The sequence below is a fragment of the Dendropsophus ebraccatus genome, chromosome 10 (genome assembly GCF_027789765.1).
Source record: "Dendropsophus ebraccatus isolate aDenEbr1 chromosome 10, aDenEbr1.pat, whole genome shotgun sequence".
NCBI classification, from domain to species: Eukaryota; Metazoa; Chordata; class Amphibia; order Anura; family Hylidae; genus Dendropsophus; species Dendropsophus ebraccatus.
This window is the reverse complement of record NC_091463.1, coordinates 39,461,345-39,581,778: the sequence shown is the minus strand read 5'-3', so window position 1 is coordinate 39,581,778 and position 120,434 is coordinate 39,461,345. Positions and strand designations below refer to the sequence as shown.

At 45.4% G+C, this 120,434-nt stretch overlaps 4 protein-coding genes across 5 annotated transcripts; 1 reads left to right on the top strand and 3 right to left on the bottom strand.

Annotated features, from left to right (window-relative positions):
* The first annotated feature begins 16,977 nt into the window (after nt 1–16,977).
* On the top strand, nt 16,978–27,789 carry P2RY4 (pyrimidinergic receptor P2Y4). 2 transcript variants are annotated; one of them, XM_069986237.1, is made up of 2 exons: nt 16,978–17,132; nt 26,029–27,789. In XM_069986237.1, exon 2 carries the CDS (start codon nt 26,084–26,086, stop codon nt 27,653–27,655), a length of 1,572 nt encoding a protein of 523 aa, XP_069842338.1. In that variant the 5' UTR covers nt 16,978–17,132; nt 26,029–26,083; the 3' UTR covers nt 27,656–27,789. The 2 variants fall into 2 exon arrangements, with proteins under 2 accessions (XP_069842338.1, XP_069842339.1); XM_069986238.1 differs by lacking the exon at nt 16,978–17,132 and adding an exon at nt 19,273–19,456.
* A 29,545-nt stretch (nt 27,790–57,334) lies between these two features.
* On the bottom strand, nt 57,335–71,592 carry LOC138802872 (diacylglycerol O-acyltransferase 2-like). Its single transcript, XM_069986586.1, has 8 exons — nt 71,454–71,592; nt 66,454–66,582; nt 65,091–65,198; nt 64,000–64,070; nt 63,228–63,432; nt 62,849–63,023; nt 61,116–61,318; nt 57,335–58,067 (listed from the first exon to the last, which is right to left on the bottom strand). Exons 1-8 carry the CDS (start codon nt 71,491–71,493, stop codon nt 57,913–57,915), a joined length of 1,086 nt encoding a protein of 361 aa, XP_069842687.1. The 5' UTR covers nt 71,494–71,592; the 3' UTR covers nt 57,335–57,912.
* Nucleotides 71,593–89,727: 18,135 nt separating this feature from the next.
* On the bottom strand, nt 89,728–99,140 carry IGBP1 (immunoglobulin binding protein 1). The gene is made up of 6 exons (XM_069985936.1): nt 98,893–99,140; nt 94,388–94,690; nt 93,945–94,137; nt 91,607–91,689; nt 91,409–91,521; nt 89,728–90,192 (listed from the first exon to the last, which is right to left on the bottom strand). Exons 1-6 carry the CDS (start codon nt 99,078–99,080, stop codon nt 90,056–90,058), a joined length of 1,017 nt encoding a protein of 338 aa, XP_069842037.1. The 5' UTR covers nt 99,081–99,140; the 3' UTR covers nt 89,728–90,055.
* Nucleotides 99,141–105,642: 6,502 nt separating this feature from the next.
* On the bottom strand, nt 105,643–110,491 carry LOC138802768 (protein Wnt-11b). The gene is made up of 5 exons (XM_069986401.1): nt 110,417–110,491; nt 107,675–107,910; nt 107,280–107,557; nt 106,417–106,709; nt 105,643–105,985 (listed from the first exon to the last, which is right to left on the bottom strand). The coding sequence occupies exons 1-5, from the start codon at nt 110,485–110,487 to the stop codon at nt 105,811–105,813; spliced, it is 1,053 nt and encodes a 350-aa protein (XP_069842502.1). The 5' UTR covers nt 110,488–110,491; the 3' UTR covers nt 105,643–105,810.
* Nucleotides 110,492–120,434: the final 9,943 nt, after the last annotated feature.

Sequence of the window (120,434 nt, the reverse complement as noted above, 5' to 3'; positions counted from 1 at the left end):
TTCACAGACATAACATACATTACAAAGTTGTATAACTTTGTAATGTGTGTTATTCTGTGAATAATTCTTTACCGCCACACTACACCTTTAATAAAAATGTACTATTACTTTTTATATTGCATAACTATTAATATAAGAGTACAATAAATAGAAGTCCTGATATCTCACCTATGTATGTAACATATCCCTATTTGGGGACAAAGCATAAATGAAATATTATTTTAATTATTATGTGGCTCAATATACTGCACAGTCTAACTTTATCTCAGTCAGGTATTCAGCTCCTTGGAGGCCAGTAGCCTTACTGCATTCTCAGCTACGCCAAGCCTCAGGCTGGGTTCACACACAGTATATTTCAGTCAGTATTTGGTCAGTATTTTGCAACCTCAACCAGTAGTGGATTGAAAACACAGAAAGGATCTGTTCACACAATGGTCAAATTGAGTGGATGGTCGCCATATAACAGTAAATAACTGCCATTATTTCAATACAACAGCCATTGTTTTAAAATAACAGCAAATATTTGCCATTAAATGGCGGCCATCCACTCAATTACAACATTATGTGAACAGATCCTTTTTGTGTTTTTAATCCACTCCTGGTTGAGGTTGCAAAATACTGACCTAATACTGGCTGAAATATACCGTGTGAACCCAGCCACCGGCTATGTTCAGACTGCGTAAGAGACCAGCTGTGTCACGGAACGGACAGTCTCTGAAAAGATCATCCCTGCTGGTACTGCAGTACTGGGCGGATGATCTTTGCAGCTACAGAGTTCTGATGCGGGCGCATCAGTACGTGCCCGCATCAGGACTCCCCACAGCACACTATGGAGTGAGCGAACGTAACTTTTAATAACTACACTAATAAAATCAGTAAAAGTAATCTAAAGTACTACAAAGAAACTAAAAACACAGCTTGCTCAAACCATCTTTTTGTATTCTTATCCCACAATAAGGCTAGTCTCAGATAGAATTAAGTGCTCCATATGGGAGCAATTCTGCTATTTAAAATCACACACATACACACTGTCCCCACGACTAGTTTCCCCCAAACATGGGTGTCATCAGGCACGGGACAAATGGCCTTTTGTATTGAGCCTGATGACGCCCATGCTTGGGCGATACTAGTCGTGGGGACAGTGTGTAAGAATACAGATAGATGGTTTAAGCAAGCTGTGTTTTTAGTTTCAGGTATCACAAGTTTTTTGTAGTACTTTAGATTACGTTATATACGTTTTATATCTTCATTGGTGAATACAAGTTGGGGATGCCCATTGTGGGCTTCTGGCCCTATGTGTCTGTATCTTTTCCAAAGAGGAGCACAACACCCATCATTTGGGTGTTCTGCTCCTATTAGGGGATAAGAGGTGATTCTGTGCATAGCATCACAACTAAACCTCTGCCTGGCTGGCACACTGAGCCAGTTCAGCAGCAGCACAGACAGGGCTCCTTCCAGAGCAGAAGTTTTCTGCTTCTGGCTGGGAAACCCCATTTAGAGGCTTTGGGAATCCATTCATAATGAAGGGATTCCCTGCTCTAAACAGTGATACCCGAACACCTCTGATAATTGTCGGTTGAACAATAATTCAGCCAACAGTTATTTTCCCCAGTTTTGTTGAGATACCGAGCAAAGTTTGTGTAGCTAACAAAACTTTGGAGTAAATTGTGGTTCGAGAACCAAGTTGTTCATACACAGAGGTGTTCAAGAACTGAGGTATCACTGTTTGTCCAAAACCAGAAATCAACAAATAGCATAAGGATCTCCCTCCTGCATAAAATAATACGTTTTCCTAACAAGGTATTATGTACTGTAAACTATGGGGTGAAAACTGATCGCACCTTAGACTGGTCTGGAGCTGGTTCTGATCAAAGCACTTAGGGTGCGTTTACACAGAGAGATTTATCTGACAGATTTTGGAAGCTAAAGCAAGGAATGGATTTGAAAAAAGGATAAATCTCAGTCTTTCCTTTATGACCTGTTCTCTGTTTATAGTTTGTTCCTGGTTTTGGCTTCAAAAATCTGTCAGATAAATCTCTCTGTGTAAGTGCACCATTAGCCCTCGATATGGAGAGTACCCATGAAGCTCCAGAGACACGGCACTCTCTTCTGAGGAGCAACTACCTGGTATTATTGTGTGTATTAAACTGCTACTGTCATTTATGTTTACTTTATGTGACCACCAATTTCATGTGGCTATCTTAAAAAGTTGCAATAAAAGACGAGTAATTGCATGAGCTATGTCCACAGCATGTTTATCCGAAGGATAATAGAGCAATATTCCTGCCTCCACTGTAACAGAAGCTGGATCTGCACCCACAACTATGGACATCACTATATAGAAGTAATAAATGACCACCTCTAATTATAAAAGACAACTACAAATTCTCATTTACTAAATAACAGGCTGGTGTAAAAAGGGCCAGCCAGCAATCAGCTCATGAACGAGGAAACGCTCACTTCTTGGCTGATTTGATCTTTTGTGTGGCCAGTAAAATCATCTTTAGTGGCTGCACATCTTTCTGTCTGAATAACTTATGGGCCTCATAACAATGCATTTTAATGGATGAACTGCAGTTTTTTAGTTTTTAGGTTTTCTTGCTCCAAAAACAGTAATAAAAGTTAATGAATGACATATATATCAGTACTCTTGTTTCTTATATTTTTTTTTATTTTTTTTTAAGCTGTTTACGATCTTTTAAAAAAAAAATTATTCCATGTTGTGGTACAACTGCATTGATGCCATAAATATGGCAATATGTATGCATGTATGTATGTATTTTCTACATTTTAACACATTTATAAAATGTGTTTTATGAAAGCATGTTTTATGAAAAAAGTTATTTTTGTGTTGTTGCATACAGAGAGCCATTTTTTTAATTTTCCCATCCATGAAGCTAGTACAATTATTATATATATATTAAAAAAAAATAATAATTAAAACCTCATTTAACATACTTTTACTTTTTCTCCACTAAAATATTTGGTTTTCCAAAGCATTATTGCCTCTCAGTGTTCTGGTGCAAGTAAAGTGTGAGTAGTCACTTTATTATGAAGCTCTCCTACTAGAAAGCCTGGTGCCCTCTGCTGTTGAAGGAATGTGATGGGGCATGGTGAGGCTTTGAATCAAGATATCTGATATCTGAAATATCTTTTGAGCCAAAGCCTAGAATGGATTATACACAGAGAACAGGTAATAAAGAAAAGACTGAGATATCTCTTCTTTTCAAATCCATTTCTGGATTCCCGTTCCCGTGCTCCCTCGCGGCTAAGCCCCAGCCCGCAACTTCCGGTTTCCGGCGGGGCGCGCGGTAAGTCCCAAAAGGCACCTCAGGCGGCGCACGTCCCTCTCACCCGTCCCGTTCCATTGCCGGCCTCCACTACACCTCCTCCTCCCCCTGCTGCGTGCGCAGATACATGCTCCTTCTCAGCTCAATACAGCTGCTGCTGAGGTAACACCGCAGCCCACAGCACCCCCCCCCCCGGTTGGTGGCCCCTGGCTTCCTGACGCTGTTTTGCCAGCCATTCCCTCTTCTAGCGGTCAGGTGCCTGCACCCATCGGGCAGATCAGCAGACCCGCATCGTCTAGTCATCGCTCACGTTCCCATCGCTCCAGGCGTTCCCAGACAAGCTCCCGTTCCTCGTCTGGTTCCCGGGACTCCCGACACCATAGGCACCGTCGGTCGTCTGGTCGATATCACCGCCGGTCCAGACGTCGGTCCAGAGATTCGGCAGCTCAAGGCGTTCCAGAGCCTCCAGATGGCGCTCCCCGTCTTCTTCTGGCGGGTCCAGTGCCTCCGAAGTTTCTGGCCGGAGTCCTAGGGATCACCGTGGACGCAGGGCTCTTTCCACCTCTTTTAGGTTGTCCACCTTGCCAGCTGTTGCTCCTGCTACTGTCACAGCTTCGGTTCCTGATCCGGTGGTGTTGTCGAACCAGCCGAATGTTCATCAGTCGGTTTCCGCTGCATCTGGAACGGGTGAGTTTACCTTTACGGGTGCTTGGGGCGGGGGTGGGAACAAGGAAACTGACGTTATGGTAGCCTTGCAGTCTATTTTAGGCAGATTGTCTAGTCCGACTTCTTCGGCCTTGCCTGCCTCTGCAACCCCCGGGGTTAACCCCCCCCCCCCCTCTGGACTCATTTTTCTGCGGTATCAGCCCGCTAGGCACTCATTTAGACCCTGACATAAAGGAGAAGATTTGGTCCAATCAGTATGTAGATATATGGTCGCTGGTGTCAGTTGACCAGCATACAGTTGATAAAGAAAGGCGCCCCTTTGCTAAGAATGTTAGAGTAGTTGATAGGAGGCCCCGGGTAGCGAAAACTATGAACAATTGGATGCAGGCTTTTTCGGTTTTGGGTTATGTGATGGGTCAAAAGCATCCTGAACGCTGTTCGGAATTGTTTGTTTATTTCGACAGTATATATAGTCCCTACAAGTCTTACGGGGGGTCCGCCTGGTGGCGGTATGATGAGGACTTCCGGAGGCGCCTTGCTCTCCAGCCAGAGTTAGGCTGGGGCGTGAGGGCCACGGATGTTTGGCTTCGACTGATGCTTACGCCCAGGCCGACCCCCTTTCAAGGGACGGCCGCTGTCCCCGGAGCGACTTCTGCGGCGGGGACAGTGGCCGTGCAAGACCAGGGGCATGCTGGCTCTTCAATGAGGGCCATTGTAGGTTTGCCTGCTTGTGCAAATACAATCATGAATGCTCCTCTTGCGGGGGTTCTCATGCAGCATCAAGATGTCCTAGACCAGCAGGCAAACAGCTCCATAAGCCCCCCGCCCCGAATGAAGCCAAGGACGCCAGTGAGCGTACACGCGATGCGCCCTTGGCTAGACAAGTACCCCAATAGGGAGGATGCTAATCTGTTAGTTGATGGTTTTACTCACGTTTTTTTCATCCCGTTCGTTTATTCCAGTTCTCCCCAGTTTTCTGATAATCTCAAGTCAGTTCGGGACCACCCTTAGATTAGATAAGATTAATAAGGAGGTTGCTCTGGGTCGCTTGGCGGGTCCGTTTGACACCCCTCCTTTCAGTAATCTGAGGGTGTCCCCCCTGGGAGTTGTTCCGAAAAGAGAGGCAGGTAAGTTTAGACTCATTCATCATCTGTTACATCCAAAAGGTTCTTCTGTTAATGATGGTATTTTGGCAGATGATGCATCAGTCTCTTATGTGTCTTTTGACAAGGCTATACTGCTGGTTTGCAGGGCGGGAACGGGTTCTCTGTTAGCCAAGTCTGATATAGAGTCCGCCTTCCGGCTGCTTCCAGTACATCCCGAGTGCCATCATTTGCTTGGTTGTCAGCTGGACGGCGGTTTCTATTATGATATGTGTCTGCCTATGGGCTGTTCTATCTCGCGCCATTACTTTGAGGCTTTCAGCTCCTTCCTGGAGTGGGTGGTACGGGTCGAGACCGGTTCAAATGCTGTTTTACACTATTTGGATGATTTTCTATTTGTGGGTTCCGGTTCTGATCAATCCTGCGCTTATTTGTTATCCACTTTTCAGTTTTTTATGCAGCGTTTTGGTGTTCCTTTGTCCGAGGATAAGACGAAAGGTCCTTCCACCTGCCTGACTTTTTTAGGTATTGAAATCGACACTGTTGAAATGGTTTTTCGCCTTCCCTCGGACAAATTGGATAAGTTGGTGAATTTGATAGATGGTTTCCTTGCGGTGCATAAGGTTACCCTCCGGCAGTTACAGTCGCTATTAGGTCTCCTGGTTTTTGCATGCCGCATTATGCCCATGGGACGGATATTTTCAAGGCGGCTGTCCCTGGCGACAAAAGGGGCCAAGAGGCCCGGACACAGGATACGCATAACAGGAGTTTTAAAAGCTGATTTGCGCATATGGAGGCAGTTTTTGTCTAACTATAATGGTCGCACTTGTTTGATGGGCACGAGGGTCACCAGCGAAGAGATCTCTTTGTTTACAGATGCGGCTGGCTCTGTTGGTTTTGGGGCCATTCTAGACAAGGAATGGTGTGCAGCCGCTTGGCCAGATGTCTGGCGCTCCCACGGCCTCTGCGGCAACCTCACTCTGTTGGAGTTATTTCCTATTATTGTTGCTGTTGAGATCTGGGGCCTGCAGCTTGCCAATCGCCATATATGTTTCTGGAGTGATAACATGAGTGTGGTAGTGTGCATCAATAGTCTTTCCTCGTCCTCCCCTCCCGTAGTTAATTTACTGTGACATTTGGTTCTTCGTTTTCTTGACTTTAATATCTATTTCAGGTCCCGGCACGTACCCGGCGTTGATAACACAATGGCTGATGCTTTGTCTCGATTCCTTTGGCAGGATTTTCGGAGGCTCTGCCCTGGGGCCAATGACGTGGGCAAGGTTTGCCCGGAATACCTCTGGAATCTGGTGGATCTCAACTGATGGCGCTTGTGTCCTCTTCCGTCACACCAGTCACGTGGAGGCAGCATGGTAAGGCGTGGGGGGATTGGTGTTCGCTAGTGGGAGATCGGGATGCGGCCAGGGACGTGAGTGTCAGGTTGGAAATCACCGTTGAATTCTTGCTGCAGTTGCGGGCATCAGGCATTTCGGGGTCGGTTGCGCAGCGTCGACTGTCCGGGGTTTCTTTTTATTTTCAGTTGCTGGGTTGGGAGGATGTTACCAGGGCTTTTGTAGTTAGACAGGCGCTTAAGGGCTGGAAGAAGGAGAGGCCTAGCCGCGATTCACGCCGGCCGGTTTCTTATCAGCCGCTGGTAAAACTGGTGGGTCATTGCCCCCTAGCTTGTAGGTCCCCCTATGAAAGTTCTTTGTTTGCAGTTGCTTTTGGTTTGGCTTTCTTTGGCGCCATGAGGATAGGGGAGCTTCTCCCTCCGTCAAAACATAGGCCGGGTGGGCTTCAGGTTTCGGACGTGGTCATGGGCAACAGGGCGATTAGGGTCCGGATAAGGAAGTCGAAAAACGATCAGTCTGCTCGAGGTGCCTGGCTTCAGCTGTGGTCGGTTGATGGCCCTGTGTGCCTGGTTAGACTGCTTGTCGACTATTTTAAGACGCGGGTTACTAGTGAGCAGTTCCTGGTACATGAGGACGGCTCCCCCCTCACTGCCTTTCAGTTTCAGGCCATGTTTCGTAAGTTGTTGCTGGCGGTGGGGTGTTCGCTGCGCGAGTATGGCACGCATTCTTTTAGAATCGGGGCGGCGACTAAGGCAGCCAGGGCAGGTCTTTCCGAGGATGTGATTAAAAGAATTGGTCTCTGACGCTCTGATTGCTACGCGCGCTATGTGCGTCCTGAGTTATTGATTTGATTGACTAACAGTTATTTCTTTTCAGAGATCGTTCCGCCTTCGGTGTTCGTGGTGGGGCACTCCTACATCTGCCGCGCGGCTCAACGTGCGGAAATTAGTCCTGGTGGGAGGAGCCTCGGCTTCAGAAGCATAACGGTCACATGGAGAGGAATAGGGGGGCTGCGGTGGCCCCAGGTGCTATCCGAAGTCATGTCTTTTGCCGCTTCTGTTTCAGGCCCAGTCATTCTAGTCATCCACGCGGGGGGCAATGATTTGTGTCATAGTAAGATCGGAGACCTCCTGACGCTTATGCGTACTGATGTCGAGCGTTTCGGTCCGCTCTTTTCGGAACTGGTGTTGGTATGGTCCGAAATTGTCCCCCGCGTGGTATGGCAGTATGCCAGAGATCCAGAAGCTATCGAACGTGCCAGGCAGACATTGAATGCCCGTATGTCCCGTTTTGTCAGGTCCCGATCGGGCGTAGTCGTCCGTCATCGGCAGTTGGAGGGGGAGAATAGTGGTTTAATGCTTCGTGATGGGGTTCACTTGACAGATATAGGTACCGATATTTTCCTGTCCGGTATACAGGACGGTATCGAGCAGGCCCTGTTCTTGTTGGGTGGTGGTCGGAGCCCCGTTTAGGTGTAAAGGGCCTCCTCCTTGGCTGAGAACACCTGCTTAGCAGGTAGGGTTAGCGGACGATCGTGTACGGCGGGAGTCCGCCGGTGGCACCCCGTAGCTACCCCTCGTTGAGTTGGCACATCGTGCCGGTTGGTTTATTCAGAGTGCGGTTAATAAAAGCTGTGGCCGACCATCACCCAGCAAAGTAACTTGTGTGTTTTGTAATTTTTCCTGGCGGTGTGGGGAGCTGGGTTGTTCCTGGGTACTAGTATGGAGCTCTAGACATTCTGGCATGCACCCGACTGCTTATGGAGGGTGCTCACGGACTGGCTGTGGCATCCTCCATAAGGTCTGAGCCTCTTTTCCTCCCCCCTCTTTGTCATCCCGCCAGGAAAGGGTTAAAGTTTGTGTTTCTTTCTCCTAACTCCCCCTTCCTTTACTCGAGCAGCTTAGGGGGCCAATGGTAATTCTCCGCGGGCTTTAGAGCCTATCAGGGGATTTGGGGTATATGGCCTGAGCATACCTTATATATACTGGTCTGCAGCTCCCCCTCCTCAGTAACTGTCTCAGAGGAGCGGTTTTCCCTCCCTCCCTCCCTATTAGATAAGTGAAGTTGGAACTCGGGAATGTGTTATCAGCATTTGGACTCATGTACTGTTTTACATTGTAAAAAAAAAAAAAAAAAAAAAAAAGAGTGAAAATTAATACTGATGCTTTGCTTTACGAATTGAGATGTGTTTGATCACAAGTCACAGCTGGCTGAGAACACCTGCCTAGCAGGTAGGGTTAGCGGGCGATCGTGTACGGCGGGAGTCCGCCGGTGGCACCCCGTGGCTTCCCCCCGTTGAGTTGGCACATCGTGCCGGTTGGTTTATTCAGAGTGCGGTTAATAAAAGCTGTGGCCGGCCATCACCCAGCAAAGTAACTTGTGTGTTTTGTCATTTTTCCTGGCGGTGTGGCGAACTGGGTTGTTCCTGGGTACTAGTATGGAGCTCTAGACAGTCCTATTATACGGGACAATTATCGTGCAAAAAATCGTTATAATGTTCCAATTTGAACTATTATCACTTCATGTGAATGCAGGCAATGATTGAAAAATTGTGGGTTGTTGATCGCATCTTTTATGCAGAACTTAAAATCATTGTTAGTCGTTCGCTGTAATTCCACATTTGTTCACTAATCGTTTTGTGTAAATCCACATTGTTCGTTCATGTGCAGGGATCAGATGGGGTGAACAATCATACTAACGACTATCATTCTGTGTAATATGGTGAACGATTTTAGGTAGCTCTTGTTTGTGATTGTTTATTGTTAAAAATCACTTAGTCTAATAGGACGCTCACATAATAAATACACCACTCAGGGATGCCATCAGGGCAGTATTGGCAGTGGCGCCGCAATGATGAGGCGACCTGAGTCGTCTGCCTCAGGCGGCGCCACCAGCTGTCATCATGGGGGCGGCATTCAGTGGCAGATTATAATATGGGCGGTTCGGGCGGCCGCCCACATTATAATCCGCCACTGATTGTACCATGTACCGGAGTCCCCCCGCGCCCGGACAGCATCTGTAATTAGATGCTGGGAGCTGGGGAGACTGTATTCATAAGCGCCGTGCTGTAATGAATCAGCCGCGCGATGCTGTTACTACAGCGCGGCGCTTATGAATACAGTCTCCCCCGCTCCCAGCATCTAATTACAGATGCTGTCCGGGCGCGGGGGGACTCCGGTACATGCATTCCACGTCGACGGAACGTGGGAATGCAGCCTTAGTCCCCCGGCTGATGTGCGGCTGCTGGGGGTGTCCCATCCTGTCTCCGGCAGCGTGCGCATCAGAGAGCTCCCCGTGCGCCGGAAGTCACAGCCACAGGCGCACAGGGAGCTCTATGATGCGCGCACTGCCGGGGACACCCCCAGCAGCCGCACATCAGCCGGGACCAGACCAGAGGGGCTCGACGGGGGAACGGATGGCAGGTGAGTTATGTGCTCTTTTTGTTTTATCTGCTGTGCAGGGGGGGGGACCATATATAAGGGAGAGGGGAGAGGGGGACCATCTATAAGGGGGGGGGGGAGAGGGGGACCATCTATAAGGGGGGGGGGAAGAGGGGGACCATCTATAAGGGGGGGGGAGAGGGGGACCATCTATAAGGGAGAGGGGAAAGAGGGGGACCATCTATAAGGGAGGGGGAGAGGGGGACCATCTATAAGGGGGGGGAAGAGGGGGACCATCTATAAGGGGGGGGAGAGGGGGACCATCTATAAGGGAGGGGGGAAAGAGGGGGACCATCTATAAAGGGGGGGACCATCTATAAGGGAGGGGGGAGAGGGGGACCATCTATAAGGGGGGGGATAGGGGGACCATCTATAAGGGGGGGGGAAGAGGGGGACCATCTATAAGGGGGGGGGAGAGGGGGACCATCTATAAGGGAGGGGGGAAAGAGGGGGACCATCTATAAGGGGGGGACCATCTATAAGGGAGGGGGGAGAGGGGGACCATCTATAAGGGGGGGGGAGAGGGGGACCATCTATAAGGGGGGGGAAAGAGGGGGACCATCTATAAGGGGGGAGGGGGACCATCTATAAGGGAGGGGGGAAAGAGGGGGACCATCTATAAGGGAGGGGGGAGAGGGGGACCATCTATAAGGGAGAGGGGACCATCTATAAGGGGGGGGGAAAGAGGGGGGCCATCTATAAGGGGGGGAGAGGGGGATCATCTGTAAGGAAGGGGGGAAAGAGGGGACCATCTATAAGGGGGGGGGGAAGAGGGGGACCATCTATAAGGAGGGTGAGGGGGACCATCTATAAGGGAGGGGGGAAAGAGGGGGACCATCTATAAGGGAGGGGGGAGAGGGGGACCATCTATAAGGGGGGGGAGAGGGGGACCATCTATAAGGGGGGGGAAAGAGGGGGACCATCTATAAGGGGGGAGGGGGACCATCTATAAGGGAGGGGGGAAAGAGGGGGACCATCTATAAGGGAGGGGGGAGAGGGGGACCATCTATAAGGGAGAGGGGACCATCTATAAGGGGGGGGGGAAAGAGGGGGACCATCTATAAGGGGGGAAGAGGGGGATCATCTGTAAGGAAGGGGGGAAAGAGGGGACCATCTATAAGGGGGGGGGGAAGAGGGGGAACATCTATAAGGAGGGTGAGGGGGACCATCTATAAGGGAGGGGGGAAAGAGGGGGACCATCTATAAGGGAGAGGGGAGAGGGGGACCATCTATAAGGGGGGGGAAGAGGGGGACCATCTATAAGGGGGGGGGGAAGAGGGGGACCATCTATAAGGGGGGGGAAGAGGGGGACCATCTATAAGGGGGGGGGGAGAGGGGGACCATCTATAAGGGGGGGGGGGAGAGGGGGACCATCCATAAGGGAGGGGGAAAGAGGGGGACCATCTATAAGGGGGGGACCATCTATAAGGGAGGGGGGAGAGGGGGACCATCTATAAGGGGGGGAGGGGGACCATCTATAAGGGAGAGGGGACCATCTATAAGGGGGGGAAGAGGGGAACCATCTATAAGGGGGGGAGAGGGGGACCATCTATAAGGGGGGGGTGGAAGAGTGGGACCATCTATAAGGGGGGGGGAAGAGGGGGACCATCTATAAGGGGGGAAGAGGGGGACCATCTATAAGGGAGGGGAAAGAGGGGGACCATCTGTAAGAGAGGGGGGAGAGGGGGACCATCTATAAGGGAGGGGGAGAGGGGGACCATCTATAAGGGAGGGGGGAGAGGGGGACCATCTATAAGGGAGGGGGAGAGGGGGACCATCTATAAGGGAGGGGGGAGAGGGGGACCATCTATAAGGGGGGGGGAGAGGGGGACCATCTATAAGGGAGAGGGGACCATCTATAAGTGGGGGAAGAGGGGGACCATCTATAAGGTGGGAAGAGGGGGACCATCTCCTAAAAGATCAGCACCCTCCTCTCCTGACATCCTCTGTGCTGCTGGGACTTCTCCTATAGATCAGCACCCTCCTCTCCTGACATCCTCTGTGCTGCTGGGACTTCTCCTATAGGATTAGCACCCTCCTCTCCTGACATCCTCTGTGCTGCTGGGACCTCTCCTATAGGATTAGCACCCTCCTCTTCTGACCTCCTCTGTGCTGCTGTGACCTCCCCTATAAGTTCAGCCCCCTCCTCTCCTGACATCCTCTGTGCAGCAAGGGACCAAACATTATGTTTATTGGGGACAGCAGGGGGGGGGGGGGGGGGGGCAGTAGTGGATTATAGTGTGGGCGGATTGATGGGGGGGGGGGCGTCATCCTATAGTTCACCTGGGGCAGCAGAGAGGCTAGAATCACCCCTGAGTATTGGCAATACAACTGATAGAGGCTCAACCCTGCACTAGAGTCAGGGGGGCCTGCCGGACCCGGCTTTATAGAAGCTCCTGACAGCTGTACCACACACACTGCACCTGCAGCTTTCTGTCTGTCAACCTGGTCACTGTCTCTATACAGTAAGATGGGTACCATATTTTCTGGCATATAAGAGATTGTCAAGGGTGCACCTTATACGCCGGAAAATGTTAACCCCTGCGGTCAGGCAGGGGTGTACTCCAGCCAAAGAAAAAATAAAACTGTTAACTCACCTGTGAGCCGTTCCTGCCAGCCGTGTGTCTCCTGTCCCGGAGGGTTAAAAAGTCTTCTTATATGCTGGAAAATACGGTAAGTGGATCTCTGGAATAGATGAAAGTTACGCACTCCATGAAGTGTACACACTCCATTGTTACAGAGCCATTCATCTCTTCGCCTGTAACGAAAAAAAAGGAATAAATTTAAAGCAAATCTACCAATTGTCAAGATAATTTTTTTTACACTATCCTATCGGTGCCGGCTTGGAGATCCTGGTGGCATGGTCCATTTTTCAAAATGCTGCCCGATTCCTGCAAATGGCAGACTTGATTCACCATGGCCAGACTTGATTCTAATATTCTTACAGAACATACAGCGGGCCAAAATTCACATGAAAAAAACGTCACAGATCATGGGAATTGGGCAGTGTTTTGAAGAAAGGACTGCACCACCGGAATCTCTGTGCCTCTTCCCATTTAGTCTCTGGACATATTTCCCATTCCTCAGTGATTATAACCTTCAAACCTTCTTCAAAACACTGCCCAGTTCCCACGATCTGTGACAGTTTTCCATCCGTGTTTTTGCAAAAAACGTATGAAAAAAATGGATTGCAAAACGTAGTGTGAACCCAGCCTAAATCTCATAAACCCCTGCGGCAGCAGCTCACGTATAACAACATAGGGGGGATTTATCAAACATGGTGTAAAGTGAAACTGGCTCAGCTGCCCCTAGCAACCAATCACATTCCACTTTTCATTTCTCACAGACTCTTTAGAAGATTAAAGGTGGAATCTGATTGGTTGCTTCAGGCAACTGAGCCAGTTTTACTTTATTACCATTGATAAATCTCCCCCATACTGTACAATGTGTTGTCATTCACCAGGGGGCAGTGTTGGTATCTGAATGGTTGGACACGTGATTAGCTTGGTTCCAATATTTTGTTGGTGTGTCCTGCTTAGCAGAGGCTCCTCTCAGGAAGGAGGACTGCAGGTCCCCAATGTCCCCTATCTGGCAGCTTATTTACATTACACACTGGAAGGATACCACATGCACCCATTACACTAGACACATAACCGACTGCCTGTTACACGCACAAAGCCTCCGTCACTTACACATTGGACATGTATCACAGACACATTAAACACGCTGCAAACATCACTAACACTACCCACATAGACACTAGCGGCTGTGAGGTTCACTCATTGGCTCACTGCAATCTCCATCCAGTTGCATGGGATGCATCTATGGATTTATAATTTACCGCATCTCCTGGAACTGAGACATAAATGGTGGAAACATAAGTCTGAGGGTCCTTTTACACACACAGATTATCTGATTATCTTATCTTATTTGCAGCCAAAGCCCGATGTTTGTGTGTGTAAAGGCCCTATTCCACCAACAGACCTGACGACAGATTATCTGCCAAAGATTTGAAGCCAAACCCAGGAACAGACTATAAACAGGGAACAGGTCATAAAGGAAAGACTGGATTTCTCCTCTTTTGGAATCCACTCCTGGGTTTGGCTTCAAATCTTTGGCAGATAATCTGTTGTCAGATCTGTTGGTGGAATAGGGCCTTAAAGGGACCCTGACTTGTCAGCGATGGCCTTTACTATAGCATATAATATCCTCTAAGAGGGAATGAGCAGCAAGCTTCCATTTGCCATGGCCTATATTGTGAGGTGGCTGAAAACTAACCCTGGGGAAGACAGATAAATGGATGGGAATGGTTTGCACTGCAATTACATTCCATAGGCTCTGTACCAGCAGGAAATAGCCGTCTAACCATGAGAAAAAAATACATGCTGATCTCCTGTTCTTCTTTGTATACAGCCTTATTTATTGTCCTTCTGTAAGTTATGCTTTAAATCTATTTTTACATATTCTTAAAACATATTAGGTTTCTATGGTTGCTTAAAAACAAATAGGAAATAGTACTTCTTGAGAACAAATTGTGAAACATTCCTTACCAATTTTATTGAATGGCAAATGCCTTTGTATATAATTATAGTGAAGTTATGTGTATATGTGCAATGATGGATGTAAGAAGAAATAATAGGGTTATCCCAAGATATCCACAGAATAGGTGATAACTAGCAGATGTGTGGGGATGTGTGTGGTGTACTGGTCAGATATCCACAAATAATCACTGAGTCTCTGGTTATAGTTAAAGGGGTTATCCAGCGCTACAAAAACATGGCTACTTTTCCCCCTACTGTTGTCTCCAGTTCAGCTGTGGTTTGCAATTAGGCTCCATTTACTTCAATGGAACTGAGTTTCAAAACCCCACCCAAACTGGAGACAACAATAGGGGGAAAGTGGCCATGTTTTTGTAGCGCTGGATAACCCCTTTAAGTCAGTTTACTACTTGTAAATGTGCAGCAGATAATACAGGCTTAACAATATGAGGTTTCTTTAGATGAAATCTCTAAGACACACTTGACCAAGTTCCAATAAACACTTGACAATAGAACAACCAAATCTGTAGTATAAGTGCAGTGTAGAGTCGTACTGAGTAATACAAGAGAGTAATACAAGAAAAAGAGTAGCAGAGAGGAGGATGCCGTGAGAGTCTCAACCCATGTAGTACTGTGCTCTGCCGGGATGTTGGAGGATGAGGTAGAATACTTAGAAGAAGAAGAAGAAGAAGAAGAAGGAGAGGAACACCTTTACCCCTGTATTGACCTTTACTTTAGTCTTCACACCACCTTATGCCCACCAGTGTCGGGTTACCCGTCCTATGAGGGTGACACAGGCCCCAGACCTTGTTACCCGGGATGAGCGGAATCCTGAGGGTTCCCTGCTGATATCTGCGCTGCAAGACAGAGTTCATAGGCTACTGCAACTTTGCTCTATCCGGATCAGTTTCTAGCTCTTTGGCTCTGTTGTGGAGACTGTCCTGCTCTCTGACTTCTACTTGTCCACTGCGTGGGTTGAGGTTGTCTCTGGCTTGTCCTCTCTTAAGAGGAGTTTAACAGTGCATAGTGCTTTGGAGTGTTACTAGTGAAGAGGTTTGTAGCAGTGTGCTATATTGCATCCTTAAATGCGGGGTACTAACTAGGACTGACCTTAGGTATGGGGACCTGGCAGAGGGCCAGGGCCCAGATACCTGGCAGAGGGCCAGGGCCCAGATAGGACCACTGTGGAGAGCTATCTAGCGTGTGTCCTTCCTCCACAATGTCCTGATCGGAAAAAGGCCTAGCTCCTCCTCCACCCATGTTACTTACTTCCTCTCTAGCATGTAAGATACGCTGTGAGTGAGTGAAAGAGTGCAATAGTAGAAGAAAGGAGGGAGACAATAGAACAGAAGAAAACAAAACTCCTACTGTCTAAAGATTCTGGTGACACACAGAAAACAATAACCTTTTGCAATCCTTCAGCTGTGCAGCTTCCATATACACATACATAATGTAGCAACATCTAATGGCGAACTTTTGTACTACTTTTATCACCATAATAACACAATAAGTACAGACTTTTGCGAAGGGTGTATATATATGCAACACCCCTAGTGGGACACCACATGTGACCACTGGGACCTCTAATATCACTGCAGTAATGGTCCCTTGGCCTCTAAGTGAATAGGGAAATGTGCATACTAAACCACCGCTTCAATCACATCTTATAGGACTTCAAAACATAGTGCTGTACTCTGCTGTGGTATAAGGTATAAGTAGCAGGAAAAGGGGCTCAGTGCCTGTGACAGAGACTGAGCCCCTCTTTGCCACTGCCAGCATTACAGTAACTTTTCTACCTTTGGTAGGTAATACCAATAAGGCTTTTTTGGTTGGTCATGCATTCTTTTTTTTTTTTTTAGCAATGATTCTTGTAAAGAAACCTCGTTGTACTCCACAAAGTAAGAGTGATTGTAACTAATCCTAGAATTTGAATGTTGGGTCATCAGTCAATTAATGGCTTATATACACATCAGACCATGCAACAATTAATTTAAAGTGTACCCGTCAGCATGGCAGATGCCAGATCAGCGTTGATTTCCTCTTTTCATCTACAAGTTCAGGTTCCTATTGATATGAACACACAATGAGAGTGTAATGTACGTGATGGCCCCTTCTGATCCAATTGGGGGGTGGAGGCTGCCTAAGCTATCGTTAGAAGATAGCGGTGGTCTGCTGCCGCTGCTTCTATTGCACAGAGCAATGGCAGCAGATCGTCGCTATTGTGGTTGTTTGTCTTTCAACATGTCGAAAGGCATTGAAAGACAATGATCAGCCGACATCATGCTTGACAGCTGATTGTTGCCTTATGTTACACAAAGTGATTATTGGCCATAATAGCCGGTAATTGACCAAATACGGCAAATAACAGGACCTTTAGCCTCATGATCCAAAATTTAAATAATTATAACCAGAATTGCCGTCATTTTAGTGGTCTATGTCGCTGTATTTTTGGGTCATTAAATTCCTGACGGAGAGTTGAGGGTATAATATAGGCTTTACTCATATTATGCTTTCAGAATGCGGATTTAGGATGAGTCTGTACAAATCAGATTTGGTAGGCATAATTTCTTTGGAAAATCCACAAAGAAACCTCGACTTTGGACCTGGAATTTGATTGCAGATCTCTTGCTCCCCCTTGAAGTCAAAGAGGAAACTCCACAACAAATCTGCATTCACAACAGAATGCTGAGGATTCCTCAATGCAGCTCAATATCTACTGGAAAATATTCCCAGCATGTGGCTAAAGGTACGTTTACAGATGCCGATTATCAGACAAATGTGCACGGTCTACACTATGAAGAATTTATTTACTATAGCTAAAGTTAAAGGGGTTATGCAGCATTACAAAAACATGGCCACTTTCTTCCAGAAACAGCACCACTCTTGTCTCCAGTTTGGGTGCAGGTTTTGCAACTCAGTTCCATTGAAGTGAATGGAGCTGAATTGCAAACCACACCTGAAGTGGAGACATGAGCTGTGTTGTCTCTGGAAGAAAGTCGCCATGTTTTTGTAGCACTGGATAACCCCCTTAAAAGGGTTGTCCAGTCTTAGAAAAACGTTTTCTTCAAGAAGCTGCACCACTCTTGTCCTCAGTTTGATGGTTGTTTTGCAGCCCAGCTTCTATTGAAGTTGAATGTAGCTGAACTGTAATACAACACAAAACCTGAGGACAGATGTGGTGCTCTTTTGGCATGAAAGTAGCTGTGCGTTTTTTTCTAGCCCTCGACAACCCCTTTAAACAAATGCTGCTTCAGGGATCTTGGACAACTGCAAGTTTAACAGTTGGCCAGTAGGTGATTTATACTGGTTTCCATGTTCTTGCTACTTACAACCTAGTAAGTTGATGACTGCTATTCAGTGTATGACTATTATGCCACTAGGATCTGATGACACGTCAAAAGTCTTTTTTTTCAAATGACAATAACTCTTTAAAGCTATGCATATATATTTTTAGTGAATCGTTCTGTGTGTATTATATGATAGGGTTATATGAAAGAATTTTTGCAGTTAGTTTTGCAGTTTGACTGTTGTTCTGCTGCATGCATGCATGTATGGCAATTTATAAACTGCTTGAGTCATTTACAAATCTGTATAACTTTCTTACATTAGTTGGTTTAAAAACATTTTTTTTTCTCCAGAGTACCACTTTAAACATTGACCGTGTTTGTCAATGACTGGCAAATGTTGCATTCTGCTGTGCAGAGGAGGGGTTAAATTATTATTGGGAAATAAATAAAAAGTCTAGTAAAGTTTGGGTATTTTGTGAGCTGAATGTGGCGCAGCATTATAAGTATGGAGATGTTAGACATCAGCTGTTCCTTTCTGTGTTCCCTTCTGTTAAGGTTCAATATATATTTATTAAAGATTTACAGAAGAAAATACAAGCAGTGTAAAACAACAAGCAAAAATCAATCTTGATGGGCCCAAAGTGAAGCCCAAGTTATATGTTAGGTACATAACAAACCTCATACCTCTTCTGAGGTGAAAAAGTCAATCAGACATTACTACTGACACAATATATGTGGTGCAAGAATATCATAATATACTCTATATAGGCAAAAACAACATGCACCACTAGGTATGTACCCCCAATATGATTAAGGACACGCAAATATAGTGCCATAATAAACATACAATAAGACAACATGCACATGTCCGAAGTAAAGACAAAAAGAGAAAAAAAGAAAGGACCACATGCTCTGAAATATCAGCCCCTGATCCTTTAGCCTAGCGTGTTCCCTTCTGTTATATATCAGGGAGGATATATTGATGTTCCCTGGTGTCGTGGAGGATTTAAAATAATGTATAGAAATCCTCATTGTAATAACACTCACTAAGCCATATCTTACATGTCCAAATCCCTTTCTATACATTTTTCTGAGATCAGATGTGCAGATTTACGCTGCACATACAATGTATGCTTTTATAAGCAAAGAGAGCTGGATGTGGCCCTGTCTTATAGTAGCTTATAGTAAGCTTGTCTTGTAGTACATGTCACTACATAGAAGTTTGAGGTTTTCCATTTACTTATCTTCTGTGTTCATTTGTTCTGCTTTGCCCAAGCATTAAGGCCCTATTCCACCAACAGATCTGACGACAGATTATCTGCCAAAGATTTGAAGCCAAACCCAGGAACAGACTATAAACAGAGATCAGGTCATAAAGGAAAGACTGGATTTCTCCTCTTTTCAAATCTACTCCTGGGTTTGGCTTCAAATCTTTGGCAGATAATCTTTCGTCAGATCTGTTGGTGGAATAGGGCCTTTAGCCTGTCCTCCCCCTGCCCCCAATAATTCACTTCTTCATCCCACCCCTGGTGACATCACTCTGGCTGCAAGGCAGCCTCCCAAGAATGTCTTCATGTAGAGACACAGGAGCAGAGACTGGACAAGACACAGCCATACAGGGACGTGTAGAGATGTCCCATGTGCAGGACATACAGTTATACCATTGAGCTAGTCCTGTGCATGTATAACAGAGCAGAGAATACCAGATAAAGTGACAGAAGCAGCAATGTAGATTGGACCATAAAGATGCTTGGATGTAATGCGGAGACTCTGAAACAAACAGGTAAGCCCATGTTATAAAACTCCATCCTATACTGCCACCAGAGAGAGGTATAGCTGGGGTGGCCATAGGTGTAGCTGTTATTGGTATGACAAAGCCCTAATGGGAATCATTCCATCAGAAGTGCCAACATGATAGCATAGGACAATGAAAAGCCTTGCAGTTGTTAGAGGATTAATCGGACAATTTATTCTGGATTTTGAAGGGATGCGCCTTCTACATCTGCTGAATTTAAAATTTTTTCCAGTGGGAAAATGTTCCAGGAACCTACTCCAGCTCTGAGCTGGCATAGCTTTCCCTATGTGCCTACACTGGTGTGCATGGGATTGATATAGAGGCAGTGCGCCTCTACATATATCCGGGGAGCATTAGTGCTGCAGGGACAAGCCCGGCGCAAAGAATGCCGAACTTAATAAATGTCCCCCTATGTTTGAACCCAGTCTTACATGTTTTACAGTGTAGACATTTGGTCATCATACAATGACTACTTCATATGCCGCCTAAAGGTGAAGCATGCTTAAATATAGGGAATATAGAATGTTCCTCTGCAGATCAGGACTCTAGTAAATAAAGTCAGTATCCCTGCATGATATGCAAAATATTCTGTATCACTAGCTGAAAAAAAAAAAAAAAAAAAACTGGCTTAGCTAGTGTTCCTGGGATTTGGGTATTTTAATTAGAAAAACATTATCTACAGTGGCAGAAATACCAGGGTAAAACTGTGACAGCCATGGTTGTTTGTGGCAGTGTGTATGGTATATTCAGGGTGCCTGGAAACACACATCCTGCAGAAAGAGAGACAGCTAGAAGACAACTGTGCAGAAATCTAAAAGATGGGCATAATGGGCAGATATAGTGCTGCTCCTTATGTAAAGAAACAGGAACAACGGTCATTTTAAAGAAGAGGTAATCCTGTCCTGTCCTATGTTTTCGGAGCCTCTCACTGTGCCCAATTTGCCATGGGGATGGCTTCTCCAGAGAAAGAGGTATAGCAGACCTGGTCAATATGGGTCAAGCTTCATAAATGGGAAATGTGTCTGTTTTGGCAAAGTGAGAGGCACAGGAGTAACCTTTCCTGTAACACAATGACTGGGCTGGGATCACAATTTGTGGTTTCTTCCCCTGATGAACTGTATGTTATATGGTACAACTACACAGTCAGCCAGTGTATATGCTGGGTCCCTATTGCACAAAGCGATTATTGGCAGCATTTGGCCAATTAATGGCCATTACGGCCGATAATCGCTTCTTTAAATAAAAGGCACCGATCAGCCGACATGCTGAAACATGTTGTGTTGAAACACAAACGATTAGTGTAGCAAGGATCTGCTGCCACCACTCTGTGTAGTAGGAGCAGCAGCTGCAGACCACTGCTATCTCCTATAACCCCCCCCCCCCACCACCACTCAGCTTGCCCCCCCCCCCCTTTTGCTGTCGATGCGTTTAACTGCACTGGCAGTGAGCGGGGAACGAGGAGCAAGCGAGCGCTGACCTGACAGGTTAACAACTGCTTGCTTCCAGAGATCACCCCATGTAATAGGGCCTTTAGTGATTAGGAATTACATTGCACACAGCTCCTATATACTGAGTATACTGAGATCAATGTGATGTGTGTATATTCATTGTAAATTTATTGCCCATAAAAATTTCACTTAACTTCTAAAAGTAACCTATGAGATCACCTATTATAAATTAGAGATGAATATGAACACTGTAGACTCTGTATAGACACATTTCTTGCCTTCAGTCAGATGTAAACAGCTCCAATGGAAAATTAATAAGTATTCCACTGTATGTACATACCATGCCATAAATAGCCTATAAGGTCCCATTGTATAATAAAGCATACCACTTTTGTGTGGGGTCTCTCTGTATAGGATGACACAATCTATTAGCCTAGCTAACTATTTTAGCCTTTGTCAGGTGAGATATTGATTTTACAGAACCTATTGAACGGCTTGATAATCGTGGGACCAGGGCAAATAACTGGAGTAATCATCCATCAGCTGCACATGAGATATGCCGTTGACAGCAGATTATTATATAATTGGCCCTTGTAATAGGACATGTAATGATATATTCACAGTTTATTTCAATTGAACTACAACTACTAGGTGATGTACACGTCCATATCATTTTTGTACATGTAGGTTCAATTCAAAATGGGCTTTAAATGGGTTTTCTTGTTACTTGCAGGTTATGGAGATCAATTAAATAAAACAATAGTCAGTGGAAGTCACCATTTTGGAGTTTCTGATCCTGAAAACTCTACAGTGTTGTCTTAGGGCCTTATCACACCAACTTTATTACCTGTTCTCTGTTTATAGTCCATTCCTGGCTTTGGCTCAGAAAAATCTGTCAGGTAATCTGTGTAATATATCCCTTAGGGTGGTATTACACGGGCCGACAGGGGCCCGATAATACCTGTAAACAAGCAGCAATCTGCTAGATCGACGCTCGTTTACTGGACCTATTACATGGCCGATGTCGTTACCGATGTCCTTGCAGCCCTTGCTTAACTATATAGATTACCTATCCACGTTCCAGGGCTGCTGCTGCAGTCCGCTTCTCCACGGGTCCCGCGCGCGCTCTAACTTCAGAGTGGCCTGTCAGCTGACAGGCCGCTCAGCCAGTCACAGGCCAGGACCGCCGCGGCCTGTCAGCTGACAGGCCACTCTGAAGCTAGAGCGTGCAGGGCCCGGGGAGAGGAAGACAGCTGCAGCAGCTCTGGAACGTAGATAGGTAATGTATATCGTCAGTCGCCGGCCGCACACCGCTATTACATGTAGCGGTGCGCGATCGGCGCCCGGCGAAAATAGGTCCAAACCTATATCAATGATCAGCCGATGATCGTTGTCATCGGCTGATCGTTGTATTTATTACATGGAGCGATAATCGGCCAAATCGGGCCGATTCGGCTGATTATCGTTCCGTGTAATAGTACCTGGCTATACATGCTAAGTCCCTCTCCTTAAAAAATGAAGATACAATGGTAGCTGAGCAGAACAGAAACGAGGGTTGATATATTAGTGTATATATATATATATTTAAACATTGTTTCTTGATCCTCCATTGTACAGACATAGGCTATGTGCACACTGCGTATCAGACTGGCCGTCTCTGCCCGGATCATCTTGGCCGGTACTTAAGTACCGGATGGATGATCTTTCCGGCCGCAGAGCTCTGATGTGGGCGCATCAGCCCGCACCCGCATCAGAGCTTCCCCCTGCCGGAGCCGCTCGCTTCATAGTGTGAACTAACAGGGTTTCCTACGGCCGCAATTCACTGAATTGCGGCCGCAGAAAACTGACATGTCAGTTATTTGCGGCCCCGTGCAGGATCCCGGCCGGAGCGCCTACGATGTGTATACACTCTGGCCGGGATCCCATAGCTGAATAGGCTATTTTCACAGGCACATAAAGTACGGCCGATGGCAACAACGGCCGTACTTTTAGGTAGTGTGAACATAGCCATATACTGTTCTAGAAGCATTAGTTTTAGGGAAGAATACTGTATCTTAGTACAAATAGCCTGTACAGCAGTGCAATGAGGCCGCAAGTTTCCACTATATGGCTGGGTTCAAACACAGTATATTTTAGTCAGTATTGTGGTCCTCATATTGCAACCAAAACCAGGAATGGATTGAAAACACAAAAAGGCTCTGTCCACACAATGTTGAAATTGAGTGGAATATTTGCTGTTATTTTAAAACAACAGCTGTTGTATTAAAATAATGGCAGTTATTTACCGTTATATGACGGCCATCCACTCAATTTCAACATTGTGTGAACAGAGCCTTTTCTGTGTTTTCAATCCACTCCTGGTTGAGGTTGCAAAATACTGACCAAATACTGACTGAAATATACGTAGTGTGAACATAGCCTCTGTGTGCTGCTGTACAGTTATTGGGCCTGTGAGCATTAGCACTTACCAGGGAGATGTTTGTCTCTTGTAACCAGTCTGTTTCTTGCTAGCAATGTGACCAATCTCAACAGCTGTACCCTTCTGGATTGGCATAACATTTCACATTTGAAGCCATAGCGTCATGATATTTCCATTACCCTCTTGACCTGGGTTCTGCTATACATATAGAATAATAGGCAAACATCCTTGTTAGCTTGAGAAGTAACATGCAGAAGCAGTTAGTAATGTAATAACACATCCATAATGTTTTCCAGCTGCGGATGGTCTTCTAGGGTGTCAGGAAGGTATGGGATGTAACTCAGCTGCTCACATTCGGAAATACACTCCTATTCCTAGAACATATTATGTTATTTTGCAATGGCAGATATGAAGTGTTTTATTTTCTTACAGCACATAAATTACAGCATGAATAGGGGTTTAAATGATCACTGTTGTTTTGCTGCATATTGCTGCTATCGGGATCGTTGTTGTTTCAACATGTTAAAGAAAAACAATCAGCTGACATTGTGCGTGTCGGCTGATCGTTGTCTTCTATTACACTAAGCAATTATCGTCCGTAATTGTCAGTTTTTGCTGAATACGGCCGATACTCATTTTGTGTAATAGGGCCTCAAGAGTGTCCATAGGATCTGCAGTGTCCATGCAAAGTAAATCAAGGTTTCCCTCTAATTTCAGCAGCAATAGTGCTTAGTGTAAACCTTTCCTTGTGTTGCTGCTGCTGTTTATTTCCTTACCGCTCGTATCACTTGCAAAGCCAGTGCATTAGTAACCCTTCTCCCCACATGCCATGTATAGTAGTGTACTGTACTGTATAAATCATCCACCAACACAGTGCCAGCCTGATCAGTGCTTAGAGTAACCCTTTCCTTGCTGTTCCCCTGTTTTTTTTTCATGCCTGCACAATACTTTGCAAAAATGCAGTGCATTAGTAACTTTTTCTCCCTCTACATGCCATCTATGGCGGTGTAATGTGTAACTCAATAGCCCAGAACAGTGCAAACCTGTTCAGAGCCTTTTACCAGCATTATGTCATGTTATAGCAATGAATATGTTATGTGTTTTGCTGTGCTGTGATTGGCCAGAGAAGTAAAAGGATGAGGGGAAAGGTAAAGCCCCTTTTCCACCCCTGCCCAACTCCTTTCCTGATTTTTCTGTATGTTTCGGTGCATATAACGTAATTGCTGTGTGCCGTAATTGTGTGCTATAGTATATAGTAAATAATTTATTTACTATATACTATAGCATTGTTTATTGTCTGTAAAGAGCACATTTGTTGTGAAACATCTTTGGTTGCACTAGATGTACTAAAAAAATGACTTGTGAAAACACACTTTTCCTTAGGACTATACACTTATACTTGGTGAGTGGTAGATTCACACATTTCTAAAAAGACAATGCAAATAGAATTGTCAGCTTAGGTTCTATTCCTCCAGTTAGGCAGATGATTCTTCCTGCTGTCTGAGTCTCCAGGCTACCTACAATGGATTACTTACTGATACACGTTTTCCTGGCCTGGGGGGGGGGGGGGGCACTTGTTTTTTTTCCTTTAAATGTACTATACAACACTCATTAGCTAAAGGAGTGTGGATTCTAAACATAGACACATTGAGGGACATTTATCTATTAGTATTTGATAAAACCCTGCGTCCTTTTTCCCAGTCGAATTTACTAAGGGGTGACTGCGCACCTGTGGAGCAGGTGTAGATTTTTCCCTGGTTTACACCTGTTTCCAGGTGTAATCCCTAATAAAGAAGTGAGAGGAGGCCACACCCCCTCCCCATATTGCTGTGCCCCCCTTTACCCACCCATTGGGTGAGTGGGGGTTATGGCTGGCGTACACCATGGAGCAGGTAAGAATCTGTGTCTGCTTCATGGCGTGCACCCTCTCCCCCTACATATACAATATATATATCTTCTGTGAATTGTAAAATACTGACAGTTACAAGCAAAAAAAACTTTAGCTGTCTAGGCATGATGGTAATTGTAGTTTTACAACAGCTGTAGATTTGACACCAGTGATCTAGAAGAAATTGATTATGATATCAGGAACATTAAAGGGGGTGGCCAGCAAAAATTTTTCCCTTCAAATCAACTGGTGTCAGAAAGTTATATAGATTTGTAATTTACTTGTAATTTACTTACTTATCAGCTGCTGTATGTCCTGCAGGAAATGTCTTATTTTCAGTCTGACACAGTGCTCTCTGGTGACATCTCTGGCCGAGACAGGAACTGACCAGAGCATAAGAGGTTTTCTATGGGGATTCATAGAAAACCGAGTCTCGGCCAGAGATGTCAGCGGAGAGCACTGTGTCAGACTGAAAATAAAACACTTCCTGCAGGACATACAGCAGCTGCAAAGTATGGTAAGACTTGAGATTTTTAATAGAAGTAAATTACAATTCTATATAACTTTCTGACAACAGTTGATTTGAAGGAAAAAGATTTTTGCTGGACAACCCCTTAAAGAGCGATACAATTATGTATTAGCGATATAACTTATGTACAGATATCTTGAAGAGGAACCTGCGAGTATCAAGATATCATAAAACCTAGACACAATAAAAGGCAATGATAGTAACATGTTTTATTAGTTTAGTTTTATTACATGTATAATGCTGGGAATTTGTATTAATTTATTTTCTCTTTTCTAGGACTGGAAAACTTCCCAGTTTGTTATGAAAATACTCTTCATCTCCACTCAATATAATGGATAATGTCTACCCAGCTATATCCCCGTCCATCTTCCCACAGAATGAAGCTAATCAGACAGACGTCTGTGTCTTCAACGAGACATTTAAGTTTTTCTTGTTACCGGTATCTTACAGTACAGTCTTTATACTAGGTTTGCCATTAAACCTTACAGCCATGTGGATTTTCTTTGCAAAGATGCGGCCATGGAGCCCTACGACGGTTTATATGTTTCATCTGGCCCTATCTGACACACTGTATCTGCTGTCGCTGCCCACACTAATCCATTACTACGCTGATCAGAACAATTGGCCTTTTGGGGAAACTTTATGTAAGACTGTACGCTTCCTCTTCTACACAAACTTGTACTGCAGTATCCTGTTCCTCACTTGCATCAGTGTTCACCGCTACATGGGTGTCTGTCACCCTCTTTACACTCGGCAAAGAATGAAAGCTAGATATGCTCATATGCTGTGTGCTGGGGTATGGCTGTCAGTCAGTGCCTGTCTAGTGCCTAATCTTATTTTTGTTACTGTCAGCCCCAGGGGTAATGACACCCTATGCCATGACACAACAATACCTGAAGACTTTGAGAAGTATGTTGAGTACAGTACCGCTGTTATGAGCCTTCTATTTGGCGTCCCCTGCCTTGTGATTGGCGTTTGTTATGGACTCATGGCTAGAGAGTTAATGAAACCAGTAGCCAATGGCTCTCGCAGGACACTACCCTCCTACAAGAAGAAATCCATTAAAACCATTGTTGTGGTCCTTACAGTGTTTGTCATTTGTTTCCTACCATTTCATATTACTCGTACAATGTATTATTATTTCCGGCTCATGGATGCAAATTGTCGGCTTCTCAATGTTATAAACTTAGTATACAAGATAACCCGCCCTTTGGCCAGTGCCAACAGCTGCTTTGACCCTGTTTTGTACTTCCTTGCCAGTGATAACTATCAGAGGAGACTGACCACAGCTGTAACAAAACTCTCTTGCGCATGTCTAAGACGTCTCCCTGGGAGCCAATCACGACCCCTGCCACACAGACAACAGACCAATCTAGCTGTTATTTCAGCTGAAAACACTAATGTCAATGGTGGCTTACATAATCTCATGGTTGGTAAAGAGAAAAAAGTAGTGGCAATAGAGAACATTGCACAGACAAACAGGACTGACAGCCGAGCAGTGGAAGACATTGAAACGCCTGTGCCAAGAGACAACTTAGAAAAAGACACTGAGGGTAGATACGTTGTGCTTAATACATCAGGAGATATTCAACGTGAATGTATAGAAGACATAAATGTGATACAGTGCCAGGAGATTAATACTGAAGTTGATAAGAAAAAAAATGAACTTAAATCAGAAAGAAAGAATAAAAGTGGACAAAGAAGGAGCCATAGAAGTCTAAAAAGGACGAGAGACCCAGAGGAGCCAAATCAAAGTGGTCTGGAAGAGAACTCATATGAAGTAGACGGCAGCTCATCCTGGAATTTACTGGCCTCCATTCACCAGGACACACACTGTGTGTGGCCTAATTCCACTGAGGATACTGCCGGGGAGAAGACGCTGCAAAGCCTTCCAAATATGTAAATAAACAAACAACATAGCATTATTCTCTAGTAAGAGAAGCGGACAGTGGTGAAACCATTAGATACTGGACGTAAGTCTTTTTATACTGGATCATTGTCATGATCTAACGAAACATTTAACACAGTAAACTTACATTTTGGTACATAAAAAATAAAACTAATTTTTTATTACATCAGTTTGCTGTTTTTCTTTGTGGTTATAAATATTTATTTACTAGATTTAAAATGTATTGAAGTGTAGCCAAACCATGGATTAAAGTTCTGGGGTGCATATAAATCTTCTTTCTGTAATTCATACTCTGGAATAACAAAGAAAAAAACAACAAAACAAACAAAGGGGAGTTTTCTAGTGTTGTATCAAAAGTGACACTAACCTGATGGTGTGCACAACACTAGAGAGAGCCTTAAAGAGGATGTACCACCAGGTACATCCTCTTTAACCTGAACCCACTGATCGAACGGCGCCATTCTATGCACTGGCACCGGCCGGTGCGCAAGCACTGGAGGCCAGCCCGCCCGCCCCCAGTGGGATGGAATTCCCTCCCCTGTATGACACAGCTCCGTTCATTCTAAGAGAGCCGCGTCATACAGGGGAGGGAATTCCCTCCCACTGGGGGCGGGCAGGCCGGCCTCCAGTGCTTGAGTACCGTCAGGTTTCGGTGCATAGAAGGGCGCCGTGCACGGGAACCCGGCCTTGGTCCGAAAAACGGACTGCGGCACCGGCTTCTCCGTGCCGGCGCTGTTCGATCAGTGGGTTCAGGTTAAAGAGGATGTACCTGGTGGTACATCCTCTTTAAGAAACGTAAGAATCTGCTGCCAGATGGAAGGTAGAAGTTTTCAGCACTCGTCAGACAGTATGTCAGTCAACTCCCAATGTCATTGTATGTTCTGAAAACAGCATTAGCATATGAGGATATTATGAGAAGGAGGTATTTAGAATCTGGGGAAGGCATCAGTCCTTGCCCATGCGCGCCCGCATCAGAACTCCCCACTGCACACTATGGAGCGTGCGGCCGGAGCCACTCGCTCCACAGTGTGCACTGACAGGGTTTTCTGTGGCCGCTATTCAATGAATAGCGGCCGCAGAAAACTGACATGTCAGTTGTTTGCAGCGCCGCTAGGTATCCCATGATATCCCGGATATACCATGTGTATACGCTCCGGCCGGGATCCCATAGACACCAAGGTAACGAATACTTTCGTAATAATCATGGCCGTTGTACAACAGCCATGGTTTTATGAAAATATACGCTGTGTGAACATATCCTTAGGCCGTGTTCACTCTACGCGAGACACTGGCCATTCTGTGAGCCGGCCATGTCACAGAAAGGCTCGTCTGCGTGAAGTTCATCCCCGCCAGTACTGCAGTATAGGCCAGATGGACTTCATTTGTACTGAATTGGGATGCAGATGCATCCGTGTGCGCCCGCATTCCAATTCACTATAGCACACATGTGTGAGCTGTCAGTGTTCAATGAATAGGGGCTGCACAAAAGTGACATGTCATTGTTCCTGTGGCCACTAGGGATCCCAGCCAGAGTGTATATTATGTGTATACACTCTGGCCGGGATTCCCTCAGACTGCTCTGCAACTTAATTTTGCAAATCGGCAACAACAGCTGTGATTAAATAGAAAAGTTACATTGTAACTACACTACATAATTTTTGAGTAAAGAATGGACGCTGATTGCCATGGAATCAGCATCCGTTCTGTACTGCAGGGTTGGCATTGCATTGAAGTCAATGCAATGCCGCCTGCTGTGTTCATACAGCGTTATGTTAACGCCCTTTGGAACGGGTGTGAAAATTATGTACCTGCCTATTATTTCCGAACGCTGTTCGGTTAACAGCGTCTGGAAATAATAGTTGTTCACACAATGTACATTGGAGTAAATGGTTAATTGATTAGCGGGCACACCCGATGGTACCCGCAGATCAATAGTAAAAAAAAGTACGTTCCTGCAGCCGATACAGAGGTATATTCTGCTTTTGGGCAATACTTATCATAGTCATGGCTCATATTTTATCCAGGTAATACAACATGATAGTAACAAGCTGCATAAGATAAAGATGTTGTGCACAGAATTCTGCCGTTATAGCATAAAATCCTATAGAAACTCCAAACTAGCCATAAACATAAAGATTATCACTGATGACCAGTTTTTGAGAAATGTCAATAAAGTTTCACTGGACAGCCTTCAAAAATGTCTTGGGCCAGAAGCTGCAATATTGCTCTCTATGTAGATTATGTGATTTCTGAGAAAAGTATAAAAAAAATTAGTTTTGAAAAATATAACCCCCCCTCATTAAATGGGCACTGCAATAACAGAGACATGTCAAAAGTTTTGATCAGTCTATTACATGCACATGCACTGTATAATAGTGCTGACCGACTGCATTTGGATTTATTGTAGTTTTGAGTGCAGAGCAGTTGCCAGCATGTTGCAATGTGACAACATTCACTGACATTAAAGGGAACCTGTCACCCCCCGTGCCGGGGTGACAGGCTCCCGACCCCCGTTAGAGACCCCTATACTTACCTAATCCCGCCGGGTCCCGCTTCTGAAGATGGTCGGGTCCCGGAGATCTCAGCCGCCGCAGCCCGGTGCGCGCGCTGAGAGATGAGTCCAACACCCATAGAGAATGACAGGAGAGTCCAGCGCTCCGTCATTCTCTATGAGCGTTGGACTCATCTCTCAGCGCGCGCGCCGGGCTGCAGCGGCTGAGATCTCCGGGACCCGACCATCTTCAGAAGCGGGAACCGGCGCGATGAGGTAAGTATAGGGGTCTCTAACGGGGGGTCGGGAGCCTGTCACCCCGGCACGGGGGGTGACAGGTTCCCTTTAAAGAAGAAGTCTGGCAAAATTGTTTATTAAAGTATTGTATTGCCACCCAAAAGTTATACAAATTACCAATATACACTTATTACAGGAAATGCTTATAAAGTGTTGTTTTTCCCCTGCACTTACTACTGCATCAAGGCTTCACTTCCTGGATAAAATGGTGATGTCACAACCCGACTCCCAGAGCTGTGGACAACATGGGGAGAGTGTCCCTCCAGTGCCCTGTGTCCCTCAGTGTCCCCCTGCCATCATCCTCTCCAGCAGCCACAGCCTACCCAGCTCTGGAGTCGGGTCGTGACATCACCATTTTATCCAGGAAGTGAAGTAGTAAGTGCAGGGAAAAAGCACTTTATGTGCATTTCCCGTAATAAGTGTACATTGGTAATTTGTATAACTTTTGGGTTCAATACAATACTTAAATAAAAAAAATTGCTGGACTTCTCCTTTAAGTTGCATTATCTTTGTGTTGTGTGGCTAAAGCTGCCATGTAGTCCTAGCCTTACCTAAACCACAATTCAAAACCTGCACCAGGCCCTCAACTATCATACATGCTTTATAGGACTGGTCTGATCAGATGGAGCATTTTAGATTTTTTTTACACTATTTGTTGTGTAAAACCCTACTTTTATCCCTGAGCTGTAAGGATTGCCATGGTGATGGTAGAGAGATCTGTATCCTGGACTGTAGCTGTAATAAGATGTATTGTTCCTGAAGCCCAGGAATGTCCTTCCGACTAAGGAATTCTGTACCTTAGAAGGATAACTGTGGGGGCAATAGGGAGGGGTGGGCTTTGTCTCCAGGATTCAGCTGACTGTGGTAGATATTCAGGGAACAAATATTCCTTCAAAGGAAACAGTGGGATCTTATTGACAGAAACCAAGTAGTAGAACAGAAGCAATCAGAAAGAAGAAAGAAGCTGCTGGCGAACTCTTTAACCAAGATCACATCCTCTGAGGATGCAAGTAATGGTCTAATATCAGTGCAGAATGGTATCAATATAGTAATATTGCAGGTACAAACTGCTCACTGCAAAAGTTTCGTAGTAATCATGGACGTTCCCACGTAGTATTAGACCGGTATAGTATAGTGTTTTACTATTGATGTGGTATACGCAGCATTTTTTCTATAGCATTGTAAATACAAATTATAATGCCTTATAAAAAACTTTACTTTCAATATAGCACACATTATATTCACCAGTATATCAATAAAATATAACCTTTAATAGATATGCATTAAATAGTACAAAACAAATAAACTGCTCTCCTCCAATAGCCATAGGCTGGATGCCAAAATGTCACTCCAATAATATATACATCTATTTACATAAGGCCACAATAAATATCTCTGCAGACCATACTCTAAAAAACAGACATTTAAATATGTAAACAGCCCAGCGGCTCCTACGTGTTTCATCCTATTGGTATCCTCAGCGGAGAGAAAAACGCAGGGTGTAAACTATCACAAGAAAGTGAAAACAACAAAACAGGCCTGAAAATAAGAACGCTCTACAGCAGTGCAATGGTCCCCGGAGCTAGCAGCGTATGGCTGTTCACATCATGTGCTCAACAAAGGAGATTTAAACGTACCGCTGGACACACACGCCAACCTATTCTGCCCACATCCAGTCAGTGGAACGCATATCATATGCTCCATAATACATGAAGCAGGGGGTGTACTAAATCCAACTGCATGCATTCCATCGCTAGGCAACAAACTAGCTAGAAACAATAGTACCCACAATTATGAATAAACATCTAACAGTGTCACATAATATACTTCTCATCAATTATTTACAATATATACAAAATGGCACGGGCAGAGGGATACACATAAGGTTGGCTCACATAGTGCTTAAAATTACTACAGAAAACATGTAAATTGAGCGGCTCATTTAACCCCCTCGTTGTCGGGGGTCTAATTAGTTCTGGACCCACAAACTTTAGACATGACACCTCTCTATTATGTGCAAAGTTAATAATCTAGCAATGTTCTCCTCTGACAAAGCTGATGGGAGACATAGTGGTGGCGATAACATCTATAACATCTATCGCTACACTACGTCTCCCGTCATCTTTGTCAGAGGGGAACATGTGGTGTCCTACCATGGGTGTTACTATTATATACACCCTTCGTAAAAGTCTGTACTTATTGTATTTAAGTGGTGATGAAAGTAATACTAAAGTTTCGCCGCTAGATGTCACTGTGTTAGATATGTTTATTCAGAAGCTGCACAGCTGAAGTGTATAAAGGGTTATTGTTTCCTTGTGTGTCAAATGTATCTGCAGGCCAATAGGAATTCTGTTTTCTTCTATCAGCTCTCTCTTTACTTCTTCTATTGCACTCTTCACCCACTCACAGCGTACATTAGTTACGCTAAGGAAGGAAGTCACATGGGTAGAGGAAGTGTGTAGGTCTTTTGTGTTGGACATTGTGGAGGAAGGATGCAAGCTAGATAGCTCTCTACAGTGGTCCTATCTAGGCCCTGGCCCTCTGCCATGTCCCCTACTCTGGTCAGTCTTAGTCAGAACCCTGCATGGGAAGGACGCAAGACAACAAACAGTTTTCATCTCAGTAACACTACATGACACTATACAGTGTTAGACCCCTTTTAAGAGAGGACAAGTCAGAGACAACCTCAAGCCAAGTTGTGGACTAGGAGAGTCACAGAGCAGGACAGTATCTACAAAAGCCATAGAAGCTAGGAACTTATCCGGACAGAGCAAAGTTGCTAGGAGCCTATGAACTCTCACAGCGTGGGTGTCAGCAGGAAATTCTCATTCCGCTTATCCCAGGTAACAGAGTCTGGGGCCTCTGTCACCCCCTAGGACGGTTCAGCCAAATCTAGTGGGCATCAGGTGGTGTGAAGACTAACAAAAGATCAATACAGGTGCACAGGTTTTCCTCTTCTTTCTCTTCTTAGTATTCTTCTACCTCACCCTCCAAAATTCCGGCAGTGCACAGTACTACTTGGTTTGAGACTCTCACAACATCCTCCTCTCTGCTACTTGGCTTCTTTGTATTCTTTAGTACACAACTCAGTCGGCATGACTGTATCCTACACTGTATTCCTACTGCAGATTCGGTTGCTGTATTGTCAAGTATTTGTCTGGAAGTATTGTCAAGTGTCTTAACAAGTGCTTTATCAAGAGAAACCTCATCATCGTGTAACCTTGCCTCAAGCACATACTCTCTTAGTAAAACAAGCTTACTTATGATAAAGAGACTCTGTGATCTTTCGCCTTACACCGACAAAGTATACCACACAGGGGCGGACTGGGCCACCGGGGGACCGGGGAAACCCCCGGTGGGCCCCAAGCAGGAGTAGGCCCCGCCCCCCAGTCAGGGAGCACGGTCCCCCCGCATCGGGGGCCCCCGTGCTCCTGGGGGGCCCACTCAGCCGCCGATAGCTGGCCGGCACCTTCCCTTCCTTGTGATCGCAAGCTTGCGATCACAAGGGTGCTGCCGCCGCCGCCGCCCCGTCAGATGAGCAGCTGCTGGTCCCGGCTGCGTCATCACCACTGAGCTCTGTGCGCGGTGCGGCTGCTAGGACTTCCGGTTCACGTAGCGCATACCGGAAGTCCCAGCCGCTGCAGCGCGCACGGAGCTCAGTGTTGATGGCGCTGTCCAGGACCAGGAGCTGCTCGTCTGTCGGGGAACAGAGGAGAAGAGACCAACGACGGGGGAGCGTGTTGACAGGTGAGTTGAGTTTCGGTTTTGTTTTTTTTTATCATAGGGGGGGAGATGGACAACATGAGGGGAGGGGAGAGATGGACAACATGGGGGGGGGAAAGATGGACAACATGAGGGGGGTGGGGGAGAGATGGACAACATGAGGTGGGTGAGGGAGAGATGGACAACATGGGGAGGAGAGATGGACAACATGAGGGGGAAGAGATGGACAACATGAGGGGGAGAGATGGACAACATGAGGGGAGGGGAGAGATGGACAACATGAGGTGGGTGGGGGAGAGATGGACAACATGAGGGGAGGGGAGAGATGGACAACATGAGGGGGGTGGGGGAGAGATGGACAACATGAGGGGAGGGGAGAGATGGACAACATGGGGAGGAGAGATGGACAACATGAGGGGGAAGAGATGGACAACATGGGGGGGGGAGAGATGGACAACATGGGGGGGGAGAGATGGACAACATGAGGGGGAAGAGATGGACAACATGGGGGGGGGAGAGATGGACAACATGAGGGGGGGGGAGATGGACAACATGAGGGGGGGAGATGGACAACATGAGGGGAGGGGAGAGATGGACAACATGAGGGGGGTGGGGGAGAGATGGACAACATGAGGGGAGGGGAGAGATGGACAACATGAGGGGGGTGGGGGAGAGATGGACAACATGAGGGGAGGGGAGAGATGGACAACATGAGGGGGGTGGGGGAGAGATGGACAACATGAGGGGAGGGGAGAGATGGACAACATGAGGGGGGTGGGGGAGAGATGGACAACATGAGGGGAGGGGAGAGATGGACAACATGGGGAGGAGAGATGGACAACATGAGGGGGAAGAGATGGACAACATGGGGGGGGAGAGATGGACAACATGAGGGGGGGGAGAGATGGACAACATGAGGGGGGGAGATGGACAACATGAGGGGGGGAGATGGACAACATGGGGGGGGAGATGGACAACATGGGGAGAGATGGACAACATGGGGGGGAGATGGACAACATGAGGGGGGGAGATGGACAACATGAGGGGGAGATGGACAACATGGGGGGGAGATGGACAACATGGGGGGGAGATGGACAACATGAGGGGGGGGGGAGATGGACAACATGGGGGGGGAGATGGACAACATGGGGGGGAGATGGACAACATGGGGGGGGAGATGGACAACATGGGGGGGAGATGGACAACATGGGGGGGGAGATGGACAACATGGGGGGGGGAGATGGACAACATGGGGAGGGGAGAGATGGACAACATGAGGGGGGAGATGGACAACATGAGGGGAGGGGAGAGATGGACAACATGGGGAGGAGAGATGGACAACATGAGGGGGAAGAGATGGACAACATGGGGGGGGAGAGATGGACAACATGAGGGGGGGGGAGAGATGGACAACATGAGGGGGGGAGATGGACAACATGAGGGGGGGAGATGGACAACATGGGGGGGGAGATGGACAACATGGGGAGAGATGGACAACATGGGGGGGAGATGGACAACATGAGGGGGGGGAGATGGACAACATGAGGGGGGAGATGGACAACATGGGGGGGAGATGGACAACATGGGGGGAGATGGACAACATAAGGGGGGGGGAGATGGACAACATGGGGGGGAGATGGACAACATGGGGGGGAGATGGACAACATGGGGGGGGAGATGGACAACATGGGGGGGAGATGGACAACATGGGGGGGGGAGATGGACAACATGGGGGGGGAGATGGACAACATGGGGAGGGGAGAGATGGACAACATGGTGGGGAGATGGACAACATGGGGAGGGGAGAGATGGACAACATGAGGGGGAAGATGGACAACATGGGGAGGGGAGAGATGGACAACATGGGGGGGAGATGGACAACATGGGGAGGGGAGAGATGGACAACATGAGGGGGCTATAGGGGGGATATGGACAACATGAGGGGGCTATAGGGGGGAGATGGACAACATGAGGGGGCTATAGGGGGGATGGACAACATGAGGGGGCTATAGGGGGGAAATGGACAACATGAGGGGGCTATAGGGGGGGATGGACAACATGAGGGGGCTATGGGGGGGAGATGGACAACATGAGGGGGCTATAGGGGGGAGATGGAAAACATGAGGGGGCTATAGGGGGGGTGGACAACATGAGGGGGCTATAGGGGGGGATGGACAACATGAGGGGGCTAAAGGGGGGAGATGGACAACATGAGGGGGCTATAGGGGGGATGGACAACATGAGGGGGCTATAGGGGGGAGATGGACAACATGAGGGGGCTATAGGGGGGATGGACAACATGAGGGGGCTATAGGGGGGAAATGGACAACATGAGGGGGCTATAGGGGGGGATGGACAACATGAGGGGGCTATGGGGGGAGATGGAAAACATGAGGGGGCTATAGGGGGGAGATGGAAAACATGAGGGGGCTATAGGGGGGTGGACAACATGAGGGGGCTATAGGGGGGGATGGACAACATGAGAGGGCTATAGTGGGAATGGAAAACATGAGGGGGCTATGGGGGGGATGGACAACATGAGGGGGCTATGGGGAGATGGAAAACATGAGGGGGCTATGGGGGGTTGGACAACCTGAGGGGGCTATAGGGGGCAATGGACAACATGAGGGGGCTATTACTGAGGAATCGACAACATGAGGGGGCCATATGGGGTGAATGGACATGAGGATATCTATATTGAAGAAGGACAACTTGAGGGGGCTATATATATGGGGGATGGACAGCATAAGGGGGGTACCTATATGGGGGATGGACAATATGGGGTGCCATTTATAAGGGGGACAACAGAGGGGGGACCATATACTGTAAGGAATATATATATATATATATATATATATATATATATAGAGTGAGGGCGTACAGGGGCCAATACAGATGTGCAGTTTGTAGAGAGATGAGGATGGTGACATAGTGAGGAGCCTAATATGTCTGTCTGGCAGATTCTGTGGATTCGTGGCTCATAGAAATTCTCATTATGGCCCAGGACGGATGGAGAAGATGAAAAGGGAAGAACTCCGATCAGAAAAGACGTCCCCTGTGAGTCACCTGATATATTTGCACTGTAATGTATATGGTGTATAGAACCTGTGTAGAGCTGTGTCTACCTCTATATGACTGGATGAGGTGATGGTGATCTGTGTACAGTGAATCTTATTCAGTAGCAGTGGTGGTGTTAGTCAGTATGTGGTGGTATTAGTCAGTAGCAGTGGTGGCGTTAGTCAGTATGTGGTGGTATTAGTCAGTATGTGGTGGTATTTGTTGCTTGTAATCCGGTACTGTTTTTTATTGTTCTTAGTATACTAGATTTGGTCAGTAACAATATAGTGATGGTATTGGTTGTGGTGTGGCGGTAATATTTTCCCCTTGTATACTGGTATTATTGGTATACAGGATTTGTTCAGTAACAGTATGGCGGTAATATGTATGGTGATAATATTTCCCTCTGATATACTGGTATTATTAGTAATATCACTCTCAGTATACAGGATCTGGTCAGTAACAGTATGGCGGTAATTGTGGCGGTAATATGTATGGTGATAATATTTCCCGCCTATATAATGGTATTATTGGTAAAATCAGTCTCAGTATACAGGATCTGGTCAGTAATAGTATGGCGGTAATATGTGTGGGGATATTTGCTCTTTATATACTGGTGTCATTGGTAGCTGTATGACTTTTGTATCTAAGTATACAGTGTTATCATACAAAGGAAATTGTCTTATAGCCCAATTACACCGGCCAATTATCGGTAACAAGCGCTCCTAGGAAGCCCCATGTAAAAGTGTCAGAGATCAGCTGACAAGCAAATGCCCCATAGTCGGCTGATTTGATCTTTTGTGCGGCTGTAAAAATCATTGCTGTCGGCTGCACATCTCTGTGTATTCCTGCCCTGCTGATTAGCAATCGTTTGCAGCCCCATACTGCCCCAAATCACGCCGTGTAACTGGACCCTTATTAATGTTACCATAGATAAGTATGGTGGCTGAAGGGTGGGCCCTAAGAATGATTTCCCCTGGTGGGCCCAAGGCACTCCAGTCCGACACTGATACCACACAACCTTGGGACACTTCCTCTTTCTGTGGGTGGCAGGTCCGATAGTCCGTGAGGGTCATTACACCGTTCTGGCCATTCATGATCACACTATCCCAAGGGACCCGGTAGTGACCCGGCAGGAAACTAACCACAGGGGAAAAAGGTACAACCGGCCTTGTAAAATAAAAGCAGGCGTGCCATCACACCTGTGTGCCTACCCGGCACTGGCGTCACAAAGTAACACCCCGAGGTCTGGCTGTATCTCAGTGTATCTCAGTGTATCTCCACCACCAGAGTGGAGTCACACTTCACCATCTAGCAAGTGACCATCCGTTCCTCCTCCATAGCACTAAGGGGGCTCACCACAGAACATTGCCAGCTGACCAGCGCCTGGACATTCTATGTTATCTGCACAGTGGGACCTTCCTCCTGCTATCTTTTCTGGATCTCCGTACCGGTTATCCGGCTCTAAGGATGGGCATCAGGCGGTTAATACTTTCAAATGCAGGACGGTGTCGGGCTCACAGGACAACCACCAGAGGTGAGCTTCTAAGTTAGCCAACATTTATTTATTCATTGTTGTGCGGTCTCGGTGCGCCTGTGGTGTCCGTTCCAGATTAAAGCCTGGACATATGTCTTATTAAAATAAATTAATGGTATTATATGTTAATAGGCTGTTCTAATTTCCTTATGTGTACTATTAGACCTCACGCAGATGGCTTATTACGGATGCATATTGTATAGATCTATAATATGGTGCTTGTAGCTTCCTATAGACCCATATTTAACCTCCATTTACCTCCAATTTTGCTGTGGTAATGAAACAAAGATCACTATGATGTTTCCAGTCCAGTCCTCCAGACCCACAGCTGGGCCAGGACTTGTGTCTGTACTACACAGGCAAACATGAAGAATAATAAGTCACTGAGCTGCGTTCACACTACGTATATTTCAGTCAGTATATTTCAGTCAGTATTGCAACCAAAACCAGGAGTGGATTAAAAACACAGAAAGGCTCTGTTCACACCATGTTGAAATTGAGTGGATGGCCGCCATATAACAGTAAATAACTGCCATTATTTCAATATAACAGCCGTTGTTCTAAAATAACAGCAAATATTTGCCATTAAATACATATACTGACTGAAATATACGTAGTGTGAACATAGCCTTATACTGTATTCACTATACTTAATAAAATGTATATGTATTTATATGAAGAGCTGTGTACAGAAAACAGTAAGGCTAGTCTTTTTAAAGGGTAAGGACACTTATAAAAAATCCAAAGGTCTAATATAACAATGCAAGGGTCATGAACAGTTTCTGCTGTAAGCCGTATCTTTCAAGAGTCCGAAACCTGTAAGTGTATAGGAGGTTAGGACCCCTGCTGTAATTAGCAAAGCAGATGAGAGGCAGACAAAAGACTCTAAAATAACGTTGTGTCCTGGAATTCAAAACCATCAATTCATCCCATTCACTGTGCTGTGATTGTTCTCCAATCCCCACTGAATAGCGGCCATCGGAAAGGACTGTAAAAGTAGCTCAGCTGTGTAGCTTGATAAAGCTCATACAGACAAAGCAGAGAAACCACACAGTATAGTCAAGCGGAGAATTAAATAGGTATAAAGCACAGGTGGGCACACAATGGCATTTTGCCAGGAGGCTTCTTGGCACTATTATTACATGTTGGCTTACATCCACCAGAAATCATTCATTGGTATATAGACCATAGAACATTACAGTAAGAGGCCACAGTTGCTAATAGTATAAATTTTAAGTATGACAGCTACGCAAACTCTCTTATTTACTGGACTGTGTACTGTGCTGTGAAGAATGAAGAGTTAATGTTTAAAAACAACTTTTAGTTTCTTTTCTTTTTTTTTTTTTTTAATTTTAATTTAAAAGGGTTTTCTGGTGTCAATAAAATTAATACCAGGCTGGGGCATTAAGATAAAAAAAAAGTACAGGCTTCCGTAAAATAGGAATCATAAAGCAGCATGGAGCATTCAAACATCAGTGGCAAGGACTGGTTAGAAAAAGCTTTTATATGTTTTTAAGCCTGGTATAATTTTTTTTTGTATGGTGCCAGATAACGAAAGACAAATATTTGTTGCTACTGAAATCCCCTACTAACCCAGCACACATCTATCACTCACCATATGGTTTGAAATCTCTTACCTCACCCTCACCTCTCTTAAAATGTAGAAATATAATAAAAAAAAAGTGTTATTTATAACACTGTTATATGTTACTGAATTATTGTATACTGGTAGTGTTCCTTTATGGTGACGTTTGGATTTAAAGGCAAAATATCAGTAGATGTACAAGTGTAGTAGGCTCTCAAGAAGCGGGTGACGTGTTGTAAAGAATATATGAAATAAATATATATATATATATATATATATATATATGTATATACACCTGTGTAGGTTATTCATAGACATTTATTACATCACTAAAATTTACATGAAGTGGTTGGTCCGTGTCTGAGTAGCCAAACATAACCATAAAAATCTACTCATAAATAGAACTTATGACAAATATTGATATAGATACAAAATTCATTACAATAAAAGGACAATAAAAACCAAAAATAAAAAATATATATGAAGAGCCTAGTGGTGTTGGCTACGCCGGGCCCAGCGCAGACACGCCACTTAGATGTATTTTGTAATGTTCCCGAATCCCTGTATCGGATATGAGCTCGTATCACCGTTGTACAGTTGTGGTGATTGTATTTATGTCTCGACAAGATAGTCTTTCCTTTGGGTCTTATACATTTAGTAAGGTTTAGAAGTGGGTAGCTCTTACTGATCTCGCATCATAAAAAATAGTTGAGATGTGAGCAGCAAACCCCGTGGTCATATGAGGTTCATTGGATACAGACAGTAACTATATAGATAAACAAGTATAAGTCAAATTAGTGGTGGTGGAATAATCCACCTCTCACCCTGTTGTTGGTAGCTCGCACGATCAAGTGCGGTACTGCAGCGGTAGTCCGTGTATGAGTCTGTTCGGCCTCTTTGGGATCTGTACAGACGGGGTCTGATCTGGCACAGTGTGCTGTCTTGTATGGGGTAATCTCTGAGCCGTTGTGGCGTCCGCATGTACGTGAGCGCGCGCTCTTTCCAACTGCTATTGAATTGAATGCCCGGGGGGATACGGCTCCGGTTCGGGATCTGAGTTCCCAAGTTGGTTGTTTTTTTAAAAGGCTATGTTATCCTTAATTCTTGAACGCGTTTCAGGAGGTCTACTTGCTCCTTTCCTCAGCAAAGAACTTTGGATAACTGTATACAAGAACTCAATCGTCCACCGTCACATCAAGCATGAGCCAGATTTTTTTGAACTTCCTAGGGCATTTACGGTGCTCATATAGGGCCTCATATAGTGGGACATATTTGTTAACCAGCTGTTTCCAGCGGGTCAAGGGAGGATCGTCGGTGCACTTCCACTCCATCGCTATAATTTTCCTAGCACAAAATAGAAGAAAACGTATGAACACCCTGTAATATTTGTTTTGCGTAATCTCGTTAATAATACCTAGTAAACAGACCTTGGGAGTGCAGACAAACAGAAAATCAAAGTGGTCGGACAGGAACTGCAGAAGTGAGCGCCAAAAGGCCTGTATTTTAGGGCATGACCACACTGCATGCATAAAGGTACCAACATCAGCCTGGCATTTAAAACAAGTATCCGAGGCAGATGCCCCCATCTTCCTGAGTCTCCCGGGGTATAGTATGTTCTCATCAGGAAGCGAAATTGAATCAATCGGTCCCGGGCACTAACTACTGTAGGATAATAGGTACTCACCACCTCCTTCCACTGCTGATCACTCAGGGAAGGGATATCCACCACCCACCTCTCATAGGCCTTCTGGAATGGGGAAGTATCTTCCCGACACAACAGTAGGTAGCTATGTGTCAGGGTTTTGTCAAGATCTGGTGAACCCAGCAGCTCCTCGGCCGGAGTGAACTCCAGGGGGATCGTGAGGCCACCAAACTGAGTCTGGACAGCGTGCTGTAGTTGAAGATAATGAAAAAAAGCTGTACGAGGTACCCCATATAGTTCACACACAGCAGAGAAGGAGCGGAACACATTGTCCGAGGAAAAAAGATGGGACCGGTAGCGGACCCCATGTTTCCCCAGAGGGAAGCACCCGGAAGGCCGATGAGTTCTGGCAGATGAGGATTCAGCCATAAAGGCGTGCGAGGGGAAAAAGAGGTTGAGGATACCTGCTTTTGCACCGTCGACCACACCCTCTGCACCGTGGCCAGAGGAGGATGCCAGGACGCAGAGGGGGTATACCTATACAAGGTATTGGTTAAGCCTTCATAGGATACAACCAATGCCCCAGCCAGTGCCACCGCCGCGTTGCTGAGGTCCAGATCCAACCACCAGTTTGCGTAGACCAATTGGGAGGCCAGAAAATAATGATACATGTTAGGAGCTGCCAGACCCCCCTGATGCCTGGGCGCCAGGAGGTGTGCATAACCTATCCTAGGAGACCTGCCCTGCCAGTAGAAGAATCTCAGAATCCTATCCAGATCCGCAAAGAACTTTTTAGGGAGGAAAACAGGGGAGGCATGAAACAGGTAAAGGAACTTAGGTAAGAAGATCATTTTGAAGATGTTGATTCTACCCAGTAATGACAGCGGAAGTGATCCCCATTTCTGTAGGCGGAGGTTGGCTGCTGTCAGGAGAGGTGTTAAGTTTAGGGGCAGATAACTGTCTAACGAGGCTGTGACCTCCACACCCAGGTAACGGAACTGACGGGCCACCAACTGTCTGTCCGGGAGGCTAGCGGGCAGGGGGAGGGAAAGCACCAGGGGCATCAACACCGATTTGGACCAGTTCACGACTAGACCGGATATACGGCTAAAGTTTTGTATGCAGGACATTAAGGCAAGGAGGGAAGGGCCCACATCCGCCAGGTACACCACGGTATCATCTGCATAAAGCGACACCTTTTCAACTATCGATCCCCTCTGGAGGCCACGGATGGAGGATGAGGCACGGATGGCCGCCGTCAGCGGCTCGATTGCAATGGAAAAGAGCAGGGGCGATAGCGGGCATCCCTGAGGCCTGTTGCCTTTCTACAGGCTGACCTGATTGTTCTCAGAAAGAAGTCACCACCAGAGCTGTTTGCAGCGGCTTATCCCTCCTCTTTCCATTGAGAACACATAGACATTCCGCCCTGCCAAATGTTAATGTGTATAAAGAGATAGATATCTGCTTACAGCTTTTCAAAGTGTATGCCCACACAGTAATACCAAGTTCCTATCTATGAACCACACTGCACACAGAAGAGTTTATAACTAAATATAGCGTATATTTATTCACAATTACATATACGTGTATACATTAAACACAAACAAATCTGTACAAACTTGGTGATTATGATTAATTACAAGTGTTCGGGATGAGGGATGGGTCACCCCTGTTGCACCCTGCCTATTGCTGGGGTGGGACCCCCTGGTTTAGGCGTCCCCAAACGTCAGGAGGGACTAACCCTATACTCGGGTTTTAGTTGTCTGTCCCGTCACTGATGTCAATGGTCTTGGGTATATTTAGATCAATACATGACGTAAACAATGGCAATTATATAGATAGGTTGTCAATAATTATTATGAAATCCCTTCTTCCGTTTTTCCAACGCGTTTCCCTTGTTCTGTAGCAACAAGTTCCTCAGGGAATAGGAAGAGTGTTGGTAAATGTTTAAGATATGCCTTGATTAGGATGATAGTCTGATCCAAAGGAAGCTGATGTTCACATTATGATGTCAGTCACATCGTTGTGTGTATGTGTGGGGGATACCCCATAGAGATATGGGAAGCCCCTAGACACTCCAAAGTCCGTCAGGTAACAAATCTGGGAGATGACCCCTAGGATACTAATTGGTCCAAAGTGATGTCCGGTCTACTCTAGTATAGAGATCAATTGTCCCTTCCTTGTGGCCTGGTATAGGTTCCTTAGATGCTTGATAGCCCCATTCCAGGATATCAATGTATCACAATGTTTCCCTGTGCAGAGTGATGCGCTGCAGGGCGTACACTGAAGCCAGTCTGTAGTCTGACTGGTGCTGAGAGCGATGCCGTCTGATAGAGTGTGGTCCGTGCTAAGGAAGGCTCGTCCACCACACGTCTGCTACTGAGTGTCGGCTGTTAGTGCGAAGGGCGCGTGTATTCAAATCAGATCTCTATATTAGAGTAGACTGGTGTCACCGCGGCGGAGCACGGGCCGCCGCCGCAACCTCTCCATGTGCAGGGACCCGGCGCTGCTACTAGTTCGGCCCCGGGGGGCGCCTTACCTCGCCCCGCTCCTGTCACCCGCTGTGCCGGCCGGTGCGCGCGTCAGATTTAAAGGGCCAGTCCGCCCTTAATTGGTAGTTGCTCTGGTCACTCCCTATATAATCCCAACATGCCCCAACACTGGGGTTGGAGCCTCTACATGCTTCCCATAGCGTTTGGCGCAGCTCCCTGTTGTTCCTAACCTCAGTCCTTGTTCCTAGTCCCTGTCCACTGTCCCGGTCCCTAGTCCCTGTCCGCTGCTTAACCTTTGTTCCTGTGCACTGCCTGCCACCAGCGGTTACGCCCACAGACCTCTGCCTGCATTACCATCTGCCTACTGCTCCTGCCACGCCTCGCCTGCTGTCACTAGCAACCAAGCCAGGGGTAGCGACCTGGGGGTCGCCTGCCGCAGCAAGTCCATCCTGCCTTGCGGCGGGCTCTGGTGAAAACCAGCGGCCCCTTAGATTCCGCTCCCTGGTGCGGTTACTACCATCGCTAGTGACAGTTCAGTGGATCCACGACTCCAGGCGTTACAACCGGACATCACTTTGGACCAATCAATATCCTAGGGGGTCATCTCCCAGATTTGTTACCTGATGGATTTTGGAGTGTCTAGGGGCTTCCCCTCAAATCTCTATTGGGGTACCCCCCCCACACACACACATACACACAACGATGTGACTGACATCATAATGTGAACATCAGCTTCCTTTGGATCAGACTATCATCCTAATCAAGGCATATCCCAAACATTTACCAACACTCTTCCTTGTCACTACAGAACAAGGGAAGCGCGTTGGAAAAACGAAAGAAGGGATTTCATAAAGATTATTGACAACCTATCTCTATACCTGCTATTGTTTACATCATGTATTGATCTAAATATACCCAAGACCATTGGCATCAGTGGCGGGACAGACAACTAAAACCCGAGTATAGGGTTAGTTCCTACTGACCAGCAATAGGCAGGGCACAACAGGCGTGACCCATTCCTCATCCCGAACACTTGTAAATAATCATAATCACCTAGTTTGTACATATTTGTTTGTGTTTAAGGTATACACGTATATGTAATTGTGAATAAATATACACTATAAGATGTATTATAGCGCTTCAACCACAGTCCCACTATTTTTTTGATTGTTATTATAAGAATGCAAATAGTTCAGTGTCCATATTCAGGCTATTTGGCTTTAAAGAATTTAGGTCGAATATCCATTTGGTTCCTGCCCAGGATATTTTCGCTATAAAATTCCCAGCCCACCTATGAATGGGTATTTTCTCCCATGGGGCGGCACATGGGGCGGCACACCTTACATGTCTTTTGACGTATCACTTATCTTTTCATAAATATAACTTGCCTTGAATATGGCAATGTAGGCCTGACCCCTGCTTGTTATATGGGTGCAGTCAGGCTGACGATGATCAATGTGGAATCTGTACAGGTCTTGCTAATCACAGGAGCTGACAGGAACAAGCAATAAATACAGGATGTGATAAATGTAAGAAAGAAACATGTAGTAGAGGAATTCAGGCCTGGCCTTTTATTGGGGTATTAGCACCTGTTACAAGATGAGTGATTTATGTAACTACCTTGCCTCCTCAGGCTATGTTCACACGCTGTATAAACAACAGCCTTTCCGCATGAATGACCGTTGTTTAACACTACCTATGTCCGGAATTAAGGTAGCGTTAAACAACAGCCGTTTACGGGGAATGGTCGTTGTTAATACAGCCTTAGGCCATGCTGACACTACATAAAAAAAAAATAATTTTAGAGAACTAGGTGCTAAGTTGAAGGGAAGGACCTCCAAGGTGGTATTCTCTGGAATACTGCCTGTGCCATGCGCATCGCAGGAAAGACAGAGGGAGCTTAGGGAGTTAAATGCATGGCTCAAGTCATGGTGTAGAGGAGAAGGGTTTGGGTTTTTAGAGCACTGGGCTGACTTTTCATTGGGGTACAATCTGTTTTCCGCAGATAATTTGCACCTTAATGGAAGGGGGTCCGCTGTGCTGGGGGAGAGAATCCTAGAAGGGGTGGAGGGGTTTTTAAACTAGGGATGTGGAGGGAGGACAATGTAGTATGTAATGTAGTGGCAGATAGGTTAGAGAGGGGACAGAACAATGAGGAGGGAGGAGAAGGGTCCTGTGGGGGGAGGATAAGAGCAGTGCATAGGGAGATCCATATGTTGCGGATGAACAGTGAGGATGATTGTAGCCACAGCACAGTAATAAATCCCATTTCTTATAATGAAGCGGTTAAACTCGATGGTAATATAAAGTGTATGGTTACTAATGCCAGAAGTCTAGCCAGCAAGATGGGGGAGCTAGAGGCCTTGGTTCTGGAGGAGTCCATTGATGTGGTTGGTGTGACTGAGACATGGCTGGACTCCTCACATGACTGGGCTGTCAATATTCAGGGACTTACGTTGTTCAGAAGGGACCGGGTGGGCAGAAGGGGAGGAGGAGTATGTCTGTATGTCAGAAATGATATTAAAGTGAGTGTAAAAGATGCAATAGTGGGCGATGACTGCGATGATGTGGAAGCATTGTGGGTAGAACTACAGAAGGAGGTAAAGAGTGAAAAAATTATTCTTGGTGTAATCTATAGACCCCCCAACATTACTGAGGAGGTAGATGGCCAGTTGAATAGACAAATAGAGCGGGCTGCCCGGGAGGGAACAGTAGTGATAATGGGGGACCTCAACTACCCAGATATAGATTGGGGTCACGGTTCAGCTAAAACCACAAAGGGGAGGGAATTTCTTAACCTCCTGCAGGATAATTTTCTGGGCCAGTTTGTGGAGGAGCCAACTAGAAGTGATGCCTTGTTGGATCTGGTTATTTCTAACAACGCTGAGCTGGTTGGGGATGTCACTGTCCATGAACACCTGGGTAATAGTGACCACAATATAGTGACTTTTAGCTTAAAGTGTAGAAAAGAAAAACATGTTGGGAGGGCAAAAACTCTTAATTTTAAAAGGGCCAATTTTCCTGGGTTAAGGGCAGAACTTCAGGGCATAGACTGGGAGCGGCTGCTGTCACATACGGATACAGCTAATAAATGGGAAATCTTCAAATCCACATTAAATAACTGTACTGCCAAATATATTCCTATGGGTAACAAATATAAACGGTTAAAATCCAATCCCACATGGCTTACAACCGAGGTTAGAAGGGCTATAAATGAGAAAAAAGGGGCATTCAAAAAATATAAATCAGAGGGGTCAGCTGTAGCATTTAAACATTACAAAGAAGTCAACAAAACCTGTAAAAATGTAATAAAAGCAGCAAAAATTCACAATGAAAGGCAGGTAGCTATAGAAAGCAAAAGAAACCCCAAAAAATTCTTCAAATATATTAATGCAAAAAAACCAAGGTCAGAGCATGTAGGACCCCTAAATAATGGCGACGGGGAATTAATAACTGGGGATCAGGAGAAAGCTGAGTTACTTAATGGGTTCTTCAGTTCTGTATATACAAAAGAGGATGGAGCTGTGGTGGGTGGGGCCAGTACTGAGGTGGGTGGGGCCAGTGCTGCTAACACATGTAATGTACTGAACTGGTTTACTATAGATATGGTCCAAGATAAATTAAACAAACTCAATGTAACCAAAGCTCCAGGGCCTGATGGATTGCACCCCAGAGTTCTTAGGGAACTCAGTTCTGTAATTTCACTACCCTTGTATGAAATATTCCGTGATTCTTTGCTTACTGGTATTGTGCCGAGGGACTGGCGTAAGGCAAATGTAATGCCGATCTTCAAAAAGGGCTCTCGAACTTCCCCAGGTAACTATAGACCCGTAAGCTTAACGTCCATTGTGGGGAAACTATTTGAGGGGCTTATAAGGGACTACATCCAGGAATATGTAGTGGCTAATAGTATTATAAGTGATAACCAGCATGGTTTTACTAAGGACAGAAGCTGTCAAACCAACCTAATATGTTTCTATGAAGAGGTAAGTAGAAGCCTGGATGGCGGCGCGGCTGTGGATATAGTGTACCTGGATTTTGCAAAAGCGTTTGACACAGTTCTTCATGGACGTCTGATGGGTAAGTTAAAGTCTATCGGTTTGGAAAATTTTATGTGTAACTGGATTGAAAACTGGCTTAATAATCGTACCCAGAGAGTGGTGGTCAATGATTCCTACTCCGAATGGTCCCCGGTAATAAGTGGTGTACCCCAAGGGTCAGTACTGGGCCCTCTTCTGTTTAACTTGTTTATTAATGATATTGAGAATGGAATTAACAGCAATGTTTCTATCTTTGCAGATGACACCAAGCTTTGTAGTACAGTACAGTCTATGGAGGATGTGCAGATGTTACAGGATGACTTAGACACACTGAGTGTTTGGGCGTCCACTTGGCAAATGAGGTTCAATGTGGATAAATGTAAAGTTATGCACCTGGGTACTAATAACCCGCATGCATCATATGTCCTGGGGGAGTTACTCTGGGAGAGTCACTGATAGAGAAGGATCTGGGTGTACTTGTAGATAATAGACTACAGAACAGTACACAATGTCAGTCAGCTGCTTCTAAGGCCAGTAGGATATTGTCATGCATTAAAACAGGCATGGACTCTCGGGACAGGGATATAATATTACCGCTTTAAAAAGCTTTGGTGCGGCCTCATCTGGAGTATGCCGTCCAGTTTTGGAACCCGATTCATAAAAAGGATGTTCTAGAGCTGGAGAGGGTACAAAGACGGGCAACTAAACTAATAAGGGGAATGGAGCATCTTAGTTATGAGGAGAGATTAAAAGAATTACATTTGTTTAGTCTGGAGAAGAGACGTTTAAGGGGAGATATGATTAACTTATTTAAATATATAAATGGCCCCTACAAGAGATATGGGGAAAAGATGTTCCAGGTAAAACCCCCTCAAAGGACAAGAGGGCACTGCCTCCGCCTGGAGAAAAAAAGGTTCAATCTCCGGAGGTGACAAGCCTTCTTTACCATGAGAACTGTGAATCTGTGGAACAGTCTACCACAGGATCTGGTCACAGCAAAAACAGTAGAGGGCTTCAAAACCGGCCTAGACAAGTTCTTAGACCAAAATAATATAAATGCATATGTATAGAACCTATCGCCCCTCTCCCTTCCCTGTATCCATCCCCTCCTTGGTTGAACTTGATGGACATGTGTCTTTTTTCAACCGTATTAACTATGTAACTATGTAACTATGTAAGTACCATAGTAATCACGGTCGTTGTTGATCACGGCCGTGATTACTACGGTACTTACGTAGTGCTGCATCTGAGGGAATCCCGGCCAGAGTGTACACACATGGTATACATTCCGGCCGGGATCCCTAACGGCGTCGCAAGAAACTGACATGTCATTTTTCTGCGAGCGCTATTCAATGAATAGCGCTTGCAGAAAACCTGTCAGTTCACACAATGGAGCGCGTGGCTCCGGCTGCAAGCTCCATTGTGAGCAGCTGGGAATTCAGATGTGGGTGCGCAGCAGTGAAGATCATCCGGCCGGTACTGCAGTACTGGCCGGGATAATCTTTTCTGACACCGTCCGTTCTGTGGCCCTGCCGGGTCACGGAACGGCCAGTCTCTTACGCCATGTGAACATGGCCTTATAGTGATATTATACAGGACAGTAATAATGTTCCGATTGCACATTGAGGGTACAGTGCTTGTGAGCTATAGTTCTTTGGGATATAGGGGATCTCTAGGATATTATATTGTTGGCTTATCCTTAACTGGGCTCTTTACTCTTCCAATCATGGGGGTGCTTAAAAACATATGACGTGCTTGAATCTTAATTCAAATATTTAGCCAACCTGGATCTGGATAGGGTTTCCACATTGAAAAGATATGGTATAAGTAAGGCTTTCACTCTACATCAGTGGTGCCCACAGGGGGGGGGGGGTAGTTGCTAGGGAGAAGCAATGTGTGTATTATGGCATAGGGCAGTGTTATTCAACCCTTTTTCAACTTGAGGCAAAAAAAAAAAAAAAAGAAAAAATGTCATCCACTAACTTACAGGTGACATCTTCTTTGTTCTAAGGCGTCACTTTCCTTTTCCTCTCCTTCTGGCCCGGCCCACCATGATGATTTCTTGCAGCAACAATTCATCTCTTTTGAACCTGCCAGACAAACATCTCAGGCTCTGCACTTTAAGGCTATGTTCACACTACGTAAGAGACCGGCCGTTCCGTGACCCCAGCCGGGTGACGGAACGGCCGGATCATCTCGGCCGGTACTTAAGTACCGGCCGGATGATCTTTCGGCCACGGAGCTCTGATGCGGGCACATCAGCGCGCGCCCGCATCAGAGCTTACCATAGAACACAATAAAGCGACCGGCCAGAGCCGCTCGCTTCACTGTGTGAACTGACAGGTCTTTCTGCGTCCGGAATTCACTGAATTCCGTCCGCAGAAAACTGACATGTCAGTTGTTTGCGGCGGCGTATGGGATCCCGGCCGGAGCGCACACGATGTGTGTACGCTCCGGCCGGGATCCCATAGAACAACAGGCATTGTTCCACCGCGGTAAAAGTACGGCCGTTGTTGCCATCGGCAACAACGGCCGTACTTTTACGTAGTGTGAACATAGCCTAACAACTTCTACTTTTGTGTTGTATGCAGTAAAGTCAGTAGGTATGTGGGTTGCCCACTGTATGTAGGATTCTCTGCTGTGCCCTCATATAGTATTAACCTCTTAATGACGGAGCCAATTTTCGTTTTTTCCTTTTTAGTTTTTACCTCCTTGTGTTTAAAAGGCCATAGCACTTGCATTTTTTCACCTAGAAACCCACATGAGCCCTTATTTTTTGCGTCACTAATTGTACTTTGCAATGGCAGACTTTTAATTAATTGAGGTGTCATTTTTTGCACCATAATGTGTTCTTTCTCTCGGTACCTTGATTGCATATATGCGACTTTTGGATCGCTTTTCATTGCAATGTTTCTGGATTTGATGCGACCAAAAATGCACAATATTTGCACTTTGTCTCGTCTTTGCGCTTACACTGTTTACCGTGCAAGATCAGAAATGTGATAAGTTAATAGTTTGCACAATTACGCACGTGGCGATACCAAACAAGTTTCTTTATTTATTTATTTTTATTTATAAAATGGGAAAAGGGGGATGATTCAGACTTTTATTAGGGGAGGGGTTTTTTAATTAATGAAAACACTTTTTCTTTTACTTATACATTAATTAGAAGCCCCCCCTGGGGGACTTCTAATACAACTACACTGATCTCCCATAGAGATCAGCGTAGCTGTATTATACAGCACCAATCCATGAGATTGGTGCTCTATTGCTTTGGCCTGCTGCAGACCAATGCAATAAATTACAGAGCAGGGATCAGCGTCATTCCGACACTGAGGCCAGACACGGTAAGACCAAGGGATCCCCCCTCCGCGATTGCATCGCGCGCGGGGGGGGGGGGGATCCCGCCACTAGACACCAGGGATGGGTTGCAAATAACACTGTTAGATGCAGCTGTCATGTTTGACAGCTTCATCTAACGCTGTTAATTAGCGGGAGCGGTGATCGGCCCCGGTCCCGGGCTGCATAGGCATATGTCCTTAAGAGGTTAATGCCCCCTTCTGTACCCCATATAGTAATAATGTCCCCTGCTGTACCCCAATATAATAATAATGTCTCCTGCTGTGCCCCCATATAGTCATAATGTTCCCTGACGTGCCTCCATATAGTAATAATGCCTCGTGCTGTGCCCCCATATAGTAATAATTCCTTGTGCTGTGCCCCCATATAGTAATAATGCTCCCTGTGCTGTGCCCCAATAGTAATAATGTGGTGCACCCCCATAGTAATTATCCACCCTGTGCTGTCCCCATAGTAATACCCCCTGTGCTGCACCCCCATAGTAATAACCCCACCACCACGCTGTCCCCATAGTAATAACCTCTTGTGCAGTCTCCATAGTAATAATCTCCCCTATGTTGTCCCCATAGTAATAATCCCTCCATGCTTTGTCCACATATAGTAATAATCACCCTGTGCTCTGCCTTATAGTAATAATTCCTCTGTGCCCTGCCTCATAGTAGTAATCCCCCTGTGCTCCCCAATAGTAATAATCCCCCCTGTGCTCACCCCATAGTACTAATCCCCCCTGTGCTTTCCCATAGTAATAATCCTCCCTGTGCTCCCTCCATAGTAAAAATTCCTCCGTTCTCTGCCTCATAGTAATGATCCCCCTGTGCTTCCTCATAGTAATAATCCCCCTGTGCTCCCCCATAGTACTAATCCCCTGTGCTCCCCTCATAGTACTAATCCCCCTGTGCTCCCCCCATAGTACTAATCCCCTCTGTGCTCCCCCCATAGTAATAATCTCCCCTGTGCTCCCCCCATACTAATAATCCCCCCTGTGCTCCCCCCATAGTAGTAATCCCCCATACTTTGTCCACCTATAGTAATCCCCCCCTGTGCTTTGCTCCCTCCTGCATTGACAAACACACACACACACACACACACACACACACACAAATTAAAAAAAAACATTATACTCACTGCCAGAACATGCAGCAAACACACCTGTAGACCCCAATCACCAGACAAAGGGCAGAAAAGTGTCATTTTGCCCTCTGTTTGAGTGGTTTTCTTTGTATAGCAGGACCCTGTAAAAAAAAACCATACCGAAATATATATATATATATATATATATATATATATATATATATATATATATATATATAGTTTAAGATAAACATCTGGAGCTACATAGCAGACCAAAAGACAATGCACAAGGCATAGACCTTCAGCGCCTCCTGCTGGGTGCATGTTATAATCACAAGTTCTGCAAAGTTGTCCATGATTGCGGATCCACAATCACAAACCAACTTAGTGGCCAATTACTTTATTGTGCTATTCACACCTTCTGCTTGGACATGTTTTAGAGTGCATCGAGATTGCAGCACGGATTCCCCATAGAAGTCTATTGGATCCATATTCTTTACGGACATCACGGATGTGGCATCTATGACATCCATGAAAAAAATGGATAAAAACCAGGCCAGGCTCAAGAACAAAGCAACAGCAAGTTTTTTTTTTATAATACAACTAAAGGGAATTTATTAACCCCCTTTGCTTTTTTTCCTTTTATGTGAGCTACTGTAGGCTTAAAGGAGGTTATCGAGCATTAGAAAACCATGGCCACTTTCTTTCAGAGACAACACCACTCTTGTCTCCAGTTTGGGTGGTATTTTTGCAACTCCATTCCATTGAAGTAAATTGAGCTTAACTGCAAAGTAAACCTGAACTGGAGACAAGAGTTAAGTTGTCTCTGGAAGAAAGTAGGTGGCCATGTTTTTCTAATGCTGAAAACCCCCTTTAATAAAGTGAAGGGGGCTTATCATATCTAAATTTTCTATGTCATCTGGGGTTAGTCAGGGGCATAGCTAGGATTCATAGGGCCCCATAGCAAAAAGCTGTACAGGGCCCCATGAATCCTATGTGCCCCACCCCCGGAGCAGTCCCTTGGTGTTTCATCATTCTCACAGCTACCTGGTGCACTAGTGGCTTCACTCATGCGTCAGGGAGCTGGAAGAGTGAAGGAAAGCTGCACCAGGCCAGGTGAGTATAGGGCGAATGGGTCTGTGGATAAGTGCTGCTGCAATTAAGGGGGGCGCTGTCACTAGGGTTAGGGTTAGCCGTTTTATGGGCTAACACTAAGCCTTTGCCTTTGCTCTGTCTAAGCACCGTCTATCAGACAGCTCCACTACTCACTAACCAGTAATGAGATAAAGTAAAATCACATGACACAGGAAAGACACTTTATTGAAATGAAAAGCCTCCATAGAGGTGAGCAGATTATGTAATAAGTAAAACAAAGCAGGAGTGTTTTTTTTTTTTTTTAAATAACTGAAATGTATTAATTTATAAATATATATACAGATAAATATACAATAAATATACAATATATATAAACCATACACATATGGCATTAGTCATCCATATGCGCTTGATGTTATGATGTTCTTTCTGGAATAAAAATGATAAAAAGTACTTTAATGTAATGAGGACATAAGGAAAGGGTTTTCCACACATGTAACAATCTACCTAATAGGCTGTAATGTAAGCTGTACTCACAGAACTGAAACCTATTCCCATATTTCAATGTGTATAGTATATTAGGCCACAATTAATACATTTCTTAACAGTTTTCTGCAATAATTGACATTATAATATATGCGAAAGTGGATTTACATTACTCACATATGGTAGAATAATATAAGATGCAATTTATCAGTGCCATAACATGCCTATTATATGGTGATGGATTTCACCCACTTAAAGGGTAAAGTCTGTCATGTCCTAGTTCATCCTTATAAAGAGATTTTAGCTGAGAAATAACCATAAACGGCTGAAGAATAATGTCCTCTTTTAGCTGATCTCCTTGTCTCACTCCTCACTCTCCAGGACAAGAGTACAGGTAGAGAAATCTTACTTTTGGTAATAAGCCACTACAAGGACAAGAAGAAGAACATGACTTTATTCTACTCAGCAAACAAAATCAGAAACCTAAGAGGTAGAAGGTAACACTACATGGATCATAGGTATAGGCCGCTTCCAGGTCCACAAATCCTCCATATCGGCTTTGCTTATTTCTAAAATAAATAAAAAAATATATCAGGTGATTATTCTACCAAAATGATTTACCAATCCATAATTAGGCTTTGTTCACACTACGTAACAGACCGGCCGTTCCATGAACCCGGCCGGGTCACGGAACGGCCGGTCTGTGCCCGGATCTTAAGTACAGGCCGGATGATCCGTCCGGCCGCAGAGCTCTAATGCGGGCGCACCTCCCTATGTCCGGTCCCTTGCAGGAGCGCTCACCCGCCGCTTGCTCCTGGCGGGGTGAGCGCTCCTGCCCCATCTCATCTGGTCGCCCGGTCCCTGGGAGGAGCGCTCACCCAGCCAGGAGCAAGCGGCGGGTGAGCGCTCCTGCAAGGGACCGGGCATAGGGAGGTGCAGGAGCGCTCACTCCGCCGGGAAGGAGCGGGGAGGGTGAGCGCTCCTGCACACGACTATTTAGGGGTATGCTGATCCAGCTGGTAACGGGCGGGGGGGGGGGGGGGGGGCTCCGCAGCGGGGTGAGTTTTAGATAAGTAGCGCTCACCCCGCTGCTTGGAACCAGGCAGAAGGTATAATAGGGGCTGGGAGAGAGAAAGACACGCATTCAGCTGCATAGAGGCATACATCAGCTGCTCAGCCGCGATTGGCTGAGCACAGTTATACTCAGCCAATCGCGGCTGAGCAGCCGATGACGCGGCAGAGGAGGGCCGGCATGAGGGATGGCTGCAGCGATTCGGCCGGCCTCCCGATGATGACGTCCTTGGCAGAAGATCGGAGACTGGTGTCGGCACGTGACAGGTATGTATAATGCACCACACTTCCGGGTACACGGGCGGGGGTGGTGGGACATGGGGAAGGGGGCCATGTATAACTTTGTAATGTGTGTTATTTTGTGAATAATTTCTTAGCGCCGCACTACCCCTTGAAGATGGGAGTGCAGTATATATACAGTACTACTAGTGGTAGTTTCTTCCAAAGCCACTGGACTGGGTATGGAGCTCATGCCCTACACATGGTATGGCCATGTCTGATGAGGGAAGTATAGGTGTTCTGCCGCCTTTTATTCTTTACTACAAAGTATTTGGACTGTGTTTTTCCAGACTGTAGAAATCCAGTAAATAGCCTGTAGAAGTAAGAGACCATGCTTACATATTCCTTATCAGCCCATATGTCAGTAACTCCATATCAATAGAGAGTTGTTCTGCGTCTCTAGACAGGGAGTTTCAGTAGCTAAGATTATTTATTAATGGCAGACAACATCTAGTAGTGAAGATGTGCAAATTTTTCCTTTCCAAGAGGATTTATTATATTATCTTTCTTTAATATTACTTGTTTCTGTATGTAGTAGACTATGATCATTGATAACTTTTGACTGACAAGAAGAGGTCGCAGTACCAGAGGTGAACTGGAGAGGATTATTTGGGGAGATTTCCATTATATATGGTATATATACTAAAAATATAATACACCTAAGATACTTTGTAGAACCTGGAAGTGCTGTTAGTGAAAAGTATGCTTGTTACTATAGGTAGTTAGTTTATATTTTCTGCAATAAAAGCACTATATGAACTTTATTACAGTGATCCTTGCTTTTTATACATACTGTATACCTTTCATAACAGGAAAACAGTTATTGAGACCAGCGCCAGACAAAAGAAATCCTTCAGCTTAAGGCACCCAGTGTGCTTCTGATTGATATTCTTGTGGAGGCTAGGACTGATGAACTATCCAAACAGGCTAATTCTAGGTAGGCTGGTTTTCCTGGGCTCACAATAGGCCATCTAGCTGCTCACTCAATCTAGCGTACCCACAGTCTGCCCCCTACAAACCGCTTGTATCTTCGGATAGCTGCTTTTAATCCAAGATCTGTCTGTTTGGCAGGAGATGCAGTTATTGTCCTAGGAAGCAACATTGAAACTTGTAGCCCTGTGTCAAGTTGGAGTGGCCTACAGCACCCATGCGCCCCTCCTCATCACTAGGAATGCCCCTAGAACAATTTCCCCTATTCATCACCTGTGTTAACACTGCACATGGGCTGGATCGTTAAGGCACCTGTGCAGTGTTCAGACAAGTAATGAACAGGAAAAATCCTGCCCGAGGGCATTCCTAGTGATGAGGAGGGATGGAGGGGCAGTTGAATCCTAGGGCATACACACTCTAGGCCAAGCCAATTTGACGCAGGGCTGCAAGTTTAAAAGTTGTTTTTTAGGATAATAACTGCATCACCTGCCAAATGGACCCCAGGACAGATTTGGATTAAAAGCAGCTAATTGAAGGTACAAGTGGTTTGGGGGGGTCAGATTGTGGGTACAGAGTCACTTTAACTGAAAGGGGTGATTAAATGCCCCAGATAGTTTAAGGACCAAGGATGGCCTTTACTCCCAATCTGGCCCCTATTAGCACATGAGCAATATGATATACCTAATTCTTTATTTATTAGTTTATATAGTATAAAACACATATGTCAACAACATGGTTACTAGGACTTTTTCATATACAAATGCAGTATATCCAAGGTGTAGAGCATTGCATGTTTAACTCAATAGCATTACATTTATGTATACATTGTACATGTGTCTGTAATATACAGAATAGGCATATTCAGTATACATTTACAGTAATGTCTTATCTTTGAACATTGCAGGGCATTATCTCTAAATTCTGGGACATATATGCATACATAAGTCAATCAGTCTCTTTTGATAACATGTCCACAGATATTCCTCTACTAGGCCATCATCTTAAAAGCAGGCAAAAAATCCTTTACATGTAAGGGTGCTGCCATTGTAATACATATTGGGAAAGGGTGACTAGTTCTCTTCCACCATTCTGATGTCACAAGATGCGCAGCTCAGCATTTTCTCCCAGCCCGTACTTTGTCTTGTGCTCATGGAAAAGTTTTAGCAAAGAACATTTGTACATGTTGTGATATCTCTCCACAGTCTCTGGGCTTGGCTCCTTTATCTGAGGCACAGTGACTGGTTCTCCAACTAGGGAATATGGAGGAAAAACAAAGGTGAATTGCTACATATTTCCATAACATTAACCTTACTAGACTATGTCAAAGAAATTTAAACATCAGAATTATAATTGGCACAAAAGGGATTATGAATGTTTTTTTTTCCCTCGAAAACACCTTTAACTTCTGTTTAGAACTGGAGCTCGTGAGAATATTGTGACATTACTGCCATAGACCGGTTAGTGACCTTCTACCTAGTTGGGGGCTCATCAGCACAATAAAGGCATATCTTATCACATGGATCTCCTGGATCTACTGGATCTCCTGTAAATTCTCTGTATGGGGTAAAATGCCATTTCTATTAATCACTGCTGTGCTGGTTATATACCCTTATGGGTAGTTTGTAGTGTTATGTGTAATAGCTCTGTGTGGTCTTCTGACTGGATCTTCTTTTAACGGAGAGGAGCACCCCACTTTGACTACTGGCAAAATATCAGCGGAGCATACTAATAGGACTCTGTTCAGTGATAGTGCTGATCACTCAGTTACGGTCAGTTACGGCTTTCAGAGCAGAGCTTCTCAAACTTTTTCTACCAGAGCCAGATCAGTCAGTCAGTGCATCAGGTTACATACAGGGAATAACTGTACTGCACCCGGAACGGGTGAACAAGAAGTCAAACAAATAATTAAACCAATTAACAATACATTTAAATTGTCAGCTAAATCTCACTGTCCCTTCTTTAGATAATAGTGGCAACTTCTTGTAGGGAGTGTCCCTAAGATGCCTGTAGAGGCTTCCTGAAAGATACATTGGTTAATTTCCTAGATGTCTATAACCTGTTCCTAAAATCTCCAAATAACAATGAACCCTCAACTTTCTCTTCTTCTTCTATTGAGCTGTCGTCACCCAGTCTATTTTCATTAGGTATCCATGCTTATCTAAAAACAGATGGAAGGGTGATATATGAAGTTGTTTTCATGTCTGCAGAAAGTTCTCCTGAGATATTGACCCCACCAGTGGGTGATGGTTCCTGCCCTAGGGCACAGGGACTTAAGGGTTAATGGTAAAGGGTAAGGAGTTGTGTTCAGACGGACCAGATCAAGAATCAGACTGACATGACAGGGACAGAATCAGAACCAGAAAACAGTCAGAGCGCAAGCTGTGGTCAAAACCCAAGAACAGTCAGAGCACAAGCTGCAGTCAGAACCAGAGAACAGTCAGAGCACAATCTGTGGTCAGAACCAGAGAACAGTCAGAGCACAAGCTGCGGTCAGAACCAGAGAACAGTCAGAGCACAATCTGTGGTCAGAACCAGAGAACAGTCAGAGCACAAGCTGCGGTCAGAACCTGAGAACAGTCAGAGCACAATCTGTGGTCAGAACCAGAGAACAGTCAGAGCACAATCTGTGGTCAGAACCAGAGAACAGTCAGAGCACAAGCTGCAATCAGAACCAGAGAACAGTCAGAGCACAAGCTGCAGTCAGAACCAAAGAACAGTCAGAGCACAAGCTGCTGTCAGAACCAGAGAACAGTAAGAGCACAAGCTGCGGTCAGAACCAGAGAACAGTCAGAGCACAAGCTGCGGTCAGAACCAGAGAACAGTCAGAGCACAAGCTGCGGTCAGAACCAGAGAACAGTCAGAGCACAAGCTGCGGTCAGAACCAGAGAACAGTCAGAGCACAAGCTGCGGTCAGAACCAGAGAACAGTCAGAGCACAAGCTGCAATCAGAACCAGGGAACAGTCAGAGCACAAGCTGCGGCCAGAACCAGGGAACAGTCAGAGCCCAAGCTGCGGTCAGAACCAGGGAACAGTCAAAGCACAATCTGTGGTCAGAACCAGAGAACAGTCAGAGCACAAGCTACGGTCAGAACCAAGGAACAGTCAGAACACAAGCTGTGGTCAGAAACAGAGAACAGTCAGAGCACAAGCTGCGGTCAGAACCAAGGAACAGTCAGAGCACAAGCTGCGGCCAGAACCAGGGAACAGTCAGAGCCCAAGCTGCGGTCAGAACCAGGGAACAGTCAAAGCACAAGCTGCGGTCAGAACCAGAGAACAGTCAGAGCACAAGCTGCGGTAAGAACCAGAGAACAGTCAGAGCACAAGCTGCGGCCAGAACCAGAGAACAGTCAGAGCACAAGCTGCGGTCAGAACCAGGGAACAGTCAGAGCACAATCTGTGGTCAGAACCAGAGAACAGTCAGAGCACAAGCTGCGGTCAGAACCAGAGAACAGTCAGAGCACAAGCTGTGGTCAGAACCAGAGAACAGTCAGAGCACAAGCTGCAATCAGAACCAGAGAACAGTCAGAGCACAAGCTGCGGTCAGAACCAGAGAACAGTCAGAGCACAAGCTGCGGTCAGAACCAGAGAACAGTCAGAGCACAAGCTGCGGTCAGAACCAGAGAACAGTCAGAGCACAAGCTGCGGTCAGAACCAGAGAACAGTCAGAGCACAAGCTGCGGTCAGAACCAGAGAACAGTCAGAGCACAAGCTGCGGTCAGAGCTGGCAGTCAGAGACCAACATCAGAACTAAGACAGTAAAAATACTAAAGACAAAGCATGGTCAAATGGAGAGGGAATGTCAATAGCAAAATCATAAATTTGAAGCAAAGTCACAGACAGAAAGGATGTCATAGATCCAAGAATCCACTACAGTTTCATCTGAGTGAGGCTCAATAGAAAACCAATTACAGGGGAGGGGGACTGTGGCCAGTGGTCAGAAAGCATGGAACGCTGGCACCAAGCCTGATTGGTCTGGAGTCCCTGCTCTCTGATAACTCTGACAAGTTACCCAATTCTCACCCCAATAAAGTCTGTTTTTATTTTTATCATACAGCCTAGACAATATCTAAAAAAGTTGGATATTCAAAAGAGAAATCATCATTCTTTCTATGACTATATCCATGTTTTCCACATAGCCTTAGGGCTTTATCCAACTTCAGCAGCCGCCGCTAATCAAATGCCAAACATTCGGGTTCGGATGAACTCGAGCATGCTCGAGGTTTGCTCACCTCTAATAGCATCTGGTTAAAAAAAAAAAAACTGCAGGAATTGCAAATAATGACGAGGTTGAGACTTACCCACAGTTGTTATAGGTCTGGAGTATGGGATGAAACCCTTCGATTCAGCTGATGTTAATCCACGACCATAGAAAAAACATGGGGCAAACCCCAAAATCTTCTGAATCTTGCACTGAGCTGCACGAAGAAAACTCCTTTCTGAGAATTGAACTTGGTGGTATAAGTCAGTCTCTCCAAATGAAAAAGAAGGAACCAGGTCTGCCCTATATTAAGACATCAAAACAGAGACAATCTTCAGAGATCTGCCATAGTGGCTATGATAAACTACGGACAGTGAGGCATGGGTAGCACAGACTCACAGGACATTTTTCTTTGTTCTGAGCCGTCACTTTCCCTTTTTCTCTCCATCTGCCCCAAGCCTCCATGATGATTTCTTCCAGCTACAATTCATCTCCTTAGACCCTGCCAGACTAACATCTTACTCTGCACTTCCTTCCTTTTTTCCTACCTATAGGGTCCCATACAGTAGTGATTCTGCAGTAAAGTGAGCACTATGTGGGTTGCCCCTGTATGTAGGATCCCCCATATAGTAATAATATCCCCTTCTATCACCCACCCTATATAGTAGTTATACCCCCTACTGTGCCCCTAATATAGTAATAATGCCCCTGCTGTGCACCCTCCACCCATAGTAATAATGCCCTCTGCTATATACAGCCCCTAACCCACAGTAATAATGCCCCCTGTTTTGTACAACTCCCCACTCACAATAATAATGCCCCCTGCTGTATACAGCCCCCCACCCACAGTAATAATGCCCCCTGTTTTGTACAACCTCCCACCCACAGTAATAACGCCCATTGCTGTGTACAGTCCCCCGACTCATAGTAATAATGCCCCCTGTTGTGCTCCAACATAAAAAAAAACATGCAGGAAAGGAGCAGAACCATCCATCTTCTGGCTCCGGTTTCTGTCAGTCGGACGGATCCTCCAGCAGGCACAATGGCGTCATATCACTGCTGGAGAGATCACCTCCCGGGTGCTCATAGGCTGCCAGCACAAGGTGCCCACAGTGTATGCCACGGAATAGGTCCTACTGGTCTGTTCACCTCCTTATGTTCAGCCCACTCACACTGCAGTGAGCGGGCTAAACATAACAGCAGCGGAACATCCCTAGAAGCTGCACACCTACAGCTTCTAGGGATCCTAAGAGGGGGCCGGGCAGAAACGGTTAGCGGCCCGACTGTTTACCTGTATGGTAAAAGACAGGCAAAGAGTCAACCTCCCTTTTCTTCTCTTGCTTTTTAACCCACCAGATGTATCTTATCATAAAGTTAGGAACAGATCAATGGGAGTTCAACAGCAGGACCACAAAAGGTTTGTTTGTTGTCTGTTACTATGCAAATGCACAGGTCAGCATAAAAGCACAAGAAACATAAGTAACAAAACTAAAGAAAGTTTTTAATTATAGTTCAAAAAAAATCACTGGCAGGCAGGGGATACTGGAAGATTATAAAGAATGTATACTTACCCATCCCTGTGCGCCTGCAGCGATGCCTTACTGATCTCTGACAGCTGCTGGACTCCTGCAGCTCCTGTTGCAATGCCACGTACCTGGTTGATGGATTGCCTGCTCAGCCAATGAGTGACTGGGACACCGATACTGACCACTTGCTGACTGGCCGAGCGGGCAATCTATAACCGGGGATGTGACCTTGCAAAAGCAAGAGCTTTCATGGGTCCAGTTCCTGGTTTTATTAAAATATTGCATTGTGGTATGGTTCAGTACTAACCCATGCTCAAGTGCCAGTCGCACAAAACCTTGTCGTCTACTTAGGATCAGCGTCGTGACTCCAGGTTGACAGGACAATGACTCGGCGGCTCCACCTACTACTATAACAACTGCATTGCCACGTCCCTTCTGTGATAGGGTGTATTCTAAAGATTTTCTATTCACTGGGCACAACCCTAAAAAAGACATAGTCAGGAAATGATATCATTTTACAATATTTAAATATCTATATATGAATGATGTAATGCATTTCTAGTATAAGATGTACCTATGGTCCTATGGTTTTTAAGCATACTATGTAATTACAGTATGCCATATTTATTATATACGGTAATGCCAATAGTATAAAAAGTAGTGGCGAACAGATGGAGCCAACGTACCTCCACTCATCAAGTATTCCCGTAGTATGGGCAACTTAAAATTTCCTGCAAGTGTAGCCAAATGAGGCCGGATTCCAGGGAATTTTTGAGAGAATCCAGTAGATTCTGTGACAAAATTACAAAATGCTCCAATGCATAGAATTCCATGAGGATGTGAACCAATAATGTAATTACGTCCTGCAGGGAGATTGTGTGTCTTCACAAGCTGTGTGGTGGGAATAAAAGATTGAACAACAATGTTAAACACCTAGGACCAAGTTTTATTTATCAGCTGCTGTATGTCCTGCAGGAAGTGGTGTATTCTTTCCAGTCTGACACAGTGCTCTCTGTTGCCACCTCTGTCCATAACAAGAACTGTCCAAAGCAGTAGCAAACCCCCATAGAAAACATCTACTGCTTTGAACAGTTCCTGACATGGACAGAGGATTTCAGAACTTATCAGCTGCTGTATGTCCTGCAGGAAGTGGTATTCTTTCCAGTTTGGAGAACAGGAGAGGTTTTCTATGGTGACTTGCTACTGCTCTGGACAGTTCCTGTCATGGACAGAGATGGCAGCAGAGAGCACTGTGTCAGACTGGAAAGAATACACCACTTCCACATACCACAGCTAATAAGTACTGGAAGGCTTAAGATTTTAAAATCTAAGTAATTGGAAAATCTGTATAACTTTCTGGCACCGGTTGATTTTTGGATGGCACTTTCATTTCAGAAAAAGTTGTTATATTCTATCCATAGTGACAGGTCAGGTCCAAATTTTTAATGAAGATTTTACCTGTATAGGAAAGTAATCCCGAAAATAGTTCCACATAGACCAACTCCGCACCCATTCACTACGTCGACCCCCTAGAGATTAGCAAAGAATATCGGTGTGATAACGGTATCACTGGATGCAGATTGGTGTTGTGTACAATATAGTGTACATGCTGTCAAAATGCACCATATGATGGTGGAGTCAGTGCTTACTGCACATAATGCAGCTCGAGAACTACGGAAACTAAAACATACTTCTTATTAGAACACAAAAATACTTCAAGTTTATTTTTTCTATCCTGTTGAGTAGGATCCAAATGTTATACGACATAGGTCAATTGTAATGGTGCAAGTTGTTGGCCATGCAGTTTTAAACCTTTTTTCTAATCTGTAAAAAAATTGTACCTTTCAACAGCATGCAAAACACAAAATTAACATATGAGTACATACTCATATGTAAGTTAATCCCACATCGGCTGGAGCATACTGTACCTGCTCCTCGCTGCGCTTTCTTCAGGGCAGCGCACTGATTGGCTGAGCGCGGGGCAGGTACAGCTGCAAGTATGTATTCTCATAGAAAATACAAGGCAATGGATCCGCTGCAAATCCGTTATGTGTGAATTTAGCATTATGCTGGAATCACACACAGCAGGTTTTTTTTTTTTTTTTAAACTGCCATTGCAGTTTTTGTGCCAAAGCCAGATGTGGATTTAAAGTAACACTGTCACCCCTTTTTTCCATTATGACTTTTCAACACAGGTGTAAAGGATAAATTTAGCAGTTTTCATACCTTATTTTAAATCATACATCATGGTGCTTGTTCCAGTAAAAAGTGATCTTTCATCATCTGTGGATTGTGCTACCTGGGCGGGGCTTCACGGCTAAAGCGCAAATTAGCCCCGCCTACATAGACAACATAAGTCCCACCCCTGTGACGTAATCGGCACATAGGCCCCGTCCCCCTCAACGGCCATTCTAACACTTTTCTATCATAAACAGGGTTCTTTTTTTTTAGCAATTTGGCTGCAGAATCTCCCCAGTAAGGACCAAATGCAGCACTGTACATGGTCCAACCATCAGACAATGTGCGTAGGTTTATGTCATACTGTTTACCTGTTTCTGGTGTTTTCCAGTCGAATAGGACCCAGCTGAAGTACATGGCAGATATTGGCCAGAGATGTGTGAAGAAGAGAAAAATAAATACCCCAAGAGCCATCAATCCTGGTGGAGGAGAACATAGGACATGGTTTTCTAACTAATAATATATATGTAGGTCAAAGTTTCTAACCTCTAGTACAGTATCTCATTAGGTATTCAGGATTTCATTTTAATGTATGTCTATTCTAAAGCAGGCTTCTTGTAAATGCCCTATTACATGGTGTGATAATCTGCCATATCAGGCCAATTCAGCAAATTATTGCTCCATGTAATAAAGACAATGATCAGCTGATGAAACGATCAGCGGATGAAACAATCATCGTGTGATCGTTGTTATTTATTCCAGCCTAAAAATCATTGGATGGCGGGCCCGCATCACCAAGTACATGTATACACATACATGTTTATGCCCCCTAGTGTCCTTCTAGCTTCTGCCCTCTGTCCGCAGCTGCTACTGGAACTTCTAAACCGGTCTCTAAACTGACAGGCCACTCAGCCAATCACTGGCCATGGCACTGCCTGGTCTCGGACAGTGTTTGGCTGAGTGGCCTGTCACTTCAGAGACCAGGTAGAGGGCAGAAATGAGAAAGACGTCAGATAGCATGGAGAGGTATATATAAGGTTTATTATTTTACAGTATGGCAAGGGCTGCACAGACATCGATACGATGCTGCACAATTATGGAGCCGTGTAATAGGCTTAGTGAGCGAGTGCTGATCTAGCAGATTGGTGATTGCTTACATTAGTGGTAATATGGCCCTAAACCGTAACCCCCTGCCGGCATAGATCTCTGTTCCCACTGTCTGTTAATTGAACATGTTTTTTGCTGTATGTTCTGTAGATAATCCGCCTTTTCATACACATCGCTTTTGAATTAATGCTTTTAAACAAATAATAGTTATGAGTATGTTGTATATTGATACTTTCTCTTTCTCCTATACCAGTGTTTCATATATATGGCTCCATATATTAATCATTGGTAAAGGTGTATGGGAGAAGAATAGCTAAGTCTAGTGTCCTTATTCTCCTGAACTATCCAAACTGCCCTATATTATTATTATTATTATTATTAATCAAGTAATTGTTTGTGACTTTTTAATATTCAATACTTTATTCAATACTTGGCATAAATATCCACAAGGCACAAACAGGGTTTAAAAAATTCCGCAAATCATCATACATTGCCTGACAATATGATAAATCTGGCACATTAAATATTGGCATAAGGGATACAGTGCAAGCTAGTAAAGTAAAACATATAACGCATTTCTCCCATAATTTGTGCTTTTTCTGTTGTACTCCAAATCACCAAACTTACCCATCAATAAGAATGAAAATAACCATTGTATAATACTGAACAACTGCATACATGATCGGAGCTGCTGTTGGGGTGGTGTGGTGGCAGCGGACAGAGACTGTAGAGCGGAGCGCAGTGTCAGTCTGCTCCCTAAAATGTAGAAAGATTTCAGGATCACTTTTAACAGAATACTTTTATATAGTTTATGTGATTAGCTTTCATACATAGGTAAAGAGCCCCTTCCTACTTCATCATCTATAAATTGCTACTGTCTAACAAACGTATGCAGAAAGGTAAGAAAGACGCAACTGTTAGCCCATAGACAATATCTTACAAAGCTTTGTTTAGACAAATGTATCCATTTGTAGTGTTCTGTGTTCCCATTAGCACACTGGCAACCAACATGATCGCCGGCTGTTCACGGTTCTCACGGCAGACTTATGAATAGAGATAATCAAACAACGGTAATTTTCAGATTTGTTTGAACTCGAACCTTTGGCATTTTATTCCGCTGCCTTCCCGTTCCATGGGGAAGGTGGAGATAGCCCGAGTACAGCCTGGAAACAGGGCTATAGCCTTTTACCTAGGCTGTATCCCTGTTTTCCAGGTGGTACTTTGGCTGTCTCCATCTTCCCCACGGAACTGGAAGGCAGCGGGATCATATGCCTGAAAATTACCGCTGTTCGATCATCTCTACTTATGAATTCCCCATGCATGCCATGTACAAGCCATGCCTCCAACTGGCATAATGCAGTGCAGTACAATGATAGTGCAGTGTATTACATGAGTGACCAGAAGATCAAAGGTTCAAGTTCAAACATTTTAAAAAATTTCCCTTTTTTTTTTATATAAAAAGTTAAATATATTGATATTACTATGTCTGAAATGAACTGAACTATAAAATTACAGTGGTACCTTGGTTTAAGAGTAACTTGGTTTAAAAAGCTTTTTGGTTTAAGAGCGCACTGTTCCCTGTACTGGGTGGGAGGGGGAGTGGGGGAGGGGCATGTTCTGCATAGCGGGGTCTACAGCACTGTACTTTGACCCAGGAAGTCTCCCTCACCTTCCAAATCATAGCAGATCCACTTCAGGCTGGGGCTTGTAATAGGGGACAGGACTGTGGAGGTAATCTCTTCCCAGACAGAGAGTGCTGCTACTCTGTGCCCACATCTGTCCTGCTCACTCATTCATGATCCCTGCAGTCTCTGTCAGCCCTTGTGTTTCCCATCCTCTCCATTACTGTACAGTAATTTATAATATCACATATACTGCTGTTTCTGAATGTTTGTTTCATCTGTTTTACATGTTATTCAGAATATAAAATCATTATTTTTGGGGTGTGGACCCAATTGTCTGCATATCAGTGATTTCTTATGGGAAAATTTGCTTTGGTTTAAGAGTGGATTTGGATTACAAGCGAGGTCCCGGAACGAATTATGCTCGTAATCCAAGGCACCACTGTATGTCATTATTTATCCCACACAGTCAATGTTGAAAAAAATGAATTGCTGTATTTTGTTGATCCACCATTGATTAAGAAAAAAGTTATCAAAAAGTCATACACACCTGAAAAAAACAACAGTAATAAAAACGAAAAATTTTCCCCAAAAATCCAGAGTCCCTCACATAGCTTCATTAAGAGGAAAAAAAATTAGAATTTGCAGACTTTTTTTTTTATTGTGTGCCAAACTAGTAAAGTAGTAAAACTTTAAGGGGTATTCTCATCTCTACTAATAATAGTTTAGTGTAAATGCAGGTAACAAACAACAAGAAATTGTTCATTATTCCTTTGGCGCTGACACCAGAATCATAGTTAATCGTCCACTGTAATTCCACATTTGTTCACTAATCATTCAGTGTAATGTTGCGTTTACACAGAGAGATTTATCTGTCAGATCTTTGAAGCCAAAACCAGGAGCAGACTATAAACAGAGAACAGGTCATAAAGGAAAGACTGAGATTTCTCCTGTTTTCAAATCCTTCCTCGCTTTAACTTAAAAAATCTGTCAGATAAATCTGCCTGTGTAAACGCACCATTATTCCACATTCTTCCTTTGTTTGCTAGAATTAAATGGAGTAAACGCTCATAGTAATAATCTTAACTATCAACTATTGTTTTTTTTTTTCCCCCAAATATTTTTATTAGATTTTTCAAATTTTATCTATAACAATACAGTTACATATCAAAGGAAGACATAAATAGGATACAATATAGTAAGTTTGAAAACAATTTTGCTATAAAGAACAATAGAATCTAAAGAACAAAAATTAATGCTCTACAGGATCGAAAGAAATGTAGATAAAGAATCTCTATCTTTAATATAATTAAGGAACTCTGAGTACTCCTAGGGTGCCCTTTGCCTCCGCCGTCTGATACCAAACAGTATAACAAAAGTGTTTCATAACAGCTTCCCTCTCCTCCTGCGACATAACCTTTATGAGAAAAAATTTCCATTTTTTAATGAAATTTTTTGTGGAAACATCTTTGTTGCGAATTGCATCCAGCATTTCCCAATGAAGAGTTTCTTTAAGCGAGGTTGTTAGCTCAGAAATAGTGGGAAGTGTGTCAGAGATCCAGTGGTTTAGTAAGCCTTTTAAAGGGGTTGTCCGGCGATAAAAAATTATTCACAGAATAACACACATTACAAAGTTATACAACTTTGTAATGTATGTTATGTCTGTGAATGGCCCCCTTCCCCGTGTTTCCCCCCACCCACGCTAGACCCGGAAGTGTGGTGCATTATACTCACCGCATGTCGTGTCGTCCACGGTCTCCGATCGTCAGCAGTGACGTCTTCTTCGGGAGCTTGGCGGATCTTCCCGAGTGCCGGCCACCCTCTGCAGCGTCATCCGAAGCTCAGCCGCGATTGGCTGAGCATAACTGTGCTCAGCCAATCGCGGCTGAGCGGCTGATGACGCGGCCACGTCATCAGCTGCTCAGCCGCGATTGGCTGAGCACAGTTATGCTCAGCCAATCGCGGCTGAGCTTCGGATGACGCTGCAGAGGGCGGCCGGCACTCGGGAAGATCCGCCAAGCTCCCGAAGAAGACGTCACTGCTGACGATCGGAGACCGTGGTCGGCACGCGACAGGTAATGTATAGCGCACCACACTTCCGGGTACACGGGTGGGGGTGGTGGGACACGGGGAAGGGGGCCATTCACAGACATAACATACATTACAAAGTTGTATAACTTTGTAATGTGTGTTATTCTGTGAATAATTTTTTATCGCCGGACAACCCCTTTAAGGCCAATAACAGAGTAAGATGAATACATTTTGAGGCTATAGGTTTTTCAGAGGGATCTCCATCCCCGGCCACCACAACATGAAAAACATAACTGAGTAGAGTTAGAGGTATGAATTCATTCCATGTATTCTGAATAAAGGTTTGTACTAATTGCCAGTATGTCTGAATTTGAGAACAAGACCAAACACAGTGTAATAAATCTGCGCTAGGTTCTTTACATTTTGGACAATATGTCAAGAAATCCTCTGGCATGGTGGAGTAAGAAAAGTTAAAAGCGTAAATTGCCTTATGGAGTAGCCGGAAGTGGATTTCCCTCAATTTCACACTGGGAGTGGCTGCAGTAACATATCGGATGCTATTTAGCAATTTTTGTTCCAAATTATCTGTTTGTATTTCTGCAGCCCATTTCCGGAGAAAAGGGGGAGGAGATTTGTGTAAGGAATCAACACATATCCTACGGTATATTTGTGAAAGAGATAAGGTGGGAGAAGAATTGGAGCATAGAAAATCAAAATCATTAGTTTTTTCTGCCGTCGCACAAGATTTAACTCTATTAATAGCAAAAGAACACAGTTGTTCAAATAAAACCTGGTGATGGGGAGGGATATCATACATGTCTCTAAATTTTTCCCAAGATAACAACTCTCCTTTATCTGAGTCCAGTAAGTTACTTAAGTGAGTGATTTGTTTTTGTTTCCATACCATATAGTCAGGATTGATGTTACCATGTAGAAAGAGGGGATTGTCCCATAATGGGAAAAACCTAGAAAGACTAAATGGGAGTTTATACAATTTTCTTAAAGCTTTCCATGTGGCAACGGTATCAGCTATAATAACATTGTGTTTTAAATGTGAGGGTAGTTCTGAAATAGAGAAGTGAAGAAGCGAAGCCAAAGGTTAAGGAGAAGAAAGAGCAGACTCCAAGGAATAATTAGAAAAGAAAGAAGTACCGTTAATCCAGTCTCTGATGTGTCTGAAAATGGAGGCCAAATTATAGAATCTGATATTAGGTAATTGAGCACCACCTTTATGTTTGGGGAGGCTGAGAGTATCATATGCTATTCTTGGTCGTTTTGACCTCCAAATAAATTTGGTAAAGGCTGATCTGAGTCGAGAAATATCCTTATGTTTTAGCAGTAAGGGGATCATTTGTAAGGGATACAATAATTTAGCAAATGACATCATCTTAATAAGATGAATACGGCCTAAGATTGAAAGGGGTAAATTTTTCCACCTTTCAAGTTCTTGTTCTATTTTTTGGAAGATTGGGATATAATTTAATGAGTAGAGAGAAGAAGGGGTATGTCCAATTTTAATTCCTAAATATAAAAGGTGTTGTTTTGCTATACCTATACCTTCAGGGTATATCAACTATTAACATATCAACTATCAACTATAACATATTGTTATGTGTAATATGGTGAACAATTTCAGGTTAAACTATTTAGTTTGCGATTAAAAATTGCTTCTCCTGTTAAAAATTGCTTCTTCTAATAAGACCCTTATTTCCTAGGTTACCAACCACGTCTCTGCTCTAAAAGCAGTAATATGGGTGGTGTATGCATAGTTATATACACATTATATTAAAAAGAAAAATCCTATATTTTTTAAGTAGCAAAATAAAACAAAATATATACATAAATTATGTCTCACAGTGATCATACTGACCCACTGCTCTCCATGATACTTGAAAAAAATGGCAAACATTACATTTAAGGTGATGGGAAGCTGGCAGTCATATTCATGTCATATACATGCCAAGAGTGACTTACCTCGCAGATCTTTGGAATATGCAGCTATGATTGTTTTCATGGCCCCCAATGTTAAGGGTATCCTACTCGTCACGTTTGGTGAATTCTTAGTCTAGGCTGGAAGCTGCCATCCATGTGCCTGAATGGAGATGAAGCTGCATTTGACATCCTAGTCAGGAAGATTCCAAACTGTGTCAAGAGGGATTCATGCCTGATATTAGACGTGACTTAAAGCATCATCACATGAAAATGAAGTGCAAGTTAGTAGATATTATGAGCACCTGTAGTATGTCACCCTCTACATTGTACAGTGGAATATTCCACCGTGTGATGAAACTTCACTGTCCTTGGTCCAGGGTTAGCTGGACACAGTTCAAAACAAATTTAAGCCCTTATCAGTGTATGTCCCAGAGGAAACCCAATGGGAGGGGGCACTGACTAGGCCTCCTGCAAATAACAGTTTTGGTTTTGTGGTTAGCAAAACCCAGGATCTGTAGGGCATGGAAAGCCCACGGAGTATCCTCCAAGTGTCACCAGCAATCATGGACTGTGCAGTGGGCATAGAAGTCTGCCTCAATCCCTCCAAAGAGCCCAGCCCTCAATCTAAACCATCCTATTTTGTTGGTTTTCTGTCTGAGCCCAAGGCAAATGCACAGACCGTTAAACCATGGTCATGTTCATTGACCTATAGGATAGAATGGCTCCACAGCTGCAGACAGTATATGGACTAGATGGGTGACCTAATTCACAGCTGTTCTATAGTCTATAGTGAAAAATAAGAAGGAAGCCTTAATTTACCTCTCAGGAACAGTGAGTATCACCTTGAGTATGTCCACTAGGCCAAACTACTCCAAAACTATGGCCAAGGGGATCCGTGCCCTAGGTCTGTGACGCTTATCTGTTCCTCCTTTCCGCCCTCGTTGTCATTACAAGTACAAAAAGTGACCTAATTCACAGCTGTTCTACAGGCTATAATTTACCTGTACACCCATATCTTTCTCTACCAGTGACTCTTCCACGTTAACCCCCCAGTTAACTGCCCCTTTAAAGAGAATGTACCATCAGAATATGACCTATTATTTTAATGTTTTTATGTTAAGCATTATTTTAAAGAATCGTTGGTGACATTTTCTTTCTAATTTTCCATGTTGCTGTCTATATTATAAAATAATCCTGAAATCTTCAGTTTTCGTTCTCACCACTGGGGCTAAACTTAAGCTGAGACTTCCTGTTCTGTCTGTGGTGATAAGAGGCGGCTGCTGTAAAGTGATCTGTACAGCATTGCAGGGATATGTGACATGGATCCAGCTCCAGCTAGTGCGGTAAAAAAAATCCAAATTTATTCAAAAAACATGATTAAAATTACATGGACGTCCACATGGGGAAAGAACCGACGCGTTTCAGAGCCTAAGCTCCTTAGTCATGGCTGGCTTCCACAGACTACATGTCATTATTTATAGCCATTAGTGATTAGAGCACCTGGGGCTTGGTACCACCCATAAAGGGGTTGTAACCACAGCCTCATTACAAAAACAATCAGGGGAAAATTGCCCAGACAATGAACATAAAGAATAAACATTATATAGTAACAAGAGATGTAAACAAATTAGTAAATATAGGCTAGATAATTTTTCATATTCAGGCCTCTTGGATTGCGGGTATCCAGTTCAAGTATCCAAAACGCCTCTCTCAGATGTAGCTGCCTAATCCAGTCTCCGCCTCTTGTGGGAGCTTGAACTTTCTCTATACCACATACCGAAAGGGAAGATATATCTCCTGCATGACAGTTCACAAAATGTTTGGTAAGACCGGAGAAGGATCTACTGGAGAGGAGTCTGGAGGCCGCAGAGACATCCGAGATGTGTTCAGCGAGGCGTTTTTTCAACTTCCTGGAGGTTCATCCGACATATTGGAGTAAGCATTTCGTACACTCTGCAAGGTAAATCACATGTTTAGTGTCAGTTAATAAACTATTTTATCCCAAACCTCTTACAATTAGCAGTGGATCTAAACGTTTAGATCATGTTTTTTGAATAAATTTGGATTTTTTTAGCTGGATCTAGCTGGAGCTGGATCCACTTTGCTTTTTTGCACATTGCATCCGTAGTCTTGGATGGGAGTCGGCCCATCTACATCCGTGCTCCACCGAGGGTTTGGTACATACAGGTCTAAGGATTTGGGTGAGCTGAATATGTTTCTGCCTTATTGTTTCTTCTAAAGGGATATGTGACACCAGTTGTCAATACAAGACAATAGCAGCTCCCTGTGCAGGGGTGGACAAAGACTGCAGAGGGCCCCTGTGCAAAAGATGTGTTTGGGCCCCCATAACCCATTCATTTCTCCACCTTTCTGCCTTGAAGTTCCTGGTTTCTCGGGAGAGCCCTACAGCTCCAGTGTGTGCAGGCCCCAGTGTTGGACTGGGGTACCTGTGGCCAACCAATAGAACTGATCATGGGGGCCAACCAATAGAACTGAACCTGTCAGAAGCAACATGCAGACCTTGTCCCATCTTGCACTGATGTATCTGTGACCACAGCTGCCTGAATAACAATAACTACAACTCTCAGGATGCCTTACACTTATAAAGCTCTCAGAGAATGCTGGGAATTGTAGTTTCAACCCCTTGAGTTGTCTACTCATTTGTACTTCAAATTCCAGCACATTCTGAGGGCTGCAGACTGCAGTAAGTGCTGGGAGTTGTAGTGTTCAAAGCTGTTGTACTTGGAGGGCCCTGGGTGCATTATACACTGGATGCTGTGTGGGAGATTAGAATATAACAAATGGGCCCTTAATCACTGTTGGGGCACAGGTGGGGTACATGAACTGTTTGTGGCTGCACAGGTGGGATACATGTACTGTATGTGGCAGCACAGGTGGGGTATATGAACTGTTTGTGGCTGCACAGGTGGGATACATGCACTGTATGTGGCTGCTTAGGGGGGAGATGAAAAAGAAAAACAACCATGCTGCAGGGGAGAGGGGGGGCACAGATATTGGCTAAAAAGGCATAAACTTACAATAAAACTTACAGCACCAGAGAGGGTGTGTGTGTGTGCTCTGTGCTTTCTCTTACACAGTCCACCCTCTATCCTACAACTTCCAGCAGCCTGACAGACACACTGACAATAATCACTCACTGTCAGAGCTGCTGCTGTTGCTCCTCTTTACAGTCCTGTACCTGGCAGCCATAACCCTGCAGGATCCCTCCAGCCCCTGTCACCACATCCTGTACCTGGCAGCCATAACCCTGCAGGATCCCTCCAGCCCCTGTCACCACATCCTGTACCTGGCAGCCATAACCCTGCAGGATCCCTCCAGCCCCTGTCACCACATCCTGTACCTGGCAGCCATAACCCTGCAGGATCCCTCCAGCCCCTGTCATCACACTCCTGTACCTGGCAGCCATAACCCTGCAGGATCCCACCAGCCCCTGTCATCACATCCTGTACCTGGCAGCCATAACCCTGCAGGATCCCTCCAGCCCCTGTCATCACATCCTGTACCTGGCAGCCATAACCCTGCAGGATCCCTCCAGCCCCGGTCATCACATGCTCTCTGTCCTCTCCTCCTTACACAAGGTATGCCGGACAGTGGAGTACAGGAGGGGCTGTCAGCAGCAGCGTGCAGGAGTAGAGGAGAACCAGCCCCGACCGGGCACAGCATCCAGTCACTAAAGGGGCCCCACAGGAGCATGGGGCCCCGCATTTCCCGGGTATTGATGCCACCTAAGGGGCCCACTGCAGCCATGCTGAGCTGACACTTTAGAGTCTAAGGGCCCTATTCCACAGTAACGATAATCGGCTGGATCGGCCCAATTTGGCCGATTATCGTTTGGTGAAATAGAGAGAATGATCGGCTGATCGTTCATTTAGGGCCAGACCTAAAATCATCGTTCCCCCACCGCGCATCGCTACGGTTGAATAGGGGTCCGTGGCGGGCGACCGACGATTTGACAGGCTGCAGCATCATACATTACCTGTCAGGTCTTCTCCGGGCTGTCTTCATCCCCGGGTCCCGCGCTCTCTATCTTCAGAATGGCCGGTCAGCTGACGGAGCGCTCAGCCAATCACAGGCCGGGACCGCCGCGGCCTGTGATTGGCTGAGTTTTGGCCGGTCAGCTGACTGGCCATTCTGAAGATAGAGCGCGCGGGACCCGGGGATGAAGACAGAGCGGAGAAGACCTGACAGGTAATGTATGATGCTGCAAGGGCTGCAAGGACATCGGTAATGATGTCCTTGCAGCCCTCGCTCAACGATCATCGGGCCGTGGAATAGGCCCAGTAAACGAGCGGCGATCTAGCAGATCGCTGCTAGTTTACATCGTTGATCGGGCCCTCCTCGGCCCGTGGAATAGGACCATAAGCCTGGCAGGCCCCTCTATTGGCCTGGGCCCCTGTGCAGCTGAACAGGCTGCACAAGTGATAGGTCCGCTTCCGTCCCTGTGGAATGACCTTTTCAAAGATCACAGAGCGCGCTCAGTAATGTTTCACATTCATCTCAGGGGACAGACTCTTTATTATTGTCTCGTCTGTGGGATCCCCCAGTTTCTGCAGCTGCAGCTCTCACTTCTGGTCCTCTCTCTGAAGTAAAAGGCTGCTCAGCCAATCACTGGCCTCTTGCTGTTCTGTCTCAGCCATTGATTGGGACCAAAAGCAGAAGCTGCATCTGTGGTGACTGGGGAATGCCACACACAATGCTGTAGCACACCAGGGGAGCCTGGACAGGTAAGTAATAACTTTAACCCCTTAAGGACAGAGCCAATTTCGATTTTTGCATTTTCGTTTTTTCCTCCTTGTGCTTAAAAGGCCATAGCACTTGCATTTTTCCACCTAGAAACCCACATGAGACCTTATTTTTTGCATCACTAATTGTACTTTGCAATGACAGGCAGAATTTTTGCATAAAGTACACTGTGAATCCAGTAAAAAAATAAATGTATGGTAGAATTGAAAAAAAAAACGCATTTTGTTTATTTGGGGGAAATGTGTTTTTACGCTATTCGCCCTGGGGTAAAACTGACTTGTTATATATGTTCCTCAAGTCGTTACGATTAAAACGATATGTAACATGTATAACTTATATTGTATCTGATGGCCTGTAAAAAATTCAAACCATTGTCAACAAATATACGTCACTTAAAACCGCTCCGTTCCCATGCTTATAGCGCTTTTATCCTTTGATCTATGGGGCTGTGTGAGGTGTCATTTTTTGCGCCATGATGTGATCTTTCTATCGGTACCTTGATTGCGCATATACGACTTTTTGATCGCTTTTTATTACAATTTTTCTGGATTTGATGCGACCAAAAATGCGCAATTTTGCACTTTGGGATTTTTTTGCGCTGACGCCGTTTACCGTGCGAGATCAGGAATGTGATTAATTAATAGTTCGGGCAATTACGCACGTGGCAATAGCAAATATGTTTGTTTATTTATTTATTTACTTTTATTTATAACCTGGGAAAAGGGGGGTGATTCTGACTTTTATTAGGGGAGGGGGCTTTTTACTATTAACAACATTTTTTTTTTAACTTTTACACTTATACTAGAAGCCCCCCTAGGGGACTTCTAGTATAAGTGCTTTGATCTCTCATAGAGATCTCTGCAGCAGAGATATGCTGCAGAGATCCATGAGATAGGCACTCATTTACTTCCGGCTGCTGCAGCCGGAAGTAAACGAGTGCCGAGCAGGGGACGGCGCCATCTTGGAGCGGTCCCCGGCCGGCTTCAGTTACGGAGATCGCTCCTCCGGGATAACATCCCGGAGGAGCGATTTCCTCCACTAGACACCAGGGAAGTGCTGCGTCCGGTAATCGGATGCAGCTGTCATGTTTGACAGCTGCATCTGATTACTGTATTAGCGGGCACGGCGATCGGACCGTGCCCACTAATACCGGCGGTCCCGGGCTATAAGCGGCACCCGGGACCGCCGCGGTTCAGAGCGGGGTCGCCGCGCGGCCCCGCTCTGAACGTCCTTAACGGCATCAGGGCGTAAATATACGCCCTATGTTGTTAAGGGGTTAATATTTTCTACACAATCATCAGCCATCGGCTTCGCTACCTATTACATGAAGCAATGCATGGTCTGTGGCTGATGATTTTTAAACTTGCCACTTGATCATTGTCTTTATTACACAGAGCAATATTGTTCTGATATGACCTATTATTGCTCTGTGTGTTAGAGCCCTTAGTGTGATTCAAGTAGTAAATTTTATTGTACACAAAAACACCACTTAGGCTGCCTTCACACCACCTCTTCTTTTAGTAAAAACGCCAAGAAAAACGTGACTTTTTTTTTTTTTTATGCAAAAACGCCTACGGCCAGATGCTAGCTGGGAGTCGATTGACATTGCTCAGCCGCTGATTACAAGAAGACGGGGGTTTGACCGGGGTGTGTGTGTCCGGAACGAAGCACAGTATGGCTCACAGGGGGTGCATTCGGGTCGGCATTTTGACCTGAGCATGGACTTTAGCATGTTTGGGGAAAAATGCCGAACCAAAAACAGTCCAAGCTTACAAAAAGTCACTCACACATAAAGTCAAAAATGCCACAAATAATGCAACCGCATGAAAAAAAAACACCATGCACCACATTGCCGTTTTTTGTTGCCTTTTTTTTGGGGTGGGTGTGTGTTGTGTGAGAGCACCCTTAGCAGTATTGCAATATTTTGGGTTAACTACTATTCACCAGGCTAAAGTCAGGCATAGACACAAGTGGTATATAACACTGATATTAATGGTTATTTAAAGGACAACTCCGGCCAAAACTATTTTTTAATATGTTATTACTTTCGGAAAGTTAGACAAATTTCTAATGTACATTAATTATGGGAAATGCACATATAGGGCTATTTCCCTTAATTTAGTAGATCAGGGAGACTTCAGATTCTCTAAAATGAGTACCATTGACTTCTATATATAGTGCGCCCCTGCTGGACACTCCATTGAAATTACAATGGATGTGTATGTAAATGTAATACAGTATACAGTGTTTTTGATTGAATACATTTATGGAATACTTTGGGGAGCAAGTGTCCTTGCTCCCCAAAGTATTCCATAAATGTAATCAATCAGTACATAACAGTAAGCACGCCGCCACCGAACGCCCACCGAACCGCCGCTCTGGACTACGCTCAACTACTACTCTCATCAGAGAGAGTAGTAGCTGGGTAATATCGCCGCTGCTGCTGATGGGCGCAGGGGGAGCCGCTCATCACTCTGCAGCTCTCATCCCCCTCCTCCCTCCTCCTCCGGCCAAACTTTACTCTATGTGATTGCTGAATCCCCGTCGGCGCCGCTCTCCGATCACACGTGTCGGCCGGGGACACCAGGAAGCACCGGGAGCCGGCACGTATTATCGGAGATTGGCACCGGCGGGGATTCAGCGATCACATAGAGTAAAGTTTGGCCGGAGGAGGAGGGAGGAGGGGGATGAGAGCTGCAGAGTGATGAGCGGCTCCCCCTGCGCCCATCAGCAGCAGCGGCGATATTACCCAGCTACTACTCTCTCTGATGAGAGTAGTAGTTGAGTGTAGTCCAGAGCGGCTGTTCGGCGGGCGTTCGGTGGCGGCGTGCTTACTGTTATGTACTGATTGATTACATTCATGGAATACTTTGGGGAGCAAGGACACTTTCTCCCCAAAGTATTCCATAAATGTATTCAATCAAAAACACTGTATACTGTATTACATGTACATACACATCCATTGTAATTTCAATGGAGTGTCCAGCAGGGTGCACTATATATAGAAGTCAATGGTACTCATTGACTTCTATATATAGTGCACCCCTGCAGGCGATCCATTGTAATTACACCCCCGGTTTGTGACTTCATCTCTTTTTAGAGAATCTGAAGTCTCCCTGATCTACTAAATTAAGGGAAATAGCCCTATATGTGCATTTCCCATAATTAATGTACATTAGAAATTTGTCTAACTTTCCGTAAGTAATAACATATTAAAAAATAGTTTTGGCCGGACTTCTCCTTTAACCCCTTCATGTCAGCAATCTGTATATATACATTCCTACTGCACATACTTTCTACTGCACGCAGCAGTCCCTCACACATAAACAGCCCCTCAATCAGTGTCCCAGGAGCCCAGCATTATGACAGGCAGCTGCCTGTCATAATTCCCTTAAATGCTGTGATGCACAGCGATCGCAGCACTTAAGGTAGCCAGTGACAGGACAAGATCGCTTGTACTGATGGGTGGGGGTAACCTCTCAGGCAGGCTCTATTCATAGATCACCGATAAAACTGATCTATGCCATGCTATGGCATAGCATAGATCAGTACATGCAGTCTAATGATTTACTGTAAAAAAAAAAAAATGCAAAAAAAAAAAAATTAACAAATAAAAGTTTTAAATATAAAAAAGTATAAAAAAAACCCTTATAAACCCCCCAAATAAAAGTTTAAAATACCACCTTGCCCATTATAAAAATCAAAATATGTTAAATAAATAAATAAATACACATATTATATATCGTAGTGTGCGGAAATCTATAAAAATTGCGGAGATCTATTAAAGTATTACATTATTGTTCCCACAGGGTGAATGTTGTAATTGGAAGAAACACAAACATTGCTGATTTTTTAAAAAATTATATATCAGAAAAATTTTTATAAAAAGCGATCAAAATTTTATTTTACACCAATATGATATTAATAAAAAACTAGCGATCATGGTGCAAAAAATGACTCCTCAACCAGCCCTGTAGGTGGAAAAATAAAAGCACTATGGCACTTAGAAGGCGAGGAGGAACATTGCATTAATTTGGCCCGGACATTCCTGCATCAATGGGCTTGGTCATTAAGGGGTTAATGATTTTATTGATGCAAACAACAGAAACAGTTCAGTTTTTAACAGGGACGTTATTGTTTAGGATTTTTTTTGTGTGTACAGATACTGCTGATGATTAACAGAATACTTGGCAAAATAATAAGCTGTGTGTGCTCCAGGGTTACCAAGCAGCTTGTGGAAGAGAAGCTCAAAGCAAAAGGGGTAGGAAGTGTTACACAAGAAACTATTGGTTGATCTGTAGTCACCCACCTGACCTATGAACCATGCAGCAAAATACACATATGTTCAGAGCTTCATTACAAAATCAATGTGACAACATGCTGGATCCTGTTAATCTATAGCCATTCCATTATAAAGGCTGGGGTTCCAAACTAAAAAAAAATTTCAATACAGTCCAATAGCTGTCTCTATGATGTCAGGTGCCGTAAGGCGGATTATAACATTTTACCGACTGATTAAGGATCAGCTACATATTGTATAGGCTAGAGGATACAAGTTGTGCAATAAAAGAGCAATGCCAGTTTGCCATGTCTGGAATACCTCCTCTGTATGCCCCAAATGTGGTTTTTAAGAAATTTAATATATGCAATTTCCCATGACGATTGGAGATAAGGCATCATTTTCTTTGGTCTGATTTAGATGTAGGTAACTGCTTAGTTACGTTTTAGAAAAATACTCCAAGGTCTAGATACTGTTGTTGCAGATTTGTTATTGTGTCCCCTGGTGTTTTTTATTGCCTTTTAGAACGTCCATCCAAGGTGTCCAGTACCAGTAGCTCAGTCTGACACCAGCAACTTGATATTTTTTAAATAAAGCAAACAATAAATGTAAGGGTCTTTTCACATGTTTTTGCAGTGTTCAGTGGAGAGGGATATATAACAATTCTGAGATCTTGCAGTTTTCATTCTCACCATTGGGGCTAAAACTAAGCTGAGACTTCCTAATATGTATGTAGAGATAAGAGGAGGCTGCTCTAAGGTGATCTGGACAGCATTGCAGCAACATGTGACGCCAGTAGATAGAGGAGACAATAGCAGCTCCCTGTGGAATGACCTATTCCAAGGTCACAGAGCACACTCTGTTTTACATTTATTTCATGGGGAGTCTGTCTATTGTCATCTATGTTCATGATGTCTTGCTGTAAATCATGTAACTTAATGCTGTTAAGAACAGTTCAGGCAATATGGCAGCCCCCATAACAATATACAAAAAGTGAAATAAAAAAAAAAAGTCCAAAAATAAAAACAGATTACAATAAAAGAACAAGTTTTAGTATCTGACTCTAATCAGTAAAAGAAAATTTAGGTGGGGGGCGGGGCGTGGCCGGAAGGAGATGTGAACAGACGCAGGCACTGAGAGCTCCGGTCTGCACTGCCTTTTAATAGCGGTCCACGGCCACAAAAGAAGACCTAACTGGCAAGAAATGAGCAAGAAGGGACCAAGGAAGGGGGGTAACAGGACCACCTGTCCAGCTAGCCCCTGGATGGGCTCCATGGATACATATCTGCGCCTGCCGCGCTCACAGCCGGGATCCAAGATGGCGCCGACGCCATTACAAAGGGCGCGCAGAGCTTCCGACCCGGGCTCTCCCTCCTCCTTAGTGCAGCAGATCCTCCAGGTGAGACCATCGGGCCCTGACTCACCCCACACTCCACCCCGGGGGTCCCCATCCGCCACCGAGACTACAGGAGACAGTGACCTTCGCCCGACGGCTCCCCCCTTTGAACCGTCCGGGCACAGAGCAGGAGATGGAGGCACTGCACATCTCACAGGGGCCAGGACCGCCATTTCGCCTCAGAGCTTAGAGGTGGCCCCGGGAGGTGGTGAGGGAGCCCAGAGTGCGGGGATCACAGCCCAACCATTGCCTCAACGTCTCTCCACAAAGAATAACCCTGAGGCTGCTACAACAGCCTCAGTACCTCATGGTTCAGGGTCGCATAAAATGGCCGCTCAACATCTCTCCCAGCATCCCAGAGCTGGAGGGACGGGTGATAATGAAGGGGGAGATTGGTGGTCCTTGCAATCCACAACCTCTGACAAAGATGATCAGGTTCACATGACATATACCCCCTGGTCTCACCTTCTACTTAATTTACCAACAAAAGAGGACTTTCGCTCCCTAACTGCAGAAGTACGAGAAACTTTCAAGATAGAAATTGCGGCAGTCCGCCAGGACCTACAGTCCATGCAACAACGTATTGAGATAGTTGAAGACGAACACGACCATACTCATCAGTATATCAGTGACCTCCACTCCACAATTTCTGCGCAACAGGCTGCTATGGGTGACTATCAACGTCATCTAGAGGACTTGGACAATAGGGGGCGCAGACATAACGTATGCATATGGGGCCTTCCAGAGGCTACCAGGGATGTGGATCTTAAGTGTACGGTGGAAGCTATTTTCAACCAAATCTTGGGGGCGCCGGCCGGCCACAAAATCCAGCTGGACAGAGCCCACAGAGCCCTACGACCCAAAGATGCCTCCTCCCTTCCCCGCGACATTATTTGCTGTGTCACTGATTACACTACGAAGGAGGAGATCATGGCCAAGGCCAGGGGATTGAGAGAAATTGACTTTGATGGGGCCCCCCTGCAAATTCTCCTCGACCTGTCCTGGGTCACCTTACAAAAAAGAAAGAGACTACGCCCATTGACTCAGGTGCTTCGTGATCTGCAGATCCCCTATCGATGGGGTTTTCCCTTAAGTCTGACAGCAAGAAGAGATGGGCGGTCACGTCTGGTGAATTGGGAACTGGTCCCTCCTCCTTCACCTGTGTGGACACCGGCCCGGAACTGGAGGAAACGCTCTGCCCAGAGATCATCACCGACCCAAGAGGGGCCTTCGGGACAGTCCCGACCGAGATGACTCGCCTGGCCATCGCAACATGATTTCCCTGCTAGATCCACCGTGGTGGATCCCACCTGACTCTTCTTTAATAGGTCTTATCTTCTTGCATACCGCTTTAGTTACTAAATACTTGCTTAAGCAGTGTTAGAACCGGGAGCGTTAGCCCAACAGTTATATTTCTTATGTTCTTTGTGGGCCGGTCCTCCCCCTGGACCGATTTTTTGATATTTTTTCTACTTGGTATATGCTCTGCTCTCCTTTTGACTGTTTCCCCCACTGCTCTATTGGGGACGGGTGTACTTTTGCTCCTGGGTTTTTCCTTGAGCTTGAGGAAATTTTTGAAGCTTCTTTTATTTAGGCCCAGCTTTCCCCAAGGGACGCTGAGGGCGTGCAGGCCTCTCCCTCGGCTTCGACGTTGGTTTTGTTTAATTTTTGAGTGCGTTTGTTCTTTTGTGTGTTACTCTGTTGTGCCTTGTCTGTTCCCCTGTCTTGTCCGTGGTGTCTCTCCCCTCTTGTTTCCACAGGTTTCTCTCGCTGTGTTCGTGTTGGTCCCTAGGAGGGATGGTGATTCCACTCGGTCTTATACTGAGGACAATCTTCTACGGGTCGGGGCTCGCTGGGACTCTGACCTGCCTACATTATTGCTCTGTATCACAGGGCACAGGTACCTGATTATTTGCTTAGCCTCCAATAGTTTACATCATGGTGCGCTTAGTTAGCATTAATGTAAAGGGCCTCAACTCTGACCTGAAGAGGAGGCTCCTCCTGAAGGAACTAGCTACTTTACACGCAGATATCGCTTTTATCCAGGAAACACACCACGATCATTCCTGCACCTTTAAGTTTGCACACTTTAAGTACCCCATAGTCTACTCTGCCCTGAAAGACAAGAAACGGGCAGGTGTGGCCATACTTTTTGGTACCAACTGTCCCTTTCAGCTTTCTACTGGTGAGGTGGACCCACTTGGCCGTTATATCATTTTGACAGGGTCCCTGGAGGGTGTTCCGGTTATCCTGTGTAATCTTTACTCACCCAATGCACACACGCGTATAGACCTCTTTCTCAGTAATGTTTTAGGGCTGCGGGCCACATCCCGGTCAGAGATTCATGCCATCACCTGGTCGGACCATGCCCCAGTATCCCTGGACTTCTGTCATCGCATTCCCACAGGGTGTGCCATTGGCGACTCAATGAGGGCTTACTGAGGCATCTTCCGCACAGGGAACATTTAGCTTCAGGGCTTCGAGAATATTTTCAGTTGAATGTGGATAGTGTCAGCTCGGTAGCCACGCTGTGGGATGCCCACAAGTCGGTGTTCAGGGGTAACTGTATTTCTCTTTCCTCTCGCGTTAAGAGAGATACCCAAGCACGTACTGCTGATCTGACTCAACTGCTACGTGAGAAAGAGGGCAACATGGCCCGTAGACCTTCTCTTCCCCTGCTTAGAGCCATAGTGGTGATCCGGAATGATCTGAAAGACTTGGCAATATGCAAGGCTAGTCGTCTTCTTTCATTTACAAAGCATAAATATTACGATAAGGCTAATAAAGCCCACATGCTGCTGGCTTCTCAACTGCGTGACCAAAATGTTAAGAACACGCCGTATGCTATGAAAGATAAACAAGGTAAACTACATTATGACCCCTCGGGTATTGCCAATATTTTCTCAGACTATTACTCCTCTCTATACTCTCTTTCTGACACTCTTCCCTCTGATCCTGGTGTGCGAGATGATCTTCTTAATCCTACCTGGGAACTTGTGGTTTGCCAAAACTCTCTCCTTGTGATTTGGAGTCCCTTAATGCACCCATCACCGCAGAAGAGTTAGGGGAAGTATTTAAAGGTCTTCCATCTGGAAAATTCCCTGGAACAGATGGGTTGCCCTAAGCTTATTACAAAACGTTCTCTGCCATTCTGCAACCTCACATGCTTTCTCTTTTTAATTCTTTTCTTAGTGGCAATGAACAAGTACCTTCTGCGATGCTGAGTTCATTTATAACGGTCATTCCGAAACAAGGCAAGGACCCCTTAGACCCGGCCAGTTATAGGCCTATTTCCCTGCTTAACGCGGATCTGAAAATATTCACAAAAGTCCTGGCGGTCCTGCCGACTCTGATACACGCCGATCAGGTGGGGTTTGTGTTGAACCGGCAGGCCGGTGACAACACCAAGCGGACTATTGACCTGATTGAGGTTATAAACAGAACTCATACTTCAGGTCTTCTCTTGAGTTTGGATGCAGAGAAGGCCTTTGACAGGCTGGGCTGGCCTTTTTTGTTTGTGGCCCTACAATCTTATGGCATCTCGGGGCCTTTTCTGCATGCAATCCGAGCACTTTACTCGCTGGCGGTGTCTCTCAGAGGAGGGTACCCTCCCACACATTGTTTGGGAGTGCGTTGCTTTGAAGCCTTATTGGTTGGGGATCCAGGGTCTACTAGCTGAAATTTTTCACATGACTATCCCCTTAGATTCTCTGATTTACCTGCTGAATGTACCCCCTAAAAATCTACGTAAGCCGTCTCCCCGTCTCCTATTGCACATACTTACGGCAGCCAAATGCCTACTAGCAAAATATTGGAAACAGACTTTGAATCCGTCAGCGATAGAACTTAATAGGGTGCAGGAGATCAGAAGGTGTGAATGAATACCTGTCTGCATCTAATGAAGACCCAGTGGAAAACTTTAATAAGATATGGGCCTTATGGGACACATATTACGAATAGTTCCATGCATCGACACGGCCATCTACCTGAATACCTAGTTCCTCCCCCTCCTCTCCCCCCTCCTGTTGTCCCTGTCTTGTCTTTGTCTATTTCTCTGTTGGCTATGTGTTACGACTAGATCTTTTCCTTTTTTTTTTCGTAATATAGGAAGATTTTCTTTCCCTAAGATTGAGGCAATGGCTGTCCGTGGAAGGTCACTTTAGCTCTCTTTGTACCTGCCTATGCTTACAAGGATGATCGCTGTTATCTTTGCAACTGCTCTTTTATTTTGTAACTTTACACTTGCTTCCGTTGCTTGTTACCTAATTGACCGTTTACTGCATATTATTCTGCCTCATGCGTGTGATATTGTACTTGGTTTTGTTTATGCAAAAATATTATAAATAAACAAACAATTTATTTTAAAAAAAAAAAGAAAATTTAGGTGACACATGCCCTTTAAATGTCATCACATTCAATGTAACAGCCACACGCACTGGAAATGGTGTGGATTTTCCACTATGGAAAATCTGCAGCATTGCCACATTAAATCATGCAGACATTGGTGCGGATTTGGAATGGATAGTGCTAATTGTGGATTTTAACTTCCCCGTTAGAAAAGGGAAAAATACACAATAAATCTGCTGTATTTCTGAAACAAATTATGAAAAAGATATGTAAAAATGTTTTTGTAAAAACAATCAACAAGACTATAACACAAATGGTTACAAGTTTAGCAAAAATGTAAAATGTAGTAAGAGGTTTATATATTCCTATACCCTAATACCTGTACAGAGGTGTATAAGACAACACTTTCCTGACTGGAAATCACCAGAGCTAGGAAATGCTGGGAGATGTCAGCTCTGGAGCCTACAGAACTGTGTAAGCAGCTCAGGACTATCTACAATTCTGTAATTTAGGACCATGGCAAGATAAACTATTTATGGACAGTTGCCCAAATTTTGTAGACGAGTTCTATACATAAACCAAAGATAGCATTCAAAGGTCAGTGTGCACTGTATCAATGTAGTTATGCAAATAAAGCACATATAATATTTCATATGAAGAATGATTTCATATTGCAGTCTCAGTACTGTCCGCTTACTTCTACCGTAACCTAAGGGTTATTAGACATTCATCTCTAAACCAATCTTATCATCAATCTAATACAATTTCATCACTAAATCAATAAGTCTGAGACCTCATTCATCTATGCTCGTAAAGTTAACCCACTGATAGTAACATGTGGTAACCTCTGCAGCCATGGCAATGGCTGAAACATGAAACAAGTTTGAACAATATGCAAAGCAGCTCTTTCACTCCATCTTGTGGTGTGAGAGTAGCTTTCCCTTTAAGTTAGTTTTTCACTCCAACTAGGAGTCTTAGAACATGACTAAGGATATACGCCAAGCCACAAATCTCTCCAAAAGGAAAGAATTTCCTGTGCACAGCCTGGGCCCATTGCGTATTAAGGGATTTCTTCTGGCTTGGTCCGGGCCAGTGTTCCTCTGGATTGTATCTTGTGCCGAAGACATACAGCCGGTGACACTCTTGGAGCAGCAATGACATGTTCTACAAGTGTCCAATAGACTATTGTGCTTTTTGCTTGAACATCCTGGCAAGGTGAGTGGATTCATGTAAACACGCTTGTTGAGTGATACGGCTGTCAAGACTTAGGGTACTATTAGATGGGCCGATAATAAATGTAAACGAGCGCCGATCTGCTAGATCCGCGCTCGTTTACTGGGCTTATTACACGGCCCGATAATCGTTTAACAAGGGCTGCAGGAACATCGTTACCTTGCAGCCCTTGTTTAACCCTTTGAGGACCAGGCCCAAAATTACCCAGTTTTTTCCTCCTCCCCTTCTAAGAGCTCTAGCACTTTCAGTTTTCTATCTACAAGCCATGTAAGAGCTTGTTTTTTACAGGAATAGTTTTACTTTGTAATGGCATCTTTCATTCTACCATAACATGTATGATGGAATCCCAAATTTATTATTTATGAAGATATAAATAGGTGAAATCGTAAAAAAGAATGCAATATGGTAACGTTTGGGGGGTTCCTGTGTCTACGTAATGCACTATATGGTAAAAGCGACATGATACCATTATTCTATAGGTTAGTCCGAACACAACCATATGCAGGTTACACAGTTTCTCTAATGTTCTATATATTTTTTTTGATTAAATACTTTTTTTGGCAATTAATTATTAATAAAATGGGCCTATTGTGACGCTTATAACAGTTTTATTTTTTCACCTACGGGGCTGTATGGGGTGTCATTTTTTCTATGATCTCTAGTTTTTATTAATACCATATTTGTGAATATCAGACGTTTTGATCACTTTTTATATATATATATATATATATATATATGTAATGTAACAAAATCGGTAACCCGCGCACTTTTTTCCCTTTTCATCTACGTCGTTCACCGTTCGCACTGACACTTGTTATATTTTAATAGATCGGACAATTACGCACGCTACGGTATATTATATGTTTATTTATATATGTTTTATTTATATATTAGGAAAGGGGGATGATTTCAAGTTTTATTGGGGGAGGGGCTTTGGGGTAGAGTATAAGTGATTTTAACTTTTTTTTTTTTTACACATTTTAAGTCCCTTTGGGGGACTTGTACACTAATTACTTTCATTTACTACACTGATCATTGCTATGCGATAGGCATAGCATTGATCATTGTGATAGGCAATCTGCTCATTGAGCCTACCTGTGCAGGGACAGTGAGCAGATCGACGATCGAACCGCACGGATCCGTTTTAACGATCGAGACCCCCGCAGTCAAACTGCAGGAGTCCGGATCGGTAAGTGACAGGGGACTCCCCCTGTCACACTTAAACACTGCGGCGTTTAAGGAGTTATTGACATGCTGCAGCCTGTCATTAATGGTGAGGCGCCGGCTGCTATGAAGCCCGCTCCGGAGCACGCTTCATAGCTCAGGATGTACCGGTACGCCCAGGGTTGTCTGGGCACAGACTTCAAGGGCATACCGGTACGTCCTAGGTCGTCTAGGGGTTAAACGTTATACATTACTTGTCCAGGTTGCAGGGCTTCCTCTGTGCTTCTCCCTGGGTCCGCGCGCTCCAGCTATAGAGTGGCCTGTCTCAGCTGACAGGCCACTCAGCCAATCACTGGCAGAGGCAGTCCCGGCCAGTGATTGGCTGAGCGGTCTGTCAGCTGTACAGAGGAAGAGGAGCCCTGCAACCTGGACAGGTAATGTATATCGTCAGTCGCCGGCCAAGCACCGCTATTACACGTAGCGGTGTGCGGCCGGCGCCCGACAATTATAGGTCAGAACCTATATCAACGATCAGCCGATGACTATTCGGCCGATTATCGTTCCATGTAATAGTACCCTTACTTTACACCAGGAAACGACACTTGGTTTTTGTTATATATGCAAAGCAAAACTGGTTTTATTTGTAGTAATTTATCCACAGCAACCAGCTGGGCTCAGGTTTCATATTCTAACAAGATCTGGCAAAATGAAGCTGGAGCTGTGACTGGTGGCTGTAGGCACATTACACCAGATTTTGTTTTACACAGATGAATTAGGGGCCTATATTCAAGAGTTTGTCTTCTGCTACATCTGCCAAAGCACACTAACACCCCCCTCTGGATTCCTTCCATTTGTCTGTGTGCATCTAATCTATTTTTATTCATATATTAATAAAAATGTTGACTTCATTTTCCATTACCTTGTCTGGGAATTTTTTTCACAATCTTCATCCTAGCTATGGAGGGGATATATATACATCCACACACACACACACACACACACACACACACACACACTAGGATGGTACTAATGGTGAGTAGACTGTGCTTCCATTTGTCTAAAAGCACATTCTGTATATAAGTAGTAGACTCAATTTTTATTTGCAAACTTTATAAGCAAGTGTACTGTACAGACAGTGAACAGTGACTGCGACAAGGGTAAGAATGAACATGTAGTAGACTTTATGTACAAGCAAGTCAGCAGAATCACAGATAGGCATCACCAATATCACCAACAGAACATTTATTAAAAAAAAAAAAAAAAAAAAAAGGAAAGAGGATGAGAAATAAATACTAGCATACATTAACTGTTGTGTCATGGGATTGGCTACTTTGAGAGCAAAGGCACACACAACTGTGTCAGTAGGTGTGGTATCCCCCAGCACACTCCAGTCTTACTTGACCAATACATTATGCAGAACGCTTTTAAAGGGAGTCACTTAAAATCAGACCAGCCTTAATTTTAACCCATATTCTTGCGGTTGCCATATCCCCGAGGATGGGTATCTTTCCAGTCATCCCAGTTCCGAGCCTTTTGTAAGGAATCTGGATCATCTTGCTCTTCTTTACGCTCCCGATCAGCTGCCTCCTGCTCCTCATCTAACACAAAAACACAGCACTTATAAACTGCATTACCACTAAAAGGTTGTGATTACAAGCTGCAGGAGTGGCCACTGCCTATTCAGGACAGTTACTTTAATCCCCTCATGATCAAAGCAAAGCTTTACCCTTTTTAGTGCTGTTTATTCAATATTAAAGCAAATGTATCATCAGGTACATTTGCTTTAATATGAGCCACGGATACCACCGGTGCCACGGTCTGTTTTTTGAACCGTGGCCTGGTTCCCGTGTACGGGGCCGTTCTATCCACGGGTACAGGCCTGGCTGAAGCACTAGAGGCAGGGCGGGCCGCCCCCAGTGGGAGGAAACCCCTGCCCCTCTATGAGGAGCAAGGGGGGCGCGGGTGCTCAGAGGGTCGGGAAGAGACTAAGGACAGGTGATCCTGACACAGAGGGTGGGGGCCAGAAGCAGGGAGCAGTGTCGGAGTGGACTGAGATTTCATGATTCTATGCATTTAGTGGGGGTGAATGCATCTAGAGAACAGCAAAACTGTGCAGATTCCATAATAGATTGATATTGGAAAGATGAAAAGCTATGGGTGGGCAATGTATTAGTGCAAACATAATTTTGGGGGAATACCCCTTTAAGGCCAAAATTAGCCTTGTCCTGAAGGGGTTAACAATGTGTCTTGGTATTTGCAGCGTGCCATTGCACTTTTCTGTTTTTATGTTTCTCTGACATGTGAAAAGTTTGTTTTAGCGATAAGTTTGTTTTAGCGATAGGTAACAGTTTAAAGAGACGATCGCTCCGGATATATTTTGTACAGGAAAGGCGGGGAGAAGCGGAGGTGCACCACTGGACAAATATCATTGAAAGCATTCAGAACATATTTTTGTTGCCTATGTATTTATTTTTATTAAAAAACACCTTTATTTGGGCTGTGAATGGTGTAAAAGAGGCAGAGCCTTTTATTTCCAAGACCATATCACTGCTACACCTCACTGTGCTGTATGCAGAGTGTACCTGGCTGATTATGAAGAGGGCTGGCATACAGCACAGTGAGGCATAGCAGCGCCAGGAGCCAGGCTTCGCCTCTTTTACACCATTTCAGCCCAAATAAACTCAAGCAACAAGGGTATGTTCTGAATGCTTTCATTGATATCTATTTAGCGTTGCCCTCAGCTCAGTAGGTGATCAGAGAGTCACAGAGTCACTTTAAACTGAGGAGTAATATTTAAAAGAAAAGGGTACATACCTGTAGGTCTGCTGGACACACCCTGGTCTGGGAGGACTCCTTTACTGCGATGTTGCTCATACCAGTCATCTACAGTCATAGTGGGAAGACTAGGATATCCTGCCCCAAAGACCCTGTAGATAACACCATTTTTTAATGGATAAAATAATATTATATTAATATTTACAAAAAGCAAGGACACATTTAATTAGCACATACTTTGCCTGGAGGGCATCTCGGGTCAGAATAAATGGCTTCATAGGTGGTCTTGTTGGGCGTGGAGGCTGGGTGACATCGGCTCCCTACAGAAATAGAGCAATTTGTTGTAACAGTGACTAAAGAACAAATTGCCTAATAATCTATAACATAAACCATCCAAATTAATGAAACGCTGGGGACTGTTTTGTATTGTTAACCCTTCTTAGCACTGGTTTTCTTTTACTTTTGATAATTTTTCCTCTATGCCTTCTACGCTTATTTTTTTGAAGGACAAGTTAAACTTTGCAATGGCATCCTTTATTTTATTATAAAATGAACAGAGCAAACAGAGCAAAAAAAGTGAAATGAAATTAGAAAACTTCCGCAATTGTGCAATTTTGTAGGGGTGTGGTTATACACGCAACTCTGTTGTAGCATACTCTGTGCAGTAAAAGTGACATGATAAAGGGCTGGGCGATATACCATCACAATACAGATATAGTCTATGGTGTAGGTTAACCCACCTAATCAGTATGTCTCCATGTAGTCATTGGGGATGTACTGTGTGCAAGCAGCGCGTGGGAAACTGAGATGTCCTGGCGGTAGGGATGTCCTGTGTCAGGTGCATCCTCAGGTGCTGCACAGGTTGAGGAGTAGCCTCCTCATCCCCAGCATGGACACCAGAAGGACCTGCAGGACCTAAGAGATGTCGCCAAGGCTCAGGATCCACTCCATCCAAGCCTCAAACTCAGGGGGAGTGCCCTTTTAATGTTGGGGGTCATGTGCTGTCTTGTGCAGGGATCCTGGGGTCCTTCCTACATGTGGTGGCTGCTATAGACTCTATAGATCACTGGTGTCATCACCTGATGGAGTACCCTGCGGACTGAACCAAGTGCTGGGTGAGAGCCCCCTGTACCCCGTGGCTGGGTTAAAGTCCCCTGGAGAACATGACTTGCTTCACGCAGGTGGTGGTTGCTGCCTGTACCAAAGCTAGGATAAATGTGCACAGCACTGTGAAGGTTAAATATCTCTGATCTGACGCAGATTCTTGTGTAGCCCCCTTTGGATGTGGATGTTAACGGTTAATATATAAGACAGAGGTCCTCAACTGGCGGACCCCTGGTCAGACCTCCTAACCGCCCCGGGACGGACCGGACCCAGGGCGGTCAGGAGGTCCCGCTCCCCACCGCAATGCCTCCCGCGGCAGTGTCGGCCAGGCCCCCGGCTGATATGCGCTCTCTGGGGACGTCCTGTGGATTCCCCAGCAGAGCGCGCCGCCGTCCTGTACTTCCGGGAAGTGCAGGCCAGAGGCATACACTGAGGTCACTGGTGCGCACTCCGCTGGGGAATCCCTGTGACGTCCCCAGAGAGCAAGTATCAGCCAGGGGCCGGGCCGACAGGAGAAAAGAAGAAGGCAGCGGGGGAGCAAGGTGCTAGGTGAGTTGTGGTTTTTGTTTTTTTTTGTCTGGGGGCCATCTATAAGAGGGGAGCGCACAGGGGGCTATATACTACTGGGGGGGGGGGGGCTATATACTACTGTGGGGGAGTGCACAGGGGGGCTATATACTACTGGGGGAGCACACAGGGGGGCTATATACTACTGGGGGAGAGCACACAGGGGGCCTATACACTACTGGGGGAGCAACAGGGGGGCTATATACTACCAGGGCAGTCACCCCCTTTGTACCTAATATCAAAGGGCTGGTGAGAGAGAAAATATGCCAGTTTTCCCGCTAATAAGCAGCAATTCTGTATGTAAATAGTTGAACGTCTGTGAAAAGTAACAAAACACGTTTCCTACTGATGTTCAGCTCGGACCTTCACCTGACAATAGACCCCGGTAAGCGGACCCTCACTAAAAGTTGTTGAGTACCCCTGATATAGGATCTTCATGTGCAGCCCCCCCTTTCCAGTGTTATGTCTGTAGGAAGTAGCAGTGAGAGGGTGGCCCAGGCTCTGCAGCACTAAATCTCCTTCTTAAAGGGGGAAGCCCACTTTTGAGATGTCCTTGATTGTACCAAGAATAGGGGATGGGGATCTGCATAACTGTATACCGGTATATACACGTCCTGTAGTGTGAATAATAATGACAATATTAATAACGACTAATAATGACAAACTAAATGGCACAGCCCTGGGTTGCTGCTCAGTGAGTTCCTTCTTTATATTTTATTAGAATAAAATATTGCCAGTTTTGTACTGCCAAGTGGGTGTGACTTGGAAAGGTATGTAGCTTACAAAAGAGGCAAGTCATAATTTTAGATTAATTATTGTTACAGCGACTCCATGAACGATTAACCGTGATATTAATCAGGCCATTATTTTTTTTTCTCTTAAGTATGGCTAGAGCTCCACTCACCTTCATCATTGCCCTTGCTTTTACCATTGGCAGCTCTTGGTCAATACTCTCCACCTCCTCCAAGGCAATGCACACCCAGTGCCGAAGATGTAGTAGGTAATATTCTCTTACTTGCTCTTCATCTGCTGTGCCACTTTTCACTGATTCCTTCAGGCTAGACAGTTTGTTCTCAAGCTCTTTCCTTTGCTTATACCTTTAATTTAATAAATGTCATTATATGAACTAATATAGACAGCCAATTCAGATCACAAGTAAATCACAAGTCAGGTAACCATGTTTCTGTCCCTTAGAGTTGCACCACCTTCACAACTTTATTCATTCATTGTTCTGCTCCATCACAGGAACACAATTACTTTAAGACACTGTGCCGGCCAGACACTTGTGGTATCTTACTTTAATGGGGTTCGTCAGGTTTCCTGCAATTATGCTATATATCTTTATACCTTTCAATCTTGGCCTGCCTCTGTATCGCCATGGCGGTCAGACTGGGTGGGATTCCAGCACGAGTATTTCGTACGGGTTCATCTTCTCCCTGCACTGCTTCCTCCTGTCCAGGAAGGTTGAATTTGGAAACTTTGTAGTCATGGCACCTCTTGAGGAAGTCTAGAAAATATAAGCGGGCCGCCTCAAGGTGCTGCAGTCTGTGACTGAGATCCACCTGCTTCAGAGTCAGGGCCCCAAGGAGAGCAGGCAGCAGAAGATACCGAATATCTGTAGAGGAAATCTCGTCCAGGTCTTCATTGGAGCTACGGGGAAAAAAAGCCAAAGCAAAGTCATTGGATGAGAAAAGAAGTAAAGCGCAGTAATAGCTAATGTACGGTAAAAGCCATCTCAAATGTTAGGACTTAACATGAGATTTCTCAATTTCAGGTGCCTGTACACAATGGGGAGAAATGTACAGCTGCTTGGCCCAAAAATAATCTTTTTCTGCAAACGGTTATGCCACGTCCACTACTTCTAAAAAAGTAAATGAGGCTTTGTGGCAGCGGGAGCATCATATTTACTAAGATTTATGACAATAACTGATGTATATTGGTGCCAGACAGCACCAATATTATTATAAGGTGCGTACCATGCCATAAATCTCTTGTTGCTGGCAGAAGCGGTATGTCACAAAGGACCAAATTATAAAAGGCCACTTTTTGTAAACCCTCAGCCCCACAAAAATCTTTATTGTGTGACAGCCACACATACTGCTGCCTCTATTCACATCTGCACTAACCTACATAGCAGATTCTATTGGATGTGGGAAATGCCTTTTTTTTACCTATTTGCACTGTATTCCTACTCTTGGGCTACGGCTGGCATGGATACCTCTTTAGGAGGAGTCATATATATAAATCACTTGATGCACAAAAACTGGCAAAGTCATGCATGCTATATATGACATATATATTTGATGCTACAGATATATTGGTGAGTGTAAAGCAGCCTGAAACTGCTAACAAAACAGAAAATACTTGTTCATTACACCTACTGTATGTGTTTGTGTTTTGGTTCAGGCTGAGGCAACCACAAGATTGGTCCGTACAAGGAGGACGCATATGAGCGCCAGTCAGCAAGATGGCACACGTCAGCAGTGCCTTTACACAGCACAAATTATCAAACAACCAGGCCGCCCAAATGATGCCTGTGCTGTTCCTGCAGCCATTTAAAGAAGGGAAACTGACAGCAAGGATGGGTAAGGAGCAGGACGCATGTGACACTGTCAGGAAGAAGGTGCTGAATCACAGCAACACTAATGGTAAGTGTACACTGCTGATGTGATGGCATCTGGAAACTGCATATGCATAGCTGTGCTATCAGCCGCACATTTGTTTACACAAGTTGATGTGCGTCCAATACCGATAAATTATCAGACGAATGAGTTTTTCTATGAACGCTCATTGCGGATAATCAACTTGTGCAAAAGGTCCTTAAGAAATTAGTGGAGAAAATATCTTTGCAGAACTATATCAGTGCTTCACTTGGAACTTGGCTTGCTGCAATCTCCATTATAAGTCTATGGGGCTCAGCTAGCACAGCAAGATGGAGACTGTAGGCCATATCTAGCGATCAGTTGTAGTGTGGAGCGGACCGGTCAAACTGTTCGGGAATGCTCAGCGTTTGATTCTCAGTGGCTGCAGAAGTTGGATGCCACCCTAGGGCTGCCAGGAAAACATGGCTACAGCCTATGACTGTATCCATGTTTTCCAGAAATCCCCAGGGCGGCATCCAACTTTCAGAGCAATGGAGAATCAAATGCAGAGCGTTTGAGTTGGAGAACATTGCTAAACCGTTCAACACTAATCAGTAAGGGTCTGAACACCAAGACGCCAACTGCTCAAAACGTCTTCAACTTGCAGTGCCACAGGCTGAAGGGGTATGCCCAGGGGTGGCTGATGGTGGAGCCTCTGCCCAGGGGTGGCTGATGGTGGAGCCTCTGCCCAGGGGTGGCTCATGGTGGAGCCTCTGCCCAGGGGTGGCTCATGGTGGAGCCTCTGCCCAGGGCTGGCTCATGGTGGAGCCTCTGCCCAGGGCTGGCTCATGGTGGAGCCTCTGCCCAGGGCTGGCTCATGGTGGAGCCTCTGCCCAGGGCTGGCTCATGGTGGAGCCTCTGCCCAGGGCTGGCTCATGGTGGAGCCTCTGCCCAGGGCTGGCTCATGGTGGAGCCTCTGCCCAGGGCTGGCTCATGGTGGAGCCTCTGCCCAGGGCTGGCTCATGGTGGAGCCTCTGCCCAGGGCTGGCTCATGGTGGAGCCTCTGCCCAGGGCTGGCTCATGGTGGAGCCTCTGCCCAGGGCTGGCTCATGGTGGAGCCTCTGCCCAGGGCTGGCTCATGGTGGAGCCTCTGCCCAGGGCTGGCTCATGGTGGAGCCTCTGCCCAGGGCTGGCTCATGGTGGAGCCTCTGCCCAGGGCTGGCTCATGGTGGAGCCTCTGCCCAGGGCTGGCTCATGGTGGAGCCTCTGCCCAGGGCTGGCTCATGGTGGAGCCTCTGCCCAGGGCTGGCTCATGGTGGAGCCTCTGCCCAGGGCTGGCTCATGGTGGAGCCTCTGCCCAGGGCTGGCTCATGGTGGAGCCTCTGCCCAGGGCTGGCTCATGGTGGAGCCTCTGCCCAGGGCTGGCTCATGGTGGAGCCTCTGCCCAGGGCTGGCTCATGGTGGAGCCTCTGCCCAGGGCTGGCTCATGGTGGAGCCTCTGCCCAGGGCTGGCTCATGGTGGAGCCTCTGCCCAGGGCTGGCTCATGGTGGAGCCTCTGCCCAGGGCTGGCTCATGGTGGAGCCTCTGCCCAGGGCTGGCTCATGGTGGAGCCTCTGCCCAGGGCTGGCTCATGGTGGAGCCTCTGCCCAGGGCTGGCTCATGGTGGAGCCTCTGCCCAGGGCTGGCTCATGGTGGAGCCTCTGCCCAGGGCTGGCTCATGGTGGAGCCTCTGCCCAGGGCTGGCTCATGGTGGAGCCTCTGCCCAGGGCTGGCTCATGGTGGAGCCTCTGCCCAGGGCTGGCTCATGGTGGAGCCTCTGCCCAGGGCTGGCTCATGGTGGAGCCTCTGCCCAGGGCTGGCTCATGGTGGAGCCTCTGCCCAGGGCTGGCTCATGGTGGAGCCTCTGCCCAGGGCTGGCTCATGGTGGAGCCTCTGCCCAGGGCTGGCTCATGGTGGAGCCTCTGCCCAGGGCTGGCTCATGGTGGAGCCTCTGCCCAGGGGTGGCTGATGGTGGAGCCTCTGCCCAGGGGTGGCTGATGGTGGAGCCTCTGCCCAGGGGTGGCTGATGGTGGAGCCTCTGCCCAGGGGTGGCTGATGGTGGAGCCTCTGCCCAGGGGTGGCTGATGGTGGAGCCTCTGCCCAGGGGTGGCTGATGGTGGAGCCTCTGCCCAGGGGTGGCTGATGGTGGAGCCTCTGCCCAGGGGTGGCTGATGGTGGAGCCTCTGCCCAGGGGTGGCTGATGGTGGAGCCTCTGCCCAGGGGTGGCTGATGGTGGAGCCTCTGCCCAGGGGTGGCTGATGGTGGAGCCTCTGCCCAGGGGTGGCTGATGGTGGAGCCTATGCCCAGGGGTGGCTGATGGTGGAGCCTATGCCCAGGGGTGGCTGATGGTGGAGCCTATGCCCAGGGGTGGCTGATGGTGGAGCCTATGCCCAGGGGTGGCTGATGGTGGAGCCTATGCCCAGGGGTGGCTGATGGTGGAGCCTATGCCCAGGGGTGGCTGATGGTGGAGCCTATGCCCAGGGGTGGCTGATGGTGGAGCCTATGCCCAGGGGTGGCTGATGGTGGAGCCTATGCCCAGGGGTGGCTGATGGTGGAGCCTATGCCCAGGGGTGGCTGATGGTGGAGCCTATGCCCAGGGGTGGCTGATGGTGGAGCCTATGCCCAGGGGTGGCTGATGGTGGAGCCTCTGCCCAGGGGTGGCTGATGGTGGAGCCTCTGCCCAGGGGTGGCTGATGGTGGAGCCTCTGCCCAGGGGTGGCTGATGGTGGAGCCTCTGCCCAGGGGTGGCTGATGATGGAGCCTATCCCTTTTGTATGGCTGATGATGGAGCCTATCCCTTTTGTGTGGCTGATGATGGAGCCTCTGCCCAGGGGTGGCTGATGATGGAGCCTATCCCTTTTGTGTGGCTGATGATGGAGCCTCTGCCCAGGGGTGGCTGATGATGGAGCCTATCCCTTTTGTGTGGCTGATGATGGAGCCTCTGCCCAGGGGTGGCTGATGATGGAGCCTATCCCTTTTGTGTGGCTGATGATGGAGCCTATGCCCAGGGGTGGCTGATGATGGAGCCTATCCCTTTTGTGTGGCTGATGATGGAGCCTCTGCCCAGGGGTGGCTGATGATGGAGCCTATCCCTTTTGTGTGGCTGATGATGGAGCCTATGCCCAGGCACACAGCCCTCCCTCACACACCACCCTATCTCCAGTGGTCACCAGTGCAGGCCGGACTACGCAGCACACCTGTCCGTGCAGCCTCCCCTACCAGCCCCGTACCTGAAGAGCTGCAGCTGGCTGACCATCCGGGTGGCCTCCTCCAGCATGCCGAGCCCTCGCTTCACCTTGTCCTGCACCTCCCTCACCCCGGCCGGCTGGCTGCTGTCTTCTATTTCCTCCAGGATCTGCCATCCTTTATCCAATAGCTCCGATAATTTTGGGAGCTCAGGTTCAGTTTCCTCCGCCATGCTTGTTGAACATGTCTAAACTCAGCAGCTTCCGTAGTCAGGAACTGACGTCACGGAGCCGCTATGTTGAGTGTGGCCTCAGGTACGCGACAGAATGAATCCGCCATCTTTAGTGTGGCAGCAGATATTTGTGCAGCAGATCGTCGCTAGGGGTCGCCCTTATAATACATAAGTGACTTCATATTTAGTGCTTGGTTGCTCACGTCCCGGCACTGTGGTGCATTGTTATTATTATAGCTGCATATGCCCCATACACTCCCTGTGTTCCCATTACTGTCTTTATATTAGTATGATATGTTGAAACTTTAATGAATAGAAGGTAGCAGGAGGATGTATGCACAGCATATGATACAGCTGAGTGAGGCGGCGTGAGCTGCTGGTGCATGGCATGCTGAGTATTGTAGCCCCTAGCAGTAACTGGCTGAGCAGTGGGGTATCAGGGCAGGTGAGTATGGCTTCTTATTTACACTCTTTGATCAAAAAATGCACCTGGATAGTCAGATTGCTGCAAAAAACAGCATGCAGTAACGTATCAGGTATATATGTAAATTTGTATAAAATATCTATCTATATCTATATATCTATACAAAAAGGGGAGAAGCCGCACCTCCGATTCCAGATAGCGGGTGCTGTACGGAGTAAGTCCCTTGGCTTGGGATCCCAACACGTATCAAAAGAAATTTCCGCAGCACACCAGCATGTAGTAAAAAAAGGAGTGGTATTTATTGCATGTGGCAAAAAACACAAAACAGGGATGCAACGTTTCCGTCTACTCCAAGACCATTGTCAAGCTTGACAATGGTCTTGGAGTAGACGGAAACGTTGCATCCCTGTTTTGTGTTTTTTGCCACATGCAATAAATACCACTCCTTTTTTTACTACATGCTGGTGTGCTGCGGAAATTTCTTTTGATATATATCTATACATACAGATAGGTGAAGGGCTGCGGAATCTGTGTGCGCTATACAAGTAAATAAATAAGTGTGGTCTGGTTACATACTAGGTCTAACCACAAGAAGGCATAAGAGTGCTTTCCCTGTTGCCCTATGAAAAAGGATCTCAGAAGCTACTTTGGGGTAGTGTACCTGCAGGGAGATCGTTGAGCATTTGAAGACATTTTACTTGGAGACTGGAAATTGTTTATTATGTGGCTGCACAACTTGTCACATTAGGTTTCATGTTGGGGCACTTAAAGGCTATTAAAGTGAATGTATTTTTGCAGACACATTAGATTCCGAATCTGAAACTTCCTTTTTTCTAATCTGTTTCTATTTTCTAATATCATTTTTCATTTACTCTAGTACAGTAGGGCAGACATCTTTAAAGAAGAAGTCCCACAAACAGGCAGGCAGGCAGACAGGGGTGGGTGAGAAAATAACAAACAAGTTAACTCACCTGTCCCCCGTGCCTCATAATGGGCAATCACTCAGCCAGGCTGTGATGTTGCTGCTGCAGGAGTCGGGTACCTGACGTACCCGGTTTCCTGCAGGAGATGACAGCTGGCGGCAATGAAAGGGACCCCAGAGCGGGTCCACTTGTTTGTTTTTTTCTCACCCACCCCCACCTGCCTGCCGTTTTTATCGTTGGTGGGACTTCCTTTTTGAACAGCTTTTAGAAATAAGCTATAATACACTAAAGCCCTTGGACATAGACTGTAAACTAGAGGTCATATGTTAGGGAGGGGGAGGCTGAGCTGTGAGGTTCCGCTATTGTGCATAAGGGTACAAACCCACTTGACGTATTTGCTGCGTGAATCAGTCTTAAAAATAAGCAGGCAAAACGCAGGTTGGCTTTATACAATTGTTCTGCGTTAAAATACGCAACTGCGTATTTTTGAAGCGTGAAGCTACATGCGTTTTTCGCACAGGTTGTTAACAACTGATGCTTTGCTAACAACAAGCTTCACGCTTCAAAAATACGCAATTGCGTATTTTAACGCAGAACAATCGTATAAAGCCAACCTGCGTTTTGCCTGCTTATTTTTAAGACTGATTCACGCAGCAAATACGTCAAGTGGGTTTGTACCCTAACTCTGATTCTATATATTGGTGTCACCTCTCAATCTAATTCGATCAGAGAGGATAGTGAGGACATTGATTGAACTGAGGATGAAGGTAATTTTCTTACCTTCATCCTTGGCACTGTTCCCATACAATTAGTAGTTAGCTGCTTATGCTAATTGGGCGGTTTGGCGATGATCACCTTGCGCCACAGCTTCGCTGGATCCACAGACCAGGAATGCCGCTGCCTCCAGTGCTATTCTTCAGGCCTTTACTACCTGTTTAATGGTTTACGGGAAGCAGTGAATTCCTTAGATCCTTACATGTAATGGGGTTGTCGCACAAAAAATATTGTGTGTGTTACAACAGTATGTGGGAAAATCCACAGATCCACAGATTTAAAGAATCTGTTTCTGTTATGAGGTATCATACACAGATAATACCCCCTGCTGGAGATTCTGAAAATGCACATTGCAATACATTATTATTGCAGTTTACTGTATAAGGGCCAGTTCACATAGAGTAAAACTGGCTGAATTCCGTGGCAGAACTCTCTGCCATGGAATCCCGCCAGCCTCCATGTCATACAAGCAGTCTATGGGAGGGCTTGCACGCCTCCTCTTTCTGTGCCTCTCCACCCGGAAGAATTTACATGTCAATTCTTCTGCACAGAGAGAGGAGGCGCAAGCGCTTACATAGACTGCCTGTATGATACGGAGGCTGGTGAACTGGCCCTAAGAAATCAACTGATGACATAGTAAAGTCTTCAAGAGAAACTTAAAAAGTAGTTAAAAAAATATAGATATTTTTTAAAACATTCAAAACACCTTCTTTTTCCATTTTTTCAAATAAAAATTTAAATACGATAAGAATATAGCTATTGCTGCATACAAAAATGTCCAGACTATTAAAATATATCATAATGTATCCCTTGTGGTGAATGTCATAAATGAAAAAAAAAAAAAATGGTAGAAGTGCAAACTTTTGGTCACTTCGCATCCTGCAAAATATGGAGTAAAAAAGTCCCATGTACCCTAAAAAAAAACCTGCAGATAGCAGCAAAAAAGTGAGCCTTCACCCAGCCCCATAGGGTGGGTTCACATTGAGGAGATCTCGCGGATAAACTCAGCGGAATTCCGCCGGCTGTACGCACTCACGGACGTGTGCCTTTCCGCCGGCTCCATAGACACCATTGTATCTATTCCGCATTTCGCCGAAATAATTGACATGTCAGTTCTTTCGGCGGAATGCGGAATCAGCCGGCCTCTAGAATGGTGTCTATGGAGCAGGCGGAAAGGCGCGCGTCCGTGAGCGCATACAGCCGGCGGAATTCTGCGGAGTTCATCCGCGAGAATTCCTCGATGTGAACCCACCCATAGACAGAAAAAACAAAGTTATAGTCAGAATGATGGTAAAAAAAATGTTTTTCTTTACTTTAAAAACAATGTAAACTGGGTATCACTGTAATCATTCCGACCCATAGAATAATAATCACACGGTGAACTGTGTGGGAAAAAAAGAAACTTCACAAACACGACACAATTTTTTTAATTTATCTAATTTTTTTTCCTGTTTTTGTTTCACAATACTTTTGTATTGTAAAATTAAGTGTGGTATTGAAAAGTACAATCAGCCTATCAAAAAATGAACAGAGCGATCAGCTGTTGTCCGCAATCGATATGCGCTCTTTTTCTTTTAATTCCAAGTTGCAATGAATGTGATTGGTTGTACTGCGATCATTTGTACAGACCACCTTATTGTTGTCCGCACATCACCTCCATGACCTGCAAACTATTTTTGTACTTGCATAAAATATGCGATCGGTGACAAACAAGCATTTTATTGGTAAGCCAGATAACTGAGAATGTTTGCACTGGGCGATGATGGGGAACAAACACCCATATAAAAGGCCCTTTACAGCCCAGACACAGAGTATGACCTGCTGTCCTCTTCACTACATAGTTGTTTTGATCAACATATTCTTTAGGCTTCCACCACTGTCACCAACAATAATGGCAGTTGTTACATGTCGGTAAAAGAGGAAAGAGGACAAAGCTTACTAGTCACAAGTGCAACTGATATATCATTTTACTGCCTCAGTTCTATTCATCCTCAACCTGTTGCTGTTCAGTAGTTTACACCATATTCTCCAACAGATGTGTGCCTCACTGGGGTAATATGCACACGTTACCTTGCAGAACTTGACTGGGGGTCAGTAGATCACTATTAGGCTATGTTCACAGAGTCAAAATGATGGCCATTTTTATCGGATGATTTAGTTAGAAGGGGGGTTATTTGCCCTTAAATGACGGCCATCCATAAAAACAGCCATCTTTTCAATGGTGTGGGAACATTGCCACAGGATGTACTCACACAGAATAGTTGAGTGTCAGTGAACTGTTTAGCATAAACCTCAAATAGGATGGCAGCACTATTAGGCTTAAGATTCTATAAGAGTGATGCCAGTCAAACAGGCCAATATTGTCCAGTGTTACAGGACTTTTTACGCTTGATAAAAAAAATTCTCATGAGATGGCTGGATATCTCCTCATGTAATAGGGCACGTGTTGCTAAAAGATAGAAACATAGAAACTTGTAGTCAAAAAGAGCCCGTACAGGAGACTGTCCAGAGCAGGAGAGGTTTTCTATGGGCATTCCCATAGAAATCCTCTCCTGCTCTGGACAGTTCCGGTCTCAGCCAGAGATGTCAGCAGAGAGCACAGTGTCAGTCTGAAAATAAAACACTTCCTGCAGGACATACAGGAGCTAATAAGTATGGGAAGACTTGAGATGTTTTAATAGAAGTAAATGACAAAATCTATATAATTTTCTGACACCAGTTGATTTGAAAGAAAGATTTTCGCTGGACAACCCCTTTAAAGGGGAACTATTAGCAGGTTAGACAAATCCTACCTGCTGATAGCTCCATATGGGGCACTATTGATAAAGGTACTGTATGTCTTATCTTCATTCTCTGCACTGTTCCCATGCAGTTTTAATGTTGTCCTCTGTCTGGTAAGGCCATTTGGAGCACTGCCCTCCCCCAGAGCTGGATCGGCACTATGGGGATGGGACAAACAACCTTACCTTTCTGTGTATTTTTACACAGGGGTGTTCTTGAATTTTGGTACAGATTTATTGCTGCAAAAAGATACAAGCCTGACATATAGTCTAGATGACCTATAGATTTGCCTTAGTTTAATTTTGTACACTATTGTATCTTGACTTGAAGGCAAATGTACATGGAAGTGAATTACCCGATAGTGTACATGGTGTCAATACGCTTTTGTGTGTTATCAGGGAGGAAGGATATGTAAAGCAGCTCTCTGGTGCCACCTTTTAGTAGTAGCTTTCCTACAATCAAGGTTTATGGAAGCTTCAGTACAAGACCAGGAGTAAGAACTTGCCCCGAATGGACAAACAAAAGATTAAAAAAAAAAAAAAAAGTTTACATTGCCAAATATGTGGCACTGTGTATACCCATAGTCTGCGATCCTCAAAGGTAAATCACACAAGTACAACCCTTAACTCCTCCAGGGACAAGCCTCGCTCTGTATCAACATTATAAAAAAAAACACACAATAAGGATCTAGGGCCAAGCACTTTCACTGGGCTGCATTGATTGGCTTAATGACCCCTTTGTCCAAAAGTCATAAGACAGACTTTAGCGCTTAGACCTTGAGATTCCTAAGCATGGACATGAGGCTAGAACCCCCACAGAGTACAGCTTGAGGTTATAGGACAGCCATAAATCAGACCAAAGGGTTGTGGGGTCTTCTTCCATATGTACGAAGGCTGGGCTGGAGTTTGCAAGCATTTGAGAGATATTCCTGGAAGCTCATTCCCTGCACAGTGGGAGGGAAGCAAGACTGAATATTCCCACTAAGCTCCATGGTGAACTGGCAACTGGTTAGGGAGTTTTGGTTCCAAATAAAACTACAGGTATTTTGGGCTGTAAAATGTTGGAATTCTGAGGATTACATGTGCCCTGGGTGTATCTAAAGAACTCTCCAACACAGATCCCCTGCACTATACTGAACGTACAGCAGCTGCACTCCAACAGAAGAAGCACCTGCCAAACCATCCCCCATACAGCTGTCAGACTGTACCCCCACAGGTGCAGGGAAGACAGTGCTGAAAGACTGGGCAGCCCAAGAACAGTGGACATATGCCTTCATCTAAAATCTTATACCGATTGTTATTACAACCCCCCCCCCCCCCCCCCCCCCCCAGAGTAACAGTCTAGACCTAGAACCAGCATTAAACTCAGAACAGCTGTCTGCAGCAGCAAAAAGTTGATTTATTAAAAAAATATAATTACAATTTATAAAATATATATACACAATAAAAGTCTTAAAACTAAGACAACTTTTTGTTTTCGGTTTCTTTTTTTTTTTTTTTTTTTACATAACATACATATGCATCCTGCACGACAGGTTACTCTGGAGATCACATCCTCATTTTAGGAGCACTGCCGAAGTGTCTCCATTACTTGTGCCAGGTGCATGTATCATCTTCATTCTTTACATTTTGTAGTGCTCTGTGTTCATCCAAAGGCACTGCATGAGACATGTGCATCTTTGGAGCACAGCAGGCCAGCTCTAGTTGGTTGCCCCATGTTTGTCCAGTCACAAAGGCTTGGATTTTGAGTACCTGTTTTGCGCTCCCCTTCTCAGACAGGTACATTTTCATGTTTTGACAGTCACATAATTTAGGCTTGAACATTCACATCACTTGCAGACATATCTTTCTACAGTCCGCTCACATTTCTTACACATGACATAACAGCACCAGTAGTATTTGCACTGGCAACGCTCCACAATTGTTTCTGTATAAACATTGTACCCGCGGCCACAACACATCAGGTTACAGCTGTCACTGCCCACTGAGGTCTTGTTGCAAAGTCTGAAAAGAAATTAAAGAGAAAATGTTAGAACAAGCAAATTTGAAAATAAAATAAAAAAAAAAATAAATAAAAAAAAAATAGATACTAGCTACTTGCTTTACCAAATAGAAAAAAAAAATTCAATGATAAATAAAATTACCATGTTTATTTCATTCTTTTCATTCACTATATGTATTACTTAGAAGTAACAGGTAGATTGTGTAGATTGTAATGTTTGGTAGCCTTTACGAATGAGTTTGCTTTGCTAGTTTTTTTTCTGACTTCTGTTAAACATATGGGCTAAATATAACTTTTACTGCCTATAAGTGTAGAACCTATGACCTCAGGCACAGATATGGAACACTTCCAGAATGTTGTGAGGGGCTCAAGCACTGATACTCCCAACTAGTGTTTTTCCATGGCATCAAATCAAGAGGAAGTTTTTGCTTACCGATCTTGTGTTCCATACGAGCCCAGCTTGGGATTCTTGGTGCAGTAGTCAGGTGAGCTATTCAAGTAAACCAACTCAGACTCTCTAACTGGCCTGATGTCCAGCTCCTTATGAACCAAATGTTTACGCGTTCCCATTTGTCTATGAATGACTTTGGTTGCAGCCAAGTACTTGGACTTCAGCTCATCAGCTATGTGTGGCAGATCCTGGAGACCCTTCCAGCAAGTCTTCACTGAACATGAACCAGACACTCCATGGCATTTGCACTTTGTCTCCACTGAATCCATTAGCACCTAGGTGAAAAGTAATACTCAATGAGTATAAAAAACCCACAACAAAGCAGTGGTACTTGAAAAGATTGTGCAAGAGATGGGCTATGTAAGATAAACCAGCTGCTGTCAAGGTGCTAAGAGGTAGTCCATTCTCTGCCATCTATTAGAACCTGGAATGTGCTCCCGAGTATGAGATGGAGATGCTCCTCAGTCTTTGTAATAAGTGCCATCATGAAATAAATTTGACAGTGTTCTCTACAATCATAACGTTAAAGGGGTATTCCCATCTGAAGTTATTCCTTATTTACAGGGACCACCAATGATTGCGAGAATGGGACAACATTTTCCCTGGAATGAATAGAGTTCACCACACGTGTGGGTAGTGCTCTGGTCATTCTCTTTTGAGCTGCTGAACATAGCACGGGCTGTTCACTCCCTTATTAGTTTACCCACTAATCACCTTGATATCCCCCCATTCTGTGAAATGGCGATAACTTTTTTTTTTTCAAATGGGAATACCCCTGTGAATTTTTCACAAATTTATAGTTACTTTAAAGACCATATAATTTCCTCCAAATTCAGGTTGCTTACCTGTCTACCAACAGCATTGTTGTGCAAGTTCATCAGCTTAGTAGCTTGCGTTCCAAACTTGCTAGATTTCATTGGAGCGTCCACAAATGCTGATCCCATTTGAAGGCCATAACGCAGGTTGTCACCACATCCTCCCCAACGAAAATTAGGTCCAGGAACCTCAGCTGGGGTTGCACCACAGGAGCATGTGGGTAACTCCCCTGAGGCACAGGCTCGGGCAATGGTGTGACTTATAGCTGCAGATGCCAAGGCATACACAAAGGCAGACTCTCTCGTTCCTGAAATGTAAAGAAAATGTATCAGGAAATGTCAACTGATATCACTTTTTTCCTCTAAGAGATTAAAGCTGCTACAGTAGCGCCTTCAATGATCAAGCCAGTGTTGTATGTGTTTACCTTTCAGCAAGTCTGGGGTGAAGTGCGGAGCAAGTTCAATCGATGAGCAATTCCATCGCATGTCAGAGAACGCCAGCTGGCAGGTTAGTTTGGCCTGTTTTGCTGCATTAACCACACTCTGCATTAGTTCCAGGTTTCTCTTGCAGAGCTGGGTCTGGTCAGGAACCAATCCTTCGAGTAGTCTGCAGTGCTCGCTCTCATTCCAGGCTACTCGACTGCCATTTACTGTAAGACCCCTGAAAGATAAACATCAAAGCATAAGATTAGAAGGGTACAGACAGCAGCATGAAAGAAAAGGAAAATTCTTAGCCATACTTGCTCAACTACTTTCATTATTTCCACAGATGGGAATGGCAATGCAACCATAGCTACTGTTCCATTCATTCTCTGCCTGGCAGCCATCAACCCAAATAGGTCAATGGTTTGGAGGAAAGATGTGGAGCTCATCTCTTGGACACTCACCTTACAGGTATACATGGCATAACCTGTCTAAGGTGTAAATACCTCTTATATTCTGCAGTGCTTACAACTGGGAATGTAAAAAATAAATAAAAATAAAAAATAAATCAGTAAAGTGTCACAGAGACAGATCAATAGAGGGTCTAAAGGCCCTATTCCACGGAACGATTATCGTTCATAAACTCGCTCCAATGACCGCTCGTTAACGATAATCGATTTGTGGAATTGGTGTAAACGAGCGAACGACAAAGGCAAAATCGTTATACTGTCGTTCAAAATTGTTTTTCAGCAAGTCGAAAAAAAGTTGTTGGTCTTTGAAAGATAATTCGCTAATCGGTTCGTAAAATTAGAAATCTTTCAGTCGTTCGTGAAAAGGTTTAAAAAAAAAAAAAGCAGGTGTGTCGTATGGTCATGATCACCCCGGCGAACATTTTAAACGATCATGTAACGATCGCAAAATAATCGTTACACTACATATATCGTTCAGGTTGTGTTATCATTCGCTAAAAAAAAAAAAAAAAAAAAATATTGTTTAGTGATAGTTAACGAGCGGTCGTTGGAGCGAGTTTATGAACAATAATCGTTCCGTGGAACAGGGCTATCAGAAAAGATATGGCTGCCAGCAGCAGCTTACAATGTTCACACTACATTTTTCCTATGCATTTCTTTCAAATGTTTTTGCAAAAAGATGAAAAAAGGGATGCAAAAACGTATGCATTTGTGTGCATCCGGTTTTTTCCATTGACTTTATATAAAAAAAAAAAAAAAGAAACGGATCAAAACAGATCCGTTTTTTCTATTTTTACAGACACAAAAATTAGGTCAACTACATTTTTGTGTAAGTAAAAAAAACCAAACATCCATTTTGATCCTTTTTTTAATAATGGAAGTCAATGGAAAAAACAAACAAAAAAAAAAAACACACGGATAGGAAAATCGTAGTGTGAACCCAGCCTTATCAACCCAGGCAGATACCACAGGAGAGACCAGAGAAGATTAGGGGTACATGAGATCTAGCACATCCACCCACATTTCACCTACAGTATTTGGCACCTGTCCTTGTAACATTACAAACTATTAAATGTAAGTCCAGGAATGAGTTCCACCTCCAAACCCCTGCTACAAAGGACACATCTAGCTCCAGCCACTATACACAGTATTTCTATGAAGAAACACTACCCCAAATACAGTGGTACCTTGGTTTAAGAGTAACTTGGATTAAGAGTGTTTTGGTTTAAGAGCTCATAGTTTTTCAAAATTGTGACTTGGTGTAAGAGCATTGCTTTGGTGTAAGAGCTCCCTGTACTGGGTGGGAGCGCGAGTGGAGGAGGGGCATGGTGTGCACAGGGTGGTCTACAGCACTGTACTCTGACCCAGGAAGTCTCCCTTACCTTCCAAAGCATAGCAGATCCACTTCAGGCTGGGGCTTACATCAGGGGACAGGACTGTGGAGGTAATCTCTCCATAGCTGTCACCCCTCTCTCCCCAGACAGAGAGTTCTGCATTTATGTGCCCACATATGTCCTGCTCCTTCCTTCATGCTCCCTGCAGTCTCTGTCAGCCCTTGTGTTTCCCATCCTCCCAATTACTGTACAATAACCTATAATATCACATATTCTGCTGTTTCTGAATGTTTATTTAATCTGTTTTACATGTTATTCAGAATAATAAATCAATATTTTTGGGGTGTGGAACCAATTGTCTGCATTTCTATGATTTCTTATGGGAAAATTTGCTTTGGTTTAAGAGTGGATTTGGATTACAAGCACAGTCCCGGAACAAATTATGCTCGTAATCCAAGGCCCCACTGTATATTGTTACTGTGATATCAACATTGACAAGAGATATTCTGCATGAAAATTTATAGTGAGCTGGCAGGGAAGTGACAACCTGGCAGCACATATTCTGTTTAGTGGTTGTCACTTCAGATCAATACAAGAGTATGTGCTGTGAACAGGAAAGTGTAAGGATTACAGGGGATGATTGAGCAGGACCCTCACCTCATTTCTTCACATCGAGCAGCATCTCAGCACTACTAAGCCCTAACTGGAACTAATAGAAGTTTGCCTAGTAAAGAGCAGTATATAGCAAAGTGCACTGGCTCCTGAAGGTGGGGAGAAGCTGATAGAAGGGACTATAGAGGGATGATGGAGAGCTGGCAGGCTCTGGATGTGCAGGAGAAGGGAAGGAGCACTTGTCAGTGAGTGTGGGGGCAGATGTTCTTGCAGGGTGCTATCCTCCACCTTCTATAATAAGACATATACACAGGGAAGATATACTCACAGCCAGTGGATGGCGCCACAAGGTCCGACACAGCAAATAAGCAATAAGTTCCAGAAATGAAATAAAGCCATAGCGGGTGAGGGAGAATCCGGGTGAGGGATGTGAGGGGCGTCCTCCGGTGACTAGATGTAGTGGCTGTACTGTGCAGGTGAGAGCCTGGGATCAGCATCCAGGGATCCGCTGTCACTTTATCTCTATGGATCTCCTCTTACTGCCTGAGAACAGCTCCCTCCTGCATTTAAAGCCCCTCTGACGTCACTGGCCCCGCCCACTGCCGGATCTGCATAGTGCAAGTGTGAGCTCTGCCCCTTACCTGATCTCCATACAGACCAGTGAGGGGGTCACTGTGGAGTCTGGCTGCATTGTCATTCATCTAGTCACTCTAGTGCTTCCTACATCCTGGTGACCTGCCAACATTACCTCTATCTATACATATTTGTATGTTATAGGAAATAATTGGAACTGTTAAGTGGATATGTCTTTCATTTTACAATTGTATATATTGTATATAATTGAATATATTTTTCCTGGACTGTAAGTTTTGTATTGGGCAGGAGCTGATGCAAATGACTATATATATATATATATATATATATATATATATATATATATATATATATATATATATGAATCTATTTTTTCTGTACTGTAATGTTTCGTATTGGGCAGAAGCTGCTGCAAGCGTTCATGTCCATCATGTGGCACCTGCAGCTGGTCACATATATTGTGCAACTCGAGGCATTTTGTGGCCGTGACTGCTGCCTAGTTAGGGTTTACACATACCATATAGGCTTTTCGAGTTTATGCTTTGTAAATCAATATTAATAAATGGTTCAATACAGCATAAAATCTGCAACATACATGCAATGTGTGAACGCCGCCTTAAGGTGTCGCAGGGGATTACCAGCATTTTCTACATCCCTGGGTAAAGTTGCACCTTTCCATTTTTGCACATATATTTTGTGAAACAAAAGCCCAGATTTTAGAGACGTGTGATGTCATACATTTCCTTCCCAGGACACGTCACTGTAATTCTAGCAGGCAGTAGCAGCACTCGGATTTGCATTGACACCTCTGTCCTCACATACAGTGGAGGTGTTAACTGCACCCCTCCCATTTCCATGACTGCTTTGAAAGTAGATTTGAGTCACTTCAGATCTATTTACATGTAAACAACTTTTTAGATCCCCGGCCAAGAGCCTTGGCGTGTCAGAGTCAGTCCAGTGACCCCCTGCTCCTCATATTCCACTATATGCAGCTCACTGCCGCAAGGTGATAATGGGGTAGGTGAGAACCATCCGCACCCATTTACGTTTCTTTGCATATATCACTTTTTCTATAATATACAGTTGTTTTTGACACACAGAAAAGACAATGACAAGAACATAGGTGACACCAAAATGATGTTAGGTTAGGTATAGTCAGGGCTGTATTAAGAGCTGCTGCTGCCCTAGGCACTAAACCTGAAGACGCCCCATCTTGGGGAGCGTGGGGGGAGCATTGTTTCGGCCACATGCATTTCTCTACATGTAGAAACATTGTCTGAATTGCGTTTTTCATGGTTTTTTAATAGCTTAAAACGTAAACAAATTTCTACATTAAATTAATGATTAGAGAAGCCTGCATATTGTCTGAGGGAATTCTCCCCACAGGATTGGTAGGTAATAGCTCCAGGCGTCACATTTACCACCACCATACCAGACCTTACCAATACCACCATGCTGTGACTGGATAACACCGCCATAACAGACCTGACCAATACCGCTATATTGTGCCTGGATAACACCACCACACCAGACCTGAACAATACCACCATACTGGGACTGGATGACACCACCACACCAGACCTGACCAATACGTCATACTGTGACTATGTAACACCGCCACACCAGATCTGACCAATACTACCATACTGTGACTAAATAACACCGTCATACTAGACCTGAACAATTCCCCCTCCCCCCCTTCAAAAATACACCAGATTTACTGGCAAGTCTGAATGGGAGGTGGGAGACTAAAAAAATAAAAACAAAAAAGAAGTTGTTTCCTTCCCCCTGCTCCCTGGTGCTGCCCCCCTGCAAGGTGCTGCCCTAGGCACCGGACCACGGGTGCCTAGTGGTAAATACGACCCTGGGTCGTATGACCTTCTAATCATAGGCCTACAATGCATATGTAAACAGACTTACTAAGGATCTATCTCCCTTAAGAGCACCTCTCACTATAAAATAAATGTTAACATGTCATAGGGACATATGAAGGTTCTATAAACTTCCTTATTCCTCCATCTGGGTCACAAGGAGAGGGCTGGGAGAGGGGGGGGGGGTGTTCAGCATTAAGACCCTAATGAATCAAACCCCCCCCCCCTGTTGTGATTAATTAGGGTCTCAATGCTGAAACTTTGTCTTGCAGCAGTGATGTCGCTGGACCACTGGGTCATTCCCTCGATGATCACTGGTGTTGTGGTGACGGTGGTCACTGCCCAGTGCTAGGAATCGCTTCAAGGTCCCGTGAAGTGGTGTGTGGGCTTATACACTTTTTATAATAACTTCTAATGTTAGCTTTACCTTTCCTATGAAGCAGTGAATCGGTATATAGTATGTGGATGTGTGGCCATGTCTCCATAAAATCCCATACCTAGGATGCTTTTTTGTTTGGCAAAGTTGACACTGCGTGTAAGTTGTACGTCATATGTATCCACCTGCATCCCGCCAAGAACAGTGCGGCAGAGTTCCTCCGCTATAAACTAGTGTAACAGGGATAAGGGTGGGTTCACATTGAGGAATTCTCGCAGATAAACTCCGCGGAATTCCGCCAGCTGTACGCGGGCTTTTCCGCCGGCTCCGTAGACACCATTCTATGGGCCGGCTTATTCCACATTCCGCCGATCTGTGAGTGCATACAGCTGGCGGAATTCAGCAGAGTTTATCCGGGAGAATTCCTTAATGTGAACCCACCCTAAAGGGCATCAGACTGCATTACTCATTAAAGGTATCCACTAGTTGACTCGGGCCACTGAAATAAATGGCACACACTGCTGTATGCCACAGTATACAGGTGGCGTACACCATAAAAGTGATATAAACACAGGCTTTCTGGTTCCTCCCTTGAGTGCCATTTTTTGAGTCAGAGGCAATCTTTTAAAATGGAGCCGTTATTTAACTTAGTTTGTCTCATTCTTCCTTCTATTAAGTTCAATATTAAATTAATAGGTATGGAGGAAAAAATGGTTTCTCACCTCTCTGCTGACATTGCATTCCTAGGCCTTTCTCCAACGTACACCACTCACTGTCGGGCAAATGATAACTCACAGCGGAGTGCGACTTGCCTGGGTGTCGGAGTTATGGGATATATCAGCTGAGTGAGCCTTGTTGTATATTATCGGTTGAATATAATAAAAGAAAATTGATGTCATCATGAAGACACTGTTAGTTATCATTCGCCCGACAGTGAGTGCGAGTTGGAGAAACGCCTATGAACACGATGTCAGCAGAGTAGTGATAAACCATTTTTTCCTCCACTCCTATTGAATTAATATGTGACTTTATACTGGACTTAGTGGAGTCTGGAAGAGTGGCGGTTGCATAAGAAAAAGTTAAGTGCAGACTTTTGTTTAGTGACATCCACTAAGTAGAATTTTTTTTTTTTAAATGTGAGTTTGCATTTTTTCCCTAGAACGTGTACTGAGAAAGATGCAGGTGAAAACAAAACATATCAAAGGGCTTGTCCGGGGGGCAGGAGACGGCTGAAGCTATCTGCTCCCTGACGCTCACTTCCGGCGATTCCACATCTAAGAGAAAGCCTTCTGAGATACGAAAGGGACAGGAACATATTTTAGTATGTATATATGGTCAGTACCTCCTATTTCTACATGAGATTTATGTATTGTGCAGCTATTGGACATGACGTGTAGGTGTGGTTTTACCTTTGCGCAATGATAGGGATATGCACATTTTGGAAGGCATACTTCTGACATGTGGAATTGTGAGAAGTGAGCGCCGGTGAGCAGAAGGCTTCAGCAGCAGGACAACCCCTTCATAGTGATACTGTCACCAATGATTACACTGTTGACGCTCACAGCAGCCCAATCCTAGTGAAACAAGAGCTGGACCAAACCAGGGAGAGGGAACTCGGCAGAGAAACAATCAGAGAAACTGTTGTCTCAGTGGCACTGGCGTTTAAAACATTTTTTCAGCAAAAAAGATGCCCTGGACCTACCCAACAATGGTATCTGTGCAGCAGCTGCTGTGAACATCACCTATGTTATCACGGGTGACAGTATCACTTATGCACTATTTTGGTGAAAAAGACCGTAAAAACTGCATCATGGGGGGAAAAAGTGCAGTTTTTGTAGCATTTTGGCAAGCCAAAAAGTTGTATGACTAAAGGCTGCCCAAAACAGGTTTTGAAGGTGATTCCATTGGTCATTGTACCCGTTTTCTTTGGGTCCCACGCCCATCCCCAAAATCCAATAACCCAGCCTGAAGTCTGTATTGTTCAGAAATTGAGTACAAATGTACAACAGGTACAATGCAGAAGGTGACACACTGGTAAGATATGTCTTTATTCCTATATATCTGCACATATGGCCATATACATTATATCTGAAGTATGCTAAAAGGTGAATGTTTATCCATGAATGTATTGGAACATACAAAAATGCAAAGAGCAGGAGCCAGCCAGTGTATGTGTGTAAATTTGATGAATCTTTTGTGGCTTCTGCCTCCAGGAAAGAAGGGACCTGGTGCGTCTGGCCTCAATACACAGGCCTATTGTCTATGAAAGCCAGGTGACAACTTGCACTGTACAAAGTAGCATTGGTCTATATAATTAACATAGCATATGCAGCTGCAGATCCCAGGGGCATTGCATTGTTTAACCCTTACATCTTTGCTTAGAAATCCTCCAGGAAACAGTAGCTTTTGTAAACAGTTTTAATTTGTTTGTTCACTTACAAATATTTTATCCATTTCCATGTGCTCGGCTTCCCTTGTTTTCTGAAAAATAAGGCAGAAAAATATGGACTGCATCTTATTAAAATGCATGCATCTGTTCTGGAGTGTCAAATAAAATAATGAAAATACAAAGCAAAATCTTTATGAAAAATTCATACAGGTAAATATTTCCGTACAAATATCTAGCATTGTAAATTGTAAACCATATAAAAATTACCACGATGGCTTCATATGTTAACATTGGAAACTTTCGTAGTGAGTAAATACTGGGTATTGTTCTTGAAATTTATTCTGTTCAATATTAGGTGACTTTAGATCACTTTGAGCCACTTATCTGGAATTCTCACTATGTCCAAGAGCAAAAGGCCTCATTCACAGCCATATGTAATACCTGTAAACTTACCATATTGGTATTACCTATAGGAGTTCACTATTTTATTCATTGTACGGTTATAACATGTCACAGAAAAACGAAAGGCCCTATTCCGCTGAGCGATAATCTGCCCATTCAGGCTGATTCGGTAGGTTTTCACTCCATGTAATAAAGACAGCAACCAACCGAGGAAACGATCACCAGCTATTTGTTGTCTTTGAACCTGCTGAAAAATCGCGGCCGATAGCTGACGACTGTGTAAAAAAAATAAAGTTTTTACATACCTTTCCATGCTTCAGGTGTTCTCCTAGCTTCTGCCTGCTGCCTGAAGCCACCACTGGAACAGACCAGCGATGTGGCCAGTGATTGGCTGAGCAGCTTGTCACTTCAAAGACTGGCTCTGAAGTTCCAGCGGCGGCTGCGGGTAGAAGCTAGAAGAACACCTGGGACACAGAGAGGTATGTATAAACTTTATTATTTGACATTTAAGGCAAGGATATATATGCAGCCCTGCAGGATTATTGAGACATGTAATAGGCTCAGTTTATCAGGAATATCGGGCCCTGTAATACAGCCCTTACTCTAAATGCAGCACTCATTCATATGGTCTCAGTGACTGAATAGTAGTGCGAACCCCTTAAAATTATGCTCATTACTGTTACGGCCGCGGCGGCGTCCCGCGTTCCGGGCCGCCGCCGCGACCGCTACCTGCCCTATGCAGCAGCCGGTGTCCATAGTCGGGGACCCGGCGCTGCTGTCACCTCGGCCCCGGGGGGCGCCTCACCTCTCCACGCTCCTGTCTCCCGCTGTGCCGGCCGGCGCGCGCGTCCCCGCCTCCTAGGGCGCGCGCGCGCCGGCTGTCTCAGATTTAAAGGGGCAGTGCGCTCCTAATTGGTAGTTGCACCCAATCACTCCCCTATAAATCCCAGCATGCCCTGTCCTTAGTGTTGGAGCCACTACATGCTTCCCATAGCGTTTGGCCCAGCTCCCTGTTGTTCCTGATTCCTAGTCCTTGTTCCTGATTCCTAGTCCTTGTTCCTGATTCCTGTCCGATACCTGGTCCCCAGTCCCAGTTCCTGGTCCCTGCCCTCCTGTGTTCAGCCAGTTGCCTGCGGTTACGCATATTAACCTCTGCCAGCACCATCTTACGTCTGCTGCTCCTGCTACACCTCGTCTGCCGTCACTAGCAACCAAGCCAGGGGTAGCGACCTGGGGGTCGTCTGCCGCAGCAAGTCCATCCCGCCTTGCGGCGGGCTCTGGTGAAAACCAGCGGCCCCTTAGACTCCGCTCCCTGGTGAGGTTAGTGCCATCGCTGGTGACGGTCCAGTGGATCCACTACTCCAGGTGTTACAGTAGGCTCCAACCATGGATCCCGGCGAGGTGCCAGATCTCCGTGACGTCGCCAGAGTGGTCGCGCAACAGGCTCAACAAATCCAGAAACAGTCACAGCAGATCCAGCAACTCACTGCCGCCTTACAGCAGCAGACTACTGCCCAGCGCACACCACCTCCTGACGCTTCTTCTTCACTCCGACTGGCCCTCCCAAGCAAGTACTCTGGGGACTCTAAGTTGTGCAGAGGATTCTTGACTCAGTGCACCATGCACATTGAACTTTTGAGTAGTCAGTTTTCCACCGAGCGCTCTAAAGTGGCTTTCATCATCAGCCTATTAGAGGGTAGAGCCCTGGCCTGGGCCACGCCACTGTGGGACCGTGATGATCCAGTTGCTGCCAATCTCCGGGCCTTCCTATTTGAGTTTCGCTCCGTCTTTGAGGAACCTGCCCGTGCTTCTTCAGCCGAGACTGCTCTCCTCAATCTCTCTCAAGGCAGCTCCTCTGTTGGTGACTACGCCATCCAGTTCCGCACCCTGGCAGCCGAATTGGACTGGAACGAGGCCGCCCTATTGGCCACCTTCAAGAAGGGCCTGTCTAGTCGTGTGAGAGACGTGCTCGCTGCCCGAGACCTGCCTACCTCCCTGAACGAACTCATTCTACTGGCCACCCGAGTTGATACTCGTTTTTCGGAGAGGGAGGAGGAGGTTCGGCATGAACATTTACTAACCCGTTCCCGTCGCCATCCCCAGCTGGCGCCAGTTTTCCAGAATCCTGACCTTTCGATGTCCCAACCCTCTCCTGAGATTCCTATGCAGGTGGAACGGGCTCACCTGACGCCTGATGAAAGAATCCGGCGCCTGGAGCAGAATCTCTGTCTCTATTGCGGTGGTTCCGATCACTTCCGGCTGGGATGTCCCCTACGTCCCCAAACATCCGGAAAATGCTCGCACCTAGTTCCGGTGGGACAGGTGTCCCTAGGTGTGAATGCCACCATTCCAAGTCTGTCTATGCCAGTTTCCATCCGGACTCCCTCAGGACAAAATCATCAGACTACTGCCTTCCTCGATTCTGGGTCAGCAGGCAGTTTTATTGCGGCAACATTGGTCCAAAGATGGCGGCTACCCGTGACCCGACTAGCCAGGCCCCTGACTATCTCCTCGGTCACAGGCGAAATTCTTACCGACCGTGTGTACTACCAGACCGCATCTTTAGTCCTCCAGGTGGGTCCTTCACATCAAGAAGAGATATCCTTCTACGTCCTGCCCCATTCTTCCCCCGCGGTCCTCCTGGGACTCCCGTGGCTACAAAAACATGCCCCTCAGGTGGACTGGAGAACCGGGGAGATTCTCAGTTGGGGTCAGGACTGTTCCCACCAGTGTCTCAAGTCACCTCAGACCAAGTGTATTATGTCATTTCCTGTCCCGGCCAAGCCTCTATCCGGCCTACCGGCAGAAGACCAAGACTCGGCGGATGCCTTCTCTGCCGAGGTGTACCCTCTCCCCGTACCCAAGACTAAGGTCGTATCCTCTCACCACCGGAAGAACTTACAGAAGGTCCCTTGCCACGTTATACCGCCTGATCGCCTAGTACCAGTCGTCACCTCCACTCTTCAGAGAGTACCCCCCGGAAAGACTCATGTTCACCCTGCGCTTCGAAGAGGTATTTTGAACTGGGGACATTCCTCGTTGGAGGCCGGGCACCCGGGAGTCCGTAAGACCGGCCAACGGATCTCTCGCCACTACTGGTGGCCCAGCCTATCCCAAGATGTCAAAGACTTTGTGGCTTCCTGTGCCATTTGCAGGCAAGAAAGAGGGGGAGGCCAAAGGGGGGGGGTACTGTTACGGCCGCGGCGGCGTCCCGCGTTCCGGGCCGCCGCCGCGACCGCTACCTGCCCTATGCAGCAGCCGGTGTCCATAGTCGGGGACCCGGCGCTGCTGTCACCTCGGCCCCGGGGGGCGCCTCACCTCTCCACGCTCCTGTCTCCCGCTGTGCCGGCCGGCGCGCGCGTCCCCGCCTCCTAGGGCGCGCGCGCGCCGGCTGTCTCAGATTTAAAGGGGCAGTGCGCTCCTAATTGGTAGTTGCACCCAATCACTCCCCTATAAATCCCAGCATGCCCTGTCCTTAGTGTTGGAGCCACTACATGCTTACCATAGCGTTTGGCCCAGCTCCCTGTTGTTCCTGATTCCTAGTCCTTGTTCCTGATTCCTAGTCCTTGTTCCTGATTCCTGTCCGATACCTGGTCCCCAGTCCCAGTTCCTGGTCCCTGCCCTCCTGTGTTCAGCCAGTTGCCTGCGGTTACGCATATTAACCTCTGCCAGCACCATCTTACGTCTGCTGCTCCTGCTACACCTCGTCTGCCGTCACTAGCAACCAAGCCAGGGGTAGCGACCTGGGGGTCGTCTGCCGCAGCAAGTCCATCCCGCCTTGCGGCGGGCTCTGGTGAAAACCAGCGGCCCCTTAGACTCCGCTCCCTGGTGAGGTTAGTGCCATCGCTGGTGACGGTCCAGTGGATCCACTACTCCAGGTGTTACAATTACTTAAGCCTTATACATTAACACACTGGACATTTACAAAAGTTTAGCCATAGGGTCTGCAACTGCACATGGGTCCTGGTGTAAACACACTCCATCATATATTAAGACACTAGCATTATACATACACATGGTAAGAAGGAGCCCTATAACAAATTTTGAGCACTTCATGTTACGCCATTGAAAACGTACATACAGAATGCTGCACACTATTTTAAAAGATGACAATTGAAAACTTTTATCAACTTCTGTAAAACGGTGCTGTAAATTTTTGATGGTAGCTATCACAGATGAAAGTTGCTCAGCTTAACATATGACTGCTACGGGGTCATAAAAAAGGAGGGTCCACAACTTTTATCTCAAATTAAATTAGTTTTGCGAACACAGAATATTTTTCAAGGAAGATGGAATTTGCTCCAGCCCTTATTATTTTTGGGGTCACACGCTGTAAATACAGTGCATGGTATCAATAATCAACATTGGAAAAGGGGCTTTACTTAGATTTTTGCTATAAAGTTGCCCAACTGTATGTATTTTATGTATCTTACCAACAGTTGTGTGTGCACTAGTGTGGGCAGCCTATACAATACTGAAAGCATCCAGTTTCCAATACATGTAGTAGTCCCTAAAATGGCTTATTTGAATAGTCGGTAAATTTACAATAACTGTAACTAAATAATTGAATGTAAACCTGCCTGGGATATACACATATCTATGCTAAGATAATAAGAAAGGCAGACTACTAAAAGGGCAGACTAGTTGGACCAGGTGGTCTTTTTCTGCCGACAATCTTCTATGTTTCTATGGGCTCTGTACATAACTGCACATC

Coding starts and splice junctions, on each gene's coding strand:
- P2RY4 (XM_069986237.1), top strand. CDS start 26,084: ATGGATAATGTCTACCCAGCTATATCCCCGTCCATCTTCCCACAGAAT.
- LOC138802872 (XM_069986586.1), bottom strand. CDS start 71,493: ATGAAAACAATCATAGCTGCATATTCCAAAGATCTGCGAG. Junction 65,199..66,453: donor ATTTTCATTCTTATTGATGG/GTAAGTTTGGTG, acceptor CTCCTCCACCAG/GATTGATGGCTCTTGGGGTA. Junction 61,319..62,848: donor CGACTGGCACTTGAGCATGG/GTTAGTACTGAA, acceptor GTCTTAATATAG/GGCAGACCTGGTTCCTTCTT.
- IGBP1 (XM_069985936.1), bottom strand. CDS start 99,080: ATGGCGGAGGAAACTGAACCTGAGCTCCCAAAATTATCGGAGCTATTG. Junction 91,522..91,606: donor CGAGATGCCCTCCAGGCAAA/GTATGTGCTAAT, acceptor TGTTATCTACAG/GGTCTTTGGGGCAGGATATC. Junction 90,193..91,408: donor TGTGTCCAGCAGACCTACAG/GTATGTACCCTT, acceptor TTTTTGTGTTAG/ATGAGGAGCAGGAGGCAGCT.
- LOC138802768 (XM_069986401.1), bottom strand. CDS start 110,487: ATGGCTTTATTTCATTTCTGGAACTTATTGCTTATTTGCTGTGTCGGA. Junction 107,911..110,416: donor TGTGGCGCCATCCACTGGCT/GTGAGTATATCT, acceptor TTTATCTTTCAG/GGGTCTTACAGTAAATGGCA. Junction 106,710..107,279: donor ACAATGCTGTTGGTAGACAG/GTAAGCAACCTG, acceptor CTTTTCACCTAG/GTGCTAATGGATTCAGTGGA.